Source organism: Tenrec ecaudatus, chromosome 2 (genome assembly GCF_050624435.1).
Source record: "Tenrec ecaudatus isolate mTenEca1 chromosome 2, mTenEca1.hap1, whole genome shotgun sequence".
In the NCBI taxonomy this organism is placed as follows: Eukaryota; Metazoa; Chordata; class Mammalia; order Afrosoricida; family Tenrecidae; genus Tenrec; species Tenrec ecaudatus.
The window spans coordinates 67,280,893-67,425,071 of record NC_134531.1 but is presented as its reverse complement, the minus strand read 5'-3'; the positions used below and the strand labels follow the sequence as shown (position 1 = coordinate 67,425,071).

At 43.9% G+C, this 144,179-nt stretch overlaps 2 protein-coding genes, 1 non-coding gene and 2 pseudogenes across 3 annotated transcripts; 2 read left to right on the top strand and 3 right to left on the bottom strand.

Annotated features, from left to right (window-relative positions):
• Positions 1-3,640: 3,640 nt before the first annotated feature.
• CARTPT (CART prepropeptide) lies at positions 3,641-5,146 on the bottom strand. Its single transcript, XM_075543040.1, has 3 exons — positions 4,991-5,146; positions 4,514-4,597; positions 3,641-3,748 (listed from the first exon to the last, which is right to left on the bottom strand). The coding sequence occupies exons 1-3, from the start codon at positions 5,144-5,146 to the stop codon at positions 3,641-3,643; spliced, it is 348 nt and encodes a 115-aa protein (XP_075399155.1).
• Positions 5,147-7,492: 2,346 nt separating this feature from the next.
• LOC142442147 (small nucleolar RNA SNORA4) lies at positions 7,493-7,597 on the top strand (annotated as a pseudogene).
• Positions 7,598-12,065: 4,468 nt separating this feature from the next.
• On the top strand, positions 12,066-12,185 carry LOC142442098 (small nucleolar RNA SNORA68; annotated as a pseudogene).
• Positions 12,186-69,672: 57,487 nt separating this feature from the next.
• Positions 69,673-143,863, bottom strand: MCCC2 (methylcrotonyl-CoA carboxylase subunit 2). Its single transcript, XM_075541152.1, has 17 exons — positions 143,601-143,863; positions 135,533-135,599; positions 132,595-132,679; positions 129,231-129,332; positions 123,514-123,641; positions 120,582-120,694; positions 110,502-110,615; positions 106,444-106,508; positions 98,810-98,909; positions 98,600-98,695; positions 93,989-94,061; positions 89,940-90,020; positions 87,697-87,759; positions 82,838-82,994; positions 76,679-76,793; positions 74,104-74,189; positions 69,673-70,825 (listed from the first exon to the last, which is right to left on the bottom strand). Exons 1-17 carry the CDS (start codon positions 143,730-143,732, stop codon positions 70,708-70,710), a joined length of 1,695 nt encoding a protein of 564 aa, XP_075397267.1. The 5' UTR covers positions 143,733-143,863; the 3' UTR covers positions 69,673-70,707.
• Positions 138,588-138,778, bottom strand: LOC142441839 (U2 spliceosomal RNA). The gene has a single exon (XR_012783157.1). It is a non-coding gene; the product is annotated as a U2 spliceosomal RNA (small nuclear RNA).
• Positions 143,864-144,179: the final 316 nt, after the last annotated feature.

The window sequence follows — 144,179 nt, the reverse complement described above, 5'->3', positions numbered from 1 at the left end:
AACCTCTATGCCTGTGGTTTTAATCCACTTTTGGAATGATTCCTCTGCTCTGCTAATGGGCAGGATTAAGGGGAGATGTATTCTGAGTCTGCACATTAGTAGAAGGTGGAAAGCAAGTCACCATCTTTTGTTTCCTTGTGGGTTTGGTCAGCTAAAAAACACATCTCAACATCATTTGTCTGTGGATGAGAGCCGCCTCAGAAGCAAGAACACAGAGAAGTCCTGTGTCCATTGGAAAAAGCACTAGTGGAGCATGTTGGAGGTCTCTGTCTGAAGGGATGGCGGCCGAGACCAGAGGCACCAGAGGCTGCAGCCCAGAGCCCATGATGCTGTCGTGGTTGAGTGCCATCAAGTTGCTTCCCACCTGTGGAGGCCTTATGCACAACTGAATGAAAGCCTGCCCAGTCCTACACCACCCCCACAATTGTTCCTGGGCTTGAGCCCCTCTTGCAGCCAAGGTGTCAGTCCATCTCCTTCAGGCCCTTCCCTTCCTTCACTGCCCCTCTACTTTACCAAACATGTTGCCCTTCTCCGGGGACTGGTCTATCCTGACCACATGTGCTAACTATGTAGGACAAAGCCTTGCCATTCTTGGCTCTAAGGAGCACTTTCTACTTCTTCCAAGACACATCCGTTTGTTCTTTTAGCAGCCCATGGTACTTTCAATATTCTTCTCCAGCAGCACAATTCAGGTATATAGATTTTACTATGGTCTTCTTTATTCAGTGTACAACTTTTACATGCATATGAGGTGATTGAAGGTGCCATGGCTTGGTTCAGGGGCACCTTTGTCCTAGAAGTAACATCTTTGTGTCTTAATACTCTAAAGAGGTCTCGTGCAGCAGATTTACCCAATGCAATGTGTCTTTTGATCTCTCAACTGCTGTTTCCATGAGCAATGATTGTGGATCCAAGCAAGACAAAATCCTTGATAACTTCAACTTTTCTCCATTTGTCATGTTACCTACTGAAGCTTTCGTGTGTGTGTGTGTGTGTGTGTGTGTGTGTAGAGAGAGAGAGAGAGAGCACGCGTGAGAGAGAGAGAGAGAGAGAGAGAGAGAGAGAGAGAGAGAGAGAGAGAAAACAGGGGGAAAGAATATATAGTTATCATTTTTGTTTGTTAGTTCCCACTGAGTCTTCTTTGACTAATGGCAACCTTATGTATACAGAAAGGTAAAACAAAAATTATTGCTACTGGACTGAGCAGCATTATGGGGTTAAGCATTCCTTTGCCATTACTAGATGGCAGCAGACACGTTATCTCACTGATATGTCCATCTTTGCCTAATTGGGGTTCTTGAAAATAAAATGAAAAGTTCAATACAAACAGTGGCTTCCTGGGGAGTATCCTGAGCCGGTGAAATTCAAGACAGAGTGGTCAGTTTAGAAGGTTAGTGTGACAGTTTCTGGAGACTTCACAGGGGATAGATTTTCTTGGAAGACACAGAGCAGTCACGGGAGCTTATTATGAAGACATTGAAGACTGACAACTGCAATGGTGACCAAAAAAATCAGGAATGAAGTTTGCACCAAGGAATTTTTTCCCATTCTGCAGGGGTAGCAGAGACGCACAGACACAAAAATCAAACGACACATGGGAACAACTAGTCCAATGGACTGATGAGCCTAACAAACCCTAATCCCCACAACTCAGAGGCCACAAGAACAGGAGGGTGTCCACCTGTCACTACCAACTACTCTGGAAGGAATCACACTATAAAGTCCCAGATAGCGTCCTAGAAAAATGTGCAACAGAATTGAAAATCATGAGAACCAAGCGTTGGGGTCTTATAGAAACTGTGTGAGAACAGTCGTCCATTTAAAAGTAAAAGGGCTGCCTTTACCCAAGGATGCAGGCTTAGAAAAGAAGGAGGAATGAAAACAGGAAGCACTAGGAGGAAGTGGGATAAACGATGTTACAATGAGGAACTGAGATGAATTAGTTGAAATGATGTGTTCTGTAAACTTCAGCTAAATCACAATAAAAAGTATTTTTAAAGTATTTCCTGAAATGATTTGTTCCTTTGAATAAAGCCTTTCCCACCAGTATGTTTATAAGTATATTTATTAGTGGGAAAGACTGGGCCTCACACCCTCAGGAGCACCTGATAGGCTTATTTCCCTTCCTAGAACAAACTTCAATTCCCAAAGAGCCCATGTCTCATCAGTGTACACCCCATCCTCAGTTATTGACATAGGCTTTAAAGACCAGGTCATTATGCAAAATCCCCTGGATGTGAGAGAGAAGGTGGCTTATCTTCAGTGCTGGTGCCCACACCACCCATCAAGCACTCCCTCCCCTCCCCACTCACCACCCCCAACTTTGTCTTGGTATGTACATGGAACAATTGACCTCCTTTTCCCATCATGCCTTACCCACCACCACAGAACCCACAGGAGTTGTGGTGCTGGTGCTGGTAGACAAGGGTTGCCCGCAATGCACCGTGTTCCCATCGCACCCACCCTGGACTGAGACTCAGTCATCCTCCATCCTCTCCACCGACCAGCCCTCCTCTGATTCTCTTATCTTCCACCCATCCCCATGCCCTCCCCCTGCCTGACCCTGCCCACCTTCAATCTCAAGTCATCCCACCAGCACCCCCATGCCCTCAGTGGCCACATCAAGACCTATTGGACAAATGAAGAAGGCACTGTCATGGCTGGTCAGCCACTGGCCATTGCTTGGGGCTCTGGTTTAGCATTGGATTGGTCCATCCTGGGCCACACAGGTGTGGGGAGAGGGAGGCTGAGCCATTGGAGGCACTGAGGCCACCTCAGAATTTTGTCAAAGTTGTCAGCCTTGTAAATTTTCAAATGAGAAAAGCATTAAGCAAGGAGTTGGTGTGTGGGGATACATTGATTCACCCAAGCAAAAGTGCTGGTTTTTCGAATAGCTTACTTAGGCTAAAATCTGACACCATCTGTCTTTTATGGGTCTCATGATTAAAATGAAGGATCTCCACTCTCAAAATCCTGTCAGCTCAATGCCAGCCACCCCCTCTCACCACATACATTTGCAGCCTTCTCCTCTGCACTCAACGAAAAATAGAGTGCACCCAAGCCTGTGTGAGAAAGCCCTAATTAAGAATCACAACTCCTTGGGGTCACAGTATTCCCAGTAGGCTGTTATTCTTAAAGTGTTTCTTTTAGAAAACAACAGCATGATTAATCCCATCATTCCTACTGAAATTATTTATGCAGAGACAACAATGCGTGATGAGCAATTATTAAAAACACTTTATTATGTATAATTCGCCTTTGCTGTAATTTGTGTTTCTTGGGGGTGGTTAATTGTCCAGGTAATGATGTCATCTACCAAGATTAACTAGCACTAATATTCATCCAATCATGCCACATACAAAAATACAGTTTTGAAGCAAACATCCCTTTCTTTACACAAAGATACCCAGGGGTTTGTTAGACAAGTAAAATGAGAAAAAAATACTTCGCACGCGTGTCAACACCGTACAAGGAGGCATTACCATTTCACAGGGTCACATCTAATGTGTTCTTTTATTTGGAAACAGCAGGAAAAGAGCCCCCTTCGCCCTCAGTGGGAAGTGCAATCTCCAAGGATGAAGGTGTGGTCCTCTGGGGCAAGCAGAGGGGATGGGAGAAAGGGAGGCGGGTGGATGCCCCTTCATAAGCACTTCAGGAGGAAGGAATTGCAGGAGGTTCCTCGGGGACAGTCGCACAGCTTCCCAATCCTCGCTCCTTTCCGCAGCGCGCACTGCTCGCCGGCGTCGCACTGCAAACAACACACCAGTGACTGTCCTCAATAGCAAACCCAGACTCCTGAGAGTCAGTCTCCCTGTCAACGTGATCTCTGCCTCTTGGGAAGGACGGATGGACCCCATCACCACCACGCAAGAAGCCTTGCCTTCTCTTCTAAGCTAGATGGCATAAAAACTGCAAAAATACAAAACGTTTTTAAAAGAACTAGACCCCCGTCTCTTTCCTTCCATCTATTTGGGAGAAAAAAAATAGGTATCATATTTCTAGGTTCTTTTACTTACCTATTGAAAGGGGGGTGGGGTGGGCAGGAAACAATCAGGCATTTTGTCTAAGAAATAAGCCATAGATCTACACTTTCTCCTAACCTCGCTACTAGCTTTCCTTTCTTCACATTGGAGAAGTGTGTGTGTGTGTGTGTGTGTGCGTGCGCGCGCGCACACACACACGTTTGTGTTTGAGGGAATTGTATCTTTTACCCGGCATTAAACCCGAAAATGAATCTTTCATTTTTACCCTAAACCTTGAACTTTAAAAAGAAAGAAGGAACGAAAAAGCTAGCAAGGAGGAAAAATTGGAGGACCCAGACTGACTAGATCTTCCAACTCTGGGACTTCCTCAGTCCTCTGAAATATCTGGTCTACCTTTTCCCTCTGGGGACTCAGAGGGAGGGCTTGGCGGCGAAAGAAAAGGGAGCCCACAGAATTCTGAAAACCCCGATTCCTGAGTTCTTTAGCCACATCCTGGAAAGCAGGAGGAAGGGGTGACCCCAGAGCCTTACCATGGGCACTTGACCATACTTCTTCTCATAGATCGGAATGCGTTTACTCTTGAGCTTCTTCAGGACTTCCTGCAGCGCTTCGATCTGCAACACACCGCCCGGAGCTCGAAGTTGGCGCCTTGGCTGGGAGCCCAGCCGGGGAGCTCACTTCCTGCCCTAAACAAGGGGCCCTGGACCCACATGCATGTTGCGGGGAAAGTTGGTGTGCGGGAGCTGTCCTAGGTACTGAGCGCAAGTCCCGTGCCGCGGAGTTGAGGCTTGGGTTGATCCGAAGGGTAGAAGGGGGATTCGCCCTACGGACTGCCAGGAGCCCAAGAGCTCGAGACGTCCTTCAGAGATCGCGGGTGCCTGGGCTTTGCTCTGGGTGCCCCGCGCTCTGACGCTGGGGATGGGAGTTGGGGCTGGGACCCAGGAAGGCGCGTCAGGGCAGGGACGGAGAGCTAGCCCAAGGGGTTCCAGGGCGGAGGGGATACCGACCAGTTCCTTCTCGTGGGAGGCGTCGTCCACGGTGGAGTAGATGTCCAGGGCCCTGGGCTGAAGCTCGGCGTCCTCCTGGGCACGGACGCCCAGTAGAGGAAGCAGCAACAGGGCGACGCCCAGGAGGGACAGCAGCCGCAGGCGGGGGCTCTCCATGGTGCTGAAACTCGCCGCTGCTCCGGCAGCCCGCGCTCCCGCCTTTTATAGCGCAACCCAAGCCCTGTGCGGTGCGAAGGGAGGGGGCGAGCTCGGGAAGGAGTACGGAGGAGGGTCCGGGTCAACCGTCTGTAGGCAGCGCTCTGCCGCCGTTTGACGTCAATGCCCGCCGGGCTTCTGGTGCCCGGGAACAAGGTTCTGCGTACAGCCTAGCTAGAGCTCGGGGAACAAGGACCCTACGCCCCTGAATGTGGTCAGCTCCGTGGCGGGGGACAGCTCCCCGGGGGAGAGGGGCAAGTTGAACCTTGTGGGGGCGCAAAGGGTGAGTGGTAAGGGAAAAGGAACAGGAAGAGGAGAGGAAGCGGAAAATGCTTGGGGGGGGGGGAGGGTGCGGAAAGGAAAAGGCAACAAAGTCCCTCCCCATCCATCACCAAGCAGCAGGGGCAGCAGCGCACTCTCCCTTCCCAGCTCTGCCCAGCCTGATCGTGGCAGCAAGGAGGGCTATATGAGGGGCTCCTTACCAAGTAGACCTTCTAGGGCAGAAGAGGCCGACTAGTAGTACATGAAAGAGCCCACGGGCCTCTCCCTGGTGGCCTCTTAGTTATGTAGAGGGGCAAGGAGATTTGGGGAGTTCAGAGAGAGGAATTCTGGTTGCAATCCTGCCTCCACCACTGACAAATTGTGTAACTTTGGAGTTTCTTACAGCCAGCCTATACTTCTGCAGTCTTATTTCCACAACAGTGCTTTAGCCATACCATTGGCTAGATTAATGTCACTGTCAATGGAATTACCTTATGCCCCAGGGGGATGTTTGATAATGCTCTCTAACATAAAATGACAATAATGCTTTTAAAGTGAACAGTCATATAGAAAACCATAGGCATATGGATGGATTGGGGACTCACACTTAATTCTAGTCCCAACCTAAAAACAATTAGTTCTTACGACATGACCTTGTTTGATGCTCACTATCATGAAGATATGGGTGCTATAGCAAACTGTCGTGAAGAAACTAGACAGTACCTGGTTCTTAGAAAGAACAGCATCTGGAATCTGAAAAGCTTGTCTCCAAACAAGCAGCCATCTAAGTGAGATGTCAACAAGCTTGCACAGAAGAAGCAGACCTGCCTTTGTGATCCAAGGATTGAAGCAATAAAAGGCAAATATGAAAGAAGGAATGATGTCAGAGCTTCAATTGTGACTAGCTGGGTTGCTGAAGGCTATGGACGACAGTGGAAGCCCAAAATCCATCTTCAGGGTCCACACATGGATTAAGCCTCCCATGAATCTGTGATCTGACCATAGACCAGGAATGGGAATCGCCTTGCTCTTGTGCAGAATGCAGTGGGACACAGATTATTGCAGCTGCAATTAGGTTTAAAATGTACGCTTTATCATATGATCTCCCCTTTGACCTGTTTTAAATTTGTTCTAGTTTTTAATATTTTTCGGCCTCCTTTTAAGTTGAGGTCTCTCTCTGCTTTTGCATTGTGGTTGTATTGTGGCTGTGTGGGGTGGGGTGGGTGGACTTCCTGTATATGAAACACAGAATGGGTAATGTTCAGGAGACAGTGACTGTATGGGTGGTTTCTCGAGGGCTATGGCAGAGGAAGTCTGGGGGCAGCTGGGGAGCTGATCACAATGAGTACAAGAAAGAAGATAATGTTCCGAAATTGACTACGGAGATCACTTTATTTAATGTCATTAAACTCCTGAATTGTATGATATGCGAATGAGGTGCCAACAAAACTTTAAGAAGAGAATAAAGAGCCTTTCTGAGTCTTGGCTTTTTCTGCTGTGAAACTGTTTCAAATGATGTATGAGCACACCACAGCACCAATAAGATAAAATGAAAGATTGAGTATGTAAGACTCCTGGCCATTGACACCATAAACATTAACCTGTCCTGCCCCTCCCCTAAAGTAGAGGGTCCACACTGAAAAGGAAGAAAGCCCTCAACGAGATAGATTGGCTCTGTGGCTGCAGTGATGGGCTCACCATCACAGCAATTGTGAGGATGGCCCAGAACCAACCTTCTGTTTTTCCACAGGGTCACTATAAGTCATAACCGACCCAAAGGCCCCTCACAGCGACAGCTCCTGCCCTCTGAACCCTGAAGCTTCCTAAATAAGTGACCATGAACAGTACCTTTTCTTACGGCAAAGTTAACCATTCCAGAACTCCTTGCATTCCCCAGCCTCCACCTGCCCCAGCCTTCACTCCCATATCCAGGAAGCCTGCCAAGAAAGGAGTGAAACATTGTGGCCCCCTAATTATGAAAATACCTTCAGAGATTAGAAGGTCAGTGGTGAGCTAAATCCTCACTAAACTTGTGAAGACACTGGGTTTTTAAAAGGCTGTGTGGGCTGTTTGGGAAAACAAAGAGAAAACCATACTCCACAGTGGACTATACCACTTAGTATAGTTCACTACTATTTTGTGGCCTACATTTAAAATAAATAAATAAAAATTTTTAAATAATTTTAAAAATAAAAAATAAATAAAAGGCTGCAGGCCTTCAAACCTGAATGCAGATGGAAGTTCTTGTAGAAGCAGAGGCTTCCCTCTTAGACTGCACACCTGCCTGCCTTCCCCGCTTGCCTGCACACCTTCCTGCCTTCCCCGCTTGCCTGCACACCTGGTTTCTTTCAGCCCCTCCTTTCCTTTAACCGCTCCATTACTAGCACCCAGTTCTGCACAGTTGCTCCAGTCAACTTACTTCCTATCTCTTAGCCACCACTTTCACCTTCTTCTGATATCTTCTCATCCAGTGTTATTATCAAATTTTCCCATTAAAAATACGAGGCGCAGTCAAAAATATTGCTCCAAAATAGCGGAACCTGTTATTAAGCCAAAGTGTTAATTGTGAAGCTGTAGTCTCTTGGAATAGCCTCTCTCTATGTCCAAACCCTTCTGAAGCTGTTGCTCCTGGCCCTCTAAGCCTTCTTCAAAGGAGCCTGTGCTCTTCAATGTACAGCTGCATCAAAGTCGTGATTCGGTCTCCTCGAGGGACTCAAATCACATTCCTTTTCAGGACGCTTTGAGTTTGAGGAATAAAAAGATGTCTGAAGGTGCAAGATCGAGGCTGCAGGGTGGATGGGGGTTAGGTTTCCTAATGAAATTTTCATAGGTTAGCCCTTGCTTCCCTAGAAGAATGAGCAGAGGCTTAGAGGCTTGGTTGTGAAGGAAAGAAAATTCTTCAGCATGGCTTTCCTGGCCATTTTCTCACCAACGCAAGTCTCCATTTTCTTAAAACTTCATCATAACCCCCCTTGGCTGTCCTGTGACCCTTGGGGAAAAATATGTCAGAATTATCCCCTTTGGATCTCAAAACGTTTCCTTGAATTTAACTGGCCTAACCTAGCCCCTTGGAAGCCACTGTTGTGAGTGGACTTCGTTCAAGGCTAAGATCCTTACATGACTGAGATGATTTACCTGCAGCCATAATCCAATACGTTGAAACACATTTTATCTAGAATAAACTTATGAATGTCTGAATTGAAGCCCCAGGAGCAGACTTTCTGACTTACCTGTGCATAGAAGTCACTTCCCTTCTTATTAAGCATTAAGTGCAATGTCTTCACTCTAATTTACAAAGTACGGTATTATTTGCATGCCACAACCTCGTGTCTCAGCTCTCTACCCCAGCACCTTTCACTCAGCCTCACGGGCCTTCGTTTTGGTCTTCTAACCATCCAAGTTCATTCTCCTGCTGAGGTCTCTGCACCTGCTGCTCATTTGGCCTGCATCTTCAAATGGCTGGCAGTTGCTTATCATTTAATACCAGCTTAAATGTCCTTGGCCACCCATTCAGAAGTATTCACCAATTTGTTCTCCCAAATATGGCTTTGCAGATAATGTGGGTCATGGGGATAGTTATGCAGCTCATCGTCTCATTTATCAAGTATTTCATTTTACTAAAATGCATACTGGAAGCAATTCAAGAAGTAATAATATCTCTCTGGTGAATAGCACACATATTAACGGTGTCAAAATATTTAGCTTTGGAGTAAATCCAACTCAAAACTGAATCTGACACTTTCCCCCAGCCCTGTCTTTGATACAAGCCTTTAAATTCCACACAACAAAACTTCAGTGGTAGTACACAGTATTTTTAAACGTCGTAGAGAGATTTGGCCCACAATGCAGAAATGAACTCCTGTGATCTTAAAGGTATGCTATCTAAGCTTCAGAAGAATAAATAATCCCCCATCAGATGTTAAACCATCTTTGCCAATGGTGGTGAAGTCCTTGCCGACTAACCTAAAAGTTGACAGGTCAAACCCACCAGCTGCTTTGAGGAAGAAAGGAGTGACAGTGTGCCCCACAAGAATGCTGCAACCAGGAGACAGCGGACTGTGTAAGATATGAAAATAACAATAATTTACAATTGATCAGAGGTCCACGAGGGAGGGAGAGTAGGGGAGGAAGGGAAGGAAACAAGAGGAGCTGATACCAAGAACTCAAGCAGAAAGAAAATGTTTTGCAAATGATGACGGCAACATGTGTACAAAGGTGTTTAATACAGTGGATGTATGGATCGTGTTAAGAGCTGTAAGAGCCCCCAATAAAATGATTTACTAAATTATTTTTTAAAAGAATGTTACAACCTTAGCAACCCAATGGGGCCCTTCTACTCTCTGCTCCAGGGCCATTGTAAGTGGTGATCAACTCTATGATGGTAGGTGTGATTTTATTTTGCTTTGTGTTCCCTTTAAAAAAAAATCCAACTCGTGGTGACCACATGCATATCAGAGAAAACTCCATTCCACAGGGCTGCCAATGGTTTGCTGGTTTGCTTAAGAGGTTGGTGACTAGGCCTCCCACTTTTCAGTTAGCAGCCAAATATGTTAAATGTTTACACCTACACTCCCAGGGACACCATCTTCCCTAAGGATTTGGAGATTCACAGTGCAATCCTTTCTCTTCAAGTGTTGTTTTGCCAAGACGAAAGTGATCTTTCCCTTCATGTCGCATAAAAACCGTTGGGTCAGGGCTATCACCTGAATTAAGGAGGACTCCGGGTTTAGTTGATGGGTTACGGAAGCGGTTCTCGAACAATCCTGGGAAGTGACCCAGGAGAATTGTGATCACTCACATACCATAATGGTTTGCACATCTGCGAAGAGAATGAGTTGTTAAAACACCCTTAGGACACATGATACAAGAAGATCATCGTTAATGTGTCTAAGTTACAGAGGGGAAAGAGCAAAGACATAGGATATTCTAGGCCATGTTCGACACCACGGAAGACTCATGAGATTCTTTACATTATGCCAAGTCAGAAGAACATATCAACCATTGCTACTCTGTAATGATTCCATTAAACTCAATGAGTATTTCTTGGCTCAGATATATATATATATATATGCAGAGCACCTTGCAAAACAGGAACAATGACTAGCATATGCTTTTGGAGATTTTTTTTGTGAAAGAATCCTTCTGAACCACTAACCCTAAGATAGAATAGGCTCCTATTTCTGTACCTGGAAATAGCCCAAGAACAGAAAGCTCATCAGCAGTAATATCTACTGGTATTTATTGAAAGGGGCCATTTTAAAGCTTGGGAAAACTCCTACTGATATATATCTCTCTCTGAAGAGTTCTGAATCTTTTGCTATAAAAAAATAATGTAAAAATTTTTTCTTACCCAAAGAAAAGCATATCAACTGATTTTTAGTCAAACTGTTCTTAAAATATTGGCGATGTGAAGAGTTGTATGAGCCCCTAATAAAACGTTTAAAAAATATATTGGCGATGTGGCCGAATTATTCAATGAAGACTGTAGACTCTAAATACTGTGGAGGTGGGTAACAAAATCAAACATCAAAACGAGGTTTTCCTCAAGCCTCTAAAACTTCTCTCTCCCTCTTGCCTTCCACTTGGGAAAATGTCTTCCTCTATATAGCCCCCAATGTCACTGGCCTTTAGGCTGTCACATTGCTTGAAGGCTAGATTACTTTGTTATCCATTAACACCTCTCTCTTTGCTCCCCATCCAGGTCTGCCTTCCTGTGCTTGATTTCTCAAGTATTTGCATTTAAGTGCATGTCTTTTCACTTGCATTTTCTGTACTTTGTTCCAAATCAAACACCATCCTGTTCTCCTTGATGCACATTTAAAATCTTGTTGAGCGACACTCTTTTTGTTTCTACATGTCTGCTTCACACCCTGTCTCCAGAAGATTAATTTCCATTGACACTTATCTTCTGTTTACCAACTTCCAACCCACAGCCTTCCAAAGAAAGTAGTGTTTGCTGTGTTCCGACTACACATCTTTATCACTATTTAGTCAAAAACAATCTCCAAGTAAAGGACACTCAGAGCTGATGCCCCCTGAGAGGCTTTGAAGATGCAGTAGGCAGTCTCTGAAAGAGAAAAGCAGGAGGGATTCGATAAGATTTTCCATTGATTTTTTAAATCTGGACGCTTATTATGTTCAAAGTATTAATAAGTGCCACAAGAACTGCTAATAAAGCATAGTTTTTGTTCTTGAGAATATAATTGGACTGGGTTTGCTCAGGTCCACAAATACCCATAGTTCAGAATTCTAGTGAAGTGGGGATTCTAATAGGGAAAGAGAAGACCAGGCATGTCAGAGACTCATTCCCTCCGATGCAAGAAAGTCTCATGAAAACCAATCGTATATAAGCTTCTGGGTAGCATATGTAGCGTTCCAGCACAAACAAATACAAGTGGGCCTCGTGGGTGAAGTCCTGATGAAAAGTACGTCTGAAGAAACACCGTCACGGATTCAGCTGCATCATCTTCCCTGCCCTCTGCCACCCCCTCCCCAGATAATGTGAAAATCTTAGCCCCTGTACTTGAAAATATAACCTAGTTTGTAAATGGTATGGTCTTTCGCTATGTTAAAGAGGTCACACTAGAATAATGTGGGTCCCAAACGTAATCATTTCTGAAAAGTATCTTATAAAAAGGGCAGAAAGCAGTTGAAAGAGTGGTGCGCACAGCAAGTGGGCCTTGTCGCCTTTGAGGGGCTGCGCAGTGCCCCTCAGAGTGAATGTGAAGGTTCAACAAGCTTGGTAAAAAATAAATAAGTAAATAAAAATTAAAAGGGCAGAAAATCATCCAAAAGGACCAATGGAAAAGTCAAACCCTAGCCTCCATGACCTTACGAACAGAAGAACTAGATGGTGTCTGAGCACCACTGCCAACTGTTCTGAAAAGGATTGCAGTTAGAGATTCTGGATACAATGATAGGAAAATGTGGAAAGAAACTCAAAAAAAAATTTTTTAATCAGGCACACTGGTCTGATAGAGACTGGTGGAACCCCCAAAGTGTGGCCCTCAGTTCACATCGGAACCATTCACATCTGGAACTGAACGCACCCCTGTGGCTCGGCTTTCAGCCAAATGATAGACAGGAATGTAAGGTGGGTCTCAGGAAGGTATGCCTTCCATAGAGCAGAGAAAAGGGCAGCATTTGTGCCAGGATAAAGCTCAGAAAGCAAGAAGGGATAGGAAAGGATAAATGGAAATAATAAGCAGAGGGAGAAAGTGGGAACAGTGTGGTTACATTAGGGTATTGCATTCAATGTTGCTGAGGGCCGGGAAATAAGTGTATGATTAGTTGAATGAAAAATCAATTTGCACTGTAAATTTCCACCCAATTAAAAAATTTAAACAACAACAATAAAATCAGAATTACCATGGCTACTCACAGACACAGGAGGAAGGCCCGTATTATGGGAGGACCCATTCACAAGCAAAAGAATGCCCAGGATTGTGGGCAGACACCAGGAATCGGAAGAAAGGCCCACAAAAACCATCCGCTCAGCCAAGATCCTAAATCAGACTTTTAGCTTCCAGAATTGTGAGAAAACTTATTTCTGTTCTTTAAAGCCACCCACTTGTAGCGATGCTTGTTTTCCGGCAGCATGAAGTAGCTATGACAAACGGTGGGTGACCTGGGACTACTGGAGACCAGGGCACTTTGGAAAACAACGGAGCAGGAAAAGGAAAGTACAAAGTAACAAGTGAGAGCTCCAAAACTGGATTCAATGAAGGGGGTTAGCACAGGGAAACACAAAGGATTAAACACTCCAAATACCGACACTAATAGCAATGTCTTTGGCCTCGACAATTAAGCCTAAGTAAAGCTCATGCTTCAAGACACAGCCAAGCTTTCACCTTCCCCAACCACTGCTCCTTCGCACCACCAGGCTTGCCTTTCCTTTATTTCCATAGAGCTCTCTGTGTATATTTATGAACACACCTAACAAGTATGCTATCATGTTATGGCATGGTTTTTGGCTATCTAACTTGCTAGATAAGGTGATCCTCAATGGGAAAGACTATATCTAATCTCATTTGTACCCTTAGAGTTTAGCATGATGTCTGTTACACAAACATGGAGAAGAATTAGTTGTTATATGTGTTAGGCCCGGATTGATGAAAGAAACAAATCCATACATGTGTGAAAAAGAGATTTATATTGAGAAGTAATTATATATCAAGAAAGTTTCCAATTCAAGTCCATAAGTCCAATATTTGTCCATATGTCCCTCTTCAGACTCACACAGCCATATGCAATGATGCAGAATACAGGAAGATCACAGGCTGGTACATACAAAGTCATGTGGCTCCAAAGTCAGTAGAAACATGGCGGGGCTCCAACAGCTTTCAGGGCACATTAAGTTCATTTTAATGGTGGTGGAACAATTTGGAGAGGGTTAACAATAATGATTGTACAACATGAGGAGTGTGTGGTAGTTATATAATCATTTGTCAATCTGAGAGGACTATGAGTGAAGGGGTGGAGTCTGGCCAGTCAATCAAGATATAACCAATGAGGCCTTTGTGTGGGCATGACTTTCTCCTGAGAATTCTGGGAACTCCCATATTTTTCTTCCTTGAAGGTGGGAGACACTTTCCCTCTCTCTGCTCACTCCCTGAGAGACTCTCTACTGACAAAACACATGGTGCTACACCCTGGGAGCTGGAGAAGCCACATGGATCTACCATGATGCAACCAGACTTCTGGAGCTAGAGAAGCCTGCCAGTGCTGAGATGCTTACAAAACCACTGATCCACAAGACTTCCAACCCACTGGCCTGTGATCCTCCTGCATTCATCATCATTGCATGCATTTCGTGAGTCTGAAAAGGACTTTATAGATTGGTATCAGACATATGGCTAATATTAGACTTATGGACATTATCTGGACTGGGTTGGGACCTTTTTCTCAATATTCAATTGCTCTTGTATATAAACCTCTTTCTTATATGCATATGAGTGTCTATGAATTTGCTTCTCTAGTCTATCCAAAAGTTGTTGAATTAGTGTTTTGTTGTGTGTTTTTGCCAAAATTGAAAAAATTACATGAATAACAATGAGTATGGGAGTGAAGAAAATGTTTTAAAATGTATTGTGGTGAAGATTGTACAGATCTTCTTGATATGGTTGAACTATTGAATTGTATGATATGTAGATGAAGTTCCAGTGAAATTGTTTTTAAAAGGAAGAAGAATCTTAGGATGTTTAAAACCTGTCCTTTATCACCAATCTCTAGAGCATCTTGAGGGCCTTGTGTCAGAGATGCAGGAGAAGTGACCCCCGAATTGAACAGGAATTTAGTTGCAATGTGTCTTAAGGCCACTTTGAAAACCATGGTTTTTGGGACTCTTCGATGCCTCCTTCAGAAGTCATTCAAGTGCAGTCTATTTGTTTTGACATCAAGCTAACCTCAGGAGAAACAGAACACCATCTGGCATGATCCAAAGAGGCAGGGCCTGAGGGCGAAAGTATGTTTTATAAAAAGAAAGACCATCAACTAGTCTTTCCTTGATTTTCTAAGGGCTCTCTGACCCTGACATTAATCTACTGTGCGTCAGTAGAAGTTTAGTCTGCTTTTCATTTTAACAACAGTTCCATCAAGTTGGCTTGGCTTCCTAGCTAAATCAGGACCCAACTGCTTCTACTCTGCAAGCTAGAGTATTGGCATCCAGAACTTTGCACTTCTGAACAAGCGTTCATGCTAAAGCTAGCCTGTCAAGGACTCGGAGATGGATGGGCTACCGCTTATCCCTAAGCTACTTCAACATTTGCTGAAAGCCCCCGGGAGCTGCGCTTCTCACTCAGGAAGGCGAGATTAGAGTGGGACTTTGAGAAGATTGAAGTCCCGAGGGTGGTACTGACAGGCTTTCCTAAGGCCCTGTGTCAAATTTCCCACGCCTAGTAATTGACTGGAGGAAAATAATTGTTTGAAAGCCCACTTTAGCTTTATGAATGGGACAAGACATGGAAGGCGCTTATAGTTCCATAAAGAAGAAGCTTAGTGAGCTTACGGAAGGCTAGTCAAGCATAAGAGGAGTGCAGGGAAGCTATTTTGAAGTGACGTTTGCCATAGAGAGTTTACTGTAGGGGGAGGTTTGTGGGGTACTGATGTCTCCATCTAGCAGGCACTAAAGACCCTCAACTTCCTTCGGTGCCCTGTAGTTTTTCACTCTCTTCTATAAAAGATGGGTTTTCAATCAGACTCTCCTCTCCCATACTGCGCCCATCCATCTTCAGATGTCCGCTGTTCTCCCTCCTTTCTCGATGTAAGCTAGATGGATTGGAAGTACATATGTAATGGAAATCTGCCGCTGCCCCTCCCTCGGGGCCAGTGGATGATGGTGCGTGTGTGTTGTGGTTCTAATCCCAAACACAGGTGTGCCTTCCTGGAGGAGGGTTATACTCTGAGTCCCTGATGTACTCAGATGTCACCAGGTGACTTGCTTTAGCCAATTACACACAAGCAGAAGTGTGATGTATCACTTCCAAGAGGAAGCTTTAAAAATAAATTCACACACCTTTTAATTGAAAAATTATTACACTTATAAAAAATAAATTCACACTTTGCCTGCTTTCTTGTAACTCTGTCCCAGATAGAGGTGGCAATGTTCGGTTAAAGTTGGTCCTGTCAGCTTGGGTCCTAGTGGGAAGGGAAGGTTGAGGAGAGCTTCAACCAATTGGCAGTGAACATACAATGGAGAGTAGTGTGAGCAAGTAATATAGATAGATAGATAGATATAGATATATAGATATAAACCAGTGAACATTGGCAGATTAATATGCCCATCGATCCATCTCATAGATAAGTTAGCTATCTATTGCCACATGATAAATTACCCCCAAATGTAATGACCTCAGATAACCTACATATGTGAGTTCATGGTTTCTTTGAGTCAGGAATTCAGGCACAACTTAACAAGGTCCTCTGCTTCAGGGTCTCCCACAGGCTGAAATCACAGGGCCATCCAAGAGTGAAGTCATCTCCAGGGTCAAGTAGGGCAAGAACCTCTTCCAAGAACATTCAGTAATTGCTTGTGGGATTCAGCTCCTCGTAGACTATTGGAATGAGGCCTAAATTCTTTATTGCCTATGATTCAAAAGCAGCTCTCACTTCCTTTCTTAATACATGGCCCCATCCAATTAAGAAAGCAAGGAGAGTCATAGAGAGCACCAGCAGAATATCCTCTCCAGGCCTCATCATGGACGTGGCACACTTGATCCACTGGGTCCAGCCACACTCAAGGAGCGGGGTTAGAGGTGGCCATGACAAACAGTTGGCAGAGACTCTTGGGAACCATCTGAGAAATTGTCTACCACGGTGACTCCATCAAAAGTAGTCAACAAGAATGACTCGGGTACCTAAGCTTGAGTGGTAAGGTAAGAAATTGAATTGTGGGATTTTATAATGGGGGCAGGAGAAGGTTAAACACCTCGGTATTGCTGCTGTTGTCAGGTGCCTTCAGCTCTGTTCCAGCGCATAGCGCCCCTCTGCACAACAGAAAGAAACACTGCCCAAGCCTGCACCATCCTCACATCTCATCATGCCAGAGCCCGTCGATGCAGCCACTGTGCCATCCTGTCTTTCACGGTCTCCCTACTTTACCAAGCGTGATGCCTTTCTCCAGGGACCGGTCCCTGCTGACAACATGCCCACAGAACGTAAGATGAAGTCTCCTTGCCTCTAAGAAGCACTCCGACCATACTTCTTCCAAGACAGGTTTGTTTGTCCTTTTAGCAGTCCATGGTACTTTCAATATTCTTCACCAGCATCACAATTCAAATGTATCAATTCTTCTTTGAGCTCCCTTATTCAATGTCCAACTTTCACCTTGCACCTGAGGCTACTGAAAATATCCTGGCTCAGGTCAGACCCACCTTAGTCCTCAAAGTAACATCCTTGCTTTTCAGTACGCTGAAGAAGTCTTATGCAGCAGATTTACCCAATGCAATTTGGCTTTTGATCTTTTGACTGCTGTTTCCATTGGCATTGATTGTGGATCCACGCAAGACATGCCAATGAACATGAAGTATAACTGGAACTAAAATTAAATCGGTATTATTTCTGAAAGAAGTAAGTGAAAAGATTGGTCAAGTTAAGGCATCTTCAGGGCCACCCACAGGTATCACAGAGATATTGATATCACTACTCTCAATCTAAATTCATCTGATGACATTTTCCAAATCTGCATGTCTCTGGCACATTGTATGTAAGATGCGGAACCAGATAGATAAACTCTCAGGTTAAACTATCAGAATCAACTGGAAATTTTGTTTTTCAAACTATCTGTGTTTATATACCACCCTCAAAATCTTCTAAAATCTCTGTAGAGGGGCATTTTAGTTCACGTAGTTTGAAAACTTGCCCAAATTCATTCTGGAATAACTTCATCAATATAAGCTGCTTGTTGTGTAGGATTTTATCTTAGAAATGAATAGATACTCAGGTTTGTCATGCATCAATTCTTTCCATTTATTGAAAGGTAGCCATTGTAATTCACACAAGTAAAGCCTCACGACATTCCTTTAGAGCCAGAGAACTTATTTCAATTACAATATTAGTTCAGTAGGTAAAGTACAAATCTTTAGATTCAGGCTTTTGCCTTTTGCAAGTCATCTCAAGAAAAGGAATTGGTTGTGACTCCAACTTGACAGAGATCACTCATATAAGATCTGAGGTTGGCATCCGTGGACAGAATCTCGGACAGCATCAGGCTTGAGACAGAAGTTTCACCTCTGTCTTCTCTCAGTGAGCAAAAATTCAATTAATAAATTAAATTCCCACATTGGCCTCCCTCAATAAGAGCTCGTCTATGACTTTGTCCAGGGTTAGAGATGAGTTGACTATCACATCTTTTCTTCAAGGTTAGGGATCAGGGAGGTTGTTCAGACTTACCCCTCCCGCAAGTTCACAAAGATTAACTATGTTTTGCTCTTTTGTTTGTCACAGCATGAGAGGGAAACGGCAACCTCACAGTTGTTTGCTTTCTTCAGATATTTCAGATGTGCAAGTTCAGAAATTTGCTAAATGGCTTCAGGTTTCTAATGACTTCCTTGGTGTTAAAGAGACATATTTCTAAGTTCGAATAATGAGTGCTGATTCGTGTGTGTATTGAAAGCCTGATAGTGACTTAATACTTTATGTAATTTGGAAGACTCGAAGTAACATACACAACTCCCTGGTAAAGAATCGCTGATTAGGTTTTCTAAACTTGGATCATCTCAAGAGGTGTAAGGATCAAGGACATGGTTTGGGGGGCTTTCTTCAGAATTCCTAAAGAACAGATATTCTCTCTTAAAACACACGGAGTTCAATAACTAAGCCAATATAGATGGGCAAACCCACTTTCAGCAGAGATTTCCATTGTTCTCTTATGTAAGATGTCATAGACACATCCCAAGTGGTTTTCCAAGAGTGCGTAGCATATAGCAATATGCCCCACTGAGGTTTTCTACTCCCGTAAAGAGTCACAGTCTCGTAAGTTCACAGAGACAACTCTACCCTGTCCTATAGGGTTACTATGCATCAGAATCGACTCAATGGCAATGATATTGGGATTTTATTTTTTTATTTTTGGTAGTAAGAAATAACTTAGCCTTATAATGCCTGAATTTTTTATTTCAGGGAAAAATTTGTCTTTATTCTTTACTTTCATAGTTATCAATATATATAAATATATACATTTAATTAAATGTTATGAAAATGTCATGCTCAGCATTATAGAGTTAGATGAGAGATTTAGTTATACTCAAGCTGAGCAGATAATATGTTCCCACTTTTTTCAGATCATAAAACTGACCTTCTACCTCCCCAAACAAAATGGAAGAAATTTGGGCCCAAAACTTCTGAAAACTTAAGGTTTTTGTCTTTGTTGTGTTTTCATTTTATTTTTTATCCACTTGATCATAACAGAGAAAAGAGCTGGGGGCGGGGAGAAGAGGGAGAGCAAGAAAAAACAAAACTTGAATTCTGAAAAATGTTCTAGATATTCTAGAAGACATTTCTTGATGGTCAAGATCCTCCTTGTACCTTGAAAAAACAAACTGTTCTATGGGATGTTGGAAAATATCGAGTTGAATTCTCAAAGTCCGACCTTTGACTTTCTTTCCAACTATGGACTAGGAATATTTTTACCACTCGGGCCACAGCCTTTGGGTGAGCCTCTGTCTTGGGGCCCCACTGGAGGTCTTCTTCCTGGGTGGGCAGGAGAGATCTTGAAGGGGCTCTGCACTTGTAGAAGAGCAAAAGGTTCATTGTGCCCATGTTACTCATGAAGAGAGACCCTGAGGAGCCACCGCTGTGAGCATTTACAATGCTTTTTTTGCCCGGATGCAAATGTCATTTCTTTGCCATTTATGCTCTGGATCAGGGCAGCTCTCGGACGAAGCCATCATGGATGGGCACTGACTTATGCCAGCAGGGGGACAAAAATGGACTGCAACTGTAGCTTTGCCCGCAGCAACTGTCAAATACACAAACCCATTTCTCCCTGTACTTAGTCCTGAGCCTTTCCTCAGAAGAGGAAAAATAGCCTTCAAAGAAAATTGTCAAGTTTATTTTATTTTCATTTCTGAAGCGAGGGTGCACATAAAAGAGCAAGTAGCTTATAAATACCGTAAACTATGTTTTAGGGATCTTCAGATTTGCCTTAAAGCGGTCTTTATGCATGTGAACTGTGATGCTGGGGAAGAGTATTAAAACTACCATGGACTGCTAAAAGGACAAACCAATCTGTCTTGGAAGAAGCATGGCCAGAGTGTTCTTTAGAGACAAGGATGGTGAGACTTCTTACATACTTAGGACATATTGTCAAGAGAGACCAGTCCCTGGAGAGAAGGTCATCATGTTTGATAAAGTAGAGAGGCAGCAAAAAACAGAAAGGCTCTCAACCAGCTGAAGTTACACCGTGGCTGCAGCAATGGGCTCAGCGCAGAATAACGGTGACAATTGTGCAGGACTGGACAGTCTTTCCTTCTGTGTGTATAAGGCCGCGATGGCCAAAACCCACTTGATGGCGCTTAACAGCAATGTCTTCATGTTTGAACCACTCCGAGAGAACACAGAGAAGTGAGGTTCTGCACCCTTCTTCCTCTCCCCCACCCCCAATTCTGTAAACACATTTCTTGGATCTGGAGTTGTGGACATAAAACTCAGCGGGTCTCAGTTACACCGGGACAAGTGAGCACAATGGGGCTAGAGCTGGACCAGAGGAACTGGGAGGCAGGAGAAGAATTCATGGAGAGGAATTCATGAGGAAGCGTTAAAGCAGAACTTCCTAACTTGGCAGCAGGTTGGAACCGCCTGGGGAGCTTAATCATCCCTAGCACTTTGTACTAGGTAAGTGTGCTACACAGGACTTCGTTAAAGTATTGAAAGCAAAGGTGTGACTCTGAGGACTAAGATACCCCTGACCGAGCCTTGATATTTTTGGTCATTTCAGATGCATGTGAAAGTTGAACATTAAATAAGAAGACTGAAGATGAGTATGTGTATTGGAATTACGGTGCTGACAAGAACATTGAAAGTACCATTGTCTTGTTGTTGCTGTTGATAGCAATAGAATCCATTTGGACCCATAGCAACCTACTCTGTACCATCACCTGATTCTGTACCATCCTCACAATTGTTTGTATGCCTGGGACCATTGCTGCGGCCACTGTGTCAGTCCATCTCCTTGAGGACCTCCTCTTTTTTGCTGCCCTTGTACTTTACCAAGCATGACGTCCTTCTCCAGGACTGGTAAATCCATCTCCTTGAAGGCCTTCCTCTTTTTCACTGCTCCTCCACTTCACCAAACATGACTGGAATTTGGGATGTGTGACTGTCCATGGGCTACTGAAAAAAACCAAATCTGTCTTGGGAGAAGTACAGGCAGAATGGTCCTCAGAGCAAGGATCGTGAGACTCTGTCTCTCATACTTTGGACATGTTACCAGGAGAAACGTTGTGCTTGCTAAAGGGGCAGTGAAAAAGAGGAAAGGCCTCAATGAGATGGATTGACGTGGTGGCTCCAACAATGGGCTCAAATACAGCAACACTTGTGAGGAAGGTGCACAATTGGGTGGTGTTCTGCTCTGTTTTGCATAGGGTCACTATGAGTTAGAATCAACTCATCTAACAGCAACAAGCCCCTGCAGGAGCCCAACAGGTATAGTGGCTTAAGAGCTGGCCTGCTTACCTAAAGTTCAGCAGTTTGAAACCACTCTAAGGGAAAAAGATAAGGTTTTCTACTCCCACAAGGAATTAGTCTCAGAAACCACAGAGGCACTTCTACACTGTCCTATAGGGTCTCTAAGAATCAGAATTGACTCGATGACAATGAGTTTGAATTTTTTTTTAAACCCAGAAGCCTGTAGTGCAATGGGTACACAAGTGTCTGCCAACTCAGCAGGAGAAGAGACCCGGCTATCTGTTCCCATAAAAAGCAAACCCAGTGCTTGACTCTGACTCATAGAGATCCTGTAGGACAGAAGAAAACTACCTCATTGGGTTTCCAAGGCTGTAGTCTTTCCAGAAGCAAACTGCACATTTTTCTCCCACAGAACATTTGGTGGATTTGGACCACCGGCCTCCTGGTTAGCAGCCACACCCTTATCCCAACTTCTTCTCATAGTTCACAGCCTCGGACACCCTACGGTGGTAGGCAGTAGGGTAGTCTACTCCAACTTATAGCACTGCTATGAATCACAATCACCTGGACTACACAGAGCAACAGCATGCAAGACCCACTGAGACCTGGGAATAGCAAGGCAGAGGTGGTTTTAAAAGTGCCTCATCTCAAGGAAACTTACAGAAGTTGGGTAAAGTTTCAGAGTAAAGTGTCAACAAACAAGAATCTGTTGGGTTTCTATACACTAACAATGGAAAATCAGAAAGATTAATTAGGGAAACAATTCAATTTACAGTGGCATCTAAGAGAACAAAATACCTAGGAACAAAACCAACCAGGGACTTGAAAGATTTACACAATGGAAATTATACTATTCTGCTGACAGAAATTACAGAAGACTTAAATCAGTGCAAAGCTTTTCCATATTCATGGATTAGAAGACTTAATATTGTTAAAATCTCAATACTACTCAAAGTGGTCTATGAGAGGTAGAACGGAGGCGTGGAACAGAGATAGAATTTAGCCAGGAATATGAAGTTGAGAAAGATTTTATTGAGGCAGGGAAAGAAACTCCGAGAGGGAAGGGGGAGCAGAGAAAGGGATGGGATGTGGGTGGGGGTGCATCTTGAGCCCCCAGGCGGATTCTATGACCCAAGGAGTTAGGTCAGGGAAGTCTTGCCTGGTACTGGGTCAGCAGGACATATGTAAGTTATGAGCTTAAAGGCACATGGCCCGGTCAGGGGAAGGGAGGTTCTTAGTGCTGCGGTTGCAAGTTTCAGGCCAGGTGACAGCCTGTCAGTAAATCATGCTGTTCTTAGGAAACAATGCTAGGGAGAGGGGGGCTGTGTTCTGTCCTGGGAGGTAAGCCCTGTGAAATGCTGAAGGCAGGTGCTTTGAAGCTCAGGTGCTTTGAAATTCGACCAGGTCATTTGTCTTCTGGAGAAGCTGGTACAAGGGGCTGCCTGGTCAGGACCCGGCCCAAACAGTCTATTGGGGTAACACAATCCAAATAGAAACTCCAACAGTTTTCTTTGTAGAAATGGAAAAGACAATCTTTAAGTTTACATGAAATGACAAGAGGCCCCAATAGCTAGAACCAAGTTTGTTGGTGGTGGGAGGTGTCTTCGAGTCAGTTTCTATCCACAGAGACCCTGTGCACAACAGAACAAAGCCCTGCCTGGTCCTGGGCCATCTGCCCATTGTTCTTAATCTTGAGCCCATTGTTGCAGCCTCTGTGTGAATCCATCTCATTAAGGGGCCAGTGTTTAAAGTGAAGAGAATGTGGGGCTTACACTTAATATGATTTTAAACATATTAAACCAATATGTCACAGCGTGTCATAGGTATGACAATAGACACATCCCATTGCTTTTGTCCATTCTAATTTAGAGTGATACTGTAAAACAAAACTGCCCCACAGGGTTTCCAAGGATATAATTTTTACAGAAGCAGACTGTCACACCTTTCTCCTAAGAGGTGACTGATGAGTTTGAACTACCAAGCTTTCAATTAGCAGTCAAGTCCTTAACCACTACACCACTAGGGATTCTTAATAGACATGTTAGACACATAGAACAATAAAATAAACTAGAGAGTTTATAAATACACCAGCACATCTCTGCTCAAATGATTTTTACAAGGGCACTAAGCCAATTGGATAAGAAGAGTCACTTTTACAAATATTGTTGAGCAAACTAGGGGGGGGGGAGGCTTGTGGTGTATTAGGCTAATCTTGGGCTGCTAACCTCATGATCAGCAGTCTGAAACCATCAGCCACTCCAAGGGAGAAAGATGAGGCTATTTATGCTCATAAAGATGTGCAGTCTGAGGGATCCACAGGGTCAGTTCTCCTCTGCCTTATATGGATGCTCTGAGATCCATAAATGACTCAAAGGCAGTGAGTTTGGAGTTTGGGGACATGCAGAAAAATGAAACAAGATACGTGCCTCACACCATATACCCCCCAAAAAGAAACTGGATTAAGAAACTAAATATGCAAACTAAAGCCATGGAAATTTTAGAATACATAGGAGAGATGCTTTTATCTATGAATTAGCCAATATAACAATATCAAAAGCACAGACAAAAAAGGCAAAATAAATAAAGAGGACATGGCAGAAATTAGAAATTTTGTTCACCAAAAGGCTCTTTTAAAAGTGAAAAGATGAACTACCAACTGGGAGAATATCATGGAAAACTATTCAACTGATAAGAAGCTAATAACTATATAAAATGTCAACAACTTAACAACAAATAACCCAATAATAAAGTGGGGAAAGACCTTGAATAGATATTTCACCAGAGGGCATTCAAATGACCAACAAAGACATGGAAAAAAATAATGTCATTAGTCATCATAGACATGCAAATTGAAACCACAATAGGATTCAATTTCACTGCCACTAGGCTGGCTAATATTAAAAAAAAACAGGAAATAACAAATATTGGCAAAGATGGAGAAATTAGAATCCATTTCCATTGCTGATAGGAATGCAAAACTGTGGAAAACAGTATAGTGATTTCTCAAGAAAAGAAAAACCCTAAAAATAAAACTGCTATTTGACTCCCAACACAGGGAATCCAGGACAGATTAAACCCCTTAATACTACCAATAATGATAGTATCGATACCAGGAGGGGAAGGGGAAGGTGGGGGGAGAAAAGGGTAACCAATCACAATGATCGACTTATAACCCCCACCCAGGGGGACGGACAACAGAAAAGTGGGTGAAGAGAGACAGCAGTCTGTGTAAGACATGAAAAAATAGTAATTTATAAATTATCAAGGGTTCATGAGGGAGGGTGGGGAGGGGAGGGGGGAAATGAGCTGATACCAAGGGCACAAGATCAAAGAAAATGTTTTGAGAATGATGATGGCAACATATGTGCAAATGTGCTTGAACACAATGGATAGATGAATGGATTGTGATAAGAGCTGTAAGAGCTCCCAATAAAATGAGTTAAAAAAAAACAACCTATTATTTGACTGCCGAATTCACTCCTTGGGATATACCAACAAAACTTGAAAGCAGAATCTTACACAGAAGCCAGTGTGAATTGCAACACTATTCTCAATAGCCAAAAGATGTAAATAACTTAAATGTGCATAAATAGATTAATAGACTGAATAAAATGTGGTACATACATACACACAATGAAATACTATTCAGCCAGTAGAAAAAATGAAATCTTGATACATGCTACACCAGAGATCTAGCTTAAACCAGTCACAAAATAATGAATATATATTTACTCCTTTAAATAAAAATACAAGAAAAGGAAAGTGTGGAGAGACCAAAGTTTACCAGGGATGGGAGGAAGAAAAAACATGGAGAATTAACAGTGATTGGAAAATCATATTGAATACAGATGGGGTTTCACAGCTACAGCAGTCGATTAAGTTGTACACTGTAAAAAGTTGAATTGGCAGAAGGTGAATGGTAGGTACACTCATATTTACAAAAAATGATAAAAAGAAATAAATGAAAAGTACTAGTTATGGCTACTTATGTACAAGCAAATACTTGGGAGATTTTGTTCCTTGGTTTGAAGGTTTAAAATCAGAGTTTCGTAGGGCATCGCAATGTTTACTGCTTCTGTTAGATCTCATAGTTCAGCGCATCATGTGTGGAGTTTTAAAAACTTACAAGATGGCATCTATGACATGACCATTGGTCTCTGTCAGCATGGAGCAACAGAGGAGGAAGAGGAGTCAGGAGGAAGAGGTAGGGAGGGAATGTGTGGCTGGATGGCTCCTGGCTACCATTATTAAACATTTTGATCCAAGATGCTAAAAAAGAATCCTGATCAAAAGGGGGAAAATACAGAGCAGGATTCCAATGTTCATGGAGTCCACACTGTCTGGAGCCGTGGAGACTGGATGAACCCCTGAAGCTATTGCCCTGAGATCATCTGTAAACCTCAAACTATCCCCGGAAGTCTTCTGAAAGCTGAGCTGCTACTGCTGTTGTTATTGTTGTTGTTGTTGTTGGTGGTGGTGGTGGTAGTGGTGGTGGTGGAGGTGGTGGTGATGGTGGTGGTAGTGGTGTACCACTGAGATAGCTCCTACTCATAGTGACCCTCTGTATAACAGAGTAAAACACTGCCCGGTCCTGAGCCACCCCCACAATTGTTCTAACCTTTGAGCCACTGTGTCATCATCTCCCTGAAGACCTTCCTCTTTGTCGCTGCCCCTCCACGTTACCAAGCATGAAGTCCTTCTCCAGGGACTGGTCTCTCCTGACAACGTGTCCAAAGTGCTTGAGGCAAAATCTGGTCATCCTTGCCTCCAAGGAACATTCCAGTTGTACTTATTTTAAGACGAATTTGTTCTTTAGGCAATCCGTGGTACTTTCAATGCTTTTCTCCAGCACCACAGTTTAAATGCATAGCATTTTCTTAGGTCTTCCTTATTCTATGTCGAACTTACACGTGCATATAGGGCAATTTAAATGACCATGGCTTCGGTCAGGAGCACCTTAGTCCTCAAAGCACCTTCTTGCTTTTCAACAGTTAAAGAGGTCTCAGTAGATTTACCCAATGCAAGTTATTGAACTCATGGTTGCTGCTTCCATGAGCATTAATTGTGGATCCAAGTTAGATGAAGTCCATGACCTATTGGTCCAGTTGTGAGGATTTGGGTCTCCTTTACATTGAAGACCCCACTGAAGTCTGCAATCTCTGATCCTCATCAGCAAGTGCTTCAAGCCCTCCTCACTTTAGTAATCAAGGTTGGGTCATCTGCATATCATGATTGTTAAAAAAAAGTCTCTCTAAACATGATGCCACATTCTTCATTTAACCCAGGTTCTCTGATTATTTGCTCAGCATGTAGATTGAATTAGTGTGGTGAGCAGATACAATCCTGCTGCACACCGTTGCTGACTTTATACCATGTGATATTCCCTAGTTCTCTTCACATGACCGCCTCTCAAGCCATGAGAGGCACTTGTATGAGTTTCACACGAGCATAATCAGGTGTCCTGAAATTTTTCTCAAGGTGCCCATAGTTTGCTATGATCCACACAGTCGAGTGCCTTGGCATAGAAACACAAGTCACCATCTGTCTGGTATTCTCTGCTTTCAGTCTAGATCCATCTGGCATCACCAGTGCTATAACTTGCTCCATGCCCTCTTCGGAATCCAGTCTGAACCTCGGTAAGTGCCCTGTGCTGGTCACCAATCCTGCGACCATTGTTAGATGATCTTTAGCAACAATTTACTTTATGTGATATTAATGACATTGATCTATGACTTGAGCATACTGTGGAGCCACTAGCCATGGAATGGGCACAAATCTGTATCTCTTCCAGTAGCTGTCTTCCAAATCCCTGCACATGGACCAGTCAATGTTTTCAGCAGCTGGCTGCAACATTTAAATCGGTATTCGATCGATTCTTGGAGCCTTGTTTTTGGCTAATTCTTTCAGGGCAGCTTGAACTTCTTCCTTCAGTGCCATTGGTTCTTGCTCATATGCTGCCTCTTGAAATGGTGGGATGTCAACTAGTTCTTTTGGGTACAGTGACTAAGTCTGTTTTCTCCATCTTCTTTTGATCTCTACCTTGAGCATTATGCTCTGTTAAGAAGTATCTAGATGAGATGGAAGGGACAACAGTAACTCTAAAGATTAGAAAGAAACCATAGAAGGTAATGAGTTTACATTAATGGAGCAGGGAGAACTCAGAGAGGGAAAATGTGACTGTAGGTGCAACACAGAGAGTGCAATCAATTCCGCCGTAATATATATGTAGAAATGGTTGGATTGGTGTATTTTTCAGTGATAACACATTTTAAAGGGGGCGGTCTCATGAGAGAATCGTAGTACTCTGTATTATAATGAAAACCAAACTCATTGCCATTGAGCTAATGCCAACTCATAGCAACCCTAGAAGACAGGGTAGAACTGCCCCCGTGGGTTTCTGAGACTGTAACTGTTATTAAGATTAGAAAGCCCCATCTTTCTACCACAGTAGTGTCCAGCTGCTGATCTTATTGATCGCAGCCTACCATGTAATCACGACACCACCAGGGCTCCTTATCCTGTACTGTAGAAAACAGCACTGTAGCAACGTGGTTAAAACCATGGACTAAAGCGACGAAGCACCTGAACTAAAATCCCAGTTATGTTACGGACCCCCAGTGTGCGCTTATACAAGGTGCATCTCTGTAGCTCAGGGTTTTTCCCCTCTATAAAATGAAAATGGATTGTTGCAGAACCACTTCGGTTAAAATCTGACACCTTGTCATTTGATCTCCTTTTGACCTATTTTAATTTTGTTCAAGTTTTTAATGTTTCCTGTTTTCTTTACAATTGAGGTTTTTCTCTGGTTTTTGTTATTGTTATTGGTTGGGGGGCAAGGTTGTTGTTGCTTTTTCCAGTATATGAAATCCAGGATAGCTAAATCTATAGAGACAGTAACTGGATTCATGGCTTATTGGGGTCATGGGAGGGGAGATTGGAGGGTACTGGGCAGCTAATCACAATGAGTACAAAAATCCAGAAAATGTTATAAAACTAATGGTACAACTCTTTTTAATATGAATGGACTATTGAAATGTGTGATATGTGAATTATATGCCAACAAAATTATTTCTTAATCTGCCTCTCAGAATGTTTGTGAGGATGAAATGAGGAAATAAAATCAAATATGTAAATGTGGTGGTTAGAGTTTGTATCACCTGGTACCTGGATGAAGGTGTAGCGGGGGGAGTCCAACTCACCAATCAAGTCACAGCCTGAGCATGTTTCCTTGGGGCATGGCCTTTCTATAAGAGAGACACTGGGATCTCTCTCTCTCGCTCACTCTCTCTCTGGGACACACAAGATACCCAACAGCAACAACAAATCTTTTCAGGAATAGATCACCAGATCTTTTCTCCCGAGAGCGCTGCCTGATGGCTCAAACTGCAACCTTTGAGTTAGATGCTAAACACTTGACCAATGCACTTCCAGTATCAAATCATACTTCGTATCAAATCACCAGGCCCTGAAACACTTCTGTTAGAATGTTCACTATCGTTTACCTGATTTGCAAACAATAAGTGAAGCTTCATGCATCTGGATGCCAGATAGTTACAGACATTCCTTTGTGCTTCAGCAACGCTTAGGCTGCCCTGGAAGAGGGGGCACCAAACAACGAGAATCACTGGGATGAGTTGTAAAAGAACAAATCCTTTTGAGATGCACTGAACTCTGAGCTGTGCTTATGTTACTGCTGTCATATGCCTTTGAGGAACACACACACACACTCATAGGGCCTGTATACAACAGAATAGGACCCGTATGTCCATAGGGCTTGCTGGCTGCTATTTGGAAGTAGATCATCATGCTTTTCTTCCTACTCCTTCCTAGTCCACTGGAGCCCATTCGGCATCATAATGACATTAGTGATTATGGTAGTGTTAGTGGTTTTAAGGTTCATTGGCCAGGAATTGAACTCAGGTCTCCAGCATGGAAGTTAAGAATTCCACTACTAAATCACTACTGCCCCCTGAGCTGTGCTTAAAGCCACCTTCAAATCTCATGTTCTGATAGAGGAGCTTTTGCGATTTTTTAAGACATAGACTGGATCTTGTTTCCCTGCTTACTCCCTTCAATGCTTACCTTTGCACTTTAGAAAAAACATCTTTCATGCCTTACAAAAATGTAGCTTAAGTTAACCTGTTTAATGTAGGGGGGATGAGGGGAATCCCCCTTATTAAATTCAGTTAGCCTAAGGTACTTTATTGAATGCAGTCTGTTATAGAATCTCTTATAAATTTCTGAAACATAAACAGGTTGGATGTAGATACCACCTAAATGGCCCAGATACTGCTGAGATTCTTCTCTTATTTACTTGATTGTTAGTGATTAAAAACTAGGCCTTGCTATCTAGTGAGTCAACAAAGACATCCTGAGTCTGGCCTAAGATTTAAAGAGCCCTATTGTGTCATTGCTCGCTCCTAGTGAGCCCTTCGTGTTTCTCAAGGTTACTCTGAAACCTGAGTTAACCTAAAACACCTATACTTGCCTTCCCAAAGCACAAACTGCAAAGTAAAAGGTATGTATTCTCTAAGTGCTCTGATTTTGAGCAGGACACCACAGAGGCAGACTGTATTGCTGTTGGTCTCCTCGTTGGAATCTGCTAATAAACCTAGAGAATGTGCTTCCTCTAACTTGGTGTGAGTAACTTGTCTGTGCTGCTTCAGGGTAAGACACCTGCCTTTCTGGAGACAAAAATCTGAGTGCTTTGGTCCGACATCTGGCTCAGACTCTGACCTCCAATTCACCTTGGATTCCATAGACTCTACAGCCAGAAGTGTGCCATCTGACCTGTCAACCCCAGGATCATCAACACCTTCAGCTTCACATGTCAAAGGAAGCCGCCAACCTGACATCTGGTCTTGAAACTTGCTTGCCTCTACAACTGTGCAATCAGTCTCTCTGGTGCATACATAAGCATCACTGGATCCGCTTCTCTAGAGAACCCAGTCCAAGACAAAGCCCTTCCCTCTCCCTCCCACATGTGCACGCACACACACAAACATGCATACAGGTCCAAGCATGAAAGAAGGGCAAAGCCACTCAAAACTCACCAGGGCTCCACAGAGGGAGATATAAACCTGGCCCAGGGCACTGTGTCTGACCATGATGTCCTGTGAGGTCTAATCCCCTATGAGCTATCAAGTTACTTCTCAAGACGATCTCTGTAGAAGCTTTGCTGTAGGGCACCTGCCTAACCCCACAGAGAGTTAACTTCAGGAGGACATTGGCGCTCCCACTCAGTACATCAGGGTGATGGAACAAGTGATGGACTGTGGACAACTAGATGACATCATGCAGGATTTAAGCATTGACTTCCGGTGTGGCATAAGCTTCCTTGTGACACTGCAAAAATAGAGATCTGGTGCCTCCAGAGTGACGGCTGAGATTTCCTTTCCTAGGGAGCGGAAAGGTTGAGCTGAAATGACTGTTGATAATACCGCCTGACTATAGCTCAAGAACTATTTCCCTGAGCTAAGCCAGGATTTTGCCGTCAATCTGTTCTTTTATAGCTGTATCCGCTGGGGGAATTTTAGCTCTGAAATATTTAGCATTTGAAAAATGAGAGAGGAAAAAAAACTTATAAAATTCCATAGTCAAGAAGCTAAGGCCAAAAATCAAACCCACTGGCATCAATTCTATTCCAATTCATAGCAACCCTATATAGAGTTTCCAAGACTGTAAATCTTTATGGAAGGAGATAGCCTCATCTGTCTCCTAAAGAGCAGCTGGTATTTGAATCACTGACCTTGTGGTTAGCAGTCCAACATTTACCCAAAAGCATGACCAGGGCTCTTTTTTAGTGAAGCATTTAGAGGAGGAAATAATTTACTATTTTTTAAAATACCATTGAACTTCCTATTGAACAAGAACTGAGAAGAAATAAATGCTTAGTGCACTTTGGAGGGAGGGGTGTGCACACAATAGATTTTAACCTCAGAACCCTGTTATTTGTGCCTCAAGTAAGTAAGTTGCCAACAACAAAATCAAAACTCTAGATTAAACTGAGGAAAGCATTTTTTTTACCTTTCTATTGTGAATTGGGTGAAGACTTATAGAGTACGTCCATTTTCCATTAGATAATTCATACATAGTTTGCTTCATGACATTAATTGCAATCTGCACAATGTGACATCACTTGTCTGCTCCCTCCTTATGTTTCCTCTTTCCATTTCTACTTCTTTCCTAGTTCTTCTGAATTTTGTCCTATAGTGAATGCTGCCCTCTTGATTTCAAATGGTCGGGTATCCTCCCTAGTGGTACTGTCCCCTTACAGACCTGTCTATTGTTTGACTGAAAATTGAGCTATGAGGAGATGTGAGGGGAACAGTCCTGCCGCATGACATCGAAGACAGAGTCGAACGATGCCTGGCCCGGCTTCAGAGAAGCTGGACGGTGGGAGTTGGCTGCCCAAACCCGCTCTCGACATGTATTTGAACTTGTTTGATTGGCCTTGCCATAATTATTTGGAGTGCTTTTGTGCAAGATTCTAAAAAAGTTTATCATCCAGTTTTTCCCTTTCCTTATCTTGGTTACCGCATAAGGGGCAGAATACGGCATCCCCCTCCAGGAAATAACCCAAAGAGAAATAGAGTTCCTGGCCCTGATTTACCTTATACAGGGACTTACAATGAAAATGGCATAAGAATAGCTACCAAAGAAAGGTGTACAAGTTCCTTTCAGTAGTTTAAGTTTTATGGAACGGTTAGCAAGAAGAGGGCCTCTGTGATGTTTGAAGTCCACTGAAACAAAGCTACCTATTGTGAGGCAACTTGAAGTCAACTGAAGCAAAGCTACCTATTGTGAGGCAACTCCTACCTTGGTACAGAAAGACTTTTGGGAGTTTAATTTATGGGAACTAGTGGAAAAGTAAGAACAAGAAATGAAAGCCCTAGAGGAACAGCCTAAGAAAGAACAGAAAGAACAGCCAACACCTGTCAAGTAATTTTTGATAATGAAATGTATTAATGCTTTATTGATTTCGTAGTTAGAACAATGCGCCCTAGTTGGATGAAGTGTGCTCAGTTATTGTTAGAAGGTTTATGTCTATCACCCTTGTATGAAAATATTTTCGTTTCAAGATGTACCGTAACTTGTTACAGTCTTGTGGCCTGAGAATTTCCTAATGTATGATCTCAGGCCATGAGCTTTAATCCAAGAAAAAGAATATATAAATTGAAGCTTTGCATGAATAAAATTGGAACAGTCACCACAACCTTTGAGTTGTGTGATTTCTGTCTCCCACGCGTCGAAGCCTTACCCACCTAGCGGGGGACCTGAACCCGCTGCGGCTGGACCATGGCAGAGATGTCCAGACCAGTGACAAAAGTCCATAGACTTGGGGGTTTTGCCCATTTCTGTCTGACCAGTAAGTCTAATCTTTTTGATGATAATGATTTTTGCTCAACATTTATTGCCCGCTGTGTCCAGAACCCTCTATTCTGATCCCTTTCAGAACAATTAGTAGTGGTATTCAGGCTCGATCTAGTTCTTCTGGTCTCAGTGTCATGGAGACCGATGTGCATGTGGCTCATAAGTCCAATGGACTGATTGTTTTCACGCACCTTGAATTTTCTTCATTCTTCTTTCCTCCAGGCAGACAGAAACCAATAATTGCACCTTAGATGGGTGCTCACGAGCATTCAAGACTTCAGTCACTACTCACGAGAGTAGGATGTGGAACACTGTCTCTGAATTATGTTAGGCTAATTGACCTGGTTCTTGAGACCATGGTCCTAAGCCCCCAGGTCCAGTGACTCCTTCAAGGTGTTTGACTATGTCTAACACATTTCCCACCACCTTTCTGTCAGTTTGTCACACTATGTTGGCTTGTATTTTACTGTGATCCTTTAAGCTATGTCACCACTATTTCAATACCAACAGGGTCACCCAAGGTGGACCCTTCCAAGCTCCTCCCTTCAGTGGAGCTGCCGGAGTAAGAACAGATGGCAAAGAAGCAACAGAGGGTCCATTTCAGAGGGACTAAACTCTGGATACTTTATGAATAGCCGTGGAGCACTGTCTGACAGGGGACCGGAAAAGGAGCCCCTCTGGTGAAGAGGCACTCAGAATGTGACTGAGGAAGGGTCGGCTCCTCAAAGCAGAATCAACCAGAGTGACTTAGCTGGAGGAACGCTTGCAGGACCTTCGCTTGCTGTTGGGGCATGAGTCAAAATGAGAAGGAACAACTGCTAACATCCGTTAATATTTGGAACATGGAAAACGTACAAAGAATCTAAGAAAATTGGAAGTCATCAAAAATGAAATGGAATCCATAAAGATTGATGCGCTGGGAATTAGTGAGCTGAAATGGACTGATGTTGACCATTTTGGATCAAATAATCATGGTCAATTATGCTGCTAATGACAGGTCCAAGAGGAACAGTGCTATATTCACTGTCAAAAAGGACATTTCGAGATGCCTGTTATAGGATAATATCTATAAACCTACAAGAAAATCCAGTTGATACAATTATCATTCTAATTTGCACATCAGCAACTAAGTGAGTGCTAAAGAAATTTTGAAATTCTACTTCTTCGGTCTGAAATGGATCAAACATGCACTCAAGATGTATTGGTACAAGGGAGCAACAAGTGATCCAAAATTAGTAGCAAGGAGGGTGTAAGAGGCCTGGCAGGGCTTGATCAAAGGCAATGTAACCGAAAGAAATTATTGAAACCCAAATGAAAGCTGAATATGATAGTGGGCCAAAAGGAAAGTAAAAGGAAATAGAGGAAAGAATTAGGAGGCAAAGGGTATTTATAGAGGCCTAAATATAGACATGTAAATATATTTATATAGGATGATGGGAAAATAGATCTACGTGCATATATTTATAGGTTTAGTATTAAGGCAGAAGATGGACATTGGGCCTCCACTCAAGTACTTACTCAATGCAAGAATACTTTGTTCTGTTACATTGGCATTCCATGATGCATACCTTCCTGATACAATTGCTGAAGACAAACGTGTGCATAAGCAAATGTGGTGAAGAAAGCTGATGGTGCCTGGCTATCAAAAGATATAGCATCTGGGATCTTAAAGGCTTGCAGGTAAACCAGCAGCCATCTAGCTCAGAAGCAACAAAGCTCACATGGAAGGAACACACCAGCCTGTGTGACCACGAGGTGTCAAAGGGATCAGATATCAGGCATCAAGAACAAAAAAGTTATCATTGTAAATGAGGGTGAGCACAGAGTGGACACCCAAAGCCCATCTGTAGGCAACTGAACATCCCTTTACAGAAGGTTTGCTGGGAGGAGACAAGCTAGTTAGGGTTCAGGGTAGCAACGATGAAACACAATTTTCCTCTAGTTATTAAATGCTTCCACCCCGCACTATCATGAGCCCAATTCTACCTTACAAATCTGGCTAGACAAGAAGATGCAAACTGTTACAGACAGGAACCGGAAACACAGGATATCCAGGACAGATGATCCCTTCAAGACCAGCAGAGGGAAGGTGGGGTAGAAAGAGGGAACAGATTACAAGGATGTACATATAACATCCTCCGTGGGGGATGAACAACAGAAAAGTGGGTGAAGGGAGACATTGGAAAGTGTAAGGTATGACAAAATAATAATAATTTATAAATTATCAAGGGTTCATGAGGAAGGGGGAGTGGGAAGGGAGGGGGGAAATAAGGAGCTGATATAAAGGGCTCAAGTAGAAAGAAAATGCTTTGAGAATGATGATGGCAACAAATGTACAAATGTGCTTAACACATGGATGTGTGTATGGATTTTGATAAGAGTTGTATGAACCCCCAATAAAATCATCTAAAAAAAGATATTTGGATAAGTATTGATCATTGGAATGTGAAACCATAAAGATGTGGTCATGGTGATAGAAATGAAGCTGGAGATCACATGATAGAATTTTGCAAGAATAAGGACTTCTCCTTTGCAGATACCTTTTCAACAACATAAATGTGACTGCATACTTGGACCTCACCAGATGGAACATATAGGAATCAAATTGACTACATCTGTGGGAAGAGGTGATGAAGCTCAATGTCAGCAGCCAAAGCAAGGGCGAGGTATGACTATGGAGTAAGCCACCCATTGCTTATAATGTAAGTTCAGGTTAACATTGAAGAAAGTTCAATCAAGGTCAAAAGAATCTAAATACAACCTTGAAGATATCCCATCTGAATTCTGAGGGCAGCTCAAGAACAGGTTGGACACATTGGCTGGCAATGACAGGCTGTGCTGGTGAGCCGTGGGATGACATCACGATGACCATACAAAGAAAGTGAAGGGTCTTCAAAAGGACAACAGAGAAGGAAAAGACCACAGTAGATATTAGAAGAGACTCTGAAATGTTTTCTGGAACATAGAGAAGCTGAAGAAAATAGAAGAAATGCTGAAATAAAACGGAACAAGAATTTTGAAGAGCAGTTCTGAAAGACAAAAGGAAGTATAATAATGAACTGTGACAAGAACCAAAAAAAGAACGCACTTAGCATATCTCAAGCTGAAAGGACTGAATACATTTTCAAAACTGGAGTTGCATTATTGATAGTCAAAACTATTGAATTATGCAGGATACATCAAAAGAAAATGGAAGGAATACAAAGAAGGAGGTATTGTGCCCCCCCCAAAAAAAAACTAGTCAACATTCATCCATTTCTAGAAGCAGCATATGATTAAGAACCAACAGTATTTAAGAAAGAAGTTCAAGATTCACTGAAGGCATTTGTGAAAAACAAGGCTGCAGGAATTGACAAATACCAAATGGAATGTTTCAACACGCTGATGAAGCACTGGAAGCACTCCCTTGTCTAAGGCAGAATATTTGGAAGAGAGTTATCTGGCCTGCCAAATGGAAGCAAGCCATGCAAAAGAAAAGTGTCCCAATCATGTATGTAAATTCAAAAACAATAATGTTAATATCACATACAAGTAAGTTTTGCTGAAGATAATTTGACAGCAGTTGCAAAGGTACATCAACAGGGAGGTGACAGAAATTCAAGCTGGATTCATAAGAGGACATGGCATAAGGAATGTCAAATGATCTTGGCTGAAAGGAGAGAATGCCAGAAAGAAGTTTCCTTGAATTGTATCCACTACACAAAAGCATTCAACTGTGTGGGTCATAACAAATTATGGATAAGTTGGAGAAGAATGGGCATTCCAGACAACTTAATTGTGCTCATATGAAATCTGTGCGTGGACCAAGAGGCAGTTGTTCAAATCGAACGTGGGTTAAAATCAGGGAAGGTGTGTGCCAGGGTAGTATCCTTTCACTGTATTTATTCTATCTGCATATGGAGAAAATAATTGGAGGACCGGGACTATATGGAAGAGGAAAGTGGGATCAGGATTGAAAGGTTTATTCACAACCTATGTTATGCAGATGACACCTTGCTTGCTGTGGTTAAAAGAATGAAGGGTGGAGTCTAACTTGTCAATCAAGTCACACAGACTTATGATCCCTCCTTGTGGGCGTGGCCTTCTCATGAGGATTCTGGGAACTTCCTCTCTTCCTCCCTAGAGGCAGTGAACACTCTCCCTCTGCTTCACATTCCTTTTGACAAAGCCAGAGCCCTGGAGATGTGTCCACTGCCATTCGATCCACAGCCCTTTCCGCCCACCAGTCTGTGATCTTCCTGCATTTGGCACCACTGCATGTGCCGCGTGAGTCTGAAGAATAATTCATGCGTTAATATTGGACTTATGGGCAAATATTGAACTTATGAAATTGATCTGAACTGGGCTGGGGTGTCTTATTGATGCATAATTACTTCTTGATATAAAATTCTCTCTTATACATATATGAGTGTCAATGAATTTGTTTCTCTAGTCAACCCAGTCTAACACACTTGCTGAAAGACAAGAGGACTTGAAGTACCTGCAGGTACAAAATCAAAAACTGCAGCGTTCAGTATGGAATATAACTCACTATACAGAAAATGAAACTCCTCACAATCAGCCCAATAGGCAACATCACGATAAATGGAGATAAGATTGAAGTTGTCATGGATTCCATTGTTCTTGGATGCACTATCAATGTTTATGGAGACAGCAGTCAAGAAATCAAATGATTTCTTGTTAAATCACTGTTCAAGAACTGGTGAAATCTCCTGCACAAGACCTCTTGAAAGTGTAGAGAGGAAGGATCCTTAGGTAGACTATGTAACGTGTCCACACAGTTACATGGGCGGTGGTGTTATTTTGTTAGGTGTTACTGAGTTGGTTTCAACTCACAGTGACCCGTGTGATGGCGCAGAACTGCCCCACGGGGTTTTCCTTCCTGGAGCAGATAACAAGGTCTTTTCATCCACAGAGCTGCTGGGAAGGTTCAAACTGACAACCTTTCAATCAGCAGCCAAATACTTAAAACTGTTTTCCCGGGGCTCCTTCCATAAATGGTAGAGCCAGGGTTTGAAGCAGGTCTAATCAAACATCTATGTGCTTTCTACTTATTACACTACTTTTCTAGAAATATGGAATGCGAAAGGGGTTTCATTTAAATGTTTTCATTTACAAATCTGAATTTATGTTCTAAATTCTTAATCTTGAAGAGATAAATAGACCTAGCACTCATGAAGCGTGATTTACTCGCTATGCTTTGATTTATTGATTTTCTATCCTCCCTAAATTTCATATTCTCAGGATAGGCCCATAAATCATCTTGATTATCATTAAAGGAATGTCTACTTAATTGATTGTTTTTCATATGAAATTCCACGGAGTAAGTTTGGCACAAACTGGGAACACTCATTTTTGCAACATGTCTTTTTAGTACATCAGAGACTAATTGTTCCTTCCTCAATTATCTAAGTGGGCTGTTTCAAACTAGAATATAGCATATTAACTTATAAAGGGGAATTTTGTGAAAAATATCTGTGGATATTTTTATGAATTTATTAACTTGGCTAGTTGATAAAAATGTGGTCCTTCTCACAACACTGACCAACAGAATAGTTCTGAACAAGTGATCATTTACAGAGCAAGTGGGGTGGGGGGGCTGTCAGACCTCACAGTAACTGGGACACACAGAAACAAAATTCCTGAAAGCTATGTTCACTTCCTTAAGGTGCTTTTTTAAAAGTATAATTTGCTCCTCTTGGCCTTTAAACCACAGCCTTGAGGTGAGTTTCTGCCTTCCCCCTTTGCGTTCACTGTGTAGCTAGCCCTGAGGTCATTCAAGATTGTGGGATATAAAAAGACTTTTCCCCAGCTTCTCTCCCCCAAATATATATGTCAGACCTAGGACATTGCTTGCAACTAATGGTAAATGATTGTCACATTATCTCCCTGAAGGCACCAGCCATCCAGAGCAAGCAGACCCTTTGTCTGTCCCACCATCCGTGAGGTTCGCTCCCTACTCTTAGGGACAGTAGATTGCTTTCCTTGAAGGGCTCAGGATAAATCAAGTCTCCAGCTCAAGGACAATCAAGGTTAGGCTGCCATCATGAATCTAGGATCTGCCCATCTTGTCACACAAATACCCTTAATCTCCCCTCTTCCTGTAGCATATGCACCCCCAGATCACCCCCTCCCATTACTGTATACCTATAGTACAACCTCTTCCTGTGACATATATATTTACCTATAATCAGGGGCTTGCATGCCCCCCAAAAGATATGTAAGCCCTGGTTAGAAATAAATCACTCACTCTCTCCTCTCCCCTCTCCTCCATCTATTCTGTGCTCACACCCGGCTGGTGAGATCATGGCTATCCAGGAGGTGAGCATGCTACCATGAAATGTGTCTGACTCCTTTATTGTACCTTCTCTTCCATCTCTCTTATTCTCTATGACTCTACTACAATCTTTATATATTTTAGCCGTACAGTTGTGCTTATCGGACCCGTGATAGGCGTGAGGGGCTGGCTTCCCCACACAAGATAACTTCCCAGAGGTCACCGTCCGCAGAGAAAGGGTAATGGCTGTAAAGCTTCTTTGGTTTGAGACTCAGGCTGTTTTCAATCAGAACCAGCCTGCCTTAATGCTGCCATCAGCTCAAAGATCCGAGAGGCCCACTTGGGAAGCCCTGCTCTATGGGGTTAATGTTTCTATCAATGTTTTGCCACGGTCCAGCTGCAGCGGGTTCAGGTCCCCTGCTAGGTGGGTAAGGCTTCGACGAGTGGGAGACAGAAATCACACAACTCAAAGGTTGCGGTGACTGTTCCAATTTTATTCATGCAAAGCTTCAACTTATATATTCTTTTTCTTGGATTAAAGCTCATGGCCTGAGATCATACATTAGGAAATTCTCAGGCCACAAGACCGTAACAAGTTACATCATTCACATCATGATTGTTGGTTAAAAATTAGTACATCTTGAAACTGAAACTTTCTCATACAAGGGTGATAGACATAAACCTTCTAACAATAACTGAGCACACTTCATCCAACTAAGGCATATTGTTCTAACTACGAAATCAATAAAGCATTAATACATTTCATTATCAAAAATTACTTGACAGGCGTTGGCTGTTCTTTCTGTTCTTTCTTAGGCTGTTCCTCTAGGGCTTTCATTTCTTGTTCTTACTTTTCCACTAAGTTCCCATAAATTAAACTCCCAAAAGTCTTTCTGTACCAAGGTAGGAGTTGCCTCACAATAGGTAGCTTTGCTTCAGTGGACTTCAAGTTGCCTCACAATAGGTAGCTTTGTTTCAGTGGACTTCAAACATCACAGAGGCCCTCTTCTTGCTAACCGTTCCATAAAACTTAAACTACTAAAAGGAACTTGTACACCTTTCTTTGTTAACTATTCTTATGCCATTTTCATTGCAAGTCCCTGTATAAAGTAAATCAGGGCCAGGAACTCTATTTCTCTTTGGGTTATTTCCTGGAGGGGGATGCCGTATTCTGCCCCTTATGCAGTAAGCAAGACAAGGAAAGGGAAAAACTGGATGATAAACTTTTTTAGAATCTTGCACAAAAGCACTCCAAATAATTATGGCAAGGCCAATCAAACAAGTTCAAATACATGTCGAGAGCGGGTTTGGGCAGCCAACTCCCACCGTCCAGCTTCTCTGAAGCCAGGCCAGGCATCATTCGACTCTGTCTTCGACGTCACATGGCAGGACTGGTCCTCTCAATGTTTCTATCTAATTATATAGAATTAAAGTTTGGAAAAAGGAGTAGAGGTGGAATGAACCTCAAAGCCATGTCCTCAGTTTTCATAGGCTGTAGCCACTCCCTCTCTTACTCAGTGAGAGTAGTAAAGTGCTCTTGTTGCTTCCCAGAGAGCCTAGAGGAGTAGTATTTGCTGGGTTCTGTGCTGAACCCATCACTGCATTATACAGCAACTCTGGGATGAGTGTGAGTATTTATACTCCTTCTCAGATAAGGAAAAGGGGGCTCTCACTGAGACTCCAAAAGCAGCCAAGTTGGCCCCAGCACACTTCTGTCAGTGGGTCATGTCAGCATCCCTCCAAGGATTTTAGTGCATTGAATAGAATAAGGGGAGTAGGAAAGTCAAGGAATTCCTAGGTGTTGCAAACTATCAACTTGCTTAGCTGCTAACTAAAAGGATGGATGCTTGAGTCCACCCAAAATGTCCTGAAAGAAACACCTGGCAATCTACTTCCAAAATGCCGCCATTAAAAATCCTATGGAGCAGAGAAGAAAACAATGGGACTGACAATTCCAGCAGAACATGGAAAAAGGGGAGGCAGAGGAAAGGAAGTGGGTGTTAGCAAACCCAGTGCAAGGGAACAAGTGATCTAAAATAGATGGCAAAGAGAGTATAAGAGGCCTGGTAGGACTTGATCAAAGGCAATGTAACTGAGAAGAATTACTGAAACCCAAAGGAAGGCTGAACATGATGTTGGGACAAGAGGAAAGTAAATGGAAATAGAGGAAATAACTAGGAAACAAAGGGCATTTATAGAGATCTAAATACAGGTATGTACATATGTAAATATATTTATATATGAAGATGGGGAAATGGAGCTATGTGCATATATGTATAAGTTTAGTATTAAGGTAGCAGATGGACATTGGGCCTCCACTCAAGTACTCCCTCAATGCAAGAATGCTTTGTTCTATTAACCTGGCATTCCATGATGCTCACCTTCTCGATATAATCGATGAAGACAAAGCAGGTGCATAAGCAAATGTGGTGAAGAAAGCTGATGGTGTCCGGCTATCAAAAGATATAGCATCTGGGATCTTAAAGGCTTGAAGATAAACAGGCAGTCATCTAGCTGAGAAGCAACAGAGCCCACATGGGAGAACACACCAGCCTGTGTGATCATGAGGTGTTGACATGATCAGATATCAGGCATCAAAGACCCAGAACAAAAAATCATATCATTAAAAAAAAATCATATCATTGTGAATTAGGGGGAGTGCAGAGTGGAGATTCAAAGCCCATCTGTAGGCCACTGGACATCCCCTTATGGAAGGTCACAAGGAAGAGATGAGCCAGTCAGGGTGCAGTACAGCACTGACGAAACATACAGCATTCTTCTAGTTCTTTAATGTTCCACCCCACACACACACTATCATGACCCCAATTAAGCCTCACAAATCTAGCTACCAGAGGATGTACATGGGTATGGATTAGAGCTGGAAACACAGGGAATCCGGGACAGATAAACCCCTCAGGACCAAAATTGAGTAGCCATATGAGGAGGGGAAGGGGAAGGTGGTGGGGAGAATGAGGGGAGCTGGTCACAATGATCTATCTACAACCCCCTCCCAGGGGGACAGACAACAGAAAAATGGGTGAAGGGAGACATTGGTCAGTGTAAGACATGAAAAAATAATAATAATTTATAAATTATCAAGGGTTCATGAGAGGAGGAGAGTGGGGGAGGGAGGGGAAAATATGGAGCTGATACCAAATGTTCAAACAGAAAGAAAATGTTTTGAGAATGATGATGGCAACAAATGTACAAATGTGTCTGACACAATGAATGGCTGTATGGATTGTGATAAGAGTTGTACAAGCCCCTTAAAAATGATTTTTAAAATAAAATCAAAGATATACTTTAAAATAATCTACGGAGCACAGTTCTTCTCTGACACACATGGCGTCATCATGAGTCAAACGATACTTGATGACAACTGGTGCTTTTGTGGTAGTCAGATGACTTTATGTCAACTAGACACTCAAGGCTAGAGGTAGACCCAAACCTGTCAATCAAGTGGTAGCTTGAGGACACCTCCTTGGAGAATGGCCTTTTGCATAAGCATGTGGGACTCTGGGAACTGCTTCTCTCTCTATCCCTCCACCTTTCTGTCTGCTGGAACTCTGCCTGCCTCAAGGAGTGGCCCTATGTGGGCCGCCCAACCCTGAGAGTTGACTGTATCCAGCCATGTTTCCCCCAACCTGGGTTCCACCTTCTGCTCCCACTAACCTGTGATCTTCCTGCCTCCTGGTTCACTTTTATGCATCGCCAAACCACAGCTACATGCGTCTGAAAAAGGCCCTGGCTTGCATCAGATTTGTAGTGGACATGAGTTAGAATGGGCTGGGATGCCTTCTTTTGATGTAAGACTACTTGTTGGATTTGTTTTTCTAGACAACCTGTCCTAACACAGCCATGGACTTGGGAAGGAAAGGGAAGGCCAGATCTGTGGTCTGTGGACCAAGAAAAAGGATCACAGCCTTGACATTGTCCTCTGCTCTCTGGGTTGCAAGGGCAAATTGTGTAGGCCAAATATCTGCCTACAAGGTGGTCATCAGAGGCCTGAAGAAAACAAAATATGTCCAAGCTTGAATTTCCAAATTTCTTTGTAGAGACGCTGAAGCTAAGAAAGATCTGCATGAGGAATATTGTAGTGTCTGTCCCAGAGATGGATCAAGAGTTAAATGGACACTCCTCTCTCCTACGTCTTTGAATCTCGTTTCCATCCAGCAGGACTATCTGTTGTGGCCCTAACCTATCACCAGCCTGCCAGTAAAGTCTTTTTTGTGCCTGCTTGTCCTCTTTCTTCCTTTTTCTCTGCAATGCTTCGCTAACTTGAGACTTTCAAATAGTCTACTAATTATCTAAAAATTAGTCACACTCTTCAATAGTTCCTTGAGCTCTTTGATATACAGCTGAATAGTTCTTGGCTCGTTTACAAGATTTACTCTTTGAGACTGAAAAAAGAATACTGTTTCAACTCTTCTTATTCCTATAAATCATGCCTTTAAAAATACTTTTATTGGGGGCTCTTACATCTATTATCACAATCCATACATTCATCCAGTGGATCAAGCACATTTGCACATATGACACCATCATCATTTTCAAAGCATTCTCTTACCACTTGAGCCCCTGATATCAGCTCCTCATTTCTCCCTCCCACAATCACCCTCCCTTATGATCCCTTGATAAGTTATAGATTATTGTTTTCATATCTTACATAGTCCTCTGTCACCACTCACCCACTCTTCCATTGTTCATCCCCCTAGGAGGGGAGTATAGGTCGATCCTTGTGATCAATTTCCCCTTCCTCCCCCCACCATCCCCTAATCCTCCTGGTATCTCTACTCTCATTGTTGGCCCTGAGGGGTTTATCTACCCCGGATTCCCTGTGTTGCAGGCTCTTATCTGTAGCAGTGTGCATGCTCTGGTCTAATCCAATTTGTAAGGTAGAATTGAGGTCATGATAGTGGGGGGAAAGCAGCACCAAAGAACCAGAGGAAAGCTGTGTGTTTCATCGGTGTTATACTGCCCCCTGACTGGCTCATCTCTCCCCTGTGACTCCTCTATGAGGGGATGTCCAATTATCTACAGATGGGCATTGGGTCTCCACTCCATGCCCTCCCCCCATTCATCTTGGGTATGATTTTGTTCTGGGTCTTAGATGCCTGACATCTGATCCCATCAACACCTCATGATCACATAGGCTGGTATGCTTCATCCATGTGGACTTTGTTGCTTCTCAGCTAGATGGCCGCTTATTTACCTTCAAGTTTTTAAGACCCCATCAGCTTTCTTCACCACATTTGCTTATGCACCTGCTTTGTCTTCAGCAATCATGTCAGGAAGGTGAGCATCACAGAATGCCGGATTGTTAGAATTAAGTGTTCTTGTGTTGAGGGAGTACTTGAGTCAAAGCCCAGTGTCCATCTGCAACCTTAATTCTTAACATATAGATATGAGTATGTAGTTCTATTCCTCTCTCATTCATATGTGTGTGTATATATATATATATATATATATATATATATATATATATATATATATATATATATATATACATGCCTATAGTTAGACCTCTATAAATGTCTTTCACCTCCTGGTTTTTTCCTCTATTTCCTTTTACTTTCCTCTTGTCCCACCATCATGTTCAGCCTTCATTCAGGTTTAGTAATTCATCGCTGCTACAATGAACTTGATTAAAGCCCCACTAGGCATCCTATGCTCTTCTATCTATTGATTTTAGTTCACTTGTTGTTCCCTCATCCCTGGTTCCCTGCCCCGTTCCTTTCTCCCACTTCCCCTTCTCCTGTATTCTCTCCAAACCATTGGTCCTGCTCTTTTCATCTCTGAGTTGTTTATTTCTCTTATCTTATCTTATCTAGATATACAGATACATTAGTAAGTACAAAAACCAGGCAAGACCAAATAAAACAACAAAGGAAGTTAGGACCAACAAAACAATAACAACAACAACAAAAAGAAAGCCACTGACAAAAATGGAAAAGCTTTTAAATAGTTCAAGGTCTGTTGGCTTTTATGAGTGTTTTCCAGTTGAGTCTGATGGGGTGCCACACTCTGACTCCAAAGTCCATTTTTTGTATTCCCCAAAGACTTTATCACTTTGCTCCCCTTGTTGCTCTGTTGCATGTCCTTAGTGTTTCGCTCCAGCATGATGCACAATCCCTGCACTGTGTCTCCAGTGTTGTCCCCCGCAGCACTAGGCTTAGTAAGGGATGTCGTGTCTCGTGGTGGGGCTGGCCTTATGTTCCTATCTGTGTATTGTGTGCTCTGAGCAGGAATATCGTCCTTGGGGCTTGGTGGGCCAGGATGTCCTCCTCTCCCTCTCCATCCCTTTTTGTTTCTCCCAGGTGCTCTAATCAGATGTGTCCCTCCCCCCAAGCTGTAGCCCCAGTGCTGTCCTCTGAAGTGCATTCTTCTGTAGGGGGGCCAGTACGTTGTATTCATGTCTTGGCCTTTTGGGTTGAAGCTTTTTTGTAAGGTGGCCATAAATGTCTATAATGGCGTAAGTAATCTTTTTAATTTTTCCCCAATAAACTCTAATTCTTAGAATAATAAAACCATTTGTGGCGACAACATGCTGTAAATCTTTTTTTTCTTTTGCTGTTTGTCTTCGCATGTATCACATTTTGCGAAGTGCTCCGTGTGGTTTCATTTACTGAGTAAAGAGATCTGTACTGTCTCCAGGGGAGACAAGGACTTCTTGGTGACTGCTATCTATTGAGGACACCACGCTCTCCCAGAGGACTGTTGGGGAGGCCTGGTGCACTCACCTTCATAATGTGCTGGTTTCCTACACAGGGTCCTAGAAATGAAGAAGGGATTTGGCATTAACCAGACCAGGTTTTGAATCCCAGTGCAGCAGCTGCTCTCTCCAAATGTGCATAAAGAGCCGTGTACTTGAAGGAATATTATAACATTGTGCTTCGTAGAAAAATGGAGGGGGGAAACAGCCGCTCCTAAGGACTATATTCATATAAAAGAATGTCATATGAGAGTTCACAGAAATTATCTAGATGATGATAATACTTGACATCTATCAAATAAATCTGCTATAAAAGATTTCTATAAAGTGTTCAAAAGCAAGGAGGTTACTTTGAGGACTAAGGTGCACCTGTCCCAAGCCATGGTATTTTCACTTGCCTAAAATGCATGTGAAAGTTGGACATTGAATAAGGGTGACAAAGAGAATCAGTGCAATTGAATTATGCTGCCGGCACAGAGTAGAGAAAGTGTCATGGACTGCTAAAAGGGGTTAACTGATCTGTCTTGGACGAAGTACAGCCAGAGTGTTCCTTAGAGGCAAGAATGGCTGGACTCAACTTACGTACTTTGGACATGTTGTCAGGAGAGACCAGTCCCTGGAGAAGGACATCATGCTCGGTAAAGTACAGGGCCGCACAAAAGAGGACGGCTTCCACCTGATGGATTGACCTAATGGTAACAGTAGACTCTATCGGAAGAATAATTGTGAGGGCCACGGAGGACCATCAGTGTTTCACTCTGCTACACATGGGGTTGCTATGAGGTGGAACCAACCAGATTGACACATAACAACAATATCCAGTGCTTACAGTGAAACCATTGGATAAACTTCTGCCGTGTAGCTAGTGACTTTAAGTCCACTTCCAGGCAGTAATATAAGTAATGCTTGATTGAAATACAAGAATTCAGGATAAACCTTTACCATCAATAGAAATAATTAATTCATCATGTTTGCTTTGATTATGGACAGCCAGTTGTTAAACATCAACAATAAATAGCAGTTTTGGGTACAGCTGACTTCTCTTTACATATGGCCTTTCTAGCTCTGGGCTTATAATATTACCAAGATGGTTTGCTAGGTTACAATATTTCAAAGAGATTAGACCGTTTACTATGCAAAATAATCATGGTCTACCAAAGGGATCAGTCAGTTCATGATCTTGGTGGAGAAGTGGGCTTATAAAAGGCAACCTCTCTATCAGCAAGAAGAACCTGGGGCAGAATGCATCCTTCGAACCCTGGATCTCTGTGCTGAAGACCTCCTAGACTCAGGAGACAGAGAGAGCTATCACAGTAGAAGCAGCATGAGACAGCAAAGCAGCAGGAATGGTAGAAACCAGGACATGGTGCAAAGATGGTTACATTAGGCTTCCCAACCCATAGAGCAATAGAGATGAATGCCTTCCAGCTTTCTCTGGTTGGCAAAATGGAGTGCCTCCAGACACTATAACAGTGGATCTAAAGAGCTGTAACACTTGCCCAAGCAAGGTAGTGTCCAAGCTCAAATAGGTCAGTGGCAGTAGGCCCAAGTGGAATCTGGTGGCAGAGGCTGAGTGCAAGACCTGCCTACAAGTAAGACTGAAAAGCTAAATCCCGATTGAGGATCTGTCTCCTGAGTTGATCCTATTACTTCCATGTTGATCCTGATCTTGAATTACAGCTTGTTACTTTCCTAACAAAAGCCAGAACCCTGGGAGTGTGGTCTATGAGTTTGGTGTGACTACGCAATGAATTACTGAACCTAGCAGAGAAGCAGAGAGTGCCATGAGCAGAATGGCTGGCATCAGAATTGATGTGTAAAAAGAAAAGAAAAGAATGGAGAGTAGAGGTATGTCTGACTTCCAAATCATAGAAAATAGTTGGGAGCTGATCTCGATTCTCCCCCTATCATGACTTATGATGTCCTGTGTTACACAGTTACTGAGCATTTCTGGTGCCAGATACTATTCTAAGTCCCGTACATGTTCTGACTGAATTGATCCTCAAAATAATCATAACGTGGACATGGATGTTGTTTGGCACTGTCTAATCAACCCTTACTCATAACAACCCCATGTACAATAGAAAAACACTGCCCAGTCACCGACCTACTCACAATTGGTGTCATGTTCGATCCCATTGTTTCAGACATGGCGTCAATCCATCTCCTTGAAAGTTTCCCTCTTTTTTGTCCACCCTCTACTTTACTATGTATGACATTCTTGGCCAGGGATGAGTCTCTTCGGAGAACGTGTTTAAAGAACATAGATGAAGTCTTGCTAGCTTCACTTCTCAGGAGCATCCGGCCTTACTTATTCCAAGACAGGTTTGTTTGTGCTTTTCTGTGCAATATTCTTTGTCAGTTTCATAATTCATATTGCATCCATTCTTCTTGGGTCTTCCTGACTCCCTGCCCAGCTTTCACATGGAGATGAGGAAATTAAAATATCACGGCTTTGGTCAGATGTACTGCAGTCTGCAAAGTGACAACTTCAATCTTTAACACTAAGCAGTCTGGTGACAGATTTGTTCCATGCCCTGTCTGTGATTTCCTGACTGCTGCTTCCATGATAATTGATTGCGAATCCAAGTAAAAAGAAATTCTTGGCAACTTCAATCTTTTCTCTACTATGATGTAGATGTGGGGGGTTTGGTTTCCTTTACATCGAGGTGCAATCTATACCGCAAGTCTTCTATCAGCTGCAAACCACAGGTGGTTAACGAGCCTTCCTCCAATTCTGACACCGCATTCTTCTTCATGTAGCTCAGCATCACCGGTTATTCGCTCCACGTATGGACTGAATAAGGACAGTGAAAGGCGACAGCCTTGACACACACCTTTCCTGATTTTAGACCATGCTCTATTCCCTTGTTCTGTTCTAAAGACTTGCCTCTAGGTCTCTGCTCAGGTTTTCCACGAGCACAGTGAAGTCTTCTGGAATTTACCTTCTTCCAAATGTTATCATTTGCTATGATACCACGCAGCTGAATGTCTTTGCATTGTCAATAAAACACAAGTAAGCACCTATTTGGAATTCTCTGCTGTTAGCCAAGACATCAGCAATGGTAACCGATGTGCCATGTCCGCTTCTAAATCCACTTCAATTTCTGCCAGCTCCCTAAAGATGTACTGCTGCAACCATTTTTAATTATCTCCAGCAAAATTTCCAGCTTTTGCTCCTACCTCTTTGTTTCCAACTTTTGTATTCCAATAACGTAATTATCAAGGCATCTTGATTGCCTATCTGATCAATTTCAAATTGAAGAAGTTGGTAGAATGCTTTGCTTTCTTCATTATCAGTGTTAGTGGTTGATGCACATATTTGAAAAATAATATATTTACTAGGTTTCCTTGTAGGTGGATGAATATTATCCTATCACCGACAGCATTGTACTTCAAGATAGTCCTTAAAAATGTTCCTTTTGATAATAAATGTGATGCTTAAGTAGGTCATTCCCAGCATAGCACACTATATGATTGTCAGATTCGAAATGGTCAATGTCAGTTCATTTCAGCTCATCAAAACCTAGGATATCAAACTTTATATGCTCTGTTTAATTTGGGATGACTTTCAATTTTCCTAGATTCCCACTTTGAACCTTCCACGTTCTGATTGTAAATTGACGTTTGCAGCTGTTCCTTTCCATTGAGTCATGCACCAGCAGATCATGAAGGTTCTGAAATCTCCATCCATATCGTCAAGATGAACTCCGTTTGAGGAGGCAGCTCTTCCCCAGTTGTATGTTAAGCGCCTTCCAACCTGAGTAGCTCATCTTCTCACAGGATACCAGATAATGTTCCACTGCTGCTCATGAGGTTGTCAGTGGCTAATCACGCAGGAGTGGGCAAGCTATTCCTTCCTTGTAGTCTGTTCTTCGTCCGGATGCTCCACTGAAACCTATTTGAAATCGCTGTGGCCTACCTTACGGCATCAGAGCAACATGAGACGTCACTGTAAGACAAACTGGCAGATGAGTGGAGAGACCTGATTGGAATTCACGTTTCATAGATGAATTCAGGGGTAGAGATAAGAAGAGATTTGGCCGAGGTCACACAGCTGGTAATGCTAAGAGTGGAATCCAACCCAGGCAGCCTGGCTCCAGATCTTTCCATTGCATAGTACTGTGGCTATAGTCACATTCAACAGTCACATGACTATCTGTTTCTGTATTGGAATCAATATAGACAGATGTCAGAACACAATATGAGTGGGGAAAGGCTGAATGCAGAGTTTCTTGCAAGCTATCAATGATGGAAATTTGAAGAACATGGGTATAACAATACCATGATTTGACTATTAATATAATAAGTGGATTATATAAAAGTGTTTTTAAGAGGACTGGGAAAAGCTGTACTAAATTCATGAGAGTGGTCCTCTCTACGGAAAGAGAGGAAAGCAAGATCTGGCGTTGGACAGGCGATCTCTGGGGTGAGGCGAATGCTTAAGCACTTAACTACACAGTAAACAGAGGTTCTCAGCCTTCCCCATGCCGCAACCCTTTCACACAGCTCCTCATGTTGTGGTGTCCCCCAAACACAAAATTATTTTCATTGCTACTTCACAATTGTAATTTTTCTACTGTTATAAATCGTAATGTAAATAGCTGAAAAGCAGGATGTATTTTCATTGTTACAAATTGAACATAATTAAAGTATAGTGATTAATCACAAAAACAATATGTACTCATATATTGTGAAATATTTATTTCTAATGACATATAAATGAAATTTTGTTTTCAAGCATAGCATGAGTAATGGTCTTCATGCCAGGTACGCGTATGTGGGTGGACCCTCCTGGAGAGGGATAAAGGAGCGGTGTCTCGATTCCTAATACCGTTGTAAATAGGTTTTCCATTGGTCTTAGGTGACCCACGTGAAAGGGTTATTCGATCCCCAAAGGGGTCGTGACTCACAGGTTGAGAACTGCTGCACTAAAAGGCAAGCAGTTTAAGCCCAACCAGAGGCATCTTGGGAGACAGATCTGGCTAGGAGTCATCATGAGTCAGAATCCACTCAATAGCAACTAGCAAAAACTACATCTCTTAGTAACTGGATTAATGGTTTCTTGAGGGTATGACGGGGAAGCTGTGGGGGAAGTGGAAAGCTAATAACAATGAGCATGAGAAAGAAGAAAATGTTCTAAAATTGATTAGATTAATGATTGCACAACTCTTCTCAATATGATGAAACTAGTAAGTTGTATGATTGTTGTTGCTAAGTGCCATCAAGTCAGTTCCGACCTATAGCATCCCTAAGCACACAGAATGAAACACTGTCCGGTCCTGCGCCATCCCCGCCATTGCTCCTCTGCTTGAGCCCATTGCTGCAGCAAGCTGTCCATCAGTTTCATTGAGGGCCTTGCTCTTTCTCACTGCCTCTCTACTTTACCAAGCATAATGTCCTTCCCCAGGGACTGCACTCTCCTGACAACAGAGACGAAGTTTCACATCCCTGCCTCTGAGGAGCACTCTGGCCCTACTGCTTCCAAGACAGATGGCTTTGTCCTTTTCACAGTCCATGGTGCTTTCAAGTCTTCTCCAGCAATTCAAATGCATCCCTCCTTCCTTGGTCTTCTGTAGTCAATGTGCCAGTCGAACTGTTGGCGGCGGGGGACTGCATCTCTCTAGAAAGTAATTATGCATTTCCAACAGACTTCTGGTTAATAGAAATATGGGTGCTAGTCCTAATATCACTTGGATTTTTCTGTGTTTTAAATCTTCACAATACTTTTTAAAAGGGGGGAAATCCACAAACCCCAGCTGTGGTATTAGGTAACTGGGGTCTTTGGTAAACTATTAAATCTTCTCAGAGACTCCAGGTCCCGGTTTATAAAATAGAGATATCCTAGCATGATTGCATTAACTCAGTGAGGTCATGTGCAAAGTGCTTTGTTGGTGTCAAAGAGGGGTGGCTATCATTTTGGAGACGTAGTCAGCCTAGACATGCCAAGTACTGACATAACCGGCAAAGTGGCTGAGAGAATGGGAAGATTTTGAGTTATAGGCTGGCTTTCTTAAACTATTGCAATATAAAAGGTGCTTCAGAAAAGATGAAAAGATGATGTAAGTGCTTTATCAGAAGAATTTGTCAGCAGAGAAAATATCTTTAAAGAATAAAAGGTCATCGCTTCTCGGCTGTGTCAGTCTGGGTGCTTTAGAGAAACAAATCCACAGAAACTCATCTCTAAGAGAGAGTTTTATTTTTTTAATCATTTTATTCGGGACTCATACAACTCCTATAGCAATCCATACATACATCAATTGTGTAAAGCATATTTATACATTCATTACCCTCATCATTCTCAAAACATTTGCTCTCCACTTAAGCCCCTGACATCAGCTCCTCATTTTTCCCCTCTCTCCCCGCTCCCACCTCCTTCATGAACCCTTGATAATTTATGAATTATTATTTTGTCATATCTTGCACTATCTGATGTCTCCTTTCACCCATTTTTCTGTTGTCCATCCCCCAGGGAGGAAGTTATATGTAGGTCCTTGTAATGAGTTTCCCCTTTCTACCCCACCCTCCCTCCACTCCCAGTATCGCCACTCTCACCACTGGTCCTAAAGGGATCATCTGCCCTATATTCCCTGTGTTTCCAGTTCCTTTCTGTACCAGTGTACATCCTCTGGTCTAGCCAGATTTGTAAGGTAAAATTGGGATCATGATAGTTGGCGGGGGGGGGGAGGGGGAAGCATTTAAGAACTAGAGGAAAGTTGTATGTTTCATTGTTGCTGCACTGCACTCTGACTGGCTCATCTTCTCCCTGCGACCCTTCCATTAGGGGATGTCCAATTGCCTACAGATGGGCTTTGGGTCACTACTCTGCACTCCCCCTCATTCACAATGATAAGTTTTTTTTGTTCTGTTGATGCGATACCTAATCCCTTCAAAACACAGGCTGGTGTGCTTCCTCCCTGTGGGCTTTGTTGCTTCTGAGCTAGATGGCCGCTTGTTTACCTTCAAGCCTTTAAGACCCAGACACTATATCCTTTGATAGCTGGACACCATCAGCTTTCTTCACCACATTTGCTTATGCACCCATTTGTTTTCAGCGATTATATCAGGAGGTGAGCACATAATTATATGATTTTTTGTTCTTTGATGCCTAATAACTGACCCCTTTGGCACCTCGTGATCACCCAGGCTGGTGTGCTTCTTCCATGTAGGCTTTGTTGCTTCTGAACTAGATGACCGCTTGTTTACCTTCAAGCCTTTATGACCCCAGACTTTAAAAAAGATATTAAAAATATTTTAAAAGATATTAAAATATCTTTTGATAGCTAGGCACTATCAGTTTTATTCACCACATTTGCTTATGCACCCGCTTTGTCTTCAGCAATTGTGTGGGGAAAGCGAGCCTCATGGAATGCCAGTTTAGTAGAACAAAGTATTCTTGCATTGAGGGAGTACTTGAGTGGAGGCCCAATATGTATCTGCTACCTTAATACTAAAAGAAAGTTTTATATAAAGGTTAAGTGCACATCAATAAAACATCTTGACCCAGTGCTGCCCAAGCCCACAAGTCCAACATTAACCCATATGTCCAACACCAATCCACAAAGTCCTCCTCCATCTCACAAAACAGATACAATGATGCCGACTGCAGGAGGAAAGCTTAATCAGTGAACGTGTAACCGCACCTCAGCTCTGGCAGGGCTCTCCACATGGCTGCTCCAGCACCCAGGGCTGCATCGGGGTAGGTTCATGCGACTTCTCCTTGAGGATGTCTTGCAGGAAGTGAGCCTTGCCAGCTGAAGCAGGGAACTGGCTAAGGCAGCTGCATCCTGGTCTGACCATCAGAAAGCAAGAGACCCGAGAATAAGACAGGTAAGGCTCACTGAGCCATTTATCCCTCCATCCTTCAATTAACCCCTCATGTGTTTATCGACCAGGTTGACACGATAAACTAGCTACCTCATCAGCCTTTTGGCTAAGATCAAGTGTAAAAAATAAAAGGTCTTTTTATCATAAGTCTAGAAAGAAACTAGCAACAAAATGACCAGTTATTCCACACGTTCATCATTTTTTGCTTGACTTCTCTTTTCTCACTCCTTCTCACCCCTGGTAACCACTAATAAATTTTTGGTCTCAGAAATTCTATTCTGTTCTATAGGTCACTATGAGTCGGAATAGACTCAATGGCAATAAGTTTGTTTGGTTTCTACATTTGCCTATTCTAGATACTTTATATAAGTGGATGTGGTAGTTACACAATCTGGTGTCAATTTGAAAATTGAAAGGGTAGGGATGGAGTCTGGCCTATCAATCAAAATATATCCAATAAGGGCTCTGTGTGGGCATGGCCTTCTCCTGAGGATTCAGGAACTCCAGTATTTCCTCCTTCGAGGCGGGAGACACTTTCTCTCTCTCTCTGCTCACTTCCTGAGAGACAGCCCTAAGGAGAAGCCACATGGACCTACCCTGATGCAGCCCTAAGAACTGGAGAAGCCACGTGGAGCCCCTGCCAGCACTGAGATACTCACACTGCCACTGGATTCACAAGACCTCCTCTTCTTGCATTCAGTGTCACTGCACGTGTTTGGTGAGTCTGAAGAGGACTTTATAGATTGGTATCAGACATATGGGCTGATATTGGACTTATGGACTTGATCTGGACTGGGCTGGGATGTTTTCTCAATATCCAGTTGTTCTTGTATATAAAGCTCTTTCCTATATACATATGAGTATCTCCCTGGATTGGTTTCTCTAGTCTACCTGGACTAACACAGTGTGATCACATATATTTGTCCTTTTATGATTGAATTACTTCACTCAGCATAATGTTTTTCAAGGTTCATCCATGTTTTATCATATATAGGAGCTTCATTTTTTCTCTATGGTTGAAAATCCTTCTAAGGAGCAGGATTCTGGTTATACTTCTTCCAAGATAGATGTGTTCATTCTTCTGGTAATTCACAGTATATTCAACATTCTTCAACAACACCATAATTCAAATGCATCAATTATTCTCTGATATTCCTTATTCATTGCCTAGCTTTTGCATGCATATGTTGTTGTTATTGCTGTTGTTGTTAGGTGACACAAAGTTGAGTCTGCCTCATAGGGCTCTGATGTACAATAGAACTAAACACTACCGAGTCCAGGTATCTTCCTCACAATTGTTCCTGTGCTTGAGACCATTGTTGGCAGCCGCTATGTCCATCCATCTTCATGAGGGCCTTCCTCTTTTCATTGTCCCTCCCCTTTACCAAGCATGATGTCCTTGTCCAGGGACTGGTCTTCCTGATAACATGTCCAAAGTACATGAATTTGAGCAAGATTTCAAGATTGTGTCATCTGCCTATTGTAGGCTGTTAATGAGTCTTCCTCTCATTCTCATGCCATGTTCTTCATATTTACCTTTTTTATCTCTTCATTTGTTGATGGACATGCCACAAGTATTGCTATAAGGTATTTGGAGTGCTCATTATTTTTTGGCAACCCAACATCTAAATTCCCTTCCTGTGCTTGGCAAGTCCACCATCGAACTCACATAAATCTCAGTGAGAGAACAGACTCCAACTTCTCAACAGAAGCCACAGACCAGATTTTTGCTCCTTGTGATTATGGGCCTCTATCCAAAGGAAGCTACATTTGTTTGGACAACTGGATGTTCCCACCAGGAGTGCTGAATCTAGACAAAATGGCAAAGAAACAGGGAAATTCAGAAGAACCAGCCATAACATCCAACATGCAAGTGACTATACCAACCACTGGGCACAGGGCAATGAGAACAGTGCTCTGGCCAAAATGCCTTTGGAACGGGGCCCTCGTTGCCATTACGGACACCTAGCTAGCTCTCCTTGGTTGCTCCCATCATTCAAGCTTGGCTCTCCCATGCTCTGCCAATTCTAGAAATCAGCCAATAGCCACTGAGCAGTGTAACCTCCATTGTTTGCCAGCAAAAAACCATAGAGGACATCCTGCTGCATATAAGATCCTGCTACTAGTGCAACAGTCAAGGCTTTGGAAACAAGAAGTTTTAGATTTAAGTATTATCTCTGCCACATAACTCCATGACACCATGAGCAAATACTTAACATATTTGAACCTTGGTTTCTCATCTGTAGATCAATACTGACCTTGTAAGATTGTTACAACAATTAACTAATAAGTAAAACAATCACTAACTTGAAGGAAGGGCTCCATCAATGGTAGCTATAAAGATAATGATAAGAAAAAAATATTTAAAAAGGAGAAGGCAAAAAACAGAAGAGGAATTATTCCTGTGATGAGTGATCGGTCTCTGTTACTCATTCCATCTTTTATGTCGTTAGCATGGCATGGCAACGCTTCCACAGAACAGCCATTTCTTCCCATGTCAGACTTGTCTCCCCAGTCATGGATTTACTGACAACAAGGGGAGAATGAAAGAACCCTGAGCATAATGGTTACTCGTTAGACTGCGATCTGAAAGATCAGCAGTTCAAAACCACCAGCTGCTCCACAGGAGAAATGGGGCTTTCTACTCCTGTAAAACACTGCAATCTCAGAAACTCAGGGCATTTCCACTCTGTCCTGCAGGGTAACTATGAGTCGGCCTTGACTAGTGGCAGTGAGTTTGGTTTTTGGAACAAATCCATTGCCATCAAGCCTATTCTTACCCATGGCAATCCCAACAATACAGCTGCTCCTTTTCATTTTTCAAAATGGTTTTACTCACATGTACTTCACACGTCATACAGTTAAAACATCCCATCATCTTAAGTGCAGTAGTCACCACAGTCAATTTCAGAACATTTTCTTATCATACTCATTGTTGCTAGCTCCTCTTCCCGCCCCCGCCCCATCCTCCCCTACCATGCCTCTAAGGCCATTATCAATCCAGTTACTGTCTCTACAGATCAACCTATTCTAGATCCGTGTACAGAAGATCATACAAAATACAAACAGGAAGCAAGCAAACCCACAGCAATGACTAAACAAAACAGAGGGTGCCAGCAAAGAGGCCTGAGGGGCCAGGGCTTCCCAGGATGGAGGATGGTTCTTTGGATCTTGCCCAAAGTATTGGAGTTGATCCCCCTGTGGATGCTCACCTTAGTTCACATCACTCATTGCATGCTTATTTTAGACCTGGATCCCATCCACTTCCTCCAGGTGTAGTGGGTACAGGTTGAGCTGCGAGTGCCAAGGTCAGTAGTTTGAAAACACCAACTGCTCCTCAGGAGAAAGACAGGACTTTCTACTCCTGTGTATAGTCACAGTCTGGGAAACTCACAGGGGCAGTTCTACCCTGTTCTATAGGGTCACTGAGTTGGCATCGATTCGATGGCAGTGCGTTTGGTTTTGAGGGACCTTTTGAAGACATCCTAGGCATCCTCATATAAGGGACCTGCCCAGGTAGAGTTGTGACAAGGTCTTCAAACTGGAGGGATTAGAGATTCATGCTTTTCAGTTTCTTCTGAGTTCTTTGATATGACCCCATCCCAAGCCTTAAGGTCCTATTCCTTTCCCATCAATGCTCTAACTCTCACAAGAGAGAGGCAGCAAGGCTGTGAATTCAATTAAATTGTATACAGGGTTGTCAGCAATACTGGCTCTGTGACTATGGTGTAAGACATAATTTTAGGGCTGCATAGAAGCTCTCTGGCTCTCAGACCAGGGTTAAAAGATTACAGACCTAAGCTTGCCATTCTCTTTCTCTAAGTGCTCCAGGGTACTCGGAAGAATCTGTCAGACAAGATTGCCTTTTATATTAATCATCAGTAATTGCCGCAGGGCCAAGTGCAGCAATGGCTTGTTCTCCAAAGGTACTTGCTTCAGTAGACACTTCATCACAATTAACCATAAATAAGATAGCTCAGAGATTGGATTTGCCACCGAAAAGACGTTGGCACCAAACATGCAAACATAATTTGTTCTGCCTTTGTAGCTCTTAGAATTTTAAAACTATAGATTAGAGGTTATAAATCTTTGGTAATACAGTTATATTGGGGGAGAATGAAGAGGAGATGGAGCTGGTTATGTAAGTGAGCTAAAGAGTTCAATTTATTGTAGCAAGAAGTAAATAGATAATTTCTAAAGTTGAAAAGCAAAGAAAGGAAGCAAACAAGCATTAGTAGAGGGGTATGGAGATAATCTTGTGCTCATGGAGAACCTGTACATATACCAAGAGGCAGTCACTTGAACAGAACAAGGAGATGTTGCAGGGTTAAAATCAAGGAAATGGTATGTCAGGGCTGTATCCTTTTACCACACGTATTCAAGCTGTATGTTGAACAAAGTATATCATATGCTGGACTCTGTGTAGAAGAGTGCGGGGCATTAGGATGGGAAGAAGGCTCGTTATTAACCGTCACTGTGCAGATAACACGGCCTTGCTTGCTGTAAGTCTAGAGCAGGTGAGTGGCTTTTCCTACCAACACCATAACCTCCCTCTCGTAGGAGTCACAACTCAATGTAAAGAAAATAAAAATCCTCATTACAGAACCAATAGACAGCATCATGAGAAATAGAGGGGGGAAATGAAGTTGTCAAGACTGCATTGTGCTTCGATCCACAATCAACACTCATTAAGCAGCAGTCAAGGAATCAAATGTGTTGCACCGGGCAAGCCTGCTTTACACGATCTCTTCAATGTGTTAAACAGCAAAGGTGTCACTTTTAGACCACGCTGTGCCTACGTCAGGCCGTGGTCCTTTCCATGGATACAGGCAGTGAATACGGAAGACGGCAGAAGCAGCAGTGCTTTGGAAGATGAAGGCGAAGAGTACTGAACGCACCATGACTGCCAGAAGAACAAAGAACTCTACCTTGGAAGAAGTACAGCCAGAATGATCCTTGGCAGTGAGGACGGTGAGACTTCCTCCGTGTACCTTGGACATGGCACCGAGCGAGACGAGTCTCGTGGAAAAGCATTGTGTTTGAGAGAGGGTCAGCGGAAAGAGGAAGCCCCTCGAGGGGGTGAGTGGCCACAGCGGCTGCAACAATGGACGCAGGAATAACAATTGTGAGGATGGTCCAGAACCCGACAGGGATTTGCTGTGTTGTACGTAGCGTCCCTATGAGTCAGAGCGAAGATGGTACCTAAAACAACAACATGGAGACAGTCCCCACAGAGCAAACCACATAAATGGTTGAGCGGTAGCCCTTGTGTAGCAGAACAAAGAACAGATGAGGAAGTAGAGGAGGATGCTATTAAAAACCTGTTTGTTTTGTTTCACCATTTAGATGCATTATTTGATTTTTTTTTCTTTTAAGAGTTCAATCCAGGCTCAAAATACTCAGGATGTCATATGCCCAGGAACCCTCCCCCTGGAAAAACCCATTGCCATTACGTCAACTGTAACTCATGGTGAATCCATGTGCTGCAGAGAAAAATTGCTCTGTAGGATTTCTGGTCTATAATGTTTACGGAAGGAGACTGCCAGGCCTTTCTTCTGTAGCACTTATAGAAGAATTTGAATTGCCAACCTTTAGATCAGCGGCGTAACTGTTTGCACCACTCAAGGTCTATGTCAAGGAAAGGCATTTAAATTACATCTCTCCATAGGTGGGAGGGTTATTACCAGTTGGAATCGATTCGGGGGCAGTGAGTTTGGTAAGGAGCTAAGTGGCAGGAAGCCAACGAACGTATTTAAGCATTTGCAGCCTAGCTTTTTGTTTAAGTTTTTAAGAAAACTAAAGAGGGTCTGCACATTCCACACCTGCCTTCATTCTGCCCTCTCACTTTACACTCCCCTTACAAACAACAGCGCCCCAGTCACTCTTCTCTAATCTCAATACTGACTTCCTTCAACTCTTCTGGATGGTGCAGTTCATGTCCTTCGGATCATCGATATCCAACTTAAGATGCTGTTATGGATTGAATTGTATCCCACCCACAGCCACCCCAGCCTCAAATAGATCTTGGAATCCTAGCCCCTATACTACACCTGTGGATGTAATTCTAGTTGCAAGATGTTCTTTTTTATATTAATGAAGTCTTATCAGTGTCAAGCTTATCCTAAACTTATCACTGCTGAGTTACAGGAGCAGATTAGACATGGTTGCATATGCAAATAGTGGAAGACAAGAGGAGAGGCAGTGAAGCTACAGGACCAGAGATGCCAAGGATTGCCAGTACTAGAAGTTCAAATCAACAAGAAGGGCCTCCTTCTAAAACCATAAGCTGAATTAAGACTCAGTCTCCTGAACTATGAGGAAATACATTTCTGTTCTTCAGAGCCACCTGTTTGTGGTATGTCTGCCACAGCGGCACTGGCAACTGAAGACACAGGGCAAGAAAGAAGGGAGAGCCCCCACAGCACCCCAGTTTCTGGGCTGAGCACCAGGGCAGTGCTGTTGCTGAGAGCAGGACTACCTGCCTGCCACCCAGGGCTCTCCCGTCGATCCTTCCTAGAGACGCGAGGGCAACAGGAGCTCTCTCTGTCCTCTGTGTGACTGCTTCATCGACACGAGGCTGACACCTGCGTGGGTTGAGTTCACTTGTGAACCAATTTATTTGAATAGACAGAATCTCAAGTTAGCCATGTTGGCTCCTGACATGCAGTTACAGTTGGCTGGGTGGGAGGAATGACACTGGTCCTCAGACACCTACCCACCTTGTTTAATCCACGTTACAACCTAGGTGTCGGGACATGAAGACATGCCTCAGACACAACCCTGGGGCAGCACAATGCCAGCTGATTTCTGCTGTGGCCCATTACCTAAAATACTTCCGTTTGCTTCTGCCTGGATCTGAGATTCTCCTCCCCCACCCCATCACCTTGGTGCTTGAGTGGAGCTGCTCCAGGGGCTTTCCTGGATGGAACCCTTACAGAAGCAGGTAGAACTGGCCAGGTGGGCTTCCCAGACTGTAACTCCTGAAATGGTAGGAAGCCTCATCTACCCCCCACAAAGCGGCTGGTAACCTCGCAGTTAGCAGTTCTACTTAATTCACTGCAGCTGGTGTGTGTGTGTGTGTGTGTGTGTGTGTGTGTGTGTGTGTGTGTGTGTGTGTGATCCTGATCCCCTGCCTACCCGACTCCCACCTCCCCCACCCCACCCAAGAACCCAACTCAGACCCTCACCCCAGGGAGGCCCCTAGACAAAGATGCCCTCCTCTGGGACTATGGATTTCACGTTTCTGACAGCCTTCCTCTCCCAGTGGTGGTTGCCATGGCAGGAGGCGCTGTTCACAGCAAGCATTTCCTGGGAGACCAGATGCTTGCATGTGAACAACATTTCCTGGGGACAAGCAACTGATATTCTGAGGGAAGCTGAAGATTCTGTCTCCACCGTGGTTGTTCAATGCACATCAGTAAATGGCTCTGTCCTGTGCCTTAGTGTCACCCTTCTCGGGGCAAAGGTAGGTGACAGGGGGCAGTCAGTCAAGCATCCTTGCCTGCGGACCAGCTCTGTGCAGGTACTGCTGAGGAAGCAGACATGGGGCCAGGCCTCAAGGGTGCATGCCTCTCCTTAGGTGACAGATCGACTATGATGCAGAGCGGGACAAAGAAAAGAGCACCAGCTAGGAGTTTCAAAACAGGTTTGAATGTCATGACTGTGGGTAATTCAATTCAGTCTGCACTTTTGTAGAAATGACTTAGGCGGCTACTTTCCTGGTTTGTGGAACGGGTTTTCATGAGCTCTGATTATGGATTGGATGTGCTAGTGCTCTGTCGGCTCTGAGGTTCACTCTGAGGCAAAACTCACCCTGGAGGATGCACAGGAAGGAAATAGTAATTCTAAATCACCCTTTATATATCATTCAGGAAAACTGTATCGTCCAAATCACGAAGACAAACCACCAAGAGAGAAAAACTGATGGAAATTCCTCATTGTGAGAAACTCTAGGCCACAAGAACACACACTCAAAAAAAATAGATAAGAAATTTGAATAATCCATTTGTGATAGTTAGATTTATTGTGCCAACTAGGCAAATAGGAACATGGGGGCAGAGTTTGATCAGGTCACCACTTAATTTGAGGTCAACTGAGATAAAGACTGCTGGCATCCCTTATCTCTCTTGCTCCCTGATCGGACCAGTGTGCTGCAGCTTTAGCTAGTCCTCTGCCTCAACCTGAGTGCTATGCACTACCTGTGGGTCAAGCCAACCCGTGGATCGGGTCCCTAGAGCTTGAAGCTCCTTGGAGACCTGCTTGCCATGCTGCTGGTGCTTCCATTGATTGAGCTTCGGTCTGGTGAATCCCATGGCCATGCTAGCTTGAGGTCCCATCAGGGCCGTTTCACTAAGCTCCAGAGCTACTGTTGCTGACCCGCCATGCTGTGTGCTGCCTGTGGGCAGACTCTGCCTGCCTTGCCTCTATCATCTGTTTCCTTGACCTTGGACCTGTCAGCCCACCTGAGTGGAAAGGCTTCCAGTATATTCCACAAAAGTGAGTTGAACTGGGCCTTCTGTAGTCCTGTGTGGATTAATCAGCTGCTATATTCCTTCTCACTGTATAAACCTATCTATATCTATATATACATAAATCATAAGTGTTCTGGTTTTGTTTCTCTAGAGAACCCTGACTTACATAGCATTTAATAATCTAATTTCACTAACCACGTTTCAGGCTAGCAAAAAAAACCCTCAATGGATTTCCTAAAAAAGGAATTGTATAGGTCTCCTTTTCTGTAATAAAACAGAAATGAATATCAAAATTTTAACTGAAACCATTAGGTCATTTGGACATCAAAATAGAACAGCCTAACCCAAGCAATGGGTGGTTTTCAATCACCTCACATGAGTGTGCAAGTAGGACTTTGAATAAGGGAGACTGAAGAAGACTCAGTGTGTTTGAGTGACGGTGAGGGTGGAAAAGAGGCAGGCCCTGGTGAGAGAGACTGATGCAGTGGCTGCAACCAGAGGCTCAGACATAAGCACAACGGTGAGGATGGCAGAGGACCAGGTGAGGCTTCATTCTGTGATGACTGGGTCGCTACGACTCGGAACCAACTCAACTGCACCTAGCAACAAGAAGAAGTGAATGTGGAGTCAAATCAAAATACAAACTACTGCTTTAGACAGTTCAAAGAATAATTGAAGATTAAAACTATACTTTTTAGAGCCTAATATATGCAGTTGAAGCTATGCTCAGAATATCATTCATAGCCTTAAGGGTTTTGTTTTTTAATAAGGAAATAGGTCAATTAAATATTCAGTGCAAGAAGCTGGAAGAAAAGGATAATAAGACAAATATAAAGCAGAAGAAAGAAATAAAAATTAAAATCTTAATGATGCTTTAGAAAATAGAAATTTTACAAAATGTGCTTAATAAATTAAAGGGATGATTTTTTAAAGGGTGGGGGATACTAAAGTAGGAAATACTTAAAGAAAAGAACTATGTGGAGCCTATTTGAAGGAGACTGAAATAATGCTGGAAAGGATTCTTACATTTTTTTAATATTAAAGTGTGTGTATATATATATGCCATGTTCCTTGATGGTGATGGACAAAGGAACCCTGGTGATGACTGGGCTAAGCATCAGGCTGCTAACCACAAGGTCAGCAGTTCAAAATCACCAGCCATTCTGTGGAAGAAAGACAAGAGTTTCCGCCTCAGAAACCCACGGGGGCAGTTCTACTCGCCCCGATAGCGCTGCTATGAGTCAGAGTCAACTTAAAGGCAATCAGGTTTTTAGGTGTGGGTTTGGTTTGGATTGGTTTTGATGGGCAAAATCAGTCATATTAATATGTCTTAGTTATTTTCATATATATTTTTAGTAATTCTCATATTAATGTATAGGCTAAAGTAATTAAACTTCACAGAAGATTTTGATTTGGCTTTTGATAAAATGTATCAAAAAAGGAAATATTTTTAAGAGTGAAGATAGGCTTACTATACCATATATTTAAATTAATAAAGCTACCATAATGCGTGATGAGGCTAGAAGCTCAAAGGGATAAACCTAACTTGAACAGTTAAAACCTCATCAGTTGATCCCCTCCTCTGATGAACGCTGGACCTGATCTGGTTTTCAACATTTTCTGTATTTTTTGGTTTGTTTATATTAGGGTTTATCTCAGATGTGTTATATCATTGGGGGTCACCCTCTTGAAGTTGTGCTATGTATTTCTATGTTTTTTGGTATATGAAACCCAGGATTGATGAACCTATAGAGACAGCAGTAGAATAAGGGGGAAGGGGTACAGTGGGGGCGGGGGGAAGGGCAGCAAAAGGGAGAGGATGTCAGAGAGTCTAGGAGGAAAAGAATCGATTGGAAACTGAACATAGCAATTGTACAATACTGCTTGATGTGGTTGAACTATGGAATAATAGATGTGTTAACTCCTAATTAAAAACAATTCTAAAAATGTTTAAAAACAGGAGAAAAAAGACAAGGAATTTTCCCATAAGCTTTTTGAAGCCTCCGCATATAAAGCATCATGGAGCCCTAAAATTGTAACAACTAGAAAGGAATGTAGAAATCATCTAGAGCAGTGGTTCTCAAAGTGTAATCCCCAGGCCAGGGGGCCCACAGTTGATTCCGATGCAAGCTAAAATTGGAGAACCATTGTTCAGAGCGGTTCCCAAACCCAAACTGCACTCCTGCCACCCAGCCATTCCCGCTCATACGGACCCTGTGCGCAGTCTCCCTGTGGGCTTCAGAGACTATATATAGCTCTCTTTTTAAAATCATTTCACTGGGGGCTCTTACAGCTCTTATCACAATCCATACTTTCATCCATTGTGTCAGCACATTTGTACATATGTTGCCATCATCATTTTCAAAACATTTTCTTTCTACTTGAGGCCTTGGTATCAACTCATTTTCCCCCTCCCTCATCCTCCCTCACTCCCTCCCCCATGAACCCTTGATAATTTATAAATTTCCCCCCATGTCTTACACCACCGACTGCCATCCCCCTAGGAAGGGGTTATATGTAACTCATTGTGATCAGTTTCCCCTTTCTCCCCCTACCTTCCCTTCCCACTCCTGGTATCTCTAGTCTCATTATTGGTCCTGGGGGGTTTATCTGTCTTGGATTCCCTGTATTTTGAGCTCTTATCTGTATCCATGTACATGCTCTGGTCTAGCTGGATTTGTAAGGTAGAAGTGAGGTCATGATAGTGGAGGGGGGGGTGCATTAAAGAACTAGAGAAAAGTTGTATGTTTCATCAGTGCTATACAGCACCCTGATTGGCTTGTCTCTTCCTTGTGACCCTTCTCTTCTGTAAGGGGATGTCCAATTGTCTACAAATGAACTTTGGGTCTCCACACTGTGCCCCCCACCCCACCCCCAATCACATTGATAAGATTTTTTTGTTCTGGGTCTTTGATGCCGGATACCTGATCCCTTCAACACCTCATGATCACACAGGCTGGTGTGCTCCTTCCATGTGGGCTTTATTGCTTCTGAGATGGCCGCTTGTTTACCTTCAAGCCTTTAAGACCCCGGATACTATATTTTTTTGATAGCTGGGCACCATCAGCTTTCTTCACCACATTTGCTTATGTACCCATTTGTCTTCAGCAATTGTGTCAGGAAAGTGAGCATCACAGAATACCAGTTTGTTTAGTAGAACAAAGTGTTCTTGCACTGAGGGAGTGCTTGGAGACTGTAACTCTTTATGGGAGTAGAAAGGCCCATCGTTAGCAGCTCAACATATAATCGTTATGCCACCAGAGTAATGACCAAAACAAACAAACACTCACTGCCATGGGAGTCAATGCTGACTCATAGTGACCCCCTGTGGATTTCTAGGACTAACTGTTATGAGAGTAGAAAGCCTTATTTTTCTCCCAAGTTGCTCTTGGTGGTTTCAAACTGCTGACCATGCAGATCACAGCCCAAAGCATAACCACTATACCACCATGACTTCCATAATTACAGTCAACTCTGAAAAACATTGGGCCAACTCTCAACTGACTCAAATCCAAGTATATTTTAAAATCTCAGTAAGTTCTCATGTGAAGGCAGGGTAGGAAAAAAATTGATCTCGTCCCGTCCCTTTCTTAAGAAGTAAGGAAATGAAGAGGCTAGCCCAAGATTAGACCGTGGGCCAAACGGCCCTTTATATATTACACTGGAAACATGTATAGTTAAAGTCTGAGAGGGGGAAACTGCCAACAGAGAAAAGCTGGTGGGAACTTCTCATTGAGAGACTGTGGGGCAAGTAGACACAAAATGAATACGGACATAGGGAATTTAATAATGCATTTAATAATTGAATTTCATTAACCACACACCACCACCTACACAAGAATCCTCTTTATAATGAGCGACTCTAATTCCCCCACTCAGGATGCTAAATCCATTCTGTGACTGTCAGATTTTATGTCAACTTGCACTTGTGTAGGGATGGGGTCCAGCCTGTCAATCAGTCTGATGACACCTCCTGGGAGGCGTGACCTTTTTATAAGAGCTCCTGAGGACCCCTCCTCTCTTGTTTTGCCCTCCTGTTGGCACTCTGTGCCTGCCTTCAGGGATGGCCCTATGCGGGCCACCAGGTCCTGAGAACTGTCCATGCCCTGCCAGGTTTCCTTGACCTTGGATCCACATGAGTCTGCTCCCGCCAGCTTGTCAGCTTGCGTCCCACTTCACCTTTCTGCTTATTGGCCTAGAGCTCCGCAGGTGTGAAGAGGGCTCCACCTCCTATCGGACCCAAAGACTTAAACTGGCCTGGGCTAAGAGTCCTTCTTGATGTATACTTTCTTCTTGACAGAAAGCTTTCTGATACATATATGTCACTGGTTTTTTTTTCTCTCTAGACAACACATCCTAACACACGTTCTAATTTGGGTTTTAAATATGACCCACAATCGGCTTGCAATGTCAACCTCCGATTGAGGTCATGTTGTTACCATGGAGACCGTTTGACTCATGAGGATCCCACCTGGGCAGAGGACGGTTCCGCAGGACTTTCAAGGGTGTGGCTTTCAGAAGCAGCTGACCAGGTCTGTCTTCTGAGGCCCCTCTGGGGGAGTCTCAACTGCTACCCTTTCCCAGCAGAGCACTTTACCATTTGCCTCCCCACCCCCCCACCCCCACACACAGCCCCCTGGCCGAGGAGCTACCTTGTCCATATCCCTCACGATGGAGAGAGAAGTGTGAAAGGCCACATTAAGATCAAGAACAAGAAAGACGGTAAAGATTATCAGTAGCTCCAAAATCAAATAAGGTGGTGGATTTCCTTGCAAAATAAAAGCAGATGCATCACAAATGTTTGAAAACATCTATAGAAGGAAGAGATGTGAGCATCTCAAAGTGACCGTTGACCACTCTCATAAGATCATCATTGTGGGCCTAACGGTGTCTTCAAAGGTCACTCACTCCAGGAGTCTTGAGGAGCTCTGATAGTGGATTGTAGGTTAGGCTTCTAGCCACAAGGGCTGTAGTTCAAATCCACCAGCTGCTCCTCATGAAAGTGGTGAGGCTGTCTATGTCAATAAAAATTTACTGCCTCAGAAACCCAGATATTCATTCTACTCCGTCCTATAGGGTCATCATGAGTCTCCATTAACTCAGTGGCAGTGGATCAAAAGGTCACCTACATTACCTAAAAAGTCACTTAGACCTAGCACCTGTATCTTGACATGAGTGTATTTAATTACACCAAAGGAGGATTGTCGGATTCCTAGGCCAGAATTCCAATGAATAATAACCTTAAAAGTCTGCTCAGCAGCATGTTTCAACAAACAAAGGGTTGCAATAAATCAGTTTTCCCTGACAAGTTACCCTCAGTCCATCCCCTAGCGATGGTTGTGGGAGTCACGTCGCTCCTGCTTTTTATGCTCTGCTCTGCGAGGACAGGCACCCTCAGCTGACTCATTGTCTACACCACCGTGTTCACTCAGCGTGGATGTGCCAGCCATTTCTTTTCTGAAGTCTTTTTAAAGCAAAGCCCATAAGCCTTTTATTAAGTTTAAGAATACAGAGGAACTTATTTCTACTTTTAAAATGAGGATGGAAGAAATAAGGCCCAAATTAGAATGTGTGATAGGCTGGGTTGTCTACAGAAACAAAACCAGTAGTATGTATGCATGTATATGTGTCTGTACATGTATGTATATGCATATATATGAAGGGGCTTTATCTCAAGAAGTAATCTTTTTAAATTATTTTATTAGGAGCTCATACTTTTATCATAATCTATACATACATCAATTGTGTAAAGCACATTTGTATTCATTGCCCTCATTTTCAAAACATTTGCTCTCCATCTAAGCCCCTGACATCAGCTCATTTTTCCCCTCCCTCCTCCCTCATGAGCCCTTGACAATTTATAAATTATTGTCATATCTTGTACTGTCCAACGTCTCCCTTCACTCACTTTTCTGTTGTCCATCCCCCAGGATGGAGGTTGTATGTAGATCCTTGTAATCGGCTCCCCCTTTCCAACTCACCCTCCCTATACATTCCCAGTATCGCCACTCTCACCACTGGTCCTGAAGGGATCATCTGTCCTGGATTCCCTGTGTTTCCAGTTCATATCTGTACCAGTGTACATCCTCTGGTCTAGCCAGATTTGTAAGGTAGGACTGGGATCATAATAGTGGGGGGAGGGGGAAGTATTTAGGAACTAGAGGAAAGTTGTATGTTTCACTGTTGCTACATCGCACCCTGACTGGCTTGTCTCTTCCCTGAGACCCTCTGTAAGAGGATGTCCAGTGGCCTACAAATGGGCTTTGGGTCTCCACTCCACACTCCCACCCTCATTCACAATGATAGGATTTTTCGTTCTGATGATGCCCGATACCTGATCTCAAGAAGTAATCTTACATCAAGAAGGCGTCCAAGTCCAGGGGTCTGATGCTAGGTGGGGCCCTTTTCAGCACCTTGTAGGACCTGCTACCTATTACGGTTGGTTACCACACACATCAGCCTCCAACCTGTGCCTCCAACCTAACAAGCACACACAGTTTGGCAAATGATTAATTGGTCACTTACACATTTGCCACGGTGCCATCTGATACAGAAAAAAATTATTTATATAAATTCTATTTTGAAAATATTTTTCTTGAAAACTGGAAAATAATCATTTCTCTCATTCTTAAGTACCAGAAAGCAAATTTAGATACTAATAAGCTCTGCATTTTTAAAAGTCCAAGTGTCTCATGTTGTCCCATGAAAATGTTAAAACAAGCCTGTTTTGGAAAAACATTTATGTTTACTACTGGATCCAAACTCAAAACCCAAACTGATGTGAACAAGTCAACTCTGACTCATAGCAACCCCATGTAACAGGGTAGAGTGGCTCATGTGGATTTCTGAAACCGCAACCCTTTATAGGAGTAGAAAGTCTCATCTTTCTCCCGAGGAGCAGCTGGTGGTTTTGAACTACTGACCTTACCATTTGAAGCTCAACACATTACTCACTACAATTCCAATATGGTTTTAGAAACATTCTAAGAAAGGTAGAAGGGAGTTGTGGTGGCATAGTGATGACATGTTCAGCTGAGATCCATAAGATCAGCAGTTCTAAACCATGAGCTACTTCTTGGGAGATTGACGGGGCTTTCTACTCCCGTAAACAGTTACAGTCTTGGAAACTCCCAGGAGCAGTTCTACCCTGTCCTATAGGGTCACTATGAGTCAGCATTGACTGGATGGAAGCGAGAATAAAGGCAGAACTCCAAACATACCACCTTATCCTTAACTGGGGGATGGTTCCTGAGAAGGCATTTTATCTAATCTTAGTAAATAATCTTATTTTCTAACATGGATGCAAATTATAAATGAAAAAAATTATTTATAATGCTTAATGTATTCTTTCTGAAAATGAAGAATATGATCATCTATCTACCCCTCTGTTTAAAATTTTTTTAACTTCCTGGCTCAGAAATGAATCCTAAATTGACCACATGTGTTTGAAATATTCATTTTATTAGGAAAACACTATCATCAATGACCTAATTTTTAAAACTATGTGGCAATAAAATGATTTATTTTTTAAAAAAAACAAGATTAGGTGGTCTGAGTATATTGATTACAACATGAATTTTTCATTGATTCAACAGATACATGAGCATTCCACAGTGCCGGGCATGGAACTGCAGGGTGAGTAGGAGGATCCTTGCCTTCACAGAGTCTACATTCCAGCAGGGCAGTGCCATTACAGAAATAAGGCAGTCAGCTGGTGACAGAGGAGACAGGTGGAGCTCTGTAAGAAACTCTAAACCCATCAAGTTCAAATCATGTATGAGGAGGAGAAAAAGGATAGGAGAGAACCACGAAGAAAACCAGCAAAGAATGGCCCACGTGGTTGGTAGAAACTCCGGTGCGTGAAGGCATGGAAGCTGTGAATAGCACTTCAAAGGCACAGGAAGTGCTCAACTCTCAGACTGCCACGGGGAGTGAAATCAGATGAAGACGGAAAAGCGCCCACTGGGACCCAGCAAGAGCTATTGGTAGTGGAAGTGAGGAAGGGGCAGAGGGAGGAGAGAACGGTTCAGAAGTGAGCTCACAGTGCACACAGCTTGGCTGCGGTGGGAAGGAAACAGGACGGCGGCCAGAGGGAGAAGCAAGATGGCTTTTTATACATCAGTGTATTAAATATCACGTATAGTTAGCAGCGGACTCATTGCAGTGGAAATGCAACTCTGTTCACAATCTCAAGAATACCTGGGATTTCCAATACTATTGTGGACAACAAAGGAGAACCACAACCATTCATTCTCTTCATTGTGGGAGATAAAACTAGAACACAGACAGTTCTCTTAAAAAAATTTTTTTTAAGCTCAGCGTCATCAAATAAATAACGTCAGCGATTGTTTCAAGTAGAAAAGTACAATGTGTTGTGTAAGAAAACAGTTTTAATAGTTACGTGTTCCAAAAGTCCTAAAGTTTTAAGGCTATGAATAGTAACTTTGGGTACATGTCCCACGGAGAAAGCTTCAGTCCATTACATCCTGAAGGTGCCGAACTCGGTCTTCTGGATGGGGGCGTTGAGGGCTGCGCTAATGCTGAGACCCAGGACCATTCTGGTGTCCACAGGGTCAATAATCCCATCATCCCAGAGCCTAACAAAAACAAAGACAGAACGTGATTTATTACATATACTTCTGCTCACTTCCCGACTATGTGACATTTCACACTTCAGACAATAGTAACATATCCACTAACTCTTTTGTGCATTAAAAAGTAGCTGGGGCCAGAAGTCAGGTTTGAAAGAGGAATTCACAGAGGCTGCCACAGGTTGCGTTTCCCACGTGATCACAGGATCGGCGGCAGCTCCCAGGGGGCCAGGACGTGGTCACAGGAGCCAGGGCTGCAGGAGCCAGGCAGGGGCTTGGAAGACTTCTCTTTCTAGGAGCCCTCCCTGCCACCTCACAGCAGGAGCAGCGGAAGGTGGATCAGTGAGGCCCAGGGGTCTGCATGGAGACCTTGGGTGCAACCAGGTGACAGTGAGTCCCTGCTGCTCCAGAACAGTAGCAAGCCCCGCTACCACTGCCACCCCTGCGAGGTCCACGTGGTCGGGAAGGTGTGAGGCAAAAGAAGGGCCTTAGGACCGCCCAACACACTCTATGGGCAATGGCCAATGGACAGTGAGCAACTGGGTGTGGGGGGAGGGGAGCGGAGGGAGCGTGCACGGGTGCTGAAGACAGGCATGGCCCCAACTGTCATGTAACATCCATGTTTGCATGATGGCTTGGTGTTTGGAACCTAACTATGTCACAACGTGAAGCGTGCATACCATATTCCACACCCAGAAATGGCAAGCAGGTTGTGCTTTGGGGATTCTGTGGCTGTACTACTGATCTGCATCCGTGCGCTGCCGTCTTACAACCGAGGGGGAGGGGGGAACGCAGCATGAGCTAGACCCAGTTCACAACAGAATGCCACGTTAAGTTAAGGCCTAGCAACTACTTGCTACAAGAACTCTAAACAAACAAACAAAAGCCTTGATTTTAAGATATTGCTACTTATTTCAGGAAAAACTGTCCTGTCCCTCTCCTGCTCATGCAGATGTACAAAATCCACTTGGCGTATTCTTGCCGTGAACGTGGAGAAAGCCATGAACCCCAGGAACAACCATCCACCTCTCCACTAGAGAGGGTGTGCCCAGAGGTCCCCAAAATTCTAGGAAACAAAAAAAATTACTGAATGTTTCAGCACCATTTTACTGTTAAAAATGCCTTCAAATGTAGATCTTCCAATTTTTGCTACAATAAAAAACCAAATAAGAACTTTAAAAGTCTAGATGTGGAGACTTCAGTCTGCGTTTCACTGACGATCTTAAATTTATAAAGAAAAGTGAATGAGAAATCATGCTTGGTAAAGGTTAGGAGTGGGTGGCAATTTTCCTCTTTTTAAATCAACTTGCCTTTGAGATCTGGACATCGCATCAATTATTAAAGCACACAGCCAGAGCAGGAATCAGATCTTGGCTCATAAAACATTCATATGTGGCGCTCTGAAGTATAAACAGCCGATAAAGGAGAGCCACCCCTGTAATCTGTCACCTGTGTCAACTGATCACACACACACCCTTCTGCAGCCCACAGCCAGGCTCAAGAAGGAGGGGCTGGTGCATGGTGTTCATTAAACAAGACTGCCCCCGGTGAGACGTGCTAATGACACACCTGATTAGCTGTGACCATCCAGGCAAGTGGAGCAGCGCAAAGCGGGTGTGCTGTGTGCTGTGGATGGAATGTGTAAGGCTGAAATCAGTGGTTCGCAACCTTCCTGATGCTGCGACCCTTCCATACAGCCCCTCAGGTTGTGGTGACCCCCAACCATAACATTATTTTCTTTTCTACTTCATAACTGTCATTTTGCTACTGTTAGGAATTGGGCAACCCTGGAAAAGAGTCAGTCGACCCCCAAAGGGGTCACGACCCACAAGTGGAGAAGTGGTGGCTGAAAAGAAGCTTCGGAGGATCCAGCAGCAGATGATGGCTCTTTTGACCACGCAAGCCAGGTCCACACCGAACCACACCAGAGCGTTTGCTGGCTCCACTGAGCTTGACTGGACCCTCAACTGGCGTGAGGACCCTTTGGTCTCAGAGAAAGCTGCTGTCTCCCTGTCACCAGCGGGTTCACAAGAGGGTCAAACAAGGGCATCCCTCAATAGACAAACCTTGCTGTCCCTTAACATCTATCGCCAGAGGTCCATCTGAGCCACCTGCTCTCCTGCCTTGAATGCTAATCCTCTGTTGTTCCATTTTTTATATGTGATGATGATGAGGAACATATAAAAATAATAAAGGAATGAGACCATCCCCGTAAAGAGTTACAGTTCTACCCTGGTGGCATAGTGGGCTACAGCTTGGGCTACTAACAACAAGGTCAGAAGTTCAAAACCATTGGTCACTCCACAGGAGAAACATGAGTCTTTCTATTCTTGTCAAGAGCTAGTCTCAGAAACCCACAGAAGCATTCTACCTTGTCTTAAAGGCAGCAACAAATGCTCTCAGCTCCAAGGCAGTGAGCCTTTCTGGTTTTGCTTGTGCTTTGAGTGTTTGCACCTGCAGGGGTGAAGCTCTACAGAATCCCAGGAAGGATGCATTCAAATGAAATGGAGCGTAACTGATGTCCCCCTCTCCCTCACCGGTTTGCCTTCACAAGTCACAGTCATAAATCACAGCCTAACCTAATTTTAAAAGACACAAATAGTTGTTTTCTTTTCTCCATCTGCCCAAGGGAGAAAGGAGCGACATGACATGCAGCATAGATTACTCTTTAGTATGCAGAACATTAAAGTTGTTGGGGAAATAAGCCGTCTGAAAGCTAGGCTGGAGAGCTAGTCTCCAGCCGAGACTGGCCGGTAATTGATGGCCTCCTAAGTGGTAGGAGAAGCGAGCCGTGCGCGTAAGGTCACTCCTGGGCGCTGGGGCGTGGGCACTGCCAGGGACTGATGGCGGTGGGCATGCCGGCAACTTGCCAGCCAGCGCCCGTAAGCGCGCGGCCAACCTTGGCTACCGCCACTCGGGTTGGATGAAAACCGACTGGTCCGTCAGCAGAAAATCACCATCACTGACTTCCGAAACTCCTTAGTTCCCACCTCCTAGCACAGCTCCGAAGCCAGGGCTGAAGACTGCCCCCTCTGGCTGCCCTGCCACGCCATGCCCCCCCCTAGCCCCCTCCAGACCCCAGACACCCCTCTCGCCCCCCAGACCCCAGCCCCCCCAGGGGGCGGAGGGGGCGCAGTGGTGGTGGGGAGGGGCAGCAGCACAGTGTGCAGGGTGACCACACGAGCGTCAGGAGTCCCCCAGGGCTGGGCCATGCGGAGGGCACGGACGGGAATGAGGCTGCTGCCCGGGCAGGGCGCACCGCCGTCGAGCGGCCGGGCTCCTACCGGGCGCTGGAGTAGTACGGGTTGCCTTCCTCTTCAAACTTCCTGAGGATGGGCTCCTTGAGAGCGGCTTCGTCGGCACTGGAGAACTGCAAGACAGGAGGGCGGTCACTCCGGGGCCTCTGGGCAGGGGAGGAGAAGGCAGCGCGTGCTTGCCCCGCAGCCAGGCCTTTGTCAGAGCAGCGCCTCGCCCGTAGATGCACCGTCGCTGCAGTTACCCGCGACCAGGAGGGTCTCCCGTTCCACGCCGCACTCGGCAGCCCATTCGTGGGCGCTTCAAAAAGGGGCATTGCTGAATTATAAAAAAGCCCAACCACACCCGCTGCTAACAGGTCGTTTTGGCCTCATAGTTGGCTACAGTAACTCACATGAACTACACGATATAACAAAGGGGTTACATTATATTTAGCAGCCTGTTTTGAAAGGTGGAGAAGTTTACCTTTTTCATTCAAAACAGCCAGAGTGTAAAAAGTTTTCAAGCTTAACAGGTTCTAAACATCAACCATACCTTGAAGAACTTCTTCAGTTGGCTTCCCAGAGAGCTGGGAGAGGAGAGATTTTCCCCTAATTAGGAATACTTGCCTGTCAAGTATTACTGGGAACAAGTGATAATTAATTCAGGGGTAAAAATCTTCCTAAGAACTTATTTTGAAACCCTGAAAAATATTTCTACTAAAAAACAAAAACTCCCACACCAAAAATAAGGGATTTGTTTCAAATGAATCACCTTTTTTTAAAAAAATAAGGAGCCCAGGTGGTGCTACGGGTTAGTCTCTGGGCTGCTAACTATAAGGTTGGCAGTTCAAATCCACTAGCTGCTCAATGGGGAGAAAGAGGAAGCTGTCTGCTCCCATAAACATTTACAGTCTGTGGTAGTTACATAATCTTATAATCAAACTGAAGCTATATAAACGTGTACAAGTGGTACTCAACCTCTCAATCAGGTCTCAGGCTGATGGTACCTCCTTGAGGGTGTGGGCTTCTCATAAGGAGAGTCTTGGAACAACACCACCCCCTCTGCTTTCACCTTCCTGTTGGCTAACCCAGATTGCTGTCGGAACCAGCACCTTTGGATCCACAGGCTCTGCACCCACTGGCCTGGATCTTCCTGCATTCGGCATCATTGCATGTGGCTGCGTGGGTCTGAAGAGGGACTTAGGGACCAGTATCAGACTTAGGGACTTGTGCTGGCTTGGGCTGGGATGTTTTCTCCCTATAAAATTACTGTTCTTTCTTATACATGGATGAGTGTCCCTGGATTTGTTTCTCTAGTCAACCAGGCCTAACACACAGTTTATGTACACAGACGACGTATAGGGCCACTCTGATTCAGAGCAGACTCGATGGCCCTGGGTTTGGGTTGAGACTTTCTGCAAATATATCATTGTAATGGGTACGCCTCCGAGATGCTGAAGGTTCAGTCCCAGGCCCCGGTGAAAGGCGGACTGCACGACAGCCAGAGCTGTGACTTTTTCACTTTGCAGCGCATACAGAGGTTAAGCTGACACCGCCCTGTCGCAGTGTGCAGCAGCATCGTGAGAATGTTTAAAAGGTGGTGAGAACTAGGTGGCACAGACACACAAAGTGAGCACTTGCCGTTGGGAAAATGGCGCCCAAAGGTTTGCTCAACTCAAGTCGGCCACAATGCTTCAATTTGTGAACAAAACAAAAAACACCGCATCTGCAAAGTACAATAAAACGGAGCATAATCAAACAGGTCTGGCTGTATAAATCAAGAATTTAGAAAGCACTGTGATTGCTCTGTTTTTCCATCGATTTATGACCGTGAGTGACTTCAGATATAGGTGAATTCAGAATTCAAGTGTACCGAAGCACAACTACTTAATAGGCAACTCTTCTGCTGGGCTTCAGAGAGTCTAAGACAGCTTTGACATACCTGGGAGGATTTCATTCCCCTCCCATTCCCACGCTGCCCCTGCCACGAGGGCTCTTTCCTTTGGTCCTGATACCAGTTGGTACTAAAATAAATGTGAAACCGCTACATAAGTGTGTGGCGCTCCTGCAACTCCAGCGTGAGGCACGTGCAGGTGCTTTCAGTGGGCAGGTTATTCCTCCCGTGCTCAGGCGAGGCAGCTGGCCATACGACCGCTCAACAATAAGCTTGAGAAGACAAGGCCTCCTCCATTTGACCTCCTGGCCGTGTAGCGGGCTGTGAGTCCAGCTGCTAACCAGTGTCAGCAGTTCAGATGCATCAGCTGATCCTGGAGAGAAAGAGGCTTTCGGCCCCTGTAAAGACTTAGGGCCTCAGAAAGCAAAGGGACGGTTCTACCTTGTCCTATAGAGCCACGGTGCTTTGGAATGGACTTGATGGACAGTGACTCGTTGGTTTCAATGCTGAGTTCCGGACAATTTCCAGAACTCAGAAGACTCTAACAGAAACACAGATGAAAGAACCCATTTTTCAAAAGCAGCCACTTGCTGGTTTGCCTTTCAATGAGCCCCCATGTCCCTCTCACTTTCCCCCCTTGCGCAAAATCAAGGCCAGGAGATGGTGTGGGGACCCCGTGGCACCGGCGAAAAGCAAACACTGAGGTGGCTAAGGACTTGTGGCATTTACCTGTTTCCCTTCCCGGGCTTTCTGGTCCTTTGCTACTGTGGCTAACACATTTGCTGCCTGCTCTCCTCCCATCACGGAGATCCGGGCATTTGGCCACAGGTAAAGAAATCTAGGACTAAGGGGAGAAGAGAAAAGAGGGTTAAGGGTGGTAGTCAAATGAATTCACAGTTGCTGTCAGAAGCCCATATTTTCCCTTTAAGAACGATCTAGTCACACGTGGCAATCATTTGAGTTTTGGGGGTTTTTTTAATCCCAATGCCTGGAACCCACCACAGACCAATCTACAGGATGAAGCTTGAGCAAAGATATGATTTTTCAGTTCTCCAGGTGATGCTGATGAGTAGTGGTAGTTTGAGAGGCATTCCTTTCAATGATCTCAACTGAGAAGCTCAACTCATATGCTGTAAACACACATACAGACATTTGTAGACTTGATAATACAATGTAACACTATTACAGAGACAGTTCCTTGAAATCCTGATCAATGATTCTCAGTTCTTCCGATGGCTGGACAGCTTGGTTTCCTTGGCTTTTAAAAATGTATTCGCGGTTGTTGGGTACCATTGAGCAAACACAGCAATCCTATGGAAAAAGAACATCACACTGCGTGGCCCTGCTCCAGCCTCGGTTACTCCTGCTTGAGCCCAAGGTTGCAGCCACTGTGTCAATATGCCTTGTAGAGGGTTTCCTATTTTTTACGGACCCACCACTTTGCCAAGCATGATGCTTCCCCAAGATTAGTTCCTCCTGACAACGTGTCTAGGGTATGTACCACCTTTCTGACTCCTAAGGATCATTCTGGCTGTACTTCTTCCAAAGCAGTTGTGCTTGTTCTTCTAGTCATGGTACTGTCAATATTCTTCACCAACACCCTAATTCAAACACATCATTTCCTCGTGCAGTCTTCTTTATTCACTGTCCAACTTTCACATGCATGTGAGGCAAATGGAAATAACATTTGTCAGGTACACTTTCGTTTTCCAAGTGACATCTCTGCTCTCGATACTTTAGAGAGATCTTGTGCAGATTTGACTAGTGCTTTATATTGCTTGAATTCTGGGCTGCTTCTTCCATGAGCATTGATTCTGGATCCAAGCAAATAAATTCAAATGGATTCAAATATAATAACATTATTTTAGCTTCACAAGAACATAAAAAAAAAAAAAGATCATACCACAAAGCTCTTCTAGACCCTAGATCCCTGCGCAGTGAGCCTCCTGGAGCCAGATGGCAGCTATTCCATCAGAGGAGCAGCAGCAGAACCAGGAGCCAGGGCATGGACTTCCCAACCCAGAGAGTAAGCTGAGTGCTTTTGTGCAGGAGGCTGGCTTGCTCCGGGTACTATTGGGGAAGTTGGGCTTGCTGGCTCATGGAAGTGGAGCTCAGTTGCCTTTAGGTTGTGGCTTATAATAGAGAGTGGTGGGCCCTTTGGGCATTTAGCAGCAGACCTGAAACCTTGTAACTTGTCCTGGTAAACAACTACCCTGAGCATTTCTCAGTGACATGACAACTTCAACACTCCCTTCATAAACCCTTTCATTATGACTTTTGTCTGTGAGTTTCTATGTAGCCATTACAATGGATCTTAGAACCCAAAGAAGCAGAATAAAGAACACTAATTTCTCTATACAAAACCTTTCAATACCAGTTGTACAAGCCCCCAATAAAATGATTTTTTAGAAAATAAATCAAACCTTTCAACGTTAGTACACAGAAATCTACCTCATTCTCTTGAATAGTGGCATAGTATTGCACTACATGGCTATTGTCCAATTGTTTAGCTATGGTCTAGCTAGCTAGCGCCTCAATTTTCTACTTCTACAATCATACTGAAATAAAATTTCTTGTAATTAGCTCTCTGGCCACTTGCAGCATGTTTCCGTAACAGAAAATGCCAAACTGTTCTCAAATGTTGTGCTATAGCTCCAGACAAGCACTAACCGCATGGCAAGAGGCCTGTCCCCACACCCTGCCAACAATGGGTATGACATCACCCACCTTTGTCAATGTGGCAGACAGAAGAAAGCTCGCATGTAAATTTGTAACAAGTAGATTCTGATTCACTTGGGGAAAAAAAACTATGAATAAATCATCTTTTTAAAATCCATTTAAATGTGCAAAAACTGTACATATTTTCTTTTCCTCTTTCATTTCGACAGGCTTTCTTTTCAGTTTGCAACATCTGAACCCCTTTGCATCACCATACAGCAGGCAAGATGCACCCAAAGCCTAAAGCGCACATGGCACACCAGCCTCTGTGATCATGAGGTGCCGAGGGGATCAGGTTCAAGCATTTGAAGATCCAAAACAATTATATCGAGGTGAACAAGGGGGGCTGGAATGGAGACCCAAGTCCCATCTGTAGACAATTGGACATCCTCTCACAGAAGGGTCACAAGGAAGGGACAATATATCCAGAGCGCTATTCCTCCTCCACCCCACTCCATCATGACCCAGTTCTATCTTACAAATCCGGCTATATCAGGGCATGTACACAGTTACAGACACGAGCTCTAGATACTCGGAATCCAAGACAGGAACAGTAACTGGAGTAGCGATACCAGGAGGGTAGCGGGAAGGAGGGAGGAGAAGGGGGAGAGAGGGGAAACTGATCGCAATGATCGATGTATAACAGCCCCCCACCAAGGGAATCACTAACAGAAATATGTGTGAAGGGAGATAGCAGATAGTGTAAGATATGAAACTAATAATATATAATTAATCAAGGGTTCACAAGAGCGGGAGGGGGAGGTGAAAAAGAGGAGCTGATACCAAGGGCTCCAGTAGGAAAAAAATGTTTTTAAAATGATGATGGCAACATACGTACAAGTGTGCTTGATACAGTTGATGTATGGATTGTTTTAAGAGCTATAAGAGGCCCCAATACAAATTTTTTGAAGTATTTTCACTCCACCATACTCTCTAATCCACTTAGCTATCTATCTCCTACAAGTACTACATATATTGTACTGTTTTCGTTACTGTAGCTTCACTCTAAGTCTTGAAATAGAGCAAGTCTCTCCTCCTTCTCTTTCCCTTCCCCTATCCCCTCTTCCACCTCCTCCTCCTCCAAGTTTCTTGACTACACTTGGCCCTTTGTATGTCCAAATAAGCTTTTAGAAACAGCTTAAGTTCTATCACAAAAATGTTAAATTCAGATTCAAATTTTAAAATCACAAGCATTTGTTTGGGACTATACTGAACTCAATATAAAATTGAAACAGGTCAATTGGGAGGGATTTTACTTCTTTTCAAATTTTGAAAAATCCAAAGTTTCCATAAACTTGGAATATTTCTCTATTAACCTTTATTTGTTTCAATAATGTTCTATAGTTTTGTGTGTATACTTCTTTAGAATCTTTCATTAGGTCCATTCCTAGGTGTTTCATGTTTCTGAAACTATCATAAATGGAATCTTTTTACTTCATTTTCTAACCAAAATGATTCTTTAGTCTATTACTCACAGAGCCAGCAAACCTGCTCAACCCATTCATCAATTATAACAAGGCACTGTACTTCCCTGGGCACTGTACTGAAACAATCATATCGTCTTAGAATAAGCAAACAGATTTCCTCCTTCCCGGTACTTACCTTTCTTACTTTATTTTCTTACTGTACTGCGCTGGCTAAACTCTCCAGGACAAATTGAGGAATTGATGTGGTAGGAGCAGGCATCATTTCCTCATTCCAAATCTCAGACAAATTAGCATTCCACGTCTCAACATTATGTATAGTACCAGATTAAGGAAGTCCCCCTCGATTCCTAATGTGCTAAGAGTTTTTAATCATAATAGTTTTTCAGTTGTTTTTGAGATGACTGTATAATTACTCCTTCAGATCCTGTACCAATTAATACTATTTTAAAAATCAAGTTTACCTCTCTAAAATTTGTCTAGCTTGGTCAAATGCTATTTTGTATCACGTCATGAATGAAGTGAGCTTTTGAATTTTCTTTCCTGCAAATGTCCTTGTTCGGTTGCAATCAGGGTTATACTAGCTTCATACAACAAAACTGGAAATGTTCACTTTTTCCCTCATTCTAAAAGGATTTTGGTTAGACTGGCTTTATGTCGTCCATACATGTTTTTTAGAATTGAAGCTATCTTGACCTGGAGTTTTCTGCCTGGGAAAATTGTTCATTACAGATCCAATTTCTTTAATATCTATAAAACAATTCACATTTTCTACTTGTTCTTACATCTGCTTTGGTAAGCTGCATTTCTCCAGTTCAACTAAGTTTATGTGTCATAAGGTTTTTAGAATCGCCTCTTAATGTCTATGGTCACATCCTAGTCCTCATTCCAGAGATTGTGTCTAACTAACTGCCTTCTCCGTTTTTCACTCTTGCCAGGGGTTATCAATTTCATTAACCTTTTCAAACAAACCAACTTTCAACCTTATTAGATTCTTCTATTTTATGTTTGCACTTCAGAATGTCCTTCCCCCCCCTCTCCCCACGTTGAACTCGCTGCTCTTTCCCTAACTCCCCGAGCTGAATGCGTTGCTCACTGATTTGTGGCCTTTCCTCTTTTCCAGTACATGCACTTAAGGCTAAAAGTCTCTCCCACAGCGAGACATGAGTTATATCATGGAAGTTTTGATAGATAAAATTGTCATTATTAGACAAGCAGGCAGATGTTGTTGTTATTGTCGGGTGTCTCTGTACAACAGCACAAAACACTGCCCGGCCCTGTGCCATGGTCACAAGTGTTTTCATGCTTGAGTCCATTGACGCAGCCACTGTGTCAATCCATCTTGTCAAAGAGCTTCCTCTTTTTTAGCTGCTCTGTACATTACCAAGCATGACGTCCTTCTCCGGGGACAGGTCTCTTCTAACAACATGACCAAAGTATGTGAGATGAAGTCTCTCGTCAAGCTTGACTCCTAGAAGCATTCTGGCTGTTCTTCTTCCAAGATTAACTCCGACTATGGTGACCTTGTACACAACAGAATGGAAGATTCCCATTCGTGCCTCAACCTCACAATCGTCAGCATGTTTGAGTCCGCTGTGGTGGTTATTGTATCAATCCAGCTCACTGATGTTCCCCTGGCTCTCACTGGCCCTATCCTAGCAATGGGTCCCACTGATGATGTGTCCACAGCAAGCGAGGTGAACAGTGTTCTGCTCTGATCTGCAAGATTTTCATTGGCTAATTCTCAGAAGTTTGCCTCTAGGCCTTTCTTCCTGTTTGCTTTTATTTAGAAAGTCCAATAAGACCACCATGGTAACCCTGATGGTATCAGTGTGGGTAAACATTGAGCTGCTAACCACGAGGTCAGCGGTTCAAAACCACCAGCCCCTCTGTGTGAGAAAGATGAGGCTATCTGCTCCCATGAATATTTACAGTCTCAAAAAAACCCTATACAGTTTTGCTATGAGTCAGAATAGATTCGATGGCAGTGGGTTTTTGCTTGAGCACTGTGGCAGCTACATAATCTACTGTCAACCTGATCGAAGGGGTGCAGCTTGATGACCTCCTATGGAGGCACGACAGAGATAAATAGCTCCCTGGAGGCCAGACACACTCTCTCTGCTTGGTATCACTGATGACAAGCCACATGGAGCCATGCTGATGAAGCCGGGACCCTGGAGTTGAAGGAGCCACACGGAGATCCACTCCAGCGCTGAGATGCTTCCATCACCACTGGATCTACAAAACTTTCCACCCACTGGCCTGTGATCTTCCTGCATTCAGAGTCATTTCATGTCTTCATGAGTCTGAAGAGGAATTTATAGACTAGTATCGGACAAATGGGCTAATGTCAGATTTATGGACTTGATGTGGATTGGGCTGGGATGTCTTCTTAATATACAATTTCTCTTTGACCCCAAACTCTCTCTTATATACATATGAGTGTCTGGATATTTCTCTAGTCAACTCAGACTAACACAAGCATAGCTCACGACAGCATGGCAGCCACACACATGACAGCATGACAAACTGAGGGTGGTGGTTTTCATTCGGAGGCACCGCAAGATGCCGCCTCAGTCTCATCACAGATTTCCTCCATGCAGTATCTGTAGTGTGACGGCACAGATTATGGAATAACTGGCTGTGGTGTGCGGATGCGCTCCTGTATTCATAACAAAGCAGAATGAGTTTATCTTTTATAGTTACATCTGAAACATGTTTCAGATAAAATCTTGATGCCACCTACCTGTATGCTCTGCCGCACATCCCATAGTTTCCAGCTCCGTACGATCCCCCAATGATGACTGTGATTTTAGGCACATTGGCACAGGCTACAGCAGCCACCATCTTGGCACCATCCTTGGCAATTCCTTCAGCTTCATAGTCTTTCCCAACCATAAATCCTACAAGAACAGAAACAGCCTTGGGTGATAGAATTCTCTCAAGGTATTGTAAGGTACATTTTGCCTTAACCTGATTCGACTATAGCTCTCTCACCCTGATATTTCTATATGAGAAAACTTGTATGCCCCTAAAAAGTTATTTTTTAAACTTTCTTAAGACAGTCCATGACATGCCACAAAAGCTTCTATGATGATGCAATTCATCTTCAAGAAAATAGCTCAAAACAACAGCTTGATGGTGAAAGAATGTGACGTGGTGAGCTAAGGAAAAAGCACAGCGGCAAGCCCAGCAGGGAGGGCCTCGGTGCGCACTGACCTGGTCAAAATATGGGCTCTGCTTTCTGAAGCACTGTGTTAAAACTTTGATGAAGTGGAGATTAATGTTTTATAGAGATGTTAAGAGTCCCTACCAATGACTCAATAGTGAGATTCTACAAATATGATAAGTTCAGGATCCTTCTACATCCTTTTTTAAGTGTTATTAGCATATAATTCATGTATAATAGAATACCATGATTTAGACATATTTAAGAATATACAATCATCACCACAATCAATTTTAGAACATTTTCTTTATTCCTGTACTCACAACCCCAAGAAACTATTAAACCAGTTACTGTCTCTATAGAATTACTTATTCTGGGTTTTATATAAAGAAAAATATACAAATCCTACCCCCAACAATTACAAAATAAAACACAAAAAGACTTCAATCCCAAAAATTCACTGCCAGGACCAGTGGTGAGAGTGGCAATACTGGGAGGGTGGAAGGAGGGTGGGGTTGAAAGGGGGAACCGATTACAAGGATCTACAATATAACCTCCTCCCTGGGCAACGGAGAGCAGAAAAGTGGGTGAAGGGAGATGTCGGACAGTGTAAGACATGACAAAATAATCATTTACAAATTATCAAGAGTTCATGAGGGAGGGGAAGCAGAGAAGGGGGGGGGAAATGAGGAGCTGATGCCAAGGGCTTAAGTAGAGAGCAAGTGTTCTGAGAATGATGAGGGCAACGAATATACAAATGTGCTTTACACAATTGATGTATGTATGGATTGTGATAAGAGTTGTATGAACCCCAATAAAATGATTTTTTTAAAAAACCTCAATGCCATCAAGTCAATGCTGATTCCTAGTGACCAGAGAAAGCAGAAAATGATAAAAACTAAAATAAATTTTAAATGAGGTAAAAGGGAGAACAACTGATAAGATGTTAAATTCTGACCTGACCACGTCTGCATTAATCTACCTTCCCGTGCACTCTGCGAGCAAGGTCACTGACATCCCTGGTCAGTGGTCAGAGGGGATTCATGGGAGATTAGTCTGCTTCCTCGACTCTGGTGAAAATGCTCTGGAGAACCACCATGCACTCTGGGTCTGGGACTCCTCCCGCTTCTCGCCCCAAACTCCAAGTCAGGCTCTGACCAGTTTCCAGGGAGAGTATTTCATCTATGAATCACAGACTCACCTGTCTATTTGGTCATCAATACTTCTGCTTCAGAAGCCCTGGGAGCATAGTGGTCATGCATTGAGCTGTTAACTGCAAGGTCCACAGTTCAAAACCACCAGCTGCTCCATAAGAGAAAGACAGGGCTTTCCACTTCCGTAAACATTTATAGTCTCGGAAGCTCACAGGTGCAGGTCTTCCTTGACCTATGGGGTCGCTGTGAGTGGCTATCACCTGGATGGCAGAGTTTGGTTTTTGTATTCCTGCTTTCACCCAAGGGTGCCTGACAAAAACAACATTCCTGCTTTGAGGAGAAAGAAGAGGCTACCTTCTCCCATAAACACTTAAAGCCTCAAAACGCCATAGAGGGTCACTGAGTTAGAATCAATTCAGTGGCAATAGATTTGGGTTTTTGTTGTTTATTCAAGCCTTGTAAATTTCCAGTATCATGTCATTCAATCCAACTCGTAAAAGGGAGCTTCAAAAAGTACATGGAAAATTTTCATTATCTTTTCATTCAATTTTTCCACAAAAGTTTTGAAGTCCCCTTATACTCATGATGCACCAGTATTGGTGCTGGAGTTTTTCTCAGTAATGAGAAAAACAATTAAAAATAAAATGATAAGCCACTATACTATGTAAAAAAAACATATTACATGAAGATACACTAAAATGCCAGATGCTATTTGAAGGTATTTACCAGCTTTTCTACGTTTGCTTTATTGAGTACGCATTCTTTTCTATTGAACAGGGTGAATTGAAATTCCTTAGTAGGACCTTTCTTTCCATAATCTTTTTTTTTTTTGTGAATGCCTTAAAGATTCTATTTTTTTTAATTTTATTAGGGGCTCATACAACTCCATACACACATCAATTGTGTAAAGCACATCTGCACATTCTTTGCCCTCATCATTCTCAAAGAACTTGCTCTCCACCTAAGCCCTTTGCATCAGGTCGTCTTTTTCCCCCCTCCCCCATAATCCCTTTTGTGATGTATTGCAAATTATATCCTGTGGTTATAACCCCATTTTGGAAGGAGTTCTCTGCTATGCTAATGGACAGGATGAAGGTGGAGTGCATTCTGAGTCTCCGCCACACAAGAAGGGTACGGGCGCCATCTTGGAAGCAAAGAGAGAGAATTCCTGAGGCCATCACAGAAGAAGAGCTACCAACTACCAGTGGAACACATGGGAAATCCGTGTGCCGCAGAAGCCGAGGCAGGGAGGGCCTGCGCCAGAACAGAGGCGCGGCTCTGGAACGATGAGACTGAGGCAGAACAACGAGCGGGACCACGGGACCATGTGGCTGAGAGGCAAGACCAGAGAGAGACTTGGCTGCTGGCTGAGGAGAAGCATTGCTGTGGACCAAAGACTGTATCCCTACTGTTTACTGATCCTGATTTGTGGTAGCATGTCAATAACCCCCCACAGGATGATTTATAAAAGGAGAAATGATGTCTCTAAAGTGGTCTTGGACATATATAAACCATAGATACGTGGATGGATTTTGAGCTTGCACTACTTGCGGCCCTGACCTAAGAACAATTCGTTCTTATGACATGCCTTCTCCACACTTGCCCTCGTGAGAAGGTCACTGAGGAGACGGGTGCCATAGCAAAGTGTGGTGAAGAAATGAGATGGTGGCCGCTGGTAGAAAGAATGGCATTGCTTCTTTTGCTGTGAATGACATGGCGAATCCACAGAGAAAGGAACTGCATCAGCAGTTTCCCGGGTCGCGACCGGGACGTTGGGAGAAAGGGAGCGAACAAGGAGCATGAGAAAGAAGAAAACGTCCTGAAACTGATTATGGCGGTGATCACACAGCTCTTTGGAAAATGTCTGCACCACCAAATTGTATGGTCTGTGAAATACGTGCCGATACAACTGTTATAAATAAATAATAAACCCCCCTAATTTTGAGTGTTGGCTCAAAATTAGTATGCAGTCGTTGCCAGAGGTTATCGACCGGCGCAGGGAGGTAGAGTGCTGCGGGAGCACGGATGGGAAGAAAGAGGGAGGGTGGAAGCACGGCTGATCTCTGCTTGGGGTCAGATACGGCCACGGGACTGCTGTTTGCAAGACAAACAATAAACGCCCCCGTGGCCTCCTTCTGTCCGTTCCCTCGGCTGAGGTTATGAGCAAGCACAGTGAGGACTGCAGCTCCAAATGAAAGTCTGTCATCTCTTCAGCTTCTATTGCGCTCAAAGTGCCCACAGCACTGTCCCTTGGGTTTTCGGTTTGTCATCAGACTGTGCCTGGTACAGGCCACAGCTACTGCGGGTCAGAAAATAGGCAGCTGAGTCGGACCCAAAGGACAACTGTTGAGAGCCAGCAGTTGTGCCAAGGGCTCAAGTGGAAGGAAAATGTTTTGAGAATGATGATGGCAACATATGTACAAATATGCTTGACACAATGGATGTATATATGGATTGTGAGAAGAACTGTACGAGCCTCCAATAGTTATTTTTTAAAAACGTCATCAGTTGTGTCTTTTGTATTTGATCCTGATTTTTTACTTCTGTTCATATTTGATTATTATTTTGTTCCATTTTCTTCCCCCTTGGTGAGGTAGACTTTCTTTCCAATGGTAGTAAAGATATATGCAACAAGAAATTTGTCATTTCAATATGCTTCTTTTTTCATAAACATCTTTCAACCCCACTGCAGAAACACATAGTACGTACTGGAACAGTTTTGGGAAGTTTGCCAAATCCTACACTGTTTTATCGATTCTCTTCTCTTTGGCTTAGCTGAGTAACTTGACACTGGAGCTTTCCTGCTTCACCTGCCTTCCTGCCAGGCCCCCACAGCCTACTTTTCATGGTTGGTTGCGATGTCACAATGACCTTGGAAAGTAGAGCTCCACTGGACAAGGTAAGTGTAGAGTGGGGTCAAGTATCGGAATGAATTCAAGTTTAGAATAAACTAGATTGAGCCTCAGCCAAACCCAATGTCCAGTATGAGACTCATCAGAAATAAATACTCCCACGCTCCCCCAGTTACCTCCAACAAACCCACCCTATGCCCCTTCTCAAACTTCTTTATGAGCACTTGACTCCTCTGGACTCTGAAAATAAGAAGACTTCCAAAAGTTTCTGGAACAGTGAAACTGAAAGATAATGGAATTTTCCACGAACATTTGCCCCCTCATACACAAATGGGATTTTGTTCTTGGTGCTTTTCCCCCCAACAGTCTTCCACCATCACCTCTCCCCCCACGCCTCTACCGTAGAGCTGGTCCGCACGCTGCTAATTACCAGTAATGTTTTGAAGGAAGAGCAGGGGAATATTTCTTTGGCAGCATAACTGGATGAAGTGAGCTCCCTATAATCAAATAAAAGTCTTGTTAGAGAAGGATTACCAGATCTAGAATCATCGTATATCCTAAAAACACACAACTGAGTCAAATATAAGAAAGAGCACACGTTGTGTGGCTCGTCTGGCTGTGGTGAGCCCTCATCGATAGGCATGTGACTGTAGGTTTGTGCTGGACTTGTGTTGCACAGTCACCCGTGGGTGTGATCCCTGGGGCACACCTGGGGGACACCTTTCAAGGGGGTGAGAAAGCCCACCGTGACGTTTCAGACGGCCAGAGAAATGTAAATAACAGAGAAGAACGATCAGATATCTCTCGGTGAGATCCCCGTGCGTTGCTGTCAACCGTCTCCAGTTCTTCACTATTAGACGGAAGACAAACCTGAGGGTGGCTATGGACCAGAGCCAACTCCACAACTCTACTGCTCACACCCAAAATGACAACGGGGCTGCCCAGAAAGACATTCACACTTAACGACCACCTGAAATCCTCTCCTGCACCCAGATCACAGGCAAATCCATCTTTATTACCAACTCTAAAAAGCTCATTGCCTTCAAGTAGACGTCTACTCATCTTGACCCCTGAGGACAGGGTAGAACTGCCCCTGTGAATTCCCGAGACTGTCACTGTTTATGAAGGGCGGTGGGTGGTTTCAAACTGCTGACGTTGTGGATCACAACCCAAAGCATAACCACTGCGTCTTGTGGGTTCACTTACCAACACTACCCACCCCGAGTACGTGGGGCTGTTTCCAAACTTGAACCTAGGAAATTAATTATTTACTAGAACAAAAATATGACTAGTCTTTTCTCATATCTTCTAAAGATTACAGGACCAAGAAAATGGATTCAAACTGCTTCCTTTATGTTTTGCTTTCCATCTGCTGATCCCTCTACCTCTGCTGGAGATGTCTGGAGAGGTGCAAAACCTCAAAGGAATTGCTAGACCTCAATATGACTCCCTATGTACAAGCATGAGGAAATCACACAGACCTCTGTGGCTTCTTTCAACAGTTCCAAACTGAGGCCAAACAAAATGCTCAGGCTTATTTGTGCCATTGTGTTTGGCCTCGGTCTGACATTTCATCTAGTGAAATATGCATATTACATATTCATTAAATGTCATTATGTCAGAAATACTTAAGGAAACATTCACTATATATGCGCTATTACATGAAAACAGGTAACACAGCTCTCTGTATACATTTGTATAGCAGTATATAAAAATACCTATATAATAACTGCGAACATCAATTTTATATTAGAAAAAACAAAGAACTATAACAAAATGTTTCTGCTATGATTATGGATGATTTTTAATATTTATTATTTTTCCTTTTTTGTTTTAAATAAACGAGTTGGGTGAGCAATAATAGAGAAATACAGAAACTGACCTCATTGGTAAAGTATTTTACCAAAGCCAAATTCTCAGAATATGAAAGGGATTAACTGTAATGTTATCTATATTAATAAGACACCTCTTACCTTGTTGGACACTCTTTGTCATTTGAAGAGGCTAAACATCTTTTTTTAATTAAAATAATTTATCAAGTAAATGGATTACACTTAGCTTAAGTTTAGATAAGTCTAAGACAATGAATGCATGAAAGCAAATATTATGCAAAAATAGTCAATAATTCCTCTTCTACAGCCAAAGCTCCAGTAATAGGCTCTATTTTATCATCCCATTTCCAAAATGTCAAAGCAGCAGAACAGAGATAAACTTACAACAGATTAAAACAAAATAAGTAAATCCTGTCTCAGAACTACCTGAAGAGGATCTTAGAATATTTCCTCACAGGAAGCACTAGATAATGAAATTCTCTGGATATGTTCCTTAGCTTCTTAGACTGTGCCAATGTCTCTATAGAAATTATAACTCAAACATTTTATACAAACTTTCCTAAAATTAGTGCATTTGGTTGTTAACATGGCTCTCGACCGTTCATCAGGTTAAGGTAAGCCACGAAAACAACTCGTTCCAACACTCACAGGCATGAGAGCGAGAAAACATGTGTGCATGTGAGCATACATGCACGCATGCACACACGCAGAGAGTCCTGATTGCTAAAGTAATTGGTTAAACATTAAAACTTTTTTATAACATTTTAATTCACTCACAGATCTTCAAAATTCATTATGGTAAGCCAAAACAGAAAATCTCAAAAACACTTTTTAAGAGTACTTGCCTTTTTTGCAGACTCAGAAAAGAGAACACCATTGTTGCCAATGATCCCTATGGGGTATCCAAATATTCTAGCAAATCCTCGAAAGAAAATTCAAAAAAGATTTATGTATTTCAGAGGACTTTTAATTTACAATAACAAATACACATTGATGCATGCTCTTGTTTTGGATCAAAGTTTGAACAGTAGAGAAATTCTATTTATAATCTAAAACAGTTCGTGTCACAATTCTTTATGCCTACGGTACTAGTCTGGGTAGTTTTAAGGAATTCGCTCTTTTCCTTGACTCTCTAGAAAGCTGGGTTACGTGCAAAGACCACTCTCTTGGCTGGCTGGTGTCACCCATTCAACTCTCATTCAGCACATCCCTGACAGCTGCTAGGACTTGGGCTTAGGGATGTACTGAAATATGGCAAAACAAAGACACATTGCCTTTTAAAAGTCAACTTTAAGATCTACTGGCCAGGTTGCGTGACTAACTTGGCTGAAAGCACCTGCAGTAACGTTAAGGCCTTACAAGAAAAAGGATAAATAAATAAATTGCAGCAGAGGCAACTGGGGGTGGAGGGAAGAGACAAGAACACAGTCAAGCCTGGTGCTAAATAAGTTCAAAGTAAGAAACCTAGTTAAGCTTGGAAGAAGAATCAATCGCTCCCCTTTTCACTTTGGTGTTTATATATTTTCCTTCTCCTTTCCAGAAATGTCACTTGAACTTTCTCTACCACTCTGAACTGCCAAGCTAGCTCACTCACACACACACGCACGCACACACACACGCACACACACGCACACACACGTACACACACGCACGCGCACACACACGCACGCACAAGAGGGAAGGGGAAAGAACCAGAAGAGCTCAACTTTTAGGTGATTTCAGGGGAAGCTAATTATTCTGAAAGGTCCACAAAGAACTCCATTAGAGGGCCTTTCCAAGAGTGTGATTTTTCAACCAGGGAAGTGAAAAAGAAAAAAAGCCTACGTTAAGGTGTCAAATGCTTGGAACTCAAGAGTCACAAGTCAGCTCCTGGAAGTGGGTCGGAGACAGGGTGCTAGCACAGGCCCTGGAACAAAGAGCCCTGTCTGTGCAAGCCACAGCCGACGCGCAGCGGCTGAGAACCAAGTCAGACTCGCCCAGGTCAGCTCGTTCAGGATAAAGTCACGGGTGAGGTGCTGGTGATCGTTGCACAGCATGACGGACCAGGACACTGAAGAATGGAAGTAAGAACACTGAATGTATACCACTGGGCTGGGTCCTTTACTCTCTCTCTTGCTTTATTGTGGGTGGCTGTTGGTGTTTTAATCACTGTATGTGATAATGTGACACTGATTTGATGACTGCCTAGATTCCTCCTTGGCTTTCAAACCTAAATTCCCAGCCAAAGTCTGGGTGCACATCCTGTGTGGCAGCGCCACTTGCAGAAGCAATTTGGCAAGGGGTTAAATTCTAAAATGGTCTATCGGTCGACTTCTAGCCCTGCCCCACCCTCAAAAGGAGACAGGAACCGAGCACATCACTCACCTAAGATCTATCCACTAAGATCTATCCCTGAAGATGCTCTGACTTGTTCCCAAACAGACCTTCAGCCTAAATAGCTGGGCCTGCTTGGGGCAACTCAGGCCCAGGGTTTGCACATGCCCTACTATAAAAGGGGGCATCAAAATGTGTGTGGAAAAGTCCATTACCTTTTAGTTCTACTCAACCATGAACTTTGAAGGCCTCTTGCATAAGTACACCCATGGAGGGAGGGCCTTCATCAACTTCCTGACCAAACATTGAGGTCCAGACCAGAAAGTAATCTAAGAAACTCATAGGACGTACATATAACAAGTGTTGATGCAGGAGGCCTTCTTTTTAATCACTTTATCACGGGTTCGTACAACTCATCATAATCCACACATAGATCCATTGTGTGTCAAGCACATTTGTACATTTGTGGCCATCATCATTCTCAAACATCTGCTTTCTTCTGGAGACCTTGCTATCAGCTCCTCATTTTCCCCTCCCTCCTCGCTCTGCCCTCCCCCATGAAACCTTGAAAATTTATAAATTATTATTCTTTTGTCGTATCTGACAGTAGGAGGACACTTGTAACAGCTGCCACCGAGACTCACCCTTCGCCTGAGCTCTCACACTCATCACGCTTCCCGAACCTTCATGCCCCTTCCCCGCACTCTCCCACGTCCACCTCACATCCCCACGCCTGCCCCATTCGCCTCTGCCGACCCTGCCCCCTCCCATCGGCCACTCACTCAGCCCCCACGTTTCCTTCCTGCCTCCCGACTTCCCAACCTTATCTGAATTCAAGGCCAGTAAGGATGCATCCCTGTATTCCAGGGGCAAGTCTGCCATTAAGCAGATGACCAGGGTGGCCCGTCCAACTCTAGGGAGAGCAGAAACGGATCTAACTTGTTTTCAACTGCTTCACACTGAGGGTGCATCCTGAGCTGACCCGTGACAAAGCCTGGCTATAGATCAAACAAAAAGCCCTTAATCACCTAAATACCAAAATACAAAAACATAAATTCTGCTCCCAGTTGAGCCCTTTGCTTGCTTTTAAATCAGATCAGGAGAAAATCCTGCGACTTATCCTTGAAGTCTCAACATGTATTTGCAATTTGGGTTTTGCAGTGAGTTTCTATTCTACTATGATATGCTGTCTTCAGATTAGCTGCTACAAGCGTTTGAAGATCAAACCAAATTCACAATATGTGTTGGGGCATTTGTCCAAGAGAGACTATTAGGGACCTAGTATGTGTTTCTTGTGGGAAACAGAAAGATTTCTCCCAAGTTGTCTCCCCTAAATGTATCCCAAACTTAGCTGCTTGCTACCCATGGCAAATGACTATACACTTGGAGGTCAAAGAAGCAGGTCAGAGGATATTCTCCTTAAGGGTTATCAGCCACCTAGAGCAAGCAGTCACCACTGTTTATCCCACAACAAGTAGAACTCACTCCCTTCTAATAAGGATAGTAGTTGACTGCTTCCTTGTAGGAGACCCCAGAGAGGTCAAGCCCACCCAAGGGTGACCAAGGTTAGGCTGCCATCATGAATCTAGGGTCCACCCATCTTGTCACATGTATACCTCTAGTCCCTCCCCTTCCTATGTGCACACCCCCAGCTCATTCCCTTCCTGTCACGCTTATGCCTATTGTACTGCCCCTTCCTCTGACGTGTGGTTACCTGTAATCACGCCCCCTAAAGAGATAAAACTCTTGGTTATCAATAAAAGGGGGCTCTCCTGCACTCGCTCCAGGGCTCTCCCCAAAAGTACCACCAAGCGGGGCTGAGGTGAGCACGCTACCATGAATTGTGTCTGACTCCATTACTTCAATCTCTCTCCTATCTCTCATGCTCTCTGTGACTTCGCTATAATCTTATTATCACCATACAATCGCGCCTCCCGGACCAGTGATGATTTGTTGGGGGCCCTCCCTTCCCCACAGTTTCTAATATTTTTCTTCAAAAGTCTATAAATGTAACCCTTTAGACGAAGTCTTAATTTTCACAAACATCCTTTTTTGTTGCGGTTATTCCCCAAGATAGACTGCCCTGATTTCAGGCATTCTCAAACTAATACTTGCAAAAGTTAACTGACGCAAGAGCTCTGCAGAAGCTCTGAAAAGCTCTCAACCTCTCTTGTCAGCTTGGGAGAGTTAAACATCACACAAAACTACTCGGTAGAATTGGAGACAAGAGAACAAAGGAGGGATTGCTGGAAATTTCAAAATGGTATCATTGTCTAGGGAAACAAAAAGAAATACAAATATTTTCTGCTAGCTACACTAGGAACAGAACATTTTAATACAGTTAAAGCTGCAAAGTCACAGAGAAGGGCCCAGCCACACTGCTGAACTGTCTTGTCACCTGGTTAAACTCTGGATCCAGTTGCTAACAATCTCTAAGACACAACTGCTTTGGGGACACTGACTCCTGTATTTTCACTGCTCAAAGCTCACGCCAAGCATTTCAATGCTGTGAGACAAGACCTCACTGTTTCCAAAGTAATACAAAATGTTCACAAGTCCAAGTCTTCTCATTCATACCTGTGACTAATGTGTCTCCATACAAGGCCTTGAACTCATTGAATCTGCTTCCATCCACGATTCTAGCAATGACCTACAAGGGAAACAACAGTGTCCCGGAGAAACTGCATTAAAAAGAATGTTTGTGTTAAACTTATTTATAAGGAAAACAAATTCACAGTGAGGCTGTCGCTTTCACAAACTTTCACCCCACACAGAGAAATCTCACCAGAATTCCACTGTGCATGCATGTCCAGAAGCCATGCTGAGCTCTGACTTTACACTTCACTAGAAGCACCAGGTTCATACACACAAGGAACAAGAGCAGCAGCCTGAGAGCATCAGGGACTGCCCACTGCCTGTTCGGAGCTTCTGGGGTTCAGTTAAAATGAGGGGAGTATGGCACAGAGCTAGGGTCAGAAGATAGGGGCACTGAGTCACAGTGACACTTGTGGTCTCGGTGCCCTTGAGTACACCGTTTAACCCTTCTCAGTCTCTGCTTTCACTTCTAGGAAGCTAGGACAAAGCAGTGAGAACGTAGTGGATTCAACTGTGGGAAGAATGCTGAAATTAAGAATCAGCTGAGAGACCCAGCTCCTACCACTGAGAAACCAGAATCACTGACTGGCCCCCTGAGAGCCTCTACGGCTCTGTTTCCTCTGTTTAGCGTTATTGTTCAAGGTCTCACTAAACACTGCCTAATTCTCACTGTAAGTTGCTGCTGCTACTGCTGCTGCTAATAAATAAAAGCTCAGTAGGGAGCCCTGGTGGTGTAGCCGTCACACACTGGGCTGTGAGCTGCAAGGTCAGCAGTACAAAACTACCAGCTGGGCGAGCAGACGGGAGAAAGATGGAGCCGTCTATTCCCACAAAGAATTACAGCCAAGGGCAGTTCTACACTGTCCTCTAGGGGCGCCATGAGTCGGTGCTGCCGCGACGCCGTGAGTTTGAGGATTCTGAATTGGATGCGCTTGAAGGGTCACGCCACATACACAGTATCAGTCTGAAACACATAGAAGTGAGAAAATCGCTTATCCTTAAGGCTCCTAGTTATGCAAGAGGGCCATTTCAAAGACCATCGACCATGAAGCCTACACAGACTTCACCAGGAACTATTTTAGATGACAGGCATTATCTTTCCATCTAGCTTACATCTCCCTGTTTAGGCTTCCCATAGCAATCACATCAACCAAAGCCTTCTTTCCAAGATGCCCAGGCTAAAAATTGAGTGAGTCTATCCCAATCTCTTTTCTTTTCTTAAACTGAAAGTTTTGAATCATTCTTTAGTTATTTTCCTAAGAGGTTTGACAATATAATGGGAAAAATCATCGTTCTATTCCAGGTGCTAAGTACTTCCAAAAGCGTGCTGTTTAATAAGCAATCAACGTATAACAACTACCATTATTTTCACACACTCAAACAGTAAACAGCCCCAAATAACCATTACATCTTGGAAATAATTAGCAGATGAAAACTTTTTCATGTGGAGAAAGAAGGTGATTTACTGAGGACAGCAAGGGCACTGATACAAGAAATCTACAAAAACAAAGTGACTTGTGATGGCTATATTTTATGTCAACTTGCATCAGGACGGCCTAAGGACAGCTCCTTGGGGGGTGGCCTTTTTATATGAGATACTGTGGAGAACATCTCACTCTCTTGCCCCTCCTCCTTCCTACACGTCTGGGATTGGCAACTGATATGGCCTGCCAACCTGGGAGCTGCAATGCCCTGCCATGTTCCTGCCACCCACCTTGGATCCATGTGACTCTGACCCCACTGGCCTGTGATCTCCCCGTTTCCCACTTCACCTTCTTGCTCCATTAGCTGGCAGATGTGTGAGTCTTCGGGGGTTCCAACAGGCATCTGACACATGGACTTGAGCTAGACTAGGCTTGGCTGCTTACTTGATACAAATTTCTTTCATGACATAACGCTATTTCTTATACATATATTAACATTCCTGATTTTGTTTCTGTAGAAAACTCAGCCCAACAAACTACACCAACTGGGAGAAGACTCTAGGGTCATTTAAAGTAACATGACCTTTCTCTTACAATACCAACCTACATAAGACACACTGACTCACTCACAAAACCCAAGTTTCAGGAGGTTTTCAGAGTGTCAGGTACTATTCCAAACTCTAGAAACAGAAACCAAAACTCAACAGAAGTTAAATCCCAGCACCCCTGACTGGAGGGATGCGGACTGACCCTGGGTTCTCCAATCGCTAATCTCACAGCTCCATGCCCACTCAGGAGCTGCATACATGACGTCCTTCCTACTGTAGAAGCGCGTGCTACGCTGTCGTCACAGTCAGGAGGATGAATCCACAAAAAGGATCATTTTTTAGGAAGGTTTGAAAGAATATACCTTTTAAAAAGGATTTCCATTAAGATGAAATGGAAATACCTGAATGGTTAGATTTGTATCACTTTTTCTATATCCCTCCTCAAGAACTATAAAAAACACTAATGCTGAAAAGAATGACTAGTTCAAAGAATGACTACAAAACTGCTCATCCTGCCTGAAGCATCTCCTTTTTCAAGCGCATCAGCGTTTAAGAGCCATATTTGCTGTGCCTTTAATTAACTGGAAAGTCAAACTAGAAATCTCCTTCTAAACTTTACAACTGACAAGTCATTTGCTGGTATAAAGCTACCAATTGATGCACCTTAAAATCCAAGACAGCATGCTCTCCAGACATAACAGGGTGTTGCCTAAATAACTACTGTATACACTCGAGTATAAGCCTTCACAAATATCAGCTGAGGCACCTAATTTGACCACAAAAACAGCATTAAAAATGTGCTGAAAAACTCGGCTTATACTTGAGTATATATGGTATTTAGTGAATGCTTGCCATGTGCTAATAACTCACTGCCACTGAGTGGATTCCAACTCACAGTGGCCTTGGGAGCAGAGTCAGACTGCCCGGTGGGTATCTGCGACCATGACTCTTCTAACAGCTGGCCACACAGTGGACAGCCCCACACACAACCTGTTACGCCACCCACAACCTGTTACGCCACACACAACCTATTACACCACACACACAACCTGTTACACCACACACACAACCTGTTACACCACACACAACCTGTTACGCCACACACAACCGGTTACACCACACACACAACCTGTTACACCACACACACAACCTATTACACCACACACACAACCTGCTACACCACACACACAACCTGTTACACCACACACAACCTGTTACACCACACACACAACCTGTTACGCCACCGGGGTACATCCATAAAATCACACACACCAGGAACAGTGCATGAAGATCTTTCAATTAGATGAGGAAATAGTGGCATTTAGTATTGTAAGAACATGTTTAATGCATGCACTGTAGATGCTAACTCCATTACCAAAAAATATGCGTGCATGTATATGCGTAGAGACACACGCACGCACACACACTACAACGACCTAAAAATGTCGCTGAGAAATTGCATTACAAAATAAATGTGTTAACGTTGTCTTTAAGGAAAACAAATCCATTGTGAAGTTGTTATTTCTTTTTATTTCACCACATACAGAAAACACACATGGGCTTCAAAAGGTTCATGGAAAAATGAAAGCAGAAGATAATGGAATTTTTCCATGGACTTTTTGAACCTCTCCTTAAGCATGTAAAATACACACACACACACACACACACATACGAAGGCAAAATATCAAAATATTAGTTGCTTTTGCTTCTGTATAGTAGAATTTGAGGTGTTTCCCACATTTTAAAAATTGCTCACAATTAGTACACAACAATCAAGGGGAAAGTATGGAAGTTTATGACAAAAAAACTATTGGCACAAAATATTAAGATTTCCAGCACAGAGCATGACATGAAGATAATCTCCCAATTTAGAGCTCTTTCTTGCAGCTATGGAGACGGAACAAAATAAAAGCCTGCACGCTACATGCAAACGCTAAAAACTGTCCTTCTAGATCACAGAAGAGCACGTCGACCATCTGTAACCACAGCAACATCTTCCGCTGGCATAGACAGACTAATCTTTGTTAATGTCACACTGATCTAAAAGGATTTCTGTCTTTTTTCTCACTCTAACAACTTGGTGACGTCTTCCATTCCCCAAAATAAACAGACTTCGAACACGCGGCTGACATTGGGAACATGCCCTGTATCGCTCCTAATGCCCACAAGGACAGGAACACACTGGGCTTTGTCACTGTGTGATGAAAGCAGTATCATAGGAGCACTTTGCCCTTCTCTTCAGTTAAGCACTGAGCTGCAAACCACAAGGTTAGCAGTTCAAACCCACCTGTGGCTCCATGGGATAAAGAAGAGGCTGTCTGCTCTTGTAAAAATGTAATGGTGGACCCAGAAACCCCACAGAGCCATTCTGCTGTCCTATGGAGGGTCCTGATGAGTCAGAATCAACTCCGTGGCGATGGGTTCGGGGTTGAGTATTTACAATTTTCCAAAGACACCTACACTATAGAGAGCTCTTTCCTGTCCACATCCCGCCTCACTGAGATCTCTGTCAGTCTCTAGGCTTGAACATATCCTAATGAAATTTAGCTTTGAAAACAGGTAGACCGTTAAAGAGAGGGGCAGACAATTAATTCATAGCTCACATGCCCATTTTTACATACCTCTCGCACATCAAAGTTCCTCTTAAGGTTAGTACCCACAATTCCATATAATTCGTCAGCAGGAAACAAAGGGTCTTCAGACGGTTCAATGGTGACCTGCCGAAATACAGGAAAATAGTATGAACCTGGCTAAAGACAGCATCCCAAGGTGCCATAAGCTAAAAGGCCTTCCAGGAGAAAGAAGGGATGTCGGGACGCATCCCTACTCACATCCAATGTCTTCTGGTAATTGAGACTCCTCACCACCTTCCTGGTCAAGTGAAGGGCATGCAGGTCATCCAAGGCGTAGTAGTCAGACACTCCAGACTGTCTACAGAGCAACACACACCAAAATAATCACACAGGGGGCGTGGGGGAATGACGAGCTATCTTAAACCCCGAGCAGTTCCCCTCTTCTAAGAATGGCAACACTTTCCCTTCCCAAGCACGTTTTAAACTGTCTTATTGGTTCTCATAATACCCTTGACAAAATAGCACTATCCTTGTTGAACCAAAGGAAAAACTGAGGCACACAGAAGCCCTTTGCACTCCGGCCACGAGAAGCTGCACACAAACCCATGCCTCTATCCCTCCACTGCCGGGGCCTTGCTGGCTACAGAGCCCAGAGGCCATCAAATGCCCAGTCTGTGCACCGCAAATGAAACGCCGTCGGATTATCGTCCCCCCTGCTTTCGTGATGTGGCAGCAGAAAGTACCTGCGACACACTGAGCTTCCAATGAAGATGCCAACTATGAGCTCTCACTTCTGGGAGACTGCTGAGCCCCCTTCACAAAACTACACCCCGACAGTAAGCTGCCATAGGCAACACCACAAAGGCTTGCATACAAGAGACCCACTGATGACAGGAAGGGAGTGATGTGCTGCTTCTGCAATAAGGGGCACAGAAGCTCCCATGCAAAGACAAGCTCTTCGTGTCTGACGCATGAGCTTGCTCAGTTCTACATTCTGCCCAAACTCTATGGGTTTGTTATTTCAGATGCAGATATGTATGACTTCCTAGGAAAACATTAAAATAAAAATTTTAAAACCTGTAAAAGTGTGAGTAGTGAACTAATAACAACAGAGGCAGGGGAATAGCAAGAATTCTAAAACTGACAGTGTATCCAAGAGAAATTACTGAGAGGTGAACGATGGGTAAATATGATGGTGGGGCAGGAGGAAAGAAAAAGTTTAAAATATCTATATGTATAAATACAGATATGTAAATATATAAAGATCTGTGTATTTGCCTATGTATGTATAGATATGTAAATACAACAAGGAAGCAGATGGACTTTGGGTCCGCTACCTAAATCTTACCTCAGTACAAGAATGGTTTGTTTTAATAATGTGGCACTCTATGATACCAACCTTCCTGACACAATCGCTGAAGATAAAATGGGTGCATGAGCAAATGTGGTGAAGAAAGCTGATGGTGCCCAGCTATTAAAAGATAGAGCATCTGGGGTCTTAAAGGCTTGAAGATAAACAAGCAGCCATCTTGCAGGGAAGCAAAAATGCTCACATGAAAGAAGCACACCTGCCTGTGTGATCACAAAGTGTCGAAGGGATCAGGTAACAGAAGTTCGAAATCAAGCAATCAAATTGACGTGAAGGAACATGGATAAAGTGGAGACCCAAAACCCACCTGTAAGATAATTGGACAGTCCCTCACAGAAGGGCCACATGGAAGGGATGCTAAATCTAGGGAGTGGTATAGCACGGAGGAAACACATAACTGTCCTCCAGTTCTTTAATGTTTCCTCACCTTACTATGATGGTCTTTGACTTACCTCATTGATCTTGCTAGACCTGTGTGTGTTCCTTTGTATAATTAAGAGCGTTCAATGCATTAAAGCCAAGATAGATAACCCTTCAGACAAAGGAACAGGAGTAATGATACCCAGAGGGTATAGGAAGGGAAGGAAGGAGGGAAAGGGGGAGCTGATAGCAATGAAGACTGTATAACCCCACTCAGGAGGAATGAATAACAGAATTGCAGGTGAATGGATACACTGGATGGTGTAAGAGACGGCAAATAATAATAATATATAATAATAAAGGTTCTTGGGAGTAGGGTGGGGAAGGGAAGGGATAAAGGGAAGCTGATAACAAAGAGTTCAAGAAAAAATAACATGTTTTGAAACTGATGGTGGTAGCAATTGTAAAATTATGCTTGAGCTAGCTGAATTACAGATTGCTATATCTGTAATAGCTCCCAATAAAATGATTCATAAAAAACAAATAATTAGAACACAGTGTTCTGACCAAGAGTTTTAAAAAAACAAATAATTAAATATTCTGTCCAAAAAAAATCCTGTAAAAGTAAGGCAAAAAATGTCAAGGCACACTGGATGAATGCATGGATTGTGATGCGAGCTGCAAGAGCCCCCAATAAAAGTATTTCATTTTTTAAATTTCAGGGAAAAAAAGTCAAGAGACTTCCACTTCATTTTATGAGTAAGGACTAGGATGATCAAATCTGAACCTTGGTACCATGTCTGAGGGAAACACCACACTCCTGGGAGGCATCTCTTAGGACCCGCTTCTCCCAGGGGCTTCGCAGCTCTCTGCACCTCTCAAATACTCAGAGGCCAGGCTCACACTGCTTGAGACCCCCGAGGCTTGCAGGTGGTAACCCGCTTCCTGGCGTCCATTCAGATCGCGGCAAACCTCTGCAGGGTTTCTAGGGCTTCAACTCTGACTGAAGCACAAAGCCTCCTCTTTCTCCTGCAGAGCGGCTAGCGGGTTGGAACTGATGATGTGGAGGTCAGCGGCCTGATTCCGGACACGTGCTACCATCAGGACTCCCTTCACAAACGCCAGGCTCTGAGCGTTTTATTTCAGACAGCATTTTACAACTCGCCACCACTGTGAAGCTCTTCGTCACATTAACAGCTACGCCTGTTGATGTCTAGAGGCACTACCGTAGGTCAGCAAGCCAGCTGCTTCTCAATGACCAAATCTTTAAAACCCAATGCTTTTCCTTTTTAAAAAAATGTTAATCATTTTATTTGGGGCTCATACAACTCTTATCACAATCCACACATACATCAATTGTGTAAAGCACATTTGTACATTCATTGCCCTCATCATTCTAAAAACGTTTGCTTTCCACTTAAGCCCCTGGCATCAGCGCATTTTTTCCCCTCCCTCCCTGCTTCCCACTCCCTCATGAACCCCTGATAATTTGAAAATTATTATTTTGTCATATCTTACACTGTCCAACGTCTCCCTTCACCCACTTTTCTGTGGTCTGTCCCCCAGGAAGGAGGTTATATGTAGACCCTTGTAATCGGTTCCCCCTTTCCATCCTGCCTTCCCTCCACCTTCCTGGTATGGCCACTCTCACCACTGGTCCTGAAGGGATCATCTGTCCTGGATTCCCTGTGTTTCCAGTTCCTATCTGACCAGCGTACATTCCATGGTCTAGCCAGATTTGTAAGGTAGAATTGAGCTCATGTGTGTGTGTTGGGGTCGGGGGGAGAGAAGCATTTAGAAACTAGAGGCAAGTTGTATGTTTCATCGTTGCTACACTGCATCCTGACTGGCTCATCTCCTCCCCGCGACCCTTCTATAAGGGGATGTCCAGTTGCCTACAGATGGGCTTTGGGTCTACACTCCCCCTCATTCACAATTATATGACTTTTTGTTCTTTGGTGCCTGCTACCTGATCTTTTCGACACCTCGTGATCACACAAGTTGGTGTGCTTCTTCCATAGGGGCTTTGGTGCTTCTCAGCTAGATGGCTGCTTGTTTACCTTCAAGCCTTTAAGACCCCAGATGCTGTATCTTTTGATAGTCGGGCACCATCAGTTTTCTTCACCACATTTGCTTATGCACCCATTTGCCTTTAGCAATTTTATCAGGAAGGTATGCATCATGGAATGCCAGTTTAATAGAACAAAGTGTTCTTGCATTGAGGGAGTACTTGAGTGGAGGCCCCCCAATGCTTTCTTTTGAAAACTATCATTGCTCACCATGGCAGGAGCAGGAGAGCGCAGATAAAGTGCTAGAGTTTAACATTTATGTAAGCCTCTGTGTGCAAGTAGCTCCTGGGGATGACTCATCAGAGAGGTCTTTGCAAAGGGAAAGCAAACCCAAAGCAATATGACTGATCTGGTTATGACGCTACTTAAAAACAAACCACGTCACCGCCTAATCCATTTTACCGTGATTGAGGCAGGCAAGCAGTAGCAAGAATGGCTCAAAGTAATAGGGTGCTTAGTGGGGACCAGCCACTTTAAATGATGAGTTGGTAATTCAAAAACAGCTGGTAAACCCTCAGTGCTGTATTCCTGTTAGCTATGATTATGCTTGGGCCATGATCTCAGGAGGGACCGGTCCCTGGCGAAGGACATCATGCATCATGCTTGCTAAAGGGGAGGGTCAGAGAAAAGGAGGAAGACTCTCAAGATCAGGGCTAACACACACAGTAGTTACAGCTGTGCGCTCAAACGTAAACAACTGTCGGGATGGCGCAGGACACGGCAGTGTTTCCTGTCGAACACAGCACCGCTGAGTCGGAACTGACTGGACAGCACCTAGGAACAGCAACATTCATGCCTTCGTTTTACATGAGGGCATGAGTGAGACCCCGGGAGGCTAAGGAGTCGTCTAAGTCACAGAGCGAATGAGCCAGGAGAGGATGAAGGCACCATACCAGTACACGAGGGTGAGCTGAGGGTACAAGACTAACTGGGTTACCATTGTTTGTAGGGGCTTAATTGGGAAGGAGATGGAAGAAAGTCTATACTGTCACTGTTTTTATCATTTTATTTTAAAGAAGTTATCTTGGTGCTCATAAGATTATTTCCAGTTTAGAGTACTTAAAAACACAGTAAAAACAAAAGCTCCTCAAACACCATCTTCATCTCCTTCCTCTGATTAAACGCCTACAGGCAAATTCAATCCACTTGCTCTTGGGCTCCTACTTCACCCTGTTCTGTCTACATCCTCATTCTTTCTAGGTGGAAACAAAGCAAAAAATGTAACCCCTAAATGGGTCCTGGTGGAACAAGGGGTTACACGCTGGGCTGCTTAACTGAAAGGTTGGAAGCTAGACCCCACCGGCTGCTCCATAGGAGAACCATTAAAGTCTGATTCCATGACCATTTCCAGACCCAGAAGCCCTGATGCAGCAGTACACTGTCCTACCTGTAGGGTCGCCATGAGTCAGAACCCACTCCATGGTCTAGCCGGATTTGTCAGGTAGAATTGGGATCATGATAGTGGGTGGGGAGGGAGGGTGGGGGGAAGCATTTAAATACTAGAGGAAAGCTGTATGTTTCATCGTTGCTACACTACATCCTGACTGGCTCGTCTCCTCCCCACAACCCTTCAGTGAGAGGGTGTCCAGTTGCCTACAGATGGGCTTTGGGTCCCCAATCTGCACTCCCCCTCATTCACAATGATATGATTTTTTTGTTCTTTGATGCCTGATACCTCATCCCATTGTTGCCTCTTGATCACACAGGCTGGTGTGCTTCTTCCATGTGGGCTTTGTTACTTCTGAGCTAGATGGCCGCTTGTTTACTTTCAAGCCTTTAAGATCCCAGATGACAAAGGATGATAAAGCTCTTTCTTATACACATGAGAGTCCATGAATTTGTTTCCCTAGTCTACCCAGATTAACACAATGTGATTAATCCAAACACCTCATTTTGCTCTGCGGTGGGGGGTAGGGGGCTTGAATCTGAGTAACTGGAGGCAGCTGAGCAGGTGCTACATACTTAGATGACTGACCCCCAAGGAAAACCCTGGGCACAAAGCCCAGGTGAGCTTCCCTGGTTGGCAGTCATATATTGTTGCTGGGAAACTAAGTGCATCTGTGCATGAGAAGCAACATCTGGAACCTTGCACCTGGTTGCTCCAGGACTTTGTCTCGTGCACTTCCTGTCTTTGCTGAGTTTTTCCTATATCCTTTCATGGTATCCTTACCCATAACCATGCGCATAGATGCATACAACACCTGTTCAGAGTCCTTCCAGAGACTGAAAGAGCCAGAGGGCTGTCTGAGGGACCCTGCGCATAGGCAGTACGGCTACATCGTGCTCACACAGTTCCATGCACCCGAACGAACAAGCATTTTGTTCAAACCCCGTTAGGACACGCAATTCCTCGCTCTCAGCTGTGCTCTCTTTCCACTCTACTCCAGTCATGCCCTCCATCATTTCCCTTGGTCTTTAGGTGTAAATGGACAGGTATACTACTATAATTATACATTAGCTCTCTCTTGACTCATTCCATTATATTTCTTATCTGCCTAATTGAATTATAAATCATTGCGGGCAGGCAAGGATTCCGCCTGAAATTCTGACATGCTCCTAACACATTAAAATCAGCCCACCCCCAAGAAGTGCTCAAGCAATGAAACACTGAGGCACATGCCCCTTAGCCAGCAGAAGCTCAGCACCCAGCTTCCTTCTCCCACCCACTGGACTTCTTTTCCATTGCTGCCTGGGTTTGTGGTCTGAAAAGGCAAAAGGAGGTCCCTGTACCTGTAGGGCCATTGAGTTTGGGGATTCAATCGACTTGCTATTAAGTCTTGATTTCCTAAGGCTATGGTCCTGGGCCCCACAGTAAGCTCATCTAGTTCCATGGGTTTGAAGCCCACCTCTCCTTCACTGATGCATCCCCAAAAAAGATCTCTCCCCACCCAGCATCTCTACCTCATTCAGTCCCAAAGGAAGGCTTGAGCCCCGGCCCCACAAATCTGCTCCTCCCAACATCCCATGCCATCCCCTGTCACCTCACTTTCCTGTCCTCTTTGTTTGAGCTCCGTCTATAAGTGTCTCTATTCCACCTCAAAAATGGAACTCGAATCCATTCACTTCCCTCTACCAGTCCTACCAACATTATCCACCAAAGGCACCAGCATCTTTCGCCCAGCCTGCCGATACGGTCATCCAACAGATGCCCCATGCAGGGTTCTGCCAGTCCTCCCAGGACCCTCACACGGCAGCCAAGGCGAGCTTCCAATGCAATGTCTGACGGAGCCACATCTCTGCTGAAAAGCCTCCAACAAGGTCCTACTGCTCTTAACGAAAGAATACAAACCATCAAAGAGCAATGATGGACACTTCTATTGACAGTTGTATGTGTAGGGACTAACTGAGACCAGATATTGCTTCCAGTACGTTATAATTAGTATCTCATTTAATCCATACAAAATCCTAGGAGGTAAATTGTAGTCTTACCCCTGAACTCCAGCCTGCCTCGGTTTCATCAGCAGGGTGCCGGAGCCAGCACACACCTAGCCCAGAAGAGATGACTGCACCTCTCTCAGATGGCACACTTGTTGACGGCAGGTTGCTAACTTGAAATCAGCCATGGTGGGATCATGCATACCACAAAATCGGCAAATACCACAAATCGGAGTCCTTTTCCCCCAGAGAAGCAGTTAGCAAACACCAACAGCCTACACTGGACTAAATCCATCTTCCGTGTCTCACCTGCACCTCTCCGATGTGGCTCTCACAATCCGTGTGTGTGCTGTGATTGTTATTTGTTTCCTCCCATGTCACCGAGGACATAAGCTCTTTGAAGATGAAGTCCATGTTCACCTTGTTCACTGCCTTGCCCCTGGCACCTCGAAAAGTCCCTGGTGTAACAAGTGCTCAATGGGTGTTTGTTAGCTAACGAAGAAAGCTGACTCTCCAGTATTTCTGGGCTTTCACCAGCGAGCTCGTCCTCCAGCTCGTAAATGAAACCCAACTGCTTATCATTTAACCGGAAAACAGGGGACAGTGGGGGAGCACACTGATGTGGGAAAACTAGCCCTTGAGAAAGTGAGTTTCCAGGTTGTTTTAAACAAATGGCACCCACTGCCGACTGTGGAGACAAGTGGCCATTCCTGTGTCACCTGCAGTGAAGATCAGCTCCCCCAAGATCCTCAGCTGACACCTCTTCTCCAGTGGCTGCTTTAACCTGCAAAAAATGGGGGGAATTCAGTGGTGAGGTTTGCCCCCAACAAAAATGCTTCCCCAACATGAATTACCTCTGTGACACCCACCGCCCTCTCTTCCAGGAAGCGAAAAGAACGTCGCATCTTCGCATGCCAGGGCTCAGCAAGCCTAGATAATGTACCTCCACTCCACAGATGAAGAGAGATGAGTGCAGAGCCTCCAGGGAATTTGCCCACAGCCCTGAGCGAGTGACGGAGCCAGATGCTTCTGATCTGAAAGCCCATCCCCTTTCCCAGGTGTTATGCTGCAAATGCCGAAAGCCCTCTGCTAACGCTGGCCCCACTGCCAGGATCCCTCTTCCTGCTCACCTTCCTGGTGAATCCTCACTTACTGTCGAAGCCCCACTCCAGGTAGCTTTTCCTAGCCCACCCAAGTCTTCCTACCAATAATGACACCTATGATATTAACAGCGCAGTGTCTTCTCATCCCTGGTCCACTGACACCTGTCAGTGTGCGTTACAGTGACCTAAAGGTGTCTCTGTCTCCTGGACCTGCAGCTCTCTGAGAGCAGGAAGGACGAACACTCACATATGAATAAATGAACATGGAAGGAGTACCTTCTTTTCATAAGATCACCACCTAGACAAAAGTGTCCAGTTACCACCAAACAAACAGTATGTAGTCTCTTTAGGGTGGGGGGAAATTGAGATTTTCTACACCTAAAACTCCAGAATATATGATCAAAAAGAAAGTAATTTCATGTTATAAATTAGGAATGCCTTAATTATAACCTGAAAAATTTTAACAGAAAGGAGAAGAAAAAATTTTCTGTGCTAAATGCCAATGTGATATCTTAGGACTTACTTACTGATTGCTACTTCTTAAGATTGATTGATATTTTCCTTTCCTTCAGACAGGAAATGTTTCCATTAGAATAATGAGCACTAATCTAAAATACAGTACAGAAATAACTGCTTGTTCTACTGCATCAAAAGCTTTGTTATAAATAAAATAGTAGCCCACGGGGGTGGTAATTAAAATTTTCACCTCCAATTATGCCACCATCAAAACTAAATTCCTGGCTCTCTTCTTTCCAAAGAACTTTAGTGTAGAACAGAATTCAATCCAGAACCAATTATATGTGCCTGATATTTAGACTTGTAAAAGAAATAAACATCGGACATGCTGTACTAATTCTCAAGGCTATGACAAACATCAACCGGGAAGGAAAAAAACAAGATTTGTCATCACTTCGTTATTTATTGAACACTCACTGCAGGGTTGATATGGCGACAGGCAAAACGATGATAAAATTCAAAGGGGAAATTAAACTAAAGCAGCTCATTCTACTACATAAGCAAACCAAAATGCCAAACCAAAACCAAACTCACTGCCATCCAGTAGATGCTGACTCACAGGGACCCTACCAAGACCTGCCCCTGTTAAGTTTCTGAGATGCTAACTCTTTACGGGACTAGAATGACCCATCCTTCTCTGGGACAGTGGGTGGTTTCAAACACCCGTAACTACACCACTCCTTAATAACACATACAGAAGATACATATGACTGGAACGCAAACAGCACCTTCAAAAACATACTGCTGTCCCCTAGAGTCTCAACTAAAACAAGCATCAGAGTTCAGAACGCCTCTAACAGATGGGTTGCTGCTGCTCCCTCACCCCCGCCCCCCCGCAGCCCATACACAATCTTCAGTCCACTATGAAGCAGGTTCCTTCTCTACCGAACCCACAGACTTCTCTGGTTAAGCACGAAACACGCCCACTGAAACAGACCCCAGAACTATCCCCTCTTGGATAAAGTATTCTCCAGAAAACCTTCAGCATTCTTCCAATATGATGGTCCGTGATTGTCTTCTCAACAAGTTGCTCTGAATTTTCAGCCACATCTTTGCTTATCTTCTAATGAACAATAGAGAAGAACTCTTCATTTTAAAGTGTGTGACCTGCGTCAAAAGAATATTTTGGAAGACTTGTCCTTTGATTAGCCAATGGCAGTATCATATACAGCTGGAGAGGGGGTGAAAGGTTCCAAGAGTAATACACACGATTGGCTTTCTCAGTGCCCCTTAAGATTTATAGCACATTTGAAGTTGCAGCTCTTTGAATTTACCTGATCTTCAGTGAGTCACTGAAAATTAGTACAATCCTTTTGGGATTATACTTAATCTCTTTCAAAGTATAAATTCTTTTTACCATGCTTGTGTTAGTTTTTTTTTAATTCACAGGATGTATTCTAGAGCCAAAGATATTCTTTGATAGGTTTCCCAAGCAATACTTTTTGAGCTGTAACTTGCATCGCACATTGTTGTTAGATGCCACTGAGTCAGCTCTCGCTCCTCGTCACTCGGTGCACAGCAGAACAAAACACCGTCACCGTTGCCTTGTGAGAGCCCATTACTGCAGCTGCTGTGTCAGGTGATCTTGCAGAGGGTCTTCCTCTGTTTATCTACCCTTTACTGCACCAAGCAGCGTCCCAGGCCATAAAAACCATCACCTGAAAGGGTAGGATTCAGTAGCATTCAGTAGTCACACACTTGTGCCACCGTTACTGCTACCTAACTCCCGAACATGTGCATCAAGCCCAGAGACACAGTGAACCGCCATCGAGCCACACTCCATTCCTCATTTCCCCGAGCCCCTGGCAACAACTTCGTGTCTACGTGGAGGTAACTGGTCTAGAATGTTTGAAAGGAGCTCTGGTGGGGCTGGCAAGTAGGCACTGGAATGCTAGCTGCAAGGTCAAAGGTTCAAACCCACCAGCTTCTCTGCTGGAAGATGAGGCGGGCTGCCCCAGGAAAGATGGACAGCCTCAGGAACCCTAAATAGGGCCACAGGGAGTTGGAACTGACTCAGTGGCTGTGGGTGAACTTTAGACATTTCATAGGAAGGACGCATACACTGTGTGGTCTTTCATGCATGGCCTCTTTTACTCAGCATGATGTTTCCAAGGTTTATCTATGTTGTAGCATGAATCAGTATTTCATTTCTCTTTATAGATGTATGGTATTCCATTGAATGCTATCCATATTTTGTTTGCCAATTAACTGATGACAGTGTGGGTTGTGTCCACTCTAGGCCTATGATGAGCATTTGAGCACAAGGTTTTGTGAGGCTGTTTTCATTTCGCTTTGGTATATACCAAGGAGTTCATGGAACACACGGTGGTTCTGCTGGGTGCGTGTTAGACTGCTAACCGAAAGGTCTGTGGTTCAAACCCACCAGTCCCTCAGAGAGAAAATGATGAAGCCACCTGCTCTTAGAAAGACTTACGGCCTTGGAAACTCTACCCCGGGTTGCTATGAGTTGGAGTTGACCTGGTGGCAGTGGGTTTCGTTGGGTATGGTAACCCTCAATTGTTTAAGGAGCTCCCAGACAGTGCAAAGGACAGTTGACATTCTCACCAGCAATGTGTGAGGATTCCAATTTCTCCACGCCCTCACAGCACTTGTTACTGTGAGTAGTCAGCCTAGTGGGGGTCAAATGGCCTCTCATTGTAGTTTGATTTGCATCGAATGCCACCATCCATCCACCAGGTGGGTACACTCTGCGTGTGGCTCGGCTGCAGGTATTTCAAGTACCCGCAGCTGGCGGGTTTGAACTCCAACCATGCGGTGAGCTGAGTTCTGCTCTCATAGGTGCTCGCACCCTACATGGTTCTTGTACTCCTGGGCAAGAGTTCTCCTGACTGTCGGCAAAACAAACCTCTGGACCAACAGCAATCCTGTGGGTTGGGTAAGCCCGTCTTAATCATCAAAGTGGCACATTTGCTTGTTAAAGACCCTTAAAGAAGTCTTTTGTAACAGATTTTCCTAGGGCAAAACATTGTTTGGTTTCTTGACCACTGCTTCCTTCAGTGTAATGATGAAGGTCAAAATTCAAGACTCAAAACACACAGTACATGTATCAGTTATTGTTCTGAAAATCTGGAAGACTTTCTGTCAAGCAGAGTAGCGTACAACGTTCCCAAGCACCAGAGTTGACAATGCATGCTTACCAAGGGAGGTCCTCCTAAGAAAATGGTCCCCTGCTTGCGGACGATGATGTTTTCATCGGCCATCGCAGGCACGTAAGCACCTCCGGCTGTGCAGGAGCCCATCACCACCGCTATCTGGAAGGCAAGAGCACAGTAAGTTATGAGCGACTTACTGCGCACAGGGGGAACTAGGCCGTCTCCACATCTGTAGTGCCACACATGATGCAGTGCCCTGAGAAGGTTACTAGCTGACACCTGGACTTTGACTTAGAAATGGAGTCCTCTAAACATCTGACAGTGTTTCCTATCTCTTGGTATCAAAGCATTTTGAAGAGTTTATATCACAGCTCACAACAATTATAGACAATCTCGCTGTGAGAGAAACCCCGGCGAAGAGAATTCTGGCCTGAGCTAGTGAGGGGAACCCACAATACACCTATAATGTGGCAAAACTATATTAAATCCTGTAGTGAAATGAAATTTAATATGACTCTTCTACCCATTTCTCGCCAACTCTCGTCAAATAGCTGGGTGGGACCACGCAAATAGGATGTTCAAAACACTAAAAGAGGAGAGTGGTCAGTTTTGCCATTCCGCTGGGCATAAGAGAGCTATCTCAGAAGCAGGAACAGAAAGAGAATTTCGGGGACCATCAAGGAAGGAGAGACACCAGCAGAGCAAGTTCTTCAGAGTAGCCTGCCTGAAGTCGAGGAGGGAGCAGAAGCCATGCCAGGCCGAGACCAAACACACCAAAGAGAGGAGCTGTAGCACTGAGACTGAGGAGAGCCGCGGGTGGGCTTCCGGGCCCGAGGAACCAGGCAAAGGCTACGGGAATATGCGGCTGAGAGCCTGAGGACCAGCTAGAGACCTGGATGCTGGCTAATGAGAGGCACTGATTTGGACCAGATTGTACCCTTAATGCTTTGTGATCCTGACTTGTGGTCCTGTGAACTCCAATAAACTCCCATAACCGTGAATCCTGTCTGTGAGCTCTCTGTGGCCACTGCAATGTATTACTGAACCCAGCAGAGCAGAGCATGGGGTGAAAGAGGAAGCGAGACTGAGACATGCCTTGTGGTTATCACTTTGGGTGGACGGAGAGATGGATTCCCCTGCTCCCCTGTGTACTCAAAGGAGCTCAGAGGTATCCTCCACACGGTTTTCTCAAACGTATAGCTGAGAAATCTAAATCACAATAGGTCCTCTTAAATGACTGACACATCATAGAAATACTGAAGTAATTCTCTACATTTTATTAATACTATCTGTTAATTCCTTCTAAAAATAAACATTATTGCAATGGGGGGAAAGTCTTGCTGATTATGCTGAAGCTGGGTGATGAGTACATTCTCTGCTTGCATGTATATTTGAAATTTTCTATAGGGAGTTTCATGAAAAAAAGTTCATCTTTACAATAATAATAAAAAACAGGGGTTGGCTGATTATCTCTGCATAAGAATAAATAATACTACATAAGAAAAAGAAGAATATTATGCCACAAACATTATTTAAAATCTATATAAGCAATCTGATGGATTTTAATGTTTCATTAGTTTCCCTTGAGGTCACACAAACAACTGTTGCTCCAAAAAGCATGTCTGACGGGCATGCAACCAGGAAAGGAGGCATGAGTTGGCATTTTGCATCCGAACAGGCTGATCCACCAAAAGGATTTTCCTTAAGCGCTGGCCCTCATGTACATTATCAGAAGTGGCTGCAGCATTTAACTGTCTGCTTTTACAGGAGTGTTTGTATCCCTTGTCTTGCTTCTCGATCACCCAGAAGTTTGTGTTGCCGACAGCTAGGAGAGCACTTGCTTAGGAGCGCAAGAAACATGGATGGCGACAGCAGCTATGAGAGCAAAAGAAATGCAAACAGCCTAAATATCAATCAATACAACACTGTAAATGGGGAACTAAATCATTCATGGATAGAAATGGCCTTCTAAAAAATTGGAGGCAAAAATAACAAAATGAAATGTTCAACATTCATTAAAGTCAGGCGATGGCCACATAGCATGTTGGGCTACATTATTCTCTGTGTATGTGTTTGAAACATTAGGGGCTTTTTTTTAAAGCAGTGTCTGACACAGATGTCCACAATCACTTTATTAATCGCTTTGTGAGTGTAGAAATATAGTTAGATGATTGCATTATCAAGCAAACATACATTTTCCAAAAGGGAAAAGAAAACTTTGATCCTGATTTTTCCAAAGAATGGAAAAAATATGGGCTGTCTGGGCAGTTAACTAAATTTGTCTGCAATTTCTAACAATATTTGGGGGCAGAGTTATAAATGAGTGGTTTTGCTGCTCTTAAAACTTAGTGACCATTGAGTGTGACATTCATGAACTTACTGGTGCACCAACCTCCTCCCAGGCTCCTGTGTTTCTCTCTTCCTGGCTAGCCCCTTCCCACTTCCCCTCGTACCTTTTCATCTCCATCCTTAAGTGATTAAACTCATCCTCGTGGCATTACATGCTGTCTCTATGTGCTACCAACTCCCAAATTATATTGTCATGCTCTCTTCTGAGCTCAGATCCAAAGCCCAGCTTCCCACTTGATGCTTGTACTGGGATGTCTATGTTAACCTGGCATCCCCTACCTAACAGTCCCAAGCACAATGCTTGATTTTCTTCTCACCTTTCTCTTCCCTTAACCAGTCTTCTGACTACCAATGAAAACGGTGTCTGCTGGGGGCAATTGTATGCCAGGCCCTGTAGGAAACGTGTTACATGTATTAATTAATTCGTACAACTATAAAAGAAGTCAGAAAACTCACGCTCACCATGTTGACTTTGAACTACAGTGACCCGACAGGACAGAAGGCCCTTGTGGGTTTCTCAGGCTGTAAATCCTTACCGGAAGAGAATTTATGGTTTGTTTGGTTTTTTAACAGTTCTACTGGAACGTCATCCACAGATCATACAGTTCAATAGTTCAGCCATATCAAGAAGAGCTGTACAATCTTTACCACAACCAATTTTAGGACATTTCCTTTTCCCCCATAGCTAGAGAAGGTTTTATAGGGAGGGAATTGTAGAAAGGACTCAATTTCACTTTGTCATCTTGATCTCTGTACCAGAACACCACGTTCAGCTCAAACGATGTCAGTACCAGCATGCTCAGAAAGGGGAGGGTGGGAGTCCCAGTGAGGTAAAGGAAAGCAGCAGCTAGCGGTGTGTATCCAGTCACCAGAGACAGGGCAGAGGGAGGAAAAAGAAAACAGGGAAGGGGGATGGGTGCTTTTGTCAAAATGTTGTTGTTCATGAAACCCATCCTTTCATGGGACGAGCTGGAGGGAATCATGCTAAGTGAGGTCAGCCAATCACAGAAGGACAAGTAGAACATGAGTCCCTTGAGATAAGTATAATCAGTACAGTAGGTATAGAATAAAAAGACACTTATCTCACAATATACAGAGGTCCAGGCCACGTTCACAAGAGGACATGGAACAAGAGATATCGTTGCTGATGTCAGATGGATCTTGGTTGAAATCAGAGAATACTAACAGATGTTTACCTGTGTTTTATTGCCTATGCTATGGCAATCGACAGTGCAGATCATAACAAACTCTGGATAACTTTGAAAGAGTGTCAAGATGTATTAAAACAAAAATGCGAGAAATAAAATTAAATGCCATTATATCATCTCACAGGTGGGGGTAAAAAAATACCAATTTAGTAGCAAAGTCTCACAAATGAATAACTGATGAACGACTAGCAAAACATATGTCCCTTAGGGAATTGTCCCCGAAGGCCATTCTAAACACAGCTCCTGTGCAACTACGGAAACTGGCCACCTCTGACACCTGCGAATACATTACAAATGGACAATGCCTAAGCTCCGGTTTTGAGAGGCAGACTTCCAAAACCACTCCCCCAATAATTGTGTAAGCCCCTTTCCTAATAAGTAGATTACAACAAGTGATGTGATGTTTGTTTCTTCTGTGATGGGGTTACAAGAAACTGGCTTGTCTTGCAGGTACATTCTTTTGTCCTCCCCTTCTTGCTCCCCTGAAGCCAGCTGACATGTGGGATGCTCTATGAAGAGGCCATATCACAATGAACAGGGAAAAGCCTCTCTAGCTCACAGCTCTGGAAAAATCGTAGGACACCTCGGACCCGCAGCCCAACTGGAACTGAAGCATGCATATAATCACATGCAGAGTTAGGAAACTGCAGGAGCAGTGAATTGTGATTGAGATCTCATAATTGGTGTCAGAAGTGGGATTCATTGCAATGGTTCCAGACTCACAGCAACATGAAGACTTTTAAGAGACAGAACTAAAGAGGCACAGGAAGTAAAGCCTTTGATTCCTAGAACAGCTCTTTTAGTGACTGTAACTTGTAATAGATGTAAGAAATGACATGCTGCAATTTAGAGGAGAAAAGGGGCCTCTACAAAAAGTCTGGTTGATTAAGATTTATAGGAGGCCGGTGCCTTCCGGAGCCGTCCTGCCAGAGTACCCAGGTTATATGTATATGAACAGATATGGTCTAGGGATGGACAACAAATTATTGTATTTGGGTCGTATTGAAAAGTATACATGTTATATGTTTATCTGGCTTCAATATTGGTACTCAGTATTTTTTCTACCTGATATTGGATTATAGGATATTATGATTACAAGAGCTTGTAAGTCTGCCTTCAATCTATATTTGATTAAATATACTAAGAGTGAAGTTAAAAACAGCCTGAAAAGTAAGCCTTTCTTTTTGAAACCAACGTAGATTAAGGGGCTTTGAAAGAAAACCTGAGACCCACCCACCACTGATGCGAGAATAGAAGTTTTACATTTTTTTTGTTTGTTTGCTTTTTTGTTCTTTTTTTCAGAAGTTTTACATCTGAAGGGAAGACTTTCAGAGAAAAAGAGTGACTTTTGAAAATTTTTGAGCAATTTGCCAGTGTATGCACCAAAGCAGAAAAGCCTGTGCACAGCAGAAAAACCCCCTTCTAGGACTGAGAGTTAAATGGAGCCAGTGAGTATAGTGTGGCCCTTATGGCAACCCCCTGGATCCGTTTACTGAGTGGAAGTCAGGGGAACGCAGCAGTGAAGAGATCGGCTGACTTGGATGTGTCCCCCTGGTACCTGTTGCTGTGATTCACAGAGGCTAACGATGAGAGAGAAGAGGAAGGGCTGGCTGGCCTGAAGTTTGAAAAGTTGTATAACTATTGAGCCTATGGGCATGGCATGGATTAGCCCCAGGGGCCAGCTGAAGTACAGGTAGGTGTGTGTGGATGCCCAAGTTTGCAGCTGGTAACAACATACATGGCTAGGGCTGAGATGACCAGAAATGGACCAAATAAAGAGACAAAATGCTGGATTCTGGTACACATTTCTTCAGGTTTGAGAAGACTGACCCTGCTGGAGACTGGACTTTTGCTTATGCATGCAGATGGTCAAAAGTCCAACCAGAAATGAAGACTCATCACATCAAGAAACATTCTTTCTCCTCAGTCCTGGGGTGGCTGAGACAGGCAATTTAGAAATTAGATATCTAAATAGGGCTGGGGAGGGAACAAAGGCAGGTTCACAATCTTATGGGTGTGTGAAAAAAGTAGAAGAGGATTGGAAAATGGTAAGTTAATTCTTCAGTATCAAAAACAAACAAACAAAAATTACCAACCCAACCCACTGCCATCAAATCACTTCTGATTCCTGGCAACCCGACAGGACAAAGCAGAATTGCCTTTATGGGTTTCTAAGACGAATTCCTTAGAGGAGTAGAAAGCCTTTTTCCTATGGAGCAGCTGGAGGTTTCTAACTGTTGACCTTCTGGTTGGCAGCCCAGTGTGTAACCCATTACGTCCACCTGGGTCCCTTGCACTGACACAATGAGGGTACTGAAAGGGCATCTAAGCTGCATGACTACAAACCATTCTGCCCATGCTTGGTGATACAAATCTGGCTGGCTTTGGGGCACAATTCTGGGCCGTGGGCCAGGAGAGACGCCACAGTGACCCTCACTAGTATCAGGCACAGAGAGCGCCCGCGAATGCACTGTGCAGCACTATAGTCCACTCTGACACAGCAATGTGGACCTGTCTTATGATACAGACAACCAAAAGACCTTTCTTGCCAGCATGAAGAGCCACGTGGTGTTTAGAACACTTGTATTAACAACAAGAAGGCTAAGAATGATGTGTAACCGACGTTACCACCTCCACAAACATCGCAAGACCACTCTGAAGAACAGGCTACGTGGTAAGCTTGAAAACAGTGTGATAGTCTAGAAACACTTTGGACAAGATTCCATTACCCTCCATGTCTTTCCTGAGCAAACGCAGACTGGCTCTCCTTGCAGCACAAACAAATGACATATTGTAGGTTAGCAGCCTGCCCTGCAGAAGGGTCTTATGGGGCCAAGAGGTTTACACCTAATTTGGAAAAGCTGTGTGAACCGTAGACTTTGATTCTTCCATGAAGAGAAAAAAGTCCGCAGAAAACGATCAGGTCAAGAGTCTGCTGGGATACGTATTATTTAACTTGGAATGGAACAAATTCCAATCGCTTGAGGTCAAAACCATTAAAAATGGAGTGTGTTTTGTCTTTAATCCACAAAGCATACTTTAATTCAATACCTAGTCAGAATGTAAGGGCATGATCAAGTACACTGACTGAGTGACACAGCTTGATTCCAGAGTACTCATGGTTATCTGTGCTGCCTGGGCAGACTGAAATGTATAGATCATACAAGGAATGCATCCAGGACATTCCGTTCTTCCTTAGTCTTTTTATCAGACAGTCTCACAGTAATCAATCGGAGTGATTTCATTTCTAACTGATATCTAGATTCATAAGCAGGCTGAAATGTGTTTAAAATTAATTAGATAATGGAAAACAAAAGAATATTGAAAGCACCATGGACACTAAAAGGACAAACATCTATCTTAGAAGAAGTAGGGCCAGAGTGCTCCTTAGAAGGATGCAAGACTTGGTGGACATACTGTGGACGTACGTGGGGGTACCCCTGTGTTAGTCCGAGTAGACTAGAGAAGCAAATCCAGGGACACTCATATGTGTGTAATAGAGAACTTCTTATCAAAGAGTAATTGTATATTAAGAAAACATCCCAGCCCAGGGCAGATCAAGTCCAATATTAGCCCATATGTCCAATACCAGTCTGTAAATTCCTCTTCAGACTCGCATAACACATGCAGTGATGCCGAATGCAGAAAGATCACAGGCCAGTGGGTGGAAAGTCTTGTGGATCCAGTGGTGGAGGAAGCATCGTAGTGCTGGCTTGGGTCTCCACGTGTCTCCTCCAGCGCCAGGGCTCTGGCTCCATCACTGCAGCTCCATGTGGGTTGTCAACAGGAATGTCTCACAGGGAAAGACGGTGTCTGGCCTCCGGTGAGCTTTTTTATTTCCCAGTGAGCTATTTATCCCATGGTGCCACCGATGAGCTATTTATCTTCTTGGTGCCTCCAATGAGGTCATCAACTTTCAACCTGATTGACAGGCTAAACTCCACCCCTTTACAAGTTGATAGGAGATTATGTAACTGCCATACCCGCCAAAAAAAACTAGAATCTTTTTTCAAAGTTATGTATTTACATTTTTTTTACAAAACAACCTTATCACCTTCAAAGTACCCTTCATTACACTTAATACATTTGGTAAATCTGGGATTCCATTCTTGGAAGCATTTTTCAAACTCATCTGTTCGGATGGCTGACAGCACCTCCCTTCTTCTTTTCTTCACCTCTTCTACATCTTCAAATCACTGTCCTTTCATGTAACTCTTAATTTGAGGAAACAAAAAGACGTCACACAAAGCAAGGTCAGGTGAGTAAAGTGTGTGGGTCAAGAGAGGCATGATGTTTTGGGCCAAAAAGTGGTGCACTGAGATGGCTGCATGAGCAGGTGCATTGTTGTGGTGGCAAAACCAGTTCCCCGTCTGCCACAAATCAGGCCTTTTTTGTCACACACAGTTATGCAATATTCTCAGAACCTCTAAATAGCTGATTAACAGTATGACCTGGTGGAATGAACTCCAAATGCACGAGTTGACATTTTCATCCATTTGGGAAGTCCAGAAGGTTGTTTGTCACCAACTGACATTTCACCTTTTTTAAAACAAGAAAACCACTCATACACTTGTGTTTTTCCCATAGTGCTGTCCTTGTAAGCTGTGTTCAACATCACGACAGTTTCTGTGACATTTTTCCCAAACAGGAAACAAAATTTCACAGCCGCATACTGTTCTCTTAAATCAGCCATCACAAAAAATGAGGTTCAGGAAAAATTCATTGTGACCAGAGAGAACCTTCCCAGGTGATGCCATTGGGTGCACTATCTCAGAGCGAGTTGCTTGATGCTCGCCCAACAGGAAAAATGCAGACTATGAAAGCTCCTCTCTGCCCAGCACAATTCCGTGGGTTTGTTTTTGTTGTTGTTTTTTTTTGTACCCACTGTAATGGGTTCAAGGTTATCCATTTCTCACTTCTTGTTTTTTTCTGATCACCCTCTGGACTGGTACAGAATGCCACCTCTCGCCTGTCTCTCATCTCTGGACTAGATGAACTGTTTATACAGAGACACACTGAGGAGCAGCAGCCACAACAAATGCTTCTAAACAGTTTGTCTCAAAGCTCCAGGTGGGCACGCACCACTGACCTTGAGGTTAGCAAACACCTAGCCCACAGTGTCACCAAGGCTCCGAGGATGCCACAGCCCTAAAGCCTCGCTTGAAGAAAGAAAAGATGCAGCAGAAAGTAATGCAGAGTTAAGTGCCTAGCTTAAATAGCTCATCTCCTTTATTGTAGAATGACATTTTAAATCCTAAAAGATACGAGAAGGCTTGAAACAGTTTGTGGAAAAATTCCTTGCCTTTTGATTCTACTTTTCCACAAACCCTTTGAAGTCCCTTACATGGAGGAATGTGTCTATCTTTTCTTTCACTCACTGCTATGGAGTCAATCCTGACTCATAGCCACCCCTGTGGGTTTCCGACATTGTAACTGTTTACAGGAAAGCAAAACCTTTCTCCTGTGGAACTGCTGGTGGTTTCGAACTGCCAACCCTCGGATCACAGCCCAACTCGTAACCACGACACCACCAGGGGTCCTCTTACCCTTCCACAGCTACAAAGATAGAGGACATTTAACTTGGTCTTTAACTCCTGCCAAGCAAATAGTGCTAAATGATCTTTCTTTTACATGTTTTCACATTTGTGTTGGTCTGGGTAGACTAGAGAAACAAATTCATAGCCACTCATATACGTATAAGAAAGAGCTTTACGTACAAGAGCAATTGAATAATGAAAAAATATTCCAGCCCAGATCAAATCCATAAGTCCAATATTAGCTCATATGTCTGATGCCAATCTGTAGGTCCTCTTCAGACTCATGAAACACATGCAATGATGCCAAATGCAGTGGGTGGATAGCTTTGTGGATCCAGTGGCAGTGTAAACATGTCAGCACTGGCAGGGATCTCCACGTGGCTTCTCTGGCTCCAAAGGTCTGGCTCCATCAGCTTCTCTCCATGTGTCTTCTCCACAGGTGTGTGTCCCACCTACAGTGAGCTATTTATTTTCTTAACATCTCCAAATGAGGTCATCAACCTGATTAACAGGCTAGACTCCACCCCTTCACTCTTAATCCTCAAACTGACACCAGATTATGTAAGTACCACAACATTCATCTACTAGCATCTCTCTTGAGTACAGTTTCCATAAATCATCTGGCCTACCACCCACTTTTCAGAAAAAAACAAAACTACTCAGTGACCCTCTCACAATTAAAACCCTGTGCACTATAGCCCATAATCCAGGATAAAGTGTAGATATATGCTTCTGCAGCCCTCTCTCTGAGGGTTTTCAATTGTTCCAATGCCCCCACTTTGGGAAGCATTGCTCCATAGTATAGTCTTAGAAAAGGAATTCTAAAAATCTGATTTTCCTTGGATAAATCACCCTTATTACATTATAGGCGCAATACCATAATTATCCAGAGACTGAGCAAAGATAACTTTTAATACACTTTGTATAGAAAAAGATTCCATTCTGGTTTTTATTTTTAATTCATGTTAGTGTATCTCATTAGTAAAGACATTTCAAGAAAAGAGCAATACCTTTCACTAATGACAAATTACCTGTGCGATATTTTGAGAAGACATAATTGCTTGATTGTAGAATATGCGCCCAAAGTGATCCCGATCGGGAAATATGTCTGCTTGCCAGGGTAAGTTTGCCCCTCCTGAATCGACTGAAAGAGAAATGAGAAAAACAAGGACATCTTTAAGAACAAAATAAGGGATGTGTACTTGTGACAGCATTGATTCTTACTCATATTCACAAAAGTAGCCTAGCATTCTAGGCTGTCCCAGAGTCTCTTTCTCCTCCTATCCTCCCACATATCCAAATGGATTGGTTATTTTCCCAAGGCTCTCCTGCCTCTGTGTAAAACTCCACTTGAAATGTTTTAAGGGATTCTCTTCGTCAGCTAAGGGCCCACCTGGTTCAGGTGAAAACTCTAAGACAAAGAAGAATTCATGTAGCTATTCATTACTTACTGTCTTCTCATGCTGTTTTTAATTAATTGCAGGTTGGAGTGGTGGATGAGAGCCTCAGCTGGGTTCGGAGGCTGTGTGACTGTTTCAGGCTGTGTGGCTGTTTCAGGCTGTGTGGCTGTGTGGCTGTGTCAGGCTGTGTGGCTGTGTGAGGCTGTGTGACTGTTTGTTTCATGCTGTGTGACTGTCAGGCTGTGTGACTGTGTCAGGCTGTGTGGCTGTGTGGCTGTGTCAGGCTGTGTGACTGTTTCAGGCTGTGTGACTGTTTCAGGCTGTGTGGCTGTGTCAGGCTGTGTGGCTGTGTCAGGCTGTGTGACTGTTTGTTTCAGGCTGTGTGGCTGTTTGTTTCAGGCTGTGTGGCTGTTTCAGGCTGTGTGGCTGTTTGTTTCAGGCTGTGTGGCTGTTTGTTTCAGGTTGTGTGACTGTGTCAGGCTGTGTGACTGTGTCAGGCTGTGTGGCTGTGTCAGGCTGTGTGGCTGTGTCAGGCTGTGTGGCTGTGTCAGGCTGTATGGCTGTTTGTTTCAGGCTGTGTGGCTGTTTGTTTCAGGCTGTGCGATTGCTTACTCGTGTATCAAGTGAAGATCCAAGTAGATTCTAAGATGAGATGCACGAATGTATGTAAAAGACAGGCTGTGAGTACATCTAGAAGTGTATGTTTTAAAAAGAAAGAAAGTGATACTTAATCCTATACATGAAACAAAGGTGTATTGTTATTGAACACATTACAACCTGCCTTAAATTCCTACCAGCATGCTCAGTAAAGGAATGACTTTAAAACTCCTCATGGAACGGCCTACAGTGCCTGGCCGTCACCTGCGGCAGCAGGTCCTCACTTTGGTGTTTTCTCAGTAAGAAAGGAGCCCTGGTGGCACTGTGTGGTGGACACTGGGCTGCTCACTGCAAGGGCTGCAGTTCAACCCTGCCAGCTGCTTGGAGGGAGAAAGCTGCAACTGCCTGCTCACTTGAAGATGTCAAGTCTTGGAAGCTCTACCTAGGGTCACTGGGAGCTGGAACTGATTGATGGCAGAAAGCTTTGGGGGTTTGGTATATATGAGAAGCAATTCACCAGCTAAAATCACTTTCCCAGAAGGAAAATCCCTATGACAGTGTGTTAGGCTGGGCTGACTAGAGAAACAAATCTAGAAACGCTCATATGTGTCTACGAGAGAACTTTATATATCAAAGAGCAATTGTATATTGGTAAACATCCTAGCCCAGTTCTGATCAAGTCCGTAAGTCTGATAATAGCCCATAGGTCTGATACTAGTCCATAAATTCCTCTTTGGACTCAAAGTGATACCAAATACAGGAAGATCACAGGCCAGTGGGCGAAAGTCTTGTGGATCCAGTGGTGGTGGAAGCTTGTCAACAGAAAGGTGAAGAAAGAGTGTGTGGCCCACCTCCAGGGAGAAAGAGAGAAAGTTCCCAGAATCCTCGTGAGAAGGTCATGCCCACAAGGAAGCATCATCAGGCTGTGACCTGATAGACAGGCTAGGCTCCACCCTTCTTTAATATCCTCAAGTTGACACAAGATTATGTAACTACCACAGTCATTATATCCATACAAATATTTTCAGAAATGAACAATATGTGTTCATGTTCAACCAATATCCAGGAAGTGCCAACTTACCACCCCTGCTTTAAGGTTCCTTTCAAAATATCCTTAACTCATAAATGCCCCTTCATGTAGAGTATACATTTACATTTATTTAAAATTAAATTGACTTGATATTACACCCTTCAGGTTATCAATATATGTTCAAAAATAGAAGAAAAAAATCTACACTGTGAAGAGAAACAACAAAACTACACAAACCAGCTTTTGATTTATCTTTAATTTTTTTTCAAACCAGCTTTTTAAAAAGGATTGTGGTAGTCACATAATTTCATGTCAACTTGAAGATATACGAAAGTGTAGGGGCGGCGTTTCCCCTTCAATCAGGTCACAGCCTGATGGACTCCTTGTGGGCGTGGTCTTCTCCTAAGGAGGGCCCTGGGAACGTCCCCTTCTCTCTCAGCCTTCACCTTCCTGCTGATGATCCACGGAGACCTGCCAGAGCCACTGCCATTGAATCCACATGACTTCACACCCACCAAACCATGATCTTCCTGCCTTCTGCATCACTGTTTGTGGTTGCGTGAGTCTGGAGAGGGCCTTATGGATCAGTATTGGATTGATGGACTGGAGCTGGACTGGGCTAGGAAGTTCTTTTGATATATAATTGATTCTTGATATAAAGCTCCTTCTTGCACATGTATGGTGTCACTGGATAGCTTCTCTCGTCAACCCAGCCTAAACCAAGGACCATTCCTGAATGAAATTATCATGAGTACTTTCATTTATGACCCTTGCCACTACCCCCTGATTTAAGCAAAGAGCGTGCATTTCCTTTAAAATTATGGGAGAAATGAACAGGGTTTTTAATGCCCCTTGGCAATGCCACACAGATAGCCTTCTACACAGTCTCCATGATACCAGCTAGTGGTGGCTGGTTCCACAACTCCTGTGACTTACCCAAGTAGATGCATGGGAGCCGGTTTTGCATCGCAACTTCTTGTGCCCGGAGATGTTTTTTCACCGTAATTGGATAGTAGGTGCCACCCTTCACAGTGGCATCATTGGCAACAATGATGCATTCTACTCTGAAAGGCAATCATTTCATTGGAAAGAGAATGTAAGAGATCAATTCAAAATTAAAAACCACCTGTTCCTGTAAGAGCCATTGGCAATCTGCCAAAATGGTTTGCTCCTCACTTGGTCCAGAAACCCCCACAAAATCATGCACATCAAGAGAGTCCAGTCATTGGGTCCTGTGAAACTGCCCGGACCATCAAGGGTATGCCGGGCCAGAAAGCCACCAGGTACTTGAAAGATGTCCCTTCGCCGAAGCAGTGAGTGCCCTTCCAATGTTATAATGGTGGCACCGGTCGGTGTGCCCAGGTCAAACAGTGGGGCTCAACCCAGGGTCAGTGGCCCAAAAAGAGTGCTTCAAAATGCAGACAATGAGCAACGCTGAAATTAAGGGCCTAGCTGTGGATTCTCTGGTCATTGAACACATCCAGGTGAGCAAAACCCCACAATGTGCCGCCGGACTTTACGGAGCTCAGGGTCGGATCAATCCATCCATAAGTGCCTCCTGCCACATTGAAATGATCCTTACTGAAAAGGAACAAATTATTCCTAAACCAGAGAGAAGGCTGCAGAGAAAAAGATCTCCCAGAAGAAACTGAAGAAACAAAGCCATATAGCTCAGGAGTAAACTAAACTAAAAATAAAAACTAATACAAGTTTTTAAAAAATTAAAAGCCAAGTACATCCCACTCTGAGACCCTCCAAATTCCAGCACATATCCTTCAAATTCTAGCACACATCACTCATGATATATAGTAGAAGACAATTTTATGTTATAAACAGGCCTTAATCACGTGTTTATGTAATACAGAATGATCGCTTGGAACAAATTTGCAAACTCAGACATGATTTTTAAAGTCATCAATCCTAATGTGTGAATGACTGCCTCCAGGAACACCTGTCTCCTTGCCTGAGACGAGAACTACTTAATAGTTTAATCAAAGATTCTACACCTACCCCTCATTTATCATTCTTATTGTTGTTATTAACAAAGACTATCTTGTTAAACAACAGGGTTTTCATTTACAATAGTTCTATAAAGGTTCTCAGACAGCACCTCCAATGGTCTGGCTCTACTCGGGGCCACGGCCAGGTCGACACTGTCCACAGGCCATCTAACTGATTTACCAGAGACCCTGGCCACTAGGGGTGCTCAATGAATGGCAAGCCACAGGGTGGAGGGACACCCCTAATTCCCAACTGTCTCCTGATGTCAATTTTGCCAGAGAGATAAGTAGAATCTAGATGAGGAGGAGGAAATGCAGAACAGAATATTTTACATCCTCATAAAATCCAAACTTTCTGGATTTCGCTGACACTGGACAAATCCCTGAACAAAATTGCCCTCTGATTATCTTTAAACCTCACCCCAAAAATATCCAATCAAGTCTTCTTAAAGCCAACATTGATTGAGCTTAACTAGGAAAAACTGTCTGCCTTGAGCACTGCCTTGCACTTTTGTACGAAGTGTCTACACTGGATCCAAGGAGCCCTGCTGGGAGGCAGAGTGAACGCTGCTCTATAACATCATTATGGACTGGAATCAACTCGATGGCCAACGTTGAATTTTGGTTTTATAGTGGGTCAGAAGCTCGGGGAGGAAACTTAGCAGGCCATGAGCGGACATCAAGAGGGGAGGAAGACTTTGAAAAGGAGGCCAAGGACGGGTACCCAGCTCAGTCTATAAGCGACATGCCACTGGATGGTACGCGTAGGGGCTGCTGAGTGGATGTCGGTTTTGCTGTGCATATTCTGAACAACAAAAAACCAGTAAGCCCAAAGACTTCTAGGACAGTACCTTACAAGTTCCTGTCTTTAAAAATGTGGAGAGAGCGGTAACTTAAACATGCAGCCTAGGCTGGTGCTGGGCTTCTCTGCGGCCAGCAGGTTCAGTTCCTCCTCCATTTCACTCACTAGGTCTCACAGAGCCCTTTCTAGATGAACCTTTCTGGCGTATAATGCAAACTCGTAGGGTTTTAATAAGAAACAAACTAGACCTCAAAGGTTGCTGGGCCAGAAGCCACGACTCCAGGGTGTGTGCTCACACCTCTCCACCACTGGGGGCACTGAGCTGGGAAAGTTTAACACGTTCTTGTACCAGAACAAGGCCAGGCTGTGCCATCAGCCAAAAGGAGACTGAAATTCTGGTTCTACCACTTGCTAGACAGGTGACTTTGGCCAAGGGCATGGCCATTTTTGCCTGTTTAGTAAAAGGTTCCAAATAGGTTACAGAATGGGAAACAGAAAGGGTCTACAAAAGTCACTGTATTTGATGTCTGTCGGTTTTGTCAGCCCAACATCCGTAACTCTGGCCACAGAAATCGTGTGTTGCTTTCAGAAAGGGCCTCGGCGGCTTGATGAAGCTGACCCGGAGTGCAACTCCGCACCCTTCACTCTCACGCGCATGCTGGTTAGAGAAGGGGCGGCCAGGCTCCGTGCAAGCTTAACCACTGGGCCTTCTCCCCCACCCACTGCCTGCAGGCGGGCTTGCAGTGCACCTGGGAACAAAACCAAAGCAGAAGGCGCAGAGCGGCACAAACAGCTTGTGGCCTGGTTATACTGTTGCCTCCCTGAATCAACCAACATCAGCACTTCTCAGTTAAGAAAGTCAATGAATTCCATTTTCTCCTAAACTACTTTCAGCAAGTCCTGAGCCTGTACAAGTCCCAACTGCAATTGTTTTCTTCCAACTTGGACACCTCATACGCTGAGTGCAGAAGCAAAGCAATGAATGCGGCTCTTCTGACCAGTGTCTCTAACTTCCCAACAAATGGCCTTTCCCTCCATGGGTCCCGTAAGGTGGGGAAAGACAGAGATAGGAGTCACCTGTGAGTAATGGAGAACAGGATTCACTGGAATGCCCCTCGGCTGCATATAAAATGAGCCCTCTGAGAAGTAGGAGGGATCTCATTGCCAGCAGGAGCCAGGAATGGAGCAAGTTCTCAGGACCTGAGTTCCTGCACAGTGAACCTTCTGGGTCCAAAAGACAGCTATCACATCAGAGGAGGAGCAGCAGAACCAGGAACCAGAGCAAGGACCAGCGTGACGGACTTCCCAATCCACACAGCAAGAAAAGCTCAGTGATGTGCACAAGGCTGGCTTGTGGAATGGGGTGAACGCAGAGTTGGGGAAGGTGGGCTTGTGACCCAGGGAAGTGGAACTGAGTGCCTCTGGGCTGAGGCTTACTGGGATGGGGTGCCTCTGGGCACTTAATGGAGAGGAGCTGGGTTTCTTGAGCCACGGAGCTTGAGCTGAATGCCTTCAGGTGGAGGTTTACTGAGGAGCGGTATGTATGTCCCTCTGGGCACTTATTAGCAGACCTAAAAGAACTTTGTGACATGTCCCGATAAACGACTCAACCCTCAACATTTCTCACTGCCATTACAACTTGTTAACTTCCTTTAAAAACCCTCTAATCAAACATTGCAATGGCGACACAGAACTTATATACAGCTATGAAATAGCAACGAAAATAATTTTATGGTTGGGGTAACCACAACATGAGCAACTGTATTAAAGGGTCGTAGATTAGGAAGGTTGAGAACCACTGCTTTATAGGGTTTCTAAGGCTATAATTCTTCACAGGAGCAAGTAGTTTCATCTTTCTCCTTCCAAGTGATGGTGAGTTTGAGTTGCCAACCTTGCGGCTAGCAGTCTAACGCTGACGCCTGAGTGCCGTCAGCCCCCTTTAACAGAAGGGCATTTTCTCTTCATTATCCCCCCCCCCCCAGTCGTACTGGCTGTGGACACTTTGAATATGTTCTTGTCCTCCCCACCCCATTTTACACACACACACACACACACAGTCCCACAACCATGTAAGAAAGGATAATGACAAATTTCCTAAGCTTTTTTATTTTAAATCCTTTATTTTCTGGCTTGTGCTTTGTTCTGATGTCTGAGTGTTCACTATTTTACCCCTCTGGGTTTTTGTTTCAGTTCTCATGTTGGAAACAAGTACCCTTTTCTTGGTTTACTGAGTGCCCAGAATGAAATAGCCTGCAGGCCATTTTAAAGCACTTCCGGTATAGACATGCTTGTCTCGTGCTCCTCAGTGCCAGAAAGCTGTGAGGCGCCTCACGGGGGGGGGGGGGGGGGGGATGCATCTTAGGTAGCTTCTTTCTGGTGTATTAGAGCTTAAATTGTGTGCACTAGGTTTGCAGAAGGCTATGGAGCTAACAGGGAAAGCCCCAAATGCATTTGCTGAGTCCCCCATGGATTAAGCCTCCATTGAAACCCTTCTGGCCACTAACAGGGATGTGAATAAGCTTACCCTCAGACAGAGGGTACCACCACCCCACTAGCCAGCCAGGGAAAAGCAATCTCCTTTAGGAGCTTGCCTGGGGTATCATTGAAGGAGACCCACACTGGGGTTGTCGAATCATGAGTCATGCCCTGACTGCCTTGGTCGGAAGGCCCTGAACCAATCGTGTAAGCATTTCTGTCTAGCCAGATATTGTGTCCCACTCATGGCTCCATTCCCATTTCTATAGTCTCACCTGCAACTGTAATGGATTGATCTGCTGCCAATCATGATTCTGTGAGTTTCTTTTGTCCTCCATGTCCTACTAAATCTCCACCTTTAGACACCATTATAATCACCTGGACCATTAATCAATATGCTAACGATCTCCTTCATCTGGATGATGTGTTATGACCTTTGTCTTGTCTCTGTGCAGCTCCTGAGTTAATACATGTTCTACTTAAAGTATACCTGAGATCTGAGGTCTCTTTTGTGCCCTACAACACAGGATGAGTTACTGTGCTGTTGGCTTTGAGGTCCATGCTAATGACTCAGCAATGTGTAGTTTCAGTAAGATGTCCTTAAACACAAACATACAAAGCAAGGCGATGTACTGATCAGGTGACAGTGCTGTGACCAGAGGCTCACAGGGCCCTAACTCTGTATTTCTTCTCTGTGTGTCCATGTCTGAATAAATTTAACATCTAGCCATCTAGATTTCCTGTGTCCAGTGGTTCTCACACTGTTAGCTTTTGAACACCAGGAGGGCCTATGAGAATACAGGAACACTAGACAGGCCTATCAAAATATAGCTTATAGGTTTCTGATTTAGTACTTCTGAAAAAGGTCTGAGAATGAGCATTTCTAACAAGCTCCCAGGAGATGCTGCTGTCTAGGGAACCACATCTTGAAAACTCCTCCCTTAAGACAGTGGGTTTCATCTGGGATGTTTGAGGGAATTTTCTGTAGAACCTTTGAAAACAAGGTTTTGAACCAGTTCATTCCAGTCCCCTGCTGAGAATTCTCTTTTCCACCCCAGGCACACTGAATCTGAATCTACATTTAAACAAGATCCCGTAACAAGCTCAAACTTAAACCTTGCTTCCTGAGTAATCCCACGCTATTCAAGCCAAGTCCCTACCTAGAGAACTGATGAAATAGGGACGTCTAGGTTGCAGCCCAGAGGTTTCCTCGGATTTTTATTTCCTTTTTAACTTTGTTTTTAAAATCCCAGATGGGTTTAATATCTATCAAGGTAGAAAGCTTCGACCTAAATAACACAAACGTACAAGCTGCACGCTAACATGCGGAGTGAATGCAGGCTGCCGGTGTGCTGTGGAGTCGATGGGGTACTCACCCGGACACTCGGCCAATGCCTGCAATGATGCCGCCAGCGGGGACCTCCTCCTTACCATATAACTGGTAACCTGCAAACTGGCACAGTTCCAGAAATGGAGACCTGGGGGGGGGGGGGTGGAGGAAGCTGCGTCAACTGCTAATGACATTTTAAAAATCACATTTAAATAGTCATCCCTAGAAAAGCCAAGTTATTTTTTAACATAGCAATGATTCAAATAATCACTATATATATTCCATAAAAATTCTAAGAGTTAATTTTAAACTAAGAATACTTTAAACCAATGTGAATATTTTGGAGACTTATTACTTGGAGGCTTCAACATTTTCATGGAAAAATTCCATTTCTTTTCATTCCATCTCTTGTTTAATGAACTTTTTTTTTTTAACAATTTATTGGGGCTCATACAATTCTTATCACAGTTCATACATATACATACATCAATTGTATAAAGCACATCTGTACAGTCTTTGCCCTAATCAATTTTTTCTCTTTTCTTTTTTTACATTTTATTAGGGACCCATACAACTCCTACCACAATCCATACGTTTAATGAACTTTTTAAAGCTTCTTCATATAGGAATGCATGATACATATACCTGTGCCCTGGAAGTGCAACTGCTAACCTAAAGGGTGGTGGTTCGAACTTAACCACTGCTCCACAGGAAAAAGATTGGCCATTGCTTCCTAAGATTCATCGCCTTGGAAATCCTACATGGCAGTTCTACTCTGTCTAGCAGGGTTGCTACGAGTTAGAGCCAACTCCCCACCAGTGGGGTAGGATGCATAGATGCACTGGTCAGAAAGGATATACACTAGTTGTCAACAGCTGTTAACTTTATGTTGGTGTACATATTCAATATATTTTAAATTTTTAGCATAAGAAAAATGTGGGGGGGACTCTTTTACTCTCTCACTCCACAGCCAACTCTTCAGGAAATCCTGTTGGATCTTCACAATTCAAAATCTGACTGTCCTCACCACCCAACTACTTCCATCCTCCTCTGTCACCATCATCTCACCCTGGAATCACTGAGCTGGGAGTCTTCAGTCTTATTCCACCCCTACTGCCCTAGCCTACTCAAAACACAGCGGGCAGAAAAACGTGACATCAGATAAACCCTAACAGACTTCTGCTTAGACCTTGGCATACTTCCCATCTCTCTCAAGGAAGGAGACCAAACTCTTAGGACAGCCAACAAGATGTTACACAATCTCTCCTCTTCACCTTTTTAGCTGTCTCCTGGCAGCTCCTTGAACTTGCCCCTAGGTTTTCTCTGCCTTGATACTTCCCCCAAATATTTGTAGAGTTCCTTCTCTTCCCACCTTCAAGTCTTTGCTCAAATGTCACTGAATCAATGAGGCCTACACTGATCACCCCATTTACAACGACAACACGGCCCCAACCTTTTCTCCCTCTTACCCTGGTCTACTGTTCCCCATGCCATTTATCAGCCCCTGGCAGCCCCTAGTGAGGTAGTCAGTTTATTGTGCCAACCTGACCAATAAACATGTGGGATTAATTGAAGGGCAGAGGGATAAATGACTCGGTGAGCCTCGCCTTTCTGGTTCTCGGGTCTCTTGCTTTCTGATGGTCGGACCAGAGTGCAGCTGCCTTGGCCAGTTCCCTGCTTTAACTGTGAAGGCTCACTTCCTGCAAGACATTCCTGAGGAGAAGCCGCATGGACCTAACCCAGTGCAGCCCTGGGTGCTGGAGCTCCCGTGTAGAGACCCCTGTCAGTGCTGAGATGTTTCCACACTCACTGACTTAGCTTTCCTCCTGCAGTCAGCATCACTGCATGTTTTGTGAGATGGAGGGGGACTTTGTGGATTGGTGTTGGACATATGGGTTAATGTTGGACTTGTGGGCTTGGGCAGCACTGGATTGGGATGTTTTCTTGATGTGCACCATCCTTTATATAAAACTCTCTCTTATACATGAGTTTTTGTGGATTTATTTCTCTAAAGTACCCAAACACATTAGAACTTATGTATTGCACTTTATTTCTTTTCTATCTCTCCCTGCTACAATGCAAGCCCAAGTAGGGCAAGAATCTTTGTCTACTTTGTTCGTTGATTTATCACTAGCACCTCAATGTCTCACACCAAGTAGGCGCTCAAAAAACACCTGCTGTCGAGTGAGTGATAAGAGCATTTATGTCAGGATAGTGGGATGACAGGGGACTTTATTTTCTTAGAATGTGCTAATATTTTCATAACTTAAAATGCTTATTTCTATCATAACCATAAGATTTTGAATCTGAACTAACTCCTAGCTCCAACTTAAGAATAATTAGTTATTACATCATGGCCCTGCTCGATGCACACCTTCATGAAAGGATAACTGAAGACAAGGATGTTACAGCTAAGTGTGGGCAAGAAAGCAGATGGTGCCCAGCTATCAATCGGAATAGTGTCTGGAGTCTTAAAGGCCTGTATTCAAACAAACTGCCATCTAAGCAAGCAGTCAACTAAGTCCACATGGAAGAAACACACCAGCTTGTGTGATCCAAAGATGACAATTACAAAATATGAATATGGTGAGGAGATAAGCATCAGCGCTAAAATCATGAACACCCAATTTGTGGAAGGCTGTAGGGGATGCTGGGCACTCAAAACCCATCTACAGGAAATTGAGTCAGACTGAGCCACTGGCAGATCCACTCTTACCACAGGCTAGAGTCTCGAACAGCCCCTATCAGGCAGAGACCATTGTAATCTTGATTATGCCGGATTGAACTAGACACTTAGCCAGTTGCCCAGGTGGCCACCCAACTTCCACGACCTGAAGTTGCTGTGGGTGCAAGTATGTCTTACTGGTTCCATGACAGAAACGTCTTCCTTGGACTTTTGAATGTTGATGGCGGTCTTTTACTTCTTACGCATTATTTGTATTTTTGTCTTTGTATAATTATGATTTATCCTTAGCACCTTAGTCTGGTTTTGTTTTTAATTGTTTCCTGTTGGGTCTCCCAGCTGTGAAGCACAGCAGGAGTGGATGCAGAATGCTAGTAACTGATGCAAGGGGTATAGGGAGTACAGGGTGGGTGGAGGGTGACAGGCAGGGAAAGGAGATTTGGGGAGTAAATAATGAAGGGAGGAGTGTAGAAGGAGCATCAGAACCGACTGTAATTGCATCATTCATCTCAAAGGCAATGTAACCATGGAGTCAGGGCGGGGGGTGGAATGCTCTAAAATTGATGTGGTGATGATTGTACAATTCTCCTTGATATGATTGAACAACAGAACTATTAAATTGTATGATATGTAAATTGCGTGCCAATAAAACTATTGGGGGGAACAAAAGAATCTGAATTTGAACTCATCTAATGAGAACAGTGTGAGCGCAGAGGTAGATACCAACCCTGGATCTATAAGATTGTCGACCCTTTCTCTTGGTAACAGTTTTCCTCTTGATAGGTGAAGGGCTCGGGTTCGCTCACCACCTCCTATGAAAAAACACGATTCGATTAGAGGAGCATGAGCTAAGCTCTCCGGAGAACTTGGTATCAGAGAAACCTACGGTAAGGTTTAGTCCAAAACACAACGGCCTGTTTTTCAGATCATCCATTCAACTTACCCACAGCCAAATTTCTTTTCTTTTTTTATTAAATCATTTTATTGGGGGCTCTTACAGCTCTTATCGCAATCTATACATCTATGTGTCAAGCACATTTGTACATCTGTTGCCATTATTTTCAAAACATTTTCTTTCTACTTGAGCCCTTGGTATCAGCTCCTCATTTTTCTCTCCCTCCCTCCTGAACCCTTGATAAATTATAAATTATTATTTTCATGTTTTACATCATCTGCTGTCTCCCTTCACTCACTTTTCTGTTGTCCATCCCCCCTGGGAGGGGGTTATATGTAGATCATTGTAATCAGTCCCCCTTTATGCCCCCACCATCTTACCCTTACCCTTACCCTCCTAGTATCTCTATTCTCATTATTGGTTCTGAGGGGTTTATCTCTCCTGGATTCCCTGTGTTGCAGGCTCTTATCTGTACCCATGTACGTGCTCTGGTCTAGTCAGATTTGTAAGGTAGAATTGAGGTCATAGTGTGGGGGGGGGCGGGCGAGGGAGCATTAACGAAATAGAAGAAACTTGTATGTTTCATCAGTGCTTTACTGCACCCTTAACAGCTCATCCCTTCCTTGTGACCCTTCTGTTAGGGGATGTCCAATGGTCTACAGATGGGCTTTGGGTCTCCACTCCGTGTGTACCCCCCGCCATACCAGCCTCCACGAACTCACATTGGTATGATGTTTGTTCTGGGTCTCTGATGCTTAATACCTGATCCCATCGACACCTCATGATCACACAGGCTGGTGTGTTTCTTCCATGTGGGCTTTGTTGCTTCTCCCTTGGATGGCCACTTGTTTACCTTCAAGCCTTTAAGACCTCAGATGCTGTATCTTTTGATGGCTGGCCACCATCAGCTTTCTTCATCACATTTGCTTCTGCACCCATTTTGTCTTCAACTGTTGTGCCAGGAAGGTGAGCATCAAAGAATGCCGGACTATTAGAACAAAGTGTTCTTGTGCTGAGGGAGTACTTGCGTCAAGGCCCAATGTCCATCTGCAACCTTAATACTAAACCCATAAATATATGTACCTAGATCTATTTCCCCATTGTCATATTTAAATATATTTACATATGTTCATACCTGTATTTAGACCTCTATAAATGCCCTTTGTCCCCTAGTTCTTTCCTCTATTTCCTTTTACGTTCTTCTTGTCCCACCAGCATGTTCGGCCTTCATTTCGGTTTCAGTCATTCCTCGCTGTTACATTGCCCGTGATCAAGCCCCACTAGGCCTCCTGCACCCTTCTCTCCGTCAATTAGAGTCCACTTGTTGTTCCCTCCCCTCTGGGTTCCTTTCTCCCACCTCCCCTTCTCCCGTGTCCCCCACAGAACTGTTGGTCCCGTTGTTTTCTTCTCCGAATTGTTTGTCCCACCTATCTTATCTAGATAGACATGTAGAGACATTAATAAGCACAAAAACAAGGCAAAGCCAAACAAAACAACAAAGAAAGACAAAACCAACAGTAACAAAAACAAACAACAAAAAGAAAGCCAATGACAAAAAAGAAAAAGCCTATAAATAGTTCCAGGTCTGTTTTTTTACCTTTAGGAGTGTTTTCGGGTCAAATCTGGTGGGATGCCACACACTCTGTCCCCAGTCTATTTTGGTATTCCCCAGGGACTTCACTGCTTTGCTACCTTTGCTGCTCTGTTGCATGCTCTTAGTGTTTCGCCCCAGTGTGATGGTGTCAGATTGGGCGCAACTCCCGCACTGTCTCCAGTGTCGTCCCCGTATTGTTATGGTTCAATGATGGACGTGGTGTCTCACGTGGCACAACAACGTAGAGCTGTCTTGACAGTGCAAGATCAGTGCAATAGAATGATGAACCTCAACAAGGTCTATTTGTGTGTCCATAAACATTCTAATCTCCTCCCTCTGCAAGTCTGTCAAGCAAAAGGATGTCTTTTATGTCCACAATTTAAAAATGGGAAACAGTGATCACTGGCAAAGTTTTTAGGACACCCTACTTATGTCCATAGCCATCAGCCCCTAGAAAAGTCATTCTCAATCCATAGTGTGGTTACCCACCACAATTGACCCCAATGTGGTCACAACACAGTAGTTAAATACAGCCATTTTAACAATGTAACCAGACTGCTCTAATTCCTTTAGTAGCTTCTGTAACTGTTGATCCCTTGCATTTATTTTGAAAGTGCTGCTGTAAACCTCCGCTTCATGCTCCCAAGCTCCTATTTGTCCAGCTAGCATGACGCCACCCGCCTGCCCTTGGGCCTCGTTTCATGCACAGTTTAGAAACCCCCCTCGTTAAGCACTCAGGGTCGATGGAGAATTAGCCTCTCGCTTGGACCGCCAGCTAATACAGGCTTATCAACTTTAATTAAAATTGTGTGGCTTAATCTCGCTCTGGCACTACAATAGAACACGCGGAAAATTCTGTGCAAAATTCAGTATCTGGCATGAGCATGGCTGAAGAGCTGGAAACATTTTGGTTGCTTGAAGTAAAACAAAAAGTTGCAGGGTTGTGTTGTTAAAAGTTTGATTAATTTTAGTTTCTAATTCATCCTAAACAGAGCTAATGCTACAGAAGCAGGGGGGGGGGGGAATCTGGCAGTAATTGAAGTGGAACTAAAATGCCGATATCGTACCAAATGTGGTGAAGAGTTAAACGCCTAATGCTGCCTGGCTTCCTAAAACCAGTGACATACAGAGACCTCTTCAGTGAGAAAAAGAAATGAAAGAAAAATTGCCGTTTACCCAGCCGTATATGCTGTGCTCGCTCGTGGAGTTGCTTTACTAGTGCTTGCATCTGTTCATAGTTTTCCTGAAACAGAAACAAAACAGAGTTAGAAAATATTAAGAAACAATCTCCTTTTTGTCAAGATAAAGCCCAAGAAGATACATCACACTACTCTGTCCTTTACACTGGGTAATGCCCCACTTATGGGGTCTGACTGGCTGTACACTGGAGTCACTGGGGCATTTAAGAGGGGGACGGCTATGTCTGTTTCTTGCTCTTACCCAGAGATTCTGATGTCATTGATCTTGGGGATGATGTAAGCATTAAGATCTTTAGGAAGTCCCTGTTCGAATGTAATACTAATGTACAGTCAAAATAAAGGGGCACCGCTCTCTCTCCATCGCTGGGTTTTTTATCAAGGGTAAACTGGAAAGATACCCCAAAGAACAGTTTGGTATGGGTTACGTTCCCGGTCTTACAATGATGATCAGAGCATCGACTGGTATTAAGGGCATGAGGCAGGGGACGTTAATAACTCGCTCCATGATTCAACCCAGGTTGGGATGCTTTTGTTCATATTAAGCAAATGCAGAAACTCCTTGTAAACCATCTCACACAAAAACAAAGCTCTGGGCCACACTTCTTTCCGCCATCACCAAGATGCGGCGCTAGAAGAGCATGCAGAAAGCCCCTTGAAGTGGATGAAGGGCCTGAATGTAGGCTCCCTGGTCTCTTCAGTCACAGGGACAGACACCCAGGGGCATGGCTGCTCTGTCCTAAGGGTCACTTGCAGGACTCAGAATCAACCTGACGGCAGGGAGTTCCTTTTGCCTTTAGAGAGGCCACTGTGCAGCAGCCCTGGGGCACAGTAGGTTACAAGGTCAACAGTTCCAATCTCCCGTTCGCTCCACAGAATAAACAGAAGGCTTTTTATTCCCATAAAGATGTACCACCATCTTATAACCCATAGGATTCCTGAGTCAGAATGAACTCGACCGCAGAGAGTATGATTTGAGAGGCCTCTGGTCTGGGGAGCTCCTGGGTGGTAAGTAGGCTTCTTAGGAAGTATCTTTAACTTCTTATACCACTTGAAACAGCTCTACAAGACAGACAGACTTTGGGTTTAGGACTGTTTGTAAACCAGCAGAGCAGTGAGATGCATGCATTCTGGGCTCCAAGGCTATAAGCCCAACCATGGTGGCGTAGGGAGGACAAGGACCACCACCCAACCAGAACCACCTCGTCAACAAATACACAGAGCACACACCCCACAGGAAAACACAACAAGAGCACTCTGATTAAATAAATGAGAAGTTGTAAATCAAATAAATACAGCCAACAGAAATCCAGAAGTACCAACACATTAGAAATATATAATAAATTGAAAGAGCAAAGCCGTGTTGTGGGTTCAAGTAAATGACAGCCATTAAAATGTCTTGAAATTAAGAAGAGTCTTTATTCAATTAACTGGACTGTAAGAATGTAAAGTGATCCTTCAGACTACAGTCCAGAGGAGAGAATAGACAGCTTCTATAGGCAAATCCTACTTATCAGGAACTTTCCTATAGAGTGAGTAGCTATGTCAAAAGCAGAAAGCAAAATTAATGTTATCTTTCTTTATAGTAAGTGAGCATTGCAGGGTACAGGATTGATTATAACATCAAAAAAGGAACAATATGAAAGAATAACAAAATTAATCACAACCTTCGATTACAACATCAAAAGCAGCGGTTCTCAACTGTGGGTCACAGGGGTCATCCAATTCATAACAGTTGCAAAACTACAGTTATGAAGCTGCAACGATAATAATTTTATGGTTGGGGGGTCACCACAACAGATCAAAAGGAACAATATTGAAGACTAACGAGGTTAATTACAATGTCCTGATCTTGGGAACATGAGAGTACATTCTAAAATCAATCATTAGCGGGACTTCCAAGAAGGGAAGGGTGAGCGGGCAGGTCATCTAGCAGTCAACAAAATGGCATCACTTGGTCAGTTCTCCTCAGCAGTAGAGTTGACACAATGAAGGGAAGAATTAGTAAGCTTGAGACAATTTTCTCAATACCAAATGACGAGAACAATCCACAAAAACAAGCCAAATATCTGAAGAAAGTCTAAGAACTATGTGAGACACTATCAAGAGGAATGACATACACGTGAAAAAAAATCCAGACAAAAAGACATAAAAGAAATCACAGAGAAAATTGTTCAAGAGCTGCTGAACCTCAGGAAAGTGGTGAAAATAACCACACCAGGGATGGAAAGAGCCCTAACCGGGACAGACCCCCAAAGAAAATCACTGTTAGCATACTGCAGTCAAACTTTCCGACCTCCTGAACAAGGAGAGAATCCTGAGAGCAGCGTTGGGATTGGAGGGGGGGGGAGGGGGGAGCGGGTAGGGGGTTAGTTACCGACAAAGGAAACTTATTTGTAAGAATAAGTTTAGAATTTTCACCAGAAACCATACTAAGAAGAAAGAAATGGGATGACAAAAAACACTAAAAGAAGCCAACCAAGAATTTATATTCAGCAAAATTGTCCATAAATACGAGGTAGAAATAAGAGCATTTCCAGGTAAGGAGAAACTAGAGGACTCTGTATGAAAAAGAGCAATCTTACAAAAAGGATTATGGAGAGGTCTTTGGCAGAGTCAACAGCAGACATCAGTCTTTTTCGAACTCTGTTGAGCAAATACTCGAAGAAGCTAGATATGAAGAATGAAGCAACAGGATTGAAGAAAGCTCATTAAGCACCAGCAATATGCAGATGACACAACAACTTGCTGAAAGCAGAGAGACGTGAAGCACTTACTGAAGATATGGGCTGTGGGGGACCTGATTACAGGAATCTATGTATAGCCTCCTCCCTGGGGGACAGCAGAGAATAGGGCGGGGGGGGGAGACATCAGACAGTGTAACATATGACAAACTAATAATAATTTATGAATTATGAAGGGTTCATGAGGTAGGAGGGAATGGGGAGGGAGGGGGGAAATGAGCAGCAGATATTAAGGACTCAAGTAGAAGGCAAATGTTTTTTTTTTTGGTTTTGTTTTTTTGAAATCCCCCAAGGGGCTGCACCGCTCCTGGAAGTACTGCAATACCAGGTTGATGCGTGGAGTGGACGGAGCAAGTTTCTATTCCAAGTCCCTGCTCCAAAAATCCATTTAATATATTGTCCTCGGATAGAGGACGTATGAGATATTAAACTGATAAGAAGAGATACTACACTTGATCTTAGCCAAAAGGCTGAGAAGCGATGAAGGCAAATGTTTTGAGAATGATGATGGCAACAAATGTACATATGTTCTTGAAACAATGGATGTATGTATGGATTGTGATAAGAATTGTACGAGCCTCCAATAAAATGATTTTTTAAAAGATATGGGCTGCAGTATGGGTTACATCTCAATATAAAGATGACCGATGAACTGGACCGATGAACATCATGATAAACAAGGAAAGATTAGCATGCCCAAAGATTTCGTTTGTTTGAATCCACAATTGATGCTCATGGAAGCACCCGTCAGAAAATCAAAGGATGTACTATCGAGGGCAAACCTGCTATAAAAGATGCCTATAAAGTGTGAAAGGCAACAGGAAAACACAAAGACCAGGATGCAAAGAGGAAGTACCAACACTGTTGCCCACCTCCATTCTCACACACGCATCCATATTTGTTGTACTAAGAAGCTGGTTGATTGTCAGCCTTCACGGTTCCACTCAATTATCATGTAACTGAGTTGGCAACCCTCTGCAAACTGGTCTCAGGGAAATCTATCTTCCGGCTTAATTCAGGGAACAACCAGGGAACAGACCATATGTAACAGAAGCACAGATCTCAAATATTAGCAATTCCTAAAGTGCATTGTGGGTGTTCCTGCAGGATTTTGGTCCTGCACAAAGGCCGTAAAAGCATCTTGCTGCCAGTTCTCCTCACTGAGTGGTCCAAATGAAGCTTGCGTTGCCCGTGATCAGCCCTGCTTTTGAAAAATCCACAAGCTAAGAATGATTTTTGCACCCCAATTCTACCTTACAAATCCAGCTAGACCGGAGCATGTACACTGGTACAGATCAGAGCTGGAAACACAGGGAACCCAGGACAGATAAACCCCTCAGGACCAATAATGAGAGTAGCAATAGCAGGAGGAGAAGGGGAAGGTGAGGAAGAAAGAGGGAACCGATCACAAAGATCTACATAGGACCCCTCCCTAGGGGACAGCAACAAAAAAGTGGGTGACAGGATGTAAGATATGAAAATAATTATTTATAATTTATCAAGGGTTCCTGGGGTGGGGGAGGAGAGAATAAAGGAAGAGCTGATACCAAGGGCTCAAGAAGAAAGAAAATGTTTTGAAAATGATAATGGCAACATATGTACAAATATAATTGACACAATGGATGGATGGATAGTGATAAGAGCTGTAAGAGGTCCTGATAAAGTTATTTTTAATAGATTTTGCAGTTTCTAAATGGTTGAGGGGGGAATATTTTATGACACCTCAAATTTATGTGAATTCAAATTTCTTCCATCTATCAAGTTTTATTATAATACATTCACCCCCTCAAAAAAAAAATACAGTGCTGAAGAGCAAAGAAGTCAGGTGAGGACTAACGTGCACCTGACCAACCCATGATCTTTTCCATCTCCCCAGAGGCATGTGAGAGCCGGACCACGAAGAAGGATGATCAGAGAAGATGTGATGCATTTGAATTGTGGCATGGCTTACGGATAAGGGACTGTCCATGAAATGACATAAGGATGAACACATGTGCTTGGAAGAAGTCCAACCAGAATGCCCCTGTGAGGCAAGGATGGCAAGACTTCATCTCCCATCCATTAGACATGCTGTCGGGAGAGACCAGTCTCTGGAGAAAGACATCACAGTGGGAAAGCCGAACGCCAATGAAGAAGAGAAAGTCCCTCGGTGCGATGGACGACACGGGAGCTGCCACAATGGACTCAAACACAGGTCTGTCAGGAGGTCCCAGAATAAGGCCGTGCTCCCCTCCAGTGTACACAGTGTTGCTCTGCGGCAGGACAGAGCCTGCAGTACCTGACAACTAACGGTGAGAGCGTGAATGTCATGGGGTGTCCTGTACAGTATCACAGGACTGGATCACGACAACACAGTCCTTCTCCCCCTGGAGAGTTGAGAAGCTGAGATTCAGGTCAACATTTATTTTCACTTTGATCCCCTCCCACATCAATCAACATTTCATGCCCTCTACCTTCACTCTACGTCCTGGTCTGCCAACTTTGCAATCGGACACCAAGCTTCTGAGCTGGCAAAAACAGCTTTTACACACAGGGAAAGCAAGTAAACCTCTGCACACACACACCACACACACACACACACACACACACACACACACACACACACACACCCCTACCACTGAGTCCATTTCAATTCATACTGACCCTACGGAGGGCTCCCATGGCTGTCAGTCTTCACAGGAGATCGCTTCATCCTTCCGGGAACCTCTGTGAAAGAGGACTCACAACCCAGAGTCCAATAGCCAACTACATTTCCCAACGTCGCCGAGCACCAGTCAGGATGAGGGCTGGCTCTACACGGGATCTTTGGCCCACATGAGTCAGCCTCCCAGTTAAGAAGCAGAAAGCAGGCACTAACTACCAAGGATTGCTGAAACGGGGCAGTTTCAAAAGGTTCCCAGCAAAAAAATTCCATTATCTTTCCGTTCCATTTGGCCCCTCTGTCCGTAGTGGTGGAAGAAGAGAGAGTAGGCAGTACTAGACTACTGTTCTAAATAGGAGAGCAGGGAAACCCACAGAGTGCAATGTGGTCAGGACTCCAGGAAACAGCTCTCTCTGTGCCAATCCAACCTCAACCCAAGGCAATGCCGTGTCCTTTGTACCCCTTGTAAGAGGTGCGTCTGCATCAAAGTTAACTGCTTGAAGCTGGAGATCCCAAATCGTAAGGGATCTCTTGTAGCACCTGATATAGCTTAAGGGAAACACACCGCTCTCGCCATGCTGTCTGTGGTAGAGACAAGTATCTGCTTATCCACATCCTGTCTTCCTTAATAATGAAATCTCAGTTTCCTTTGAGGTGGCAGAGCCCCCAGCTAGAAAAGGTAACAAACAGTACCAACAAAAATTCACGGGGAAGAATCCCTTATCTTTTCCTGCTCTTTTCCCATGAACCTGTTGGCATCCTGTCAGAGGTGCGTCCTTGGAACCCCATTGGAACTCATGAAACATGGGTAGAAGTTGTGAGCTATGACTTCCGGGAGGGTCCCTTAAGAAGCCAGGCCAAGTGAGGATGCACTATTGCTTACTCACCCTGTCTCCTATTTAATCCTCAAACCCAGATATAACGCTCTGGAGCTTAAGTGGCCGCCGTGGACCAGGAGGTAGATTGGATTACATACTTCTTCAAAACTTCCCTTCTCTCCCATCCTTGCCAAGGTTCCCCACTTCAGTCTTTGAAGGAGCTCTGGTGGCATCGTGGGTTTGTGTTGGGCTGCTAAGTCAGCAGTTCGAAACCACCATCACTCCTCAGGAGAAAGACTGGGCTTTCTACTCCCATAAAGAATTTTGGTCTTGGCAATCCACAGGGGCAGTGAATTCTACCCTGTTCAATAGGATCGCTAGAAGTCAGCATCAACTGGATGAGTGATTGAGTGAGTTTGCATCTTCCCGTTTTTTACCTGCTTTGACCAGTGGGTTGGGGGTGAGCAAAAGTGGCAATATGCCAAATTCCAAGCAGAGACTTTCAAAGGGCCCTGTGTTTCCATGTAGTTCCCTCTCTCCTCTGGTCCCCCTAATGTAATCTCCACCATAAGGACACTCCTACCCCCGCCAAGTCACTGCCCCTTCACCTGAGTATAGGAATAAGAACTAAGCAGAGCAGATCTAAATTTGATGAACTGCTTGGAACAGAGTCACCACAGATGTATAAAAAAATAAATATTTGCGAGTTGAGACTGTTTGCTGCATAGCACTCCAGAGGCAAAAGCTAGCTGCAGCAGATCATATATTGACCTTAAGGAGAAGAGAAAAAAGTAACAAGAACTGGTCTTTCTTGAGAGCTTACTACATTGTAGACATTCGTCTAAGCAAGTGTTCATTATTTCCATAACTCTATGAAGTTGGCACAAGCATGGATTCCTTCAAGGCCTCCTCCTCACCCTATACTTTCATAACCAGTTCTTGTCAACTTCGTGGTTTGCAGCGTCTCTCCTACCCAACCATCCGATTCACTGCACTACTTCCCGGAGCCTTTTTTAAAACAGAGACATTGCTTAGCCTGCTGCACCACAGCTGCCTGCGTTCTTGTCTGTTTCTGCTAAACTATGAGTTTCACTCGTCCACAGCTATAACAAGTACCAAGCCCACAAAAGCCGCTTAAAGTTTCTGAAGTAAGCATTCTCTCCTGATCCCCAGAAATTTCGCTGGAGATTGTTTATCTTGGCCTGATATTCTTCCAGCTCCTTGCTCCCTTAAAATGTCTCCTCTGAATCCGCTTAGCAGGTAGGGAATAATGTGAAATATTCCAGCGTTAGATTTTCACTGTGAGTTGTTTCTTTGACCTTGTGATACTTTCTAACTTTCAATCAAGGCACTCAAAGGTAATGCTTAGTATTTTCGATCAACATAACCAAATATTTTAAGTCTGTAAGCACGGCAATCCTGAGTTAGGTGTGCAGGCTCCGTGGTTCCCAAAGCTAGCTGCTCGCTCCCTCGATGATTTCTTTAGCAATGCAAACACCAGGGTACAGTCAACACACTCCCCAAGTGACAAGTCAGATCTCGAGAACCACTGATTTCAGAGATACGGGGAGCGGGGCCAGTTCTAAAAGAGCACTAACACATATTTGCTTTAGAATTTTTTCGTTTTCAAACTTCACGATACCCTAGTCTAGTGCGTCCCTGAATCACGATCGATCGGGCTCCAGAGAAAACAGCAACAGCTGTCAAAGTGGCCCTACTCCGCATCTGCTTTTCTGTGGCCGACAGCGCCTACTCCAGACCGTCCCGGGCGGAGGAAAGGGAATTGATCATGGGCTCAAGCCGGGGGCTCGAGGCCCGGGCTGCTGGGGCGCTCACCCAGCCTACCTGGTAGATGGCAGAGCCCGAATCCGGCTGGGAGCCCAGCGTGGCCACCGAGTCCCCGTGATAGGCTCGCAGACGGGGCGCGGCGGCGCGGGCCCAAGGCCGCAGGCTCGTTCGCCTCAGGGCGGCCCACATCGCGGCAGGCGCGGCGAGGGGGAGGGAGGCGCGAGCTCGCGGCCAGGGCTGGCCCTGGACCTTCTCCGCGGGATCCGGCTACTCTCGCGTCCTTGTCCCGGCAGACAGCCCACGGGCTCCGCTCAGGGCCCCAGGCCCCAGCACGTGCCCAGGAGAGCTACAGGCGATTGGTCAGCGCCGCTTGCCCCGCCCCCGGGCTCAGCCAATAAAGAAGAGCGGCGCAAACCCGCGAGGTTCTGTCCCATCGCGAGCTTGGGCGCGTCCTCGGCCCGGTGCTGTCCCGGGATCCTGGAGGCTCGCGCCTTCTGCCGCTGTGAGCAGGGGGAGCAGAGGTTGAGACTTACTGGAGTTGGACAGGATTCATCTTCGGTGCTGTTTTCTGCTTTCTCTGATAATGAAAAGGGCACACTGGGATGTGAGACAGCACGTTTTTATATCCGTCCCGAG

Coding starts and splice junctions, on each gene's coding strand:
- CARTPT (XM_075543040.1), bottom strand. CDS start 5,146: ATGGAGAGCCCCCGCCTGCGGCTGCTGTCCCTCCTGGGCGTCGCCCTG. Junction 4,598..4,990: donor CCTCCCACGAGAAGGAACTG/GTCGGTATCCCC, acceptor GGTGTGTTGCAG/ATCGAAGCGCTGCAGGAAGT. Junction 3,749..4,513: donor AGTATGGTCAAGTGCCCATG/GTAAGGCTCTGG, acceptor TGTTGTTTGCAG/TGCGACGCCGGCGAGCAGTG.
- MCCC2 (XM_075541152.1), bottom strand. CDS start 143,732: ATGTGGGCCGCCCTGAGGCGAACGAGCCTGCGGCCTTGGGCCCGCGCC. Junction 87,760..89,939: donor TGAGTCTGCAAAAAAGGCAA/GTACTCTTAAAA, acceptor GATTATAGGGAG/CTCACTTCATCCAGTTATGC. Junction 82,995..87,696: donor CTTCCTTCAAAACATTACTG/GTAATTAGCAGC, acceptor CTGTTCTTGTAG/GATTTATGGTTGGGAAAGAC.